This window comes from Salminus brasiliensis, chromosome 15 (assembly GCF_030463535.1).
Source record: "Salminus brasiliensis chromosome 15, fSalBra1.hap2, whole genome shotgun sequence".
Lineage (NCBI taxonomy): Eukaryota > Metazoa > Chordata > Actinopteri > Characiformes > Bryconidae > Salminus > Salminus brasiliensis.
This window is the reverse complement of record NC_132892.1, coordinates 25,279,574-25,423,752: the sequence shown is the minus strand read 5'-3', so window position 1 is coordinate 25,423,752 and position 144,179 is coordinate 25,279,574. Positions and strand designations below refer to the sequence as shown.

At 40.4% G+C, this 144,179-nt stretch overlaps 3 protein-coding genes across 6 annotated transcripts; 1 reads left to right on the top strand and 2 right to left on the bottom strand.

The window, feature by feature from the left end:
* The first annotated feature begins 7,455 nt into the window (after positions 1 to 7,455).
* pnpla4 (patatin-like phospholipase domain containing 4) lies at positions 7,456 to 24,652 on the top strand. Of its 2 annotated transcripts, XM_072657743.1 has the most exons (7): positions 7,456 to 7,528; positions 10,810 to 10,999; positions 12,555 to 12,649; positions 16,616 to 16,751; positions 20,331 to 20,396; positions 22,273 to 22,425; positions 23,383 to 24,652. In XM_072657743.1, the coding sequence occupies exons 2-7, from the start codon at positions 10,820 to 10,822 to the stop codon at positions 23,512 to 23,514; spliced, it is 762 nt and encodes a 253-aa protein (XP_072513844.1). In that variant the 5' UTR covers positions 7,456 to 7,528; positions 10,810 to 10,819; the 3' UTR covers positions 23,515 to 24,652. The 2 variants fall into 2 exon arrangements, with proteins under 2 accessions (XP_072513844.1, XP_072513845.1); XM_072657744.1 differs by lacking the exon at positions 20,331 to 20,396.
* An 8,174-nt stretch (positions 24,653 to 32,826) lies between these two features.
* Positions 32,827 to 49,663, bottom strand: sts (steroid sulfatase (microsomal), isozyme S). Of its 2 annotated transcripts, none has more exons than XM_072657455.1 (10): positions 49,623 to 49,663; positions 45,379 to 45,525; positions 44,198 to 44,319; positions 43,832 to 43,954; positions 42,458 to 42,872; positions 41,040 to 41,176; positions 39,246 to 39,383; positions 38,065 to 38,224; positions 36,449 to 36,570; positions 32,827 to 35,467 (listed from the first exon to the last, which is right to left on the bottom strand). In XM_072657455.1, the coding sequence occupies exons 2-10, from the start codon at positions 45,522 to 45,524 to the stop codon at positions 35,073 to 35,075; spliced, it is 1,758 nt and encodes a 585-aa protein (XP_072513556.1). In that variant the 5' UTR covers position 45,525; positions 49,623 to 49,663; the 3' UTR covers positions 32,827 to 35,072. The 2 variants fall into 2 exon arrangements, with proteins under 2 accessions (XP_072513556.1, XP_072513557.1); XM_072657456.1 differs by lacking the exon at positions 49,623 to 49,663 and adding an exon at positions 47,478 to 47,485.
* Positions 49,664 to 98,323: 48,660 nt separating this feature from the next.
* Positions 98,324 to 134,429, bottom strand: anos1a (anosmin 1a). 2 transcript variants are annotated; one of them, XM_072656872.1, is made up of 14 exons: positions 134,201 to 134,429; positions 125,164 to 125,211; positions 114,000 to 114,062; positions 111,878 to 112,100; positions 111,602 to 111,786; positions 110,020 to 110,149; positions 109,415 to 109,623; positions 106,711 to 106,852; positions 105,252 to 105,362; positions 103,955 to 104,043; positions 102,876 to 103,047; positions 102,261 to 102,481; positions 100,414 to 100,558; positions 98,324 to 99,425 (listed from the first exon to the last, which is right to left on the bottom strand). In XM_072656872.1, the coding sequence occupies exons 1-14, from the start codon at positions 134,369 to 134,371 to the stop codon at positions 99,376 to 99,378; spliced, it is 1,959 nt and encodes a 652-aa protein (XP_072512973.1). In that variant the 5' UTR covers positions 134,372 to 134,429; the 3' UTR covers positions 98,324 to 99,375. The 2 variants fall into 2 exon arrangements, with proteins under 2 accessions (XP_072512973.1, XP_072512974.1); XM_072656873.1 differs by having other exon boundaries at positions 102,261 to 102,478.
* Between the last annotated feature and the right edge of the window lie 9,750 nt (positions 134,430 to 144,179).

Genomic DNA, 144,179 nt, shown 5'->3' with positions numbered 1-144,179 from the left:
AATAGAGCACGGTGCTAAGCTGCAAGGCAACAGATGAACTTAGCTCTACGTGTCTTTTTACAAGAGCAAAAACGAAAAAAGTCAATGGCGCCTGAAACTGCTGCACTTGGGTTTCTATGGTAAATAAAATAAAATATCTGCAGCTTTAGGTGTAGTTTGATATTTTAGATATATCAACAGTCTGGTGACCCAGACACTTGTAACACTGGCAATGGTAAGGCTTAGAGCTGCCGTGTTCTCTTCAAGTTTAAAAGCTAAGCTTAAGGCAGCATTATAATATAAGATGTTACCTTAAAATAACAGCTTCAAAATCCAGTGGATGCATCCTTTATCTGTAACAGCAAAAGTAGTGCCGCTATTGTTGTTACTTCTGGCTCGGCACACCAGAAACTGAACTATGTAAAGGCCTATTTACACTAAAATGCAATTTCAAAAAAAAAAAAAACGGGAAACATCAACATTGTGTTCAGAAATCCCCACTCTTATTTTAAATCTGCTCCCTGTCTGCTTTCCCTCTCTTTAATTTCCTTCCTCCACATATGGAGAGGGAAGCTGTAGTACAGTTCTTTGTGGGCATGAACAGACTAGGATGCACCAGAGACACTATATTTGAGGATACCGCCCCCTGGTTTCGTAATGCTTAGTCGCATAGTAAACATAGGGCCTGTTTACAGATAAAGTGACCCCTTTCAACAAAAAGAGCCAATCAGCTTGCTGGTTATGCAGTGAGCAGAGGAGCCATTCGCTTGATGTGGAGATAGCCAGAACAAGCTGAAAATGTTTGTGCTTTAGTTAATCACATGCTGAAATGGTAATAGTTTTTGAAATTGTGATCATACCTTCAGTTTTGAGTATTTTGGTCTCTCCCCATTTAAAGAGATTGAAGGCTTGTTTCGAATGACTGGAAATATTTAAGAGCATGAAGGAGCTTTCAAGGAAGGTTTAAGGAACCTTCACTGGATTCTTACCCAAATTAAAGGCGCTTCACACTCACACAGTCAGAGTACAGCTGAGAAGATGAAGATAAAGGCCCAATGAAACAAAATTCCATATCCATTACATTTTGATGTATTTGTATGTTTTAGCTTGAGCTCTACCTCTAACATTCGTGTGAGTTTTACAGATGAGATACCACATATATGTTAAATTCTGTTCCATAATCATAATGATATACAAATGATCTCTGCTCTGATTGTGCCACATTCAAATGGATGGACTCTACAGACCAGGGAATGGGAGGAACACTCATTTATACACGACATTGAACTCTTATATACCAAAATAACATTGGTTTTCTGAGATATGAGCCTATTAATAGAGTACACTAGGAGGCCCCAAGCCCAATTAATTCCTTAATACGGCCATGACAGCACCTGCCAAAAGAAATGATCAACTTTACCAATATCTGAGAGTACTTGTAGCAAGTATGCTAAAAAAAGATGGAATCATAGGATACCTAGAACCGCATAACAATGAAGCAGCTGTGGGGAGAATCCAGGCCTCTGGTTACATACAGTTTGGCTGGCGCTTCTATAAAGCCAACTCTCTCTTTTCAATAACATTTATGTATCTGTGTTAATTTGCCAGCATGAGTCGCAGTGCTTTTCCCCCCTCAGCGCCTAGCAGATGTCCTGCGTCTGGAGCGCGTAACAGGCGGCGACGGATCATCTGAATTTCAGAACTACGCGCACTGGTGTATTTTTGGAAACATAGATTAATATTTGATCAGGTCAAACACCACAGCCAGGAACACAGAGCCGCACCACGAGACTCCATGTTTGGGTTATGCATAATTCATTTACATTTTATCATTCTTTCCCCCTCTCCTTTTTCTCGCTGTACTTATTTATGAAGGTATGGGAGAAGAATGAGGGGAGAAAAAAACAAACAGAAATGTTTAAATGATGGCCTGTGTGCTCCATCCCACAGCGATGAATTAAAAAGGTGTTATAAATGCGGTCTCTGCTAGCCTCGTTTGTCTGCGTACAGTGTGTGTTCTGCTGTTGCCTCTTCTGGATGCTATTGTGGCATGGCTGTGCCAGGTCTAGACAGTGATAAAATGGAGACTCTGTGGTCAAACGGTCTGCTCTACAAACATTAGTGAAAGAATGGGCCGTTCTAAAGAGTTCACTGAATTCCAGGGTGGTACTGTATTAGCAGTGTTTCCTCTAGGATTTTGTTTTTCACATTTCACCACTACTTTGCATTGAGATCCATTTATATATGGGATCCCAGCTAGCAGTGAACATTATAGGAACATTCAGCAAAGGTTTTAAAAGGAATTGAAAAGTGTTCAGAGTGATGAAGAGTCTTCGTGCCTCCATTATAAACATTTCGGATTTTTTGCTCCCCTCTAGTGTGCAACTAGAGTGTGGGACTTTATGTTACATTGCAAAAAATTGTATTTTCAACTGTCAAACCCTGTAAATGTCTAACTTAACATCAGCTAGTTTAATCTACCCCTCTCTTCTCTCCCCTCCCTGTCTTTATTTATGTCTTCCTGAATTTTTTCCTGAAATATTCATAAAATTCTGAAGCAGAGGAGGCAGAAATATATATATATATATATATATATATATATATATATATATATATATATAGCATAAACACTAGGATGTAATAGGAAGCCTCAGTTTAGTGACTTGGAATAAAACCTTTTTCCATTAAAACTGAGGAAGGTTTTTGTCTTCTCCTGTAAAACTGACATTTTGGGGATTTTTACATTTACATGAAATGATAAAAAAGGTTTTATTATTTTTTTTATTATTTTAAGTAGCCTCTGACTGATAACTTTGCGGGTCTCTTAATGAATAACGAGTTCATTTACATTCTGCAGAAACACAGAGTTTTCTGTCTAATTCTGAGAAGGATGTTCACCTTCAACTGGGCCTAAATGTGATACTCTCTCTCTCTCTCTCTCTCTCTCTCTCTCTCTCTCTCTCTCTCTCTCTCTCTCGCTCTCTTTCTTTCCCTCTATCGCCACTATCATTAGCATCCGGCTCTGAGTCGCGCAGTCACAATCCCTCCCTTCCTCTTCCTCCCTCCTTCATTTTGGGGAGGATATCCAGTTTTCCCGACTTGATTGTCCTTGTTTTATTTTTGAGGGCATGGAGGAACCTGCGGAAGGCACTGGGCCCCTATTTCAGGAGAATTTTTACACATTTACCAGGACCTTTTCCATGTTATACTGCTTGTCTGTTTTATTTATATATATTTATATATATATATATATATATATATATATATATATATATATATATATATATATATAATGATGAATATAATGATAAAATATATATAATATATACCTATTATATAATATATATATATATATATATATATATATATATATATATATATATATATATTTATTTTTTTTATTTTTTTTTTATTGGAAGCCCTATTTTATTCATTTCTGTTTTTTCCGTTCAGCAGTGAGTCTGGTACCAAAGATGGTACCAAAAAGGAATTTCCCACCATTACAAAGAACCAAAAACTCCAAAACCAGCGTCAAATACTATTGCAGTAAAGTGACTTACCATATATACATTAAAGAACAGCCTCTATACATTCTATAGCACCATTAAAAGTGTAAGCAGAGCTTTAAGTGTGGAAAAAATCATATGTGTCCATGAAGGTGTTTTGGACACAGCAGATCCAAACCTGAAGATAAAACAGAATGACAGTGTCAGTGTACTCCACGGAGTTTGACAACACTCATTGCTTATTCTGACAGAATGTATTTGAGCAGAAACAGAATTTTTTATCTCTGGTGTCCAGTCCGTCCTGCTTCTCTCAGGTGTGAAGATCCCTATATCAATACAGCTGGGGCCTCTTCACACTCACACTTGAGATTGAAACGTGTCACCTTTTATCCTTCTTATCCACTGTCATAGTCCTATACGTTTTTTCCCCCCCTTTCTCGTCTATGACGACCTAACCCTCCCTTCTCCCTTCTTGCCCTATCTCTTTGATCCCCCCCCCTTTTCATCCCTCTGCTTTGCACCCTGGCTTTCCACTCCATCTAAGGGAACCATTTGATCTTTGGTGCCGATTTGCACTGTGATCTACACGGCACATGACCTTGCCCTGCCTTTGCCTTTGCCATCATCATCTTCGTGAAGACACTTTCCTCCCCCCTCTGCTCTGACGAAGAATAAATCCTCCATTCGATAGGTGACAGCTTTGAGGAAGTTTAATTAGCTGCGATTAAGCTTAGGGACGAATATGGGGGAAAAAAGTATGGAGTAGGCGCAGTCAGAACCACCAGACTCATTTTCTTTCTCATTCTGTCTCTCTCGTCATTTTTCCGTGAGAAGCTTTGCTCTTTTATGCCTTCTTCCTTATTAACTCCATATCAGCAAGCAGTGGATGACTTCATTACAGTCATCCCTGAGCAAAATCCCCCACCAAAAAATAAAATCACAGCAAAAGGAATGAGAGAAAATACTTGTGCTGCTTGATGGTTTACCACTAGAATTTAAATGTGAGGGGAACAGAGTGAGGGTGCCTTATCTGCACAGATGAATTTTCATTATATCAGAGTTTCATCTTTGATACATCAGATACTTCATGCATCTGTAAAAAACGTACTGCTGCTCAATGTCATTATCAGTACCACTGGGTAGGGCTTAAGTATTGAATAAAACATCAGTCAGTTTTACTCTGAGCAGAATTTTAACAAAGCTGCTTGTTGTTTAGTTCAAACCCCAAATAGCAATTTTACACCAGTTAGAACAATATGTAAAAAAACACACCCCCCAGTTCATTCCACAGGCTGAATTTAGGCCTAATAAAACAGCACTGTTTGTTTAAGGAGAATCCATTTATTCAGTGTGTCTGCACAGAAGGTATGTGACTTTGGTCGGGGTGAAGAATGCCCATTTGTAGTTTGACACATCCATTTACAAGTGTGTTATTTTGCCTGGGAATTCAAACATTTTTGGTGGACGCATGAATAGTTGAAGAGCTGTAAAACAGGCCTTGACTCAATGGGTGCATCCTAATTGCCAATTACTAATGCTAACTACTTTTGGAGACTGAAGTATGTAGTAGAGATAAACGTGTCAAAGTTGAGTATACTAAAATATCACAATGGGGGTCACAATGGACACTATTGTGTAGCCCACAATGCAATGCAAAATGGATAGAGAAGAACTACTCACAGCTTGATAATGATGCAAGTGCAGCAGCCACATCGTCATCACTTCCTGTTAGTACAAAACGGGTTAGTATGTTTATATTGTGTGCACTAGTCTGTGCCAGACTTATTATGCACTATTAGGATTAGTAATAATGAGTAGCTTATAATATCAGTGTGTAGAATGCAATTGGGACGCAGCCGTTATATATATATATACACCCCCAAAATGTACAATTACACAGCCCACTAGTATAAGCCTTTCAAGGCTAAATGCAAAAGCTACTTTGGGAAAATATTTAAGCAAGTATAAAAAGGCTAAAAGCTAATGGTAGGCTAACCAGACAAAGCCAGTGAATCGAGCGGGTGCCAGGCTAAAAGCTAACCCAACCAACCGGCTACTGTCTCTTCAGTCTGCTAATAGCACACCTGTCGTTTACAGTGTTACAGCAAGGCTGCCACACTATAATAGGTAGCGATTTTAAATGCAGCTGTGGGGGGGATGCTGTACAGTAGGCGTCTTAAGATCTGAGAGTGAGGACCGCTGTTCTGAATGAGGACATTCGATGAATCTTGTTCCACCCGTTCTCCAGGGCCTTCCTTGCCTTCTACACGGATGATGCTGAGCGATTAAGCTTCAGTCCAGTCAGGGCGAGAACAATTAGGTCCAAACCACGGAGGGCTAATGGATCTTTAGTGGGGCCATGTTTCTTAATAACGGATGTGTTGTCGTGGTCTCATGGGCTGCGCTGAGCATTGCAGTAATACGTCTGTTTATTGCATGCCCAAGAGTGACACAGGGGTAATTTAGAGAAGACGTTTAGACTGATTGTGAGGAAGGGCTGTTCGCTTTAGGTGGTGGTCTGTTGAGCTTGATGTTTGGGCACTCGGCATGTTTTCAAGCGTACTTTTCTCAGACGGGTCTCTTGCGAACTGACTGTTATTGAATTGCCACTGGCACTAAATGCTCTACGCCTTGTCTTACACATCCAGACGTTACGTACACTGTATTCAGGCTGTCTGGAAGAGTGATAATGAGAGAAAAAGAGTTGCTCCAGTCGACAGACAAATTGAGTAGTTATAATGGCACAGGAGACGCACAGTAATAGACTTGCTTTTTTAAATCCCTGAGAGTTATTTTTTTTTCAATGTCTAGACGGAAATAGAGATGATTATCCAATGAAATATATAAAAAATATCTGCTTCGGAAATGTATTTCAAACAGAAGTACCAGTGGATTAATGAACAAACAATTTTGGCTTTGATTTCATAATTGGATAAATGTAAAAAGTATGGTAGGTAAGATTTAGTTCCCTCTAGAGGGAATTTACAGTTTACAGCGCTTGGCTGACGCTCTTATCCAGAGCGACTTACATTTGAATCCTTTCACGCAGGTAAGAGAACGTGGGAGGAGTCTTGCCTAAGGATTCTTATTGGTGTAGAGTGGCCTCCTTAGCCGTGCCTGAAACTGATAGTTGTTACCCACTATCCTACTGAATTAATGTGTTATCAGAATTATCGAGTTTCAGCCCTAATTTTGATACCCAAGTTTCAGAGTTGAGGTGACCTTCAACAAGGTGGACAAGAAGACTGAATCAGTACTGGATGGTACATAATTCTTTAATGTAATGGTTGTTGGTGCACATTATTTTTATTTTATTTTATTATTTTTATTGTGTGCATTTAGCTTGATGTAGAACAATGTTATTCACCGTTCTACCCATTGCAAATTGACTACTCTGCTGTTGCGTTGCAAGTTATTAACGTTATGCTAGCTAATGTTGCACCCACCATTTTTCATGTCAGAAGTAGGCTCTTTCAACTAGCATGCATACTACACCAAATGTGCATGCAGGGAACTATGTAATAATTCACAAACAAAACAAAACAAAAAACTTTTTATCACAATTATTTTTTATGTTCATTTATTTATTGTTTAGATATAGATTAGATATTTTTTTAAACACTGTAAAATTGTTTTATCATTAAAAAATATAATATCTAAAAAAATATATAATATATTAAAACTAAATGATCACAGATTAAAATTATTTTTTATTTTATTCAAATTATTATTATTATTAAAATTAATGACAATAATAATATTAATAACAACAACAACAACAATAATAATAATAATAATAATAGTAATAATAATAATAATAATAATAATTTTCCTTCAAATTAAAATTGTTCCACTCAACATCTCACTAGTTCAAACTTTATTTCGGATAATAAAAATGTGAATTAAACATTAAAACTGCATCTGGACCGGTCCTGTTTCAGCGGACTTTTATTGTGAAAGGTGTCGTACAGGAAGTAGGTCCTCGTCCACACGCTTGCCGTTGACAGCAGCGCTGGGTGTTTGTGTGTAATTACACTGAACAGGTTAGTGGCGTTAACTGACAGTGGGTTATTATTAAATGTTATAGGCTGCCCGTTTAAAAAGTTAATAAACGTCAATAAAAGTCATCCGGCCGTGTTAGCTAAACTTGCTTTATTAGACTCTGCAGCCTGTCTGTGTTAACGCCTATCCCCCAGCCCTTCTTCAGCGGTCAGCTGCTGACCTTACAGTGAGACCACTGTGCCTAATACACCAGTACCACACACACACACACACACACACATACACACTAACGTTAACCATCACTGCAGTGTGCTGAGAATGACCCCCCAACCACAATCACGTGGAGAGCAGGGATCTTGTGGTCAGGAACTGACCAGTGATGAATGGGGGTGGACAGGGGCTGACAAATACAGGACAACAGAGGGGACACAGACTCCCCTGACTGCATACATAAACTCTGTCCTGTAATGTAGGAGACCTCATAAACTGGCCAGTGAGTGACGTACATGTGTTTCAGATAAAGGAGATGAATCTGAAACACAATGAAGTGAATGAAGCCAGAAATACCCCCCATTACCCCCCTCCTTGCCATGTAATTCCAAGCTAAAATTTTGGTGCTCATCCAAAACCTTAACCCCCCCCATCTATTCTGTTATGTTGAAGGATATGATCTGTACGTTTAAACCAAAAGTCCACAACATGTCCAAATGTTTGTAGACACCTGCTCATCCAGGGTTTCTTCTGTAATCAAGGGTATTACTCAGGAGTTTGTAGAAACCAGGGCTTCTTCTAAAATTGAGGGTATTAGTCAGGAGTTTGTAGGATCAGGGCTTCTTCTAAAATTGAGGGTATTAGTAGGGAGCTTGTAGGATCAGGGCTTCTTCTAAAATTGAGGGTATTAGTAGGGAGTTTGTAGGATCAGGGCTTCTTCTAAAATTGAGGGTATTAGTAGGGAGTTTGTAGGATCAGGGCTTCTTCTAAAATTGAGGGTATTAGTAGGGAGTTTGTAGGGCCATGGCTTCTTCTAAAATTGAGGGTATTAGTAGGGAGCTTGTAGGACCAGGGCTTCTTCTAAAATTGAGGGTATTAGTAGGGAGCTTGTAGGATCAGGGCTTCTTCTAAAATTGAGGGTATTAGTAGGGAGTTTGTAGGGCCATGGCTTCTTCTAAAATTGAGGGTATTAGTAGGGAGCTTGTAGGATCAGGGCTTCTTCTAAAATTGAGGGTATTAGTAGGGAGTTTGTAGGGCCATGGCTTCTTCTAAAATTGAGGGTATTAGTAGGGAGCTTGTAGGACCAGGGCTTCTTCTAAAATTGAGGGTATTAGTAGGGAGTTTGTAGGACCAGGGCTTATTCTAAAATTGAGGGTATTAGTAGGGAGTTTGTAGGGCCATGGCTTCTTCTAAAATTGAGGGTATTAGTAGGGAGTTTGTAGGATCAGGGCTTCTTCTAAAATTGAGGGTATTAGTAGGGAGCTTGTAGGACCAGGGCTTCTTCTAAAATTGAGGGTATTAGTAGGGAGCTTGTAGGACCAGGGCTTCTTCTAAAATTGAGGGTATTAGTAGGGAGTTTGTAGGACCAGGGCTTATTCTAAAATTGAGGGTATTAGTAGGGAGTTTGTAGGGCCATGGCTTCTTCTAAAATTGAGGGTATTAGTAGGGAGTTTGTAGGATCAGGGCTTCTTCTAAAATTGAGGGTATTAGTAGGGAGCTTGTAGGATCAGGGCTTCTTCTAAAATTGAGGGTATTAGTAGGGAGTTTGTAGGGCCATGGCTTCTTCTAAAATTGAGGGTATTAGTAGGGAGCTTGTAGGACCAGGGCTTCTTCTAAAATTGAGGGTATTAGTAGGGAGTTTGTAGGACCAGGGCTTATTCTAAAATTGAGGGTATTAGTAGGGAGTTTGTAGGGCCATGGCTTCTTCTAAAATTGAGGGTATTAGTAGGGAGTTTGTAGGATCAGGGCTTCTTCTAAAATTGAGGGTATTAGTAGGGAGCTTGTAGGACCAGGGCTTCTTCTAAAATTGAGGGTATTAGTAGGGAGCTTGTAGGACCAGGGCTTCTTCTAAAATTGAGGGTATTAGTAGGAAGCTTGTAGGACCAGGGCTTCTTCTAAAATTGAGGGTATTAGTAGGGAGTTTGTAGGACCAGGGCTTCTTCTAAAATTGAGGGTATTAGTCAGGAGTTTGTAGGATCAGGGCTTCTTCTAAAATTGAGGGTATTAGTCAGGAGTTTGTAGGATCAGGGCTTCTTCTAAAATTGAGGGTATTAGAAGGGAGTTTGTAGGACCAGGGCTTCTTCTAAAATTGAGGGTATTAGTAGGGAGTTTGTAGGACCAGGGCTTCTTCTAAAATTGAGGGTATTAGTTGGGAGTTTGTAGGACCAGGGCTTCTTCTAAAATTTAGGGTATTAGCAGGGAGCTTGTAGGACCAGGGCTTCTTCTAAAATTGAGGGTATTAGTAGGAAGCTTGTAGGAGTTTATGGACACCAGGGGTTCTACTGATAAAACAACAACAGATTTTCAGTGTGATCTCAGAGCTTTGGACCCCACCTTATTTTCTGAGAGTCCTCCTTGCCATGTAATTCCAAGCTAAAATTTTGGTGCTCATCCAAAACCTTTAAAATTGGCTTTTTTTTTTTTTTTTTTTTGGTAATTCAAAAAATGTTTTTTTGCAACCTTACTAGAAGACGAAGGCCCACTTTATTAGACTTCTGAGGCACAGCATTGTCCACAGATGTAGGCTCCACAGATGTATCCATCTTTGAGATGTTGTCTCTGTAAAGGTCTCTGTGTAGTCGCTAGCTATGCAGCAACTTCACTGATCGATAAAGAAGTCTCTTGCCAAACGTTCCTGTTATCAGTGTTATTGATATCCCTGATTAGTTGTTGCAAGGTTACTTTAAAATGGGCATAGCTGCTATTGAAAGGTCTTTCCTAAACTCAGAAAAGGCAACACTGTTAACCTCCATACCAGGGCCTTGTAGGTCAATATCGCTCACATTAAGCTTTCTTCCCCAGTCAGCACTGCACAATTTAGTCCTCAACTCTGATTCACTTAATTGAAAGGGCTTAGTGGTTCGCTAACAGTCTGATTTAGGTGTTTCTAAGAAAGTGCTGAAGTACTCAAGGAAGGAGATTTGGGAAAATAGGCTAAATGTGCAGCTTTAAGTGTGACATATCTCGGGGTGAAACACACTATTAGGGAGGGTCTCTGAATTAGCACAAGTTCAAATGTAAGCAGAAAATCAATCCATTTGTCATTCATGTCCCTGACCCATGGGCCTACCACAAGGAGCAAGACTAATCTGTAATTACACCACTTCTGCAGGGTTCCAGCAATGACAGTGGTGAACTTGTCGTTCGCTGCCTGTGGCTTTATGGGCATCTACCATCTCGGGACAGTGGAAGCGCTCCTCAGACATGGCGACAGGCTGCTGGCATCCCTGAGAGCGTGTGCGGGGGCTTCAGCTGGAGCTTTGGCTGCCTCCGTAGTCGTCACAGCCCCTGACAAGCTGGAGGTAGAATTTGCCCTAGGCCATGGAATATACCTGTTGCAAAAGTGTGAAGAAATGAACTGAACTTGATAGACTGTCCCAGGCGAACCTGTGCCATACATTTACAGTGTAAATGAGAGGGTACAAGTCAGTGGTTCTCAATCCTGGTCCTGGGGTGCTACCACACACCCTAGTCATCTCAGAAAGGACCCTTTCATTCGTTCATTAGTTGGACCTGGTGAATTTGAAGTCGTGGAACCACTGGCAGAAGTAATGTCAGAGATGTAGAAGTAATGACATTGATGTAATGTAACATGTAGACCTACAGTTAAACCTCCGGCATTTTTTAACCTAATGTAAGTGTATTACCCAGCTAGTGTATGCTTTATTACCACAGACAGTAATTTTGATGCTTTTTCCTGTCTGTCCCTGAAAAGAATAGAAAACCTGTGGACGCATTATAGCCATACACATATAATTGAAGTCAGTCGGCAGATGCTGACGCAGGTGCTCTTTGGCCTCAATTATTAGGCCTATATTCTACTCTATTATAAGGAAAGATTCAGTTGAAGGTCCTCTATTCTAGATTTTGTTTTTTTTTTTGAGGTTCACTTTTAACATTTGTGTGCGTCATAATTCAATTCCAACCTCACTGCGACCTTTAGAATTAAACAGTTTTTCAATCTGCCTTCAAGACTGACTTATAAATGACCTCTTTTTCTGATTGAGTGCCCTTTTTAAGCCACATCCAAAAGGAAGTCTGCACTGAAATGGATGGATTTATGTAAAATGCTGTTTTTTGTGGCATAATTGTAAAACAAAAAAAACACTGACTACAATAAATATGTATGTTGTGTGTTGTAAGACATTTATTGTTTGTCAAATGTTTGCCCTTTTTGCCCTAATTTGGTACTGCCATTTGACTGGCACTGACCTAACACTAGCAATACTTCTATCACTAGAAGGGTATGGACTTAACAAACGTCTCTTCCGATACATGCAAGGTCAGCCACTGCCTCTTTTCAAACTGCAGCATTGCACAGAGGCATCGGCAGCCAGCATGCTCAGAAGGCCAACATCGCTTTAAAGAGTGATGAGGGGAGAGAGAGCGCCATCTATCCACCTGCAAAGAGCATGGCCAGTTGTGCTCTCTCAGACTCCGACCACTGATGGCAAACCATCGTGGCTCAGGATTTGAACTTGCACCTTTCGGTCCACAGTAGTAGCACAAGTTGGAGCCAGAATATCCTGTGGATATAGTGGATAAAGCAATATTCTATGTATTCCCAGTGGCACCAAAGAAAACTGCAAACAGTCAATTTCCAGTTCAGTCCAGCTTGTTATGGTTCTGAAGGCAAGAGAACTTTGAGGTACCCTGGAAAGTCGTGTGTTCTAAAAAAATAACCCCTTTTAGGCCTTTGAGTTAGGAAACCCCAGGGTTCGTTAGGGCTCACTCAGTTGGAAAATGTGTGGTAGTTGTTGCAAAAGCTCCTCCAGGAAGTTCATTAATATTGGAAGGTTTCTTGAGGCACTAGAATACCGCTGTAACTGATTCTTTCTGCCCTCTGTTTTTCCACAGCACTGTAAAGAGTTCACCTACATGTTTGCCAGCAACGTCAGAAGACAGACCTTGGGTGCCCTGACCCCACGATATGACTTCATGCTGGAGCTCAGGTAAAGTGAGGATTGTTCCTGATAGCAGGTGTTAGGGATTGTACAGACTTTTGGTAAGAGGTAAAAGAATATGTGAACCCAACCTAAAGCCCTTTCAGCAATCTTAGCCCCTCAAAACAGAGTGCATTTTGAAAGCACTCAGAGGTGCAATCAAGGGGCAGGAATGGAAAGCTCCTAGCCCATAGCAAAAGCACAGTACACAGTAAAACGCTGTATTGAAATACACTATACTGCACCTACCATAGCCAGATAGGATGCAGTGGCATAGCCGTAACACCGTATTACGTTTTAAAAACCTCACCATTGTAATTAAAGGTTCTGTCAAATTACTTAGGTTCACTTAGGCATCTTAATTTGTAGGTTTTAGCTTTGGTCAATGTTTTTAGGCCCACAGGTGTGTCCATTTGTTGTATGTTTGGACAGTTATTGTAAGAAGACCAGCAGTCTTGAGGCTTGTTGATCATCTCCACATCCCATCAGATCCATGGTGTTGAGTTTAGTGTTGAACCCTGTGGGTGGAAGGATGGACAGGCCTGTTTTGTGGAGTGGAGTGGAGTGGAGTGGAGCTTTTTTCTACTGTTTCTTGGAGATAAAAACCTGTAGGAATGGTTTATATGATGGGTCGGTTCTGGTGTTCTACCAGGTCTTGGTTGGTTAGTAGGTTTCCCTTATTATTTCAGTCGTTTTTTGAATTCAGTTTTGGAAACTCCTGTTATTTGAGGGTGAGACTCAACTTCATCTCACAGTGGCGTCTGTCAAAGAAAGTGAACAGTCAGTTCTTAAAGGTGATGTGTTAAAAGTGGGGAAGATGGACAGGCATAATAATCTGAGCCTTAGGGACCAAAAGACCAGATAATCTTTACTAAGGATCAAATTGTGATGGCTAGACGACGGTCTTGTGGGATTTTTCTGGTATGCAGCGGTGGTACCTACCAAAAGTGCTCCAGGAACGGACAACCGGTGAACCATCTACAAGGCAATGGGCCCCTAAGGCTCATTGATGTGATTCATGGAGGCCCCACCTCACACCTTACAGGACCTCAAGGATCTGCTACTGTCTTGGTGCCAGATGCCACGGGTCGCCTTCAGAGGTCTTGTGGAGTCCATGTCTGAAAACCATGTCCATGGTTGGTGTGGCACAACAGATAACCCCACTACCTGCCATTGAGTTACAATAACACCATGTGGGAGACCAGGGTTCGAATCCCGGTGTGGGTGACTATGCTGTGCTACACCAATAGGAGTCCTTGGGCAAGACTCCTAACACTACATTGGCCCACCTCTGTAATACAAGTAACCTTGTAAGTCGCTCTGGATAAGAGCGTCTGCTAAATGCTGTAAATAAATAAAAAAATGTCAGATGTTCAGATATGCTTTTGCAGCACAAGAGGGACCCACTCCGTATTAGGCAGGTGGTGCTAATGTTATGGCTGATCAGTGTACCTGCACTTTTCATGGACTGCCCCTCATTGTAGTAGCCTTCAGTGTACACTTCATCACCTCAAGGTGCACCATAGTGCTCCAAGCCAAGCCAGGCTGTCTAAACACCTTTGTGTTTCTGGGTCCTTGAAGTTTAATGGCAAAATGGGCGGTCAGCCTCCGTTTATTGTGCATCCATTATTATGCATGTTTTCCCCCTGCTGGCAGAGCCTGGCTCGTAAAACAGATGAATATGCCTGTAAATTAACTTAATCGGCCCAATGAAACTCACATTCGCACCTCTGCGGCTATACGTTTTTTCCCTTACCCAGCTTTTTGGCACAGTGGATTTTCCAGAACCGTGGGGCGAATAAATGTCGAGCAGGTGTGTGGGTGTGGGTGTGTGTGCGCGAGACTCTGTCGAAGAACAGGAGCAAGAAACAGGCTGATGGTTCAGTAGGAGCAAATGTCCTTGGGTGCGGAGGATTGACGCTATGCAGTTACGAGATAATTGTGTGTGTGTTTGTGAGACAGGGAGAGAGCGAGCGAGAGAGAGAAGGAAAACAAGGCTGCCTTGACCTTGAGGTAAATTGATGCACACCCTCCAGAACGTGTCCATTTCATCTCCACATGAAATATGAATCACCGTTGCTGTTTCGGGGGCACCACAAGTGTATCTCCAGCTGAAGTCGTATTAGGCCTGTCAGAGGAAGCAGAGATGCTGGAGAAAAAGCTGTCCCTGGGCCTGCGAGAATGAGCCTTGAATGTTTCAAAGATAGTGCCATTCCAATGCTCAAATGTGTCATAGCCGTCGCAGCAATAGGAGATACAGATACAGGCGCAGAAAGGCGTGGTATGATATTAAACGCCTTGCTGTTTTTTAAGGAGGCCCCCCTCCCCCAAAAAAGAAAAACTGGACTGTGCCCAAACTCTACAGTGACCTGGACCCCTGGAGTTTACATAAATAGTGGTACTGAATTAAAAGGAATGTCTTACAAACCCGATATACATCATTTTAATCAAACTTTTTTCCTTTTTCAAAAATAAGAGAACCTGTCAAAGTACTATACACGGTAATCAGCATGCAAGAACGTGCACTTACTGTATTTAGTATTTTCAGTATTTAGAATTGTAATTAAGAACACTCTAAGAACACTTGTTGAAGCCGGGTTGTAGTAGTGCTGGGCGGTGTGACAGTACATGGTACTTACAGCCTACAATCTGTCAGAACAACATTTAGAGCTGCGTAATTTAGATGCATCACAAACAGCTCAAATGCTTAGCATAGTGTTGCTAGAGATACTAAGCTAGTACACAAATGCTCCTGGAGGACCCCCACCTGATTCAAAGTAAACCCACTCATTTCTGCTGGCAAACTCACGATTACGGAGGAGAGGCAGCCTAGCCAGGTTAGCAGTCCTTCTTTGTGAGAGAGCGTCAACCAGCGGAGTCTCACCTCAGCAAGTAACCAAAGCGGCTGTTTAACTCTCTCTTACGCTCGCGCTCTCGCTCTACACACACACACACTTTCTGAACATGCTACAATAATGTTGAGAAATGAAAGGATGAAAGGAGGTAAAACTAAATCTTAAACACATTTTTCTTTGCTTTCTGAGGTTCAGTTCATAAACTTTCAAAAGGTCTGTTTTAAAGAAAGCAGGGGTGACAGGTTTACCTGTTTATTTTTTAGTAAAAAAAAGTTTACACTTTTGTGGTTAAATGTATGTATAAGTAGTAAAGGGAGCCAATGTTAATATAAAGACAGGCCTACCGGTTCTAATAGAATAGTTTCTTAAAAAGGCAATTAATCAAGTTTTCAATTTTACTGGCAAAATAAATAAAATATGAAAGTACCGTAATACACTGAAACTGATAAAGTCTAAATAATATTATAATACTCATTTTAACTCATTATTGACCTTGTAATTCAGAAGATGCAGTGACATTTGAGAAAAACAACCATATTGGATTTGGGACATGTCTATTATAGTAAGCAATAGCAGCTGATTTCAATAAACTGGTCATTTTTATTTCATACAAAAACTGAGCTTTGGGTGAAGTTCCCTCCCAGAGAGAGAGTGCAAGGTCAGCTGTACTTATTTAGACTTGCCATGGATGGCTGTGGCATCACCAGAAGCCAAATCAACAATTGCCTGATGTTAGCCAACACTTAAGACAGGGGGGCACTGAGTGACACTGCTTAACTATGTTTTTTTTTTTAAATCTATAAATAAAATGAAAGTGAAATTATAAATGTGTGACCCCTCTGCCTGTAAACCAGTACAAGACAACATACTGCCCAGCACTGCAGTGGCCTCAATCGTAAAAGTACTGCTCGTAAGAAATAGATGCTGCCGTCCGTCTGGAGAAAAAAATCTTTAAAAGTGAATCTCAGGCTGAATCGACGCCTCTTGTGTTGTTACCTGAGTGACTCGGCCAAACAGATTGTGCAATTATGAGACAGTGTTTGGGAAAATTTCTTGTCTGCCGAGGTTGTTAATTATGCAGAGATGACAAACGAGCATCTGTCTTGCTGTTGGACTCCAGAGACGGCATAGAAGACATTCTCCCCGCCGATGCCCACCTGTTAGCCAACGAGCGCCTCCACATTTCCATAACCAACTCCAAGACGGGCAAGAACAACATTGTGTCCAGCTTCACCTCTAGAGACGAACTCATTAAGGTACTCACACCTCAGCTTAACCCTTAGAAGAGTCAGTATGATGGTAGTCATTAAACATAAGCTAGTTCTAAAACAAAAACCCTTATAGTTATAGTAGAGGAATTTCTGCAGGATTTCAATAAGGATTTTGAAGTACAGTTAAGGTGGGACATTTACCTACACTCATTATGTAATGTTATCATTGGCCTTTCCATGATGGCTTTCAGAATGAGTTTACACCATTGTTACTAGTTTTAACCTTTTTTTCTGTTACTTACAGCACACTTAATATGTAGTTAGTGATCCCATGATCCTCAAGCTAGGGTCAAGACTTTGGGAAGGCCATCCAAAAGCTTAATGTTAGCCTGCTTTATCCATTCCACAACCCCCCAATTTGGTGTATTGAGGTACTGTCCTGTTGGAAAACCCAGTTGTGCCCAAGGTTCAACCATCTAGCTGATAGTTTATGGTTATACTGAAGAATCTTCCTCCTTCAGTAATCAATCTAATTTGTATAGTGTACTGAAATGCAGGGGTTATGTTAAGGATACACAATGACCATACAAAAAAAAACATGTTGCCATTGGACAGCTGTTTGGGTTTAACTGATATTTGGAGGTTGTATTTATTGAACTCCATTTTGCATTATATCAGCTAATAGTAAGGGAATGTAATAAACATTAGACACTATGGCAATTATATTTTACATTGCATTTGTAAAATATGCTTCAAAGGATTATTTAAGCAACACCGTAGAATTAGTTTTGTAAGAGATTTGTGAATAATCTTATAAAAGCTGAAAGAAATTGAAGATTTACCTTCATGTCTTTTACAAAAATTGTTCTTCTATGCCACTCTTGATAAATATTTCCTTTAGAGCCAATCACTTATCAAGGTTGGGACAAATTGTGGTAGAACTGTGGTATTGATTTAGACTCTAAATGTAGGAATAAGAAACTGCTTATATAAAGTTACACCATGCTTTTTTTCTAGCAGTTACTCCTTAACAAAGAATGGCTTCCAGATCTGAGGTGATTGAGACCAAATCAATGATGTGCTCCCTGTTCTACAAGCAATCACATGAGGAATAATGTTACATTGAATGACTTGTGGATTTGACAAGAGTTGACAGCCATCGATTTCATCATTTTGTGGGGGTCAGTTGGTAGTTCCCTCCTCCCCCATGCCTCACTGTTTGAAGGGCATTTCACAAAACAGGCTCTCACCAAGCCAGGTAACCAAACCAAGTGAGGTTTGTCTGTTGGATAGCTTTGGTTTCAGTGTGTCCATATCCTATGCGGGTTTTGTGTATCAAACATTTAATAGAACAAGATTTAACTGGTCATTTGCATTGCAGCTTATTTAAGGAGCTTTTCATTTGGCAGTTAAAAAGGGAGGGGACCCACATCCCCTCCTTACTGCAGTGTTGATGACCTCACTGCACCCTAGATGTGAGCAAGGGCCATTTTAAAGTTTGAATTAAGGGAAATACATGAGGAATTAGCTTTATTAATCACACATACAACAACTCAGCTTAACCCTTAGTCAGTATGATCATACTGAAACTAGTTTAAAAAAAAAAAAAAAAAAAAAACCCACACACACACACAACTTTACTAGGTTTAACCCACATACCGCACACTAAATATTTAGTTAGCAGTTGTACCAGACCTCCACATCCCATGGTCTTATTTTCCCCCCTTTTGATTTGTGTACCAACATTTAACAAGATTTAACTAATCCTTTGTGTTGCAGCTTAAGAGATTAATGCTACTCATCACATACAACAAAACTGATGTTATCTAGAACCACACATGACACCAAGCAAGCCAACAAAACATACTCATCTTCTGTGGCAAGATGTACTTAAATGTAACTAAAGCCATTTACTCTGAACCCCCCTGACCAATAATCAAAACCACATGAGATGGTGCCACCCTCCAGCTTAAGGAACAGTGGCATGGAATGTATAGAAGCACTTCTTACCTGTTTGAAACCCCAAGTGGCAAAATTGATCAGGCCTTTGCTGTAAAGTATTGGCATGCTATACACCATCTCCTGTAAACTAAGCTGGGAGTGTACTGAAATCACCCAGCTAAAGCAAACTCCAACAAAAGAGTGATCAACTCTCAAACAAAGTGGAAAATACCCAAGAGAAAGCACACCCTAAACACTTAAAGAGCTCCAAACACTAATAAAACAGAGTTAGAGAATGTGCAGGAAGACCAGCACACCTAAAGTAGTCCCAACAGCCATGACCTGACCAAACCTCAAACCACAGCTCAGCACACATAGTAGCCATTACCTTTTTGCCAGCTGTCTTAGCTCCTGCCTTTAAAGGGTAGGCTCCTCCTCCAATTACTTTATCCAGCATCCTCATTGGTCAGTGGTCCTCACGTGAGTCATGAGGCTAAGCAGGTACACCTGTAGAAGGAGAGCTAGGCGACAAGAGAGAGCCAACCCGGCAATTACAAAAGCTCCATGCTTGCACATAACGTGAATGTTTAGAACTCCAAAAATGATAAAGGTGCTTCACATGGCTTTATAAGCAATGCCTTTGAACAGGGGGTGGCCTTTTCTGCTCAAGCACACCTGATTCAGCTCACCTGTTTACTGCCAGGTTTGGCAGGACTGTTAGAGCAGGGAAGTCAGCTAACTGTGCTGCCCTCATTGCCCACTCCTGTCCTGGAGGACCCACTTTTGGTTCCATAAAGAACCACATTTGTAGCAGGGATGTAATAGAGTTTGTAGAACAGATTGATGTTCTTTTCAAGGTTCTTTGCCAATGTAAATGTTCTTTACACTCACATCTCACTCAGACCTGGTTCTGCATGAAACCAAAAGTGGTTCTTCTAAGGCATCCCTCATAGACCCATACCCTTTGAAGGACCTTTATTTTTAAGAGTGTGTGGAAAATAGTGTGTGCCTCTTGCATGGTAACCATGGTGACCACAAAATTAACTAGCTAACCCCCATCCATCAGACCAGTAGACAACTTGGAGTTAAACACCTGCCTTCCATTGAAAATGATTTGGGGAAGTGCAGTTGTTGCTTGCCTTGTAAAAAGCTCTTAAGACTGAATTGTAAATGAGCTCTGTTCTGGTTGGCTTCCCTGAGCCGTGCCTCATTCAAAACGCAGTCCAGATTGAAACACTCCTTATAGCTTCAGCATGAACATGGTTGGGGCTAAACTGCTGTAGGCTGGCATGGTGTGTACACTGTATATGTGAATAGGTTGGTTTTTGTGGCATGACAAAAGCAATGGAGTCAATGGATTGGGAGGGGACGGGTACATTTTGGAATTTGAACATGAAGAGAAAATGTGTACAACATTTGATTTTATGCAAATTTTAATATTCATTTTTTTATTCATTAGTGTTAAATTCTACTTTGTGAAATGCTACTATTCACTTTTGCTCTCTTATGATGCATCTTTTTCCAGGTGTCCTGTTTCTGTCTTCTCAGTTGCGCTCTCCCTCTTCTTTTCTGTCCTTTTTTACCTGTTGTCATATATTCTCTCTTGCTTTACCCACCACCTCTTCTCCCCAGCCCTTGATTTCCTACTCTGATTTATGCCTCATATTTATATTGTTCTTGAAGGTCCTTTTGGCCAGTAGTTTTGTGCCCGTTTATGCTGGAATGAAGCCAGTGGAATTCCAAGGCCAGGTAATGGGCTCAAGTGTACTTGAGTCTTTCAACTCTAAATACCAGCTCTGTGTGTGTGTGTGAGTGATTCATAGCGCCTGGCTCTGGAACAGCCTATTCCGGGCTATTTTTCAGATGTATGGGCAGTGGATATGGGCACTGCACTTTAGGAGTTCAGCTTGTACCTCCGTCTGTCAGAGTAAGGCTGTTAATATGACACCGGGGGACCAGTGGGGGATTTTCCAGTATAACTGATGTTGGGCGACATTTAAGTACGGACTCAGGATAAAGCTGTTAGTTTAGGAAGTTGTCATTTGTCAGCGAGTGAAACAGGTTATTTTCAAGGAGAATACAAATGTTATATTTTCACACATTCAAAGGTTCTGCCAGACATATTGTGACTGTAGAGTGTTGTACTATGTCCAGCGCTGAAAGTGGGGTGGGGCATCCCAGCCTTTGCATAGGCTAATAATTTATTTGTCTCAGATCTTGATTAGCAGATCAGGCCTGAGTCATGCCACCAGCTCTTAATTACGAACAGTCAGCCGAATCAAATTCCCAAGACTTGGCAACCATGGCCTTCTCTAAGCAGTCTGAAACCAAAAGTAATCGATGCGCTCAAGGGAGGGGAAGACTATAAATAGATAGACAAGTGATTTCAGCTTGTGGTTTCTACAGTGCAGGATGTTAGTCGGAAAGGACAGTTCAGGGGAATTGTAGAAGTTGAGATGAGGATCTGGAAAACTAAAAAAATAATAATTGGCTAAATTCACACAGCAGGTAAAAGACTGGCCTCAATCCAATCTTGTATAGTATTGAAATCTGATTCTGGAGGAACGTTTGGAGGTTCTTCAGTTTGAAACTGTGGAGGAGCCACTTAAGGTGCTTTGAGGAACCTTCAAGGAACTTTTTTTTGTCAAAAACCTTTTCTTGAAGGTTCCTCAAAGCACCTTAAGAGGTTCTTCCACAGTTTCAAATGGAAGAACCTCCAGATGTTCCTTAAGGATCTCATACTTTTAACAGTCTGAACAGCCAGGTTGGAATTCCTGCAACTTCCACATCAGTCCAACTCGACATTCATTGTGGCGAAGGAAAAAAGGTCACCACCAGTGATGGAGGTCTTCAGTGGTGAGATAGTGAGGTTACAGACCTCAGAAATATTTGGGGTGATGTTTGTTCAAGCAATATCAGAAAGCACAGAGAATTTGGAGAATTTTTGATGGCAGAAAGTGGCCACACGAAGGTGCTGCTGCAGTGTCAGAGGAAAATAAAAAGCCTGAAAGCGAAGTTTAAAGAAACCAATGACTCAAACCAGAGACGTGGGAGTGGCCAAATAACATGCTTTTTATTACGAGCTCGAAGGCTTTCTCTGTGATAAGCCCAGCTGTCAGCCACTGGAACTATTTGATAGCTCCTGTGATGCTGGTGAAGATGAAACCGAAACTTCATGTGAAGCATTGCCTTTTTGCACATTTGTGTCAGTTTAGGAGCGTGAACTGTAAAAAGATCAGTGAACAGCCTAAACAAATCAGATCTTATTTTAAAAATCAGATTTAGGCTACTTTACCTGCTGTGGGAACTTAGCCTTGGAGATAACCGCCCATTTCCTGGCAGGTCAAGCAAATCAAAACCCCCATGTGACTTCCATGAGCCTGCAGGAAGGTTTAGCTGATTCAATAGGGTGGTGCACCGTTCTACTGTGCAGCACTGCCAATACAAACATAAACGTAATGGAAGTGATAAGAAGGAAACCCTATCTGTGACTTTGCCTCAAAACTCAATGTTTAAGTATGCTAAGTGTTTGAAACAATTATGAAACAGTATTCACTACTAGTATTTGTGGTTCTCACACCATTAACCATTATATCAAACATGCTTTCATGTTTTACTGCAATAGAAATGGATAGACGGAGGTTTTACGGACAGTCTTCCCATCCTTCCTGTGGGACGTACCATCACAGTGTCCCCATTCAGCGGATCACAAGACATCTGCCCACGTCACAGCGGCCACAGGAAGCTGCACCTCAGACTGGCTAACATGACTGTTATAGTGAGTTTTTTCTCAAACAGCAGTTTTGGAAAACGGTTTAATCTTTAGAAGTCAGATTTTTTTGCTTTACTGTTCATTAATTATATTTTTCTGTATTATATTTTCAGTAATCATATTTAAGTGAGGTACGCAGCCAGTAGTAAGATTTTAATATCTGAAAAGTCAGCTAACTCCAACATCCAGCAGACAGTGGCCCTGTGGTCTGAAACTGACCATTGATCAAGGGCTAGAGGACTGATCAAACCCCTTTGTATGAATGTTAGTAGGAATTCTGTCCTTCAAACATTAGGATACACCTGAGCTTTTAATGAAAGTAATGTTGCAATGATTGCATTCAGTGACAAGAGCGTTCGTGAGGTCAAGAAGTTGGATGATCACCACCCCACCCCACCCCCAACTCCCCAACTCATCTTAAAAGTATTGGATGGAGCACTATCCATCATTCCAGAGGACACAGTTCCACTGCTCCACAGCTCAATGCTGAGGGGATTTATGCTCCATTAGCCCACACCTGCCATTAGCCATTTGGATACATAGCTTCTAGTAAGAAATGCTGTATGCATGTATGTATGTATGTATGTATGTATGTGTGTGTGTGTGTGTATGTGTGTGTATATATATATATATATATATATATATATATATATATATATATATATATATATATAGCTTCCTCTGTAGATTTCCTTGTAAATAATAATTTCAGGGCTTCTCCAAAAGGTTTGGGAACTGATGATTGCAGACAATGCAACAAGGGGAATAAGGTGTGGGAGGTTCAGCATTATCCCTAAAGATAGCACTAAACCTGTCTGATATTGCAAACTGACAGAAGAACATGCTCATCTGGATTAGAAACAGACTGAGGAGCTAAATGTCTCCTCACAGCGCAGTGTAGTAGTGTTCGTACTGAGGAACAGCACTTTTATCTTTTCCTTTTCTTTGATTCTCTTCTCGCAGTGTTCCAGAGATAACATCAAAAGACTGAACCAGGCCTTGTTCCCTCCACCGCTGCCCAGAATGCAAGCAGTACACCAGGAAGGTTATGAGGATGCTCTGCGCTTTCTGAGGACTGAGGGCTGGACGCAGTAATAAGCCTTAGTGTCTTGTTTTAGTGTTTTTGTCGGGTACAAGGGTGCTGAAGCATCTGTTTCACAGGCCTGAACTACTCTGCACTTTGAAATAAGCATTTTAAAGAGGAGTTTTATAAAATGTTCATGAGGACATATTTTATTTTAAATGGACTGTAATCAAAGGTAAATCTGTAATCTAATTTATTCTGAAATGAAATTGCTGCTGTAAAAGACCTGTTTATATTTTTTTAACCCTATCAATCTTTTTTTATATAAAGCACACAACAGTTTATTTGGAAACTGACTCAGACTAAGGGTCGTTGAAGTACTAGTACATTAAAGTACTAGTTTGGGCAAAAATGTAATTGGTCTGAAGTGCAAAGTGTAGTGGATGTAGAGGTGTAAAAATATAGCTAATATATATATAAATTTATATATAACATGAGTGAATTGATGGGTAGGGTTGGGTACCGAAGTCAGCACTTTGAAAGGTACTGACTGAGTACCAATTTGCGTCAAATTAATCGACTCCAAGTTTTGGTTCCAGCATAACACTTAGGCAGAGCAATGGCAAGCATATTTTACAAAAGGCAGACATTCCTCTGGTCAAACACAAAAAACATCCAAGAGCTGAATAGTGTTCTGTATCTGACAGCCTGAAAGCCAAGTCCCAGACAACAGCTGCCGCAAACGTTAGCAGCATGCCTGCAGCAAGTGCCAAAGACGTTGAACAGTCCATGGGTGACAGAAACCTAGATGAGGACACCTTCAGAGATAGATCTCCAAACAATCCCATTTGGAAAAACGCAATAAAATTTGACCTAATTTTGGTGTCGTGTCTCTGTGTTAGTGCAGGCTTATATACTGATTCATTTGGCGTACAGTTTCAAATTGGTCCTACAGCCTTATGTACTGTAATACCATTATGCAACATAAAGTGCAAAACAAAATTTAGCACTGCAAAGTTTAGACTCAGCACAAACACTCACCACACTCCCCTAAGGCAGCTTTCAGTAGTAAACCTGTACAAGTACACTTGCTCACTATTGCTGGCTTAACTCATGATTATAAAAGGAGACCCCCCACACACACACACGCAGGGGTGCTAAACACTTGAGGTCACAATACAGAAATGTTGTAACGTAAATGCTGTCTGACTTAAAACTGCCCCTAAACACAAGATCCTCGCTGCTACAGTTTGTAGACTTTGAAATTACACTTCCCAAGGTCCCTGTAGGGGGAGCCGAAGAGCAAATCATGTACATTTTCCATATGGTTGTTTAAAACAATTGAACAGATCAATATTGAGTTTTTTTAGTATTTTGAGTTTTTTAGTAATTAGTAATTTTTAGTAATTAATTTCTTTATTTTTGTGTTTAGTTAGATTACCTCTCTCAATTTTGTTCAGATGAAGGTCAAATGTTCACGTGTTTAAACGTCTAATTCCATGAATCTCACCTACAGTACATAAAGACACAGAACGTTAGAATTCACTGGATTATAAGTTGTAAAGGATGTGAGTCATACTCTGTACACCTCTTTCATGTATCCATCCAAACTGACCCCTTCAGAAAGTCAAACACCAGTCTTCCATGAGGCAACACATTACATAAGTCTAGTGTGTGCTGCTCCTTGCGGACGAGCGTGGAGAACAAGCGTTTGAAGCCTAAAAACTAGAGAAGGCGTTTAAACTCTGGGAGTCATCTAACCTCTCAGGGCAGCCGTTTTGCTCGGCCTTGCCATGTTACCATCGTTTCTAGCCAGTTGTGGCTGGAAAGAGTTGCACTTCCCTGGGGAAGTATGTGTGCTCCGACAGCAGAGGAACGAGAAAGATGAGAAGACACACATTAGCTTTCCACTCGGTTTCAAGCAGCCTTCCATAAAGTCATTTATCCTCCTCAAAGTCAATTAGAGCTGGACAATATTTCGCTGGGTAATCGTTATTGTTATATTGGCTAAATTGCATTACTCATGCATCTTAAAAGGCTGCTCCAATAAGCAAATAAGCATCCTCACTACACCACAGATGATCCAGTTCAGTATCTGTGGCTGTTTTGATGAATAAAGGCATGAATGCAACACATAGCAATGGTTCTAGAGGTCTGGACTCAGCACTGGTGTGGTCAGCAGCTTCTGTGTTTGATTTGCAGATGTTCATCTCTTTCCTTTTTTCAGTAAGAACTTCTTATGTGGGTTCACATCCTTTGAGTCCGGTGTTGAGTTATCTCAGTGGACGCATGGCCAGAAACACCTGTGGATGTTTTCAGATCTGATGTGAAGTGGAGCTTGATGTTCTCCTTTCTAAAAGATGAAGCTAAGGATGGCAGGTTCGGTGGTGTTCCAGGTCTTGCTTGGATGGTTGTTAAGGCTCCCATTGTTTCTCCAGCTTTGGAAGCTTCTAGACTAGATGGAGCTCCATCATTCCAGAGCAGTGGAGAATGTATTTCCACTGCTAGATACATACCCTTGTAGCCAACACTTGCCATTAGGCACAATGATCAGTGATCACCTCCTCCACCATCATTCTAAATACTTTCGTGCCGCAGATCTGAGTACACCCACGGTTGGGTATAGAGGTTGGCCTGATCAGCAACAATGGTGAAACTGTCTAAAGAGAGGAGGTGCAGCATCTGGCTCAATGGTGTGCCAGTAAAAACCTCTCAGTGAACATTTAGAGAACTTCCAGTGGACCAAGAGAGATTATGTACACACCCCAAGCTGGATTAATGGAGCTGAGGTGGACCATGTGTCCAGTTTTAAGTGTCTAGATCCACACCTCTGAGGACCTCCCCTGGAGCCCTAACGCCTCCGTGCTGGACTAGAAGATACAGAATTGGCTCTAGTTCTTAAGGAGGCAGAGGGAAGCTCACCTGTCTCCCCAGATACTGGTGAACATCTGGCACTATACCAAACTGTATATCTTTCTGGAACAGCAATTCCACCATCTTTGAACAGAAGGCCTTCCAGCAGGTGGTGACTGCCCAAACTATCAGGGGTGCCCAGAACTTACAACAAATAATAGAGAGCATCATCAACAACGGTTCCCATCTGAACCCCTGGCTGCTTTCACTTCTGCTGTTAAGGAGCTCTGTGGAAGGCTGTACAATGGCCTCTTTCACTTTGCTGTCAAGTTCAACAACCTTCCCAATAGCACCAATCCCCCCCATAATTGCTTTTTGCTTCACCGGTCTGTAGGTCACTAGGCACTGTGTCTGTAGTTTAATTTCATATATACTGACTGCATTCGCTCCATTTGCTCCTGGGCTCCCCCTACAGTCGAGGAGTGTAATTCACACTTTGAGCCATCACTGAAAGTTTACACACACTTTACATGCCTTTTTGGACAAGCTGGGAGATACAGAACAGCCATGAAAGTGAAAGAAGCTTGTGGACTGAGGCCGGAGGGTAATATTACTTGATTTTACACAAATATATTTTGGGTTACACACGCAGCATTACTCATTTTACTTTCCAGCTTCACTAGAGTTACATAGCGCAGTTAGCAGCGTTTCTTCTCTAGGCTCGGCACGCTATTATATAGAGGCGCTATTCTCCCTGTTACAAGTCAGTAGAGCATCACAGTGATTGTGAAGCTGTTATTTTAAGGCAAAAAATGCTCCATAATGATGCTTTAGCTCCGTCTATATCCCTTACCTGCCTGCTTTATACTTCAGTCCAGACTAATTTGCACTTGTTTACTTTAGACTTCTGCCATCTGCTCACATTACCTGCACTTATTCCACTCGCCACGCCATTCTGCTCAATTTGCACCTCAATCGCACTTTTATTAATATGATCACTACTTTGCACTCCTGGTTAGATGCTAACTGCATTTCACTGGCTTGTGCTTGTACTTTGTCAATGACAATGAAGTTGAATCTAATCCAATCGAATCTAATTGAATTTTAGACTTTTCTATGGAGATTATTCAAGCTGTTTCGCCACAACTGAACACCTGCGTCAGTAACGGATGCACCTTAAGGAGCAGAATTCACGAATTAGAGGAGATGTCTGGATACATTTGGACATGCTGGGTTGTGTATTTAAGTAGACAGAATAAATAGTGTGCTGGTTTATTATCAGCGCCGCTGTTCATAGGCCCATTTTTCTATTTTTCTGCTGCGGAGCATATGTCACTGTGGGTGACTAGGTCCCCTTCTGATTCCTCAGAGCTCATCGCAAGCTATGAAGAAACACTGCAGCAGCTCAAATTAGTCTCCATTAGACAAGAGCCGCATATTATTTACTGAGCACCATTAACCTGATGCTGACGGATGAATTTGCACCATGGATCGGTGCCATTGCATGATATGAACATTAGTCTTAAAACATGCGATACGGTCAAGCCCAGCCATTAGTCAAGCCATGAGCTCGTTGGGTCATTGTGAAGCACAGGCCATGTTTAAACACAGCGGTCATTAGCAGAAATGGGTAGTACCTACTTACATAACCTCAGTTAAATTCTAAGGGATTCATGCTTTTATAAGTATTTCCAAACAACTTCTATTGAAGCACACTATGTGTCCAAATGTTTGTGGACACCCCTTCTAACGAATGCATTCAGCTACTTTAAGTTGCTGCTGACACAGATGTGTGAATGTGCACACAAACACACACAAAGCTCTTCTAATCCCTGTAGAAAAGTACTGCCAATAGGACTCTCCGGAACAGATAAACATGACCCTGTTGGCACCATGCCTAATGCCAAGAGCAAGCCACAGCATTGATCTGTGGAGCAGTGCAACTGTGATCTCTGGAATGATGGTGCTCTATATGGTACTTTTTGTTTGGATAAGTTGGGAAGTTAGTGGGAAGGAGGTGGGGGTGGTGCTCATCCAATATCCTGACCTCACTGAATGCAATCAAATCCTCACAGCGATGTTCCTCCAAAATCTAATAGAAAGTCTTCTTCCCTGGACAGAAGAGACAGTTACTCCAACAAAAGCGGGATACCTTCTTTTTTTATATAATACCCTTGATTCCCTGATACGCTCATGTGTCTAAGGGTCATGTATGTCTAAGGGTCTGTTTACACCTGGCATTATCATGCGTTCTGTATCTGGATAGTAAATGAATATGCTTTGACCTGCTTCTGTTACCACTTATCATTAAAATTCATCCCCACTGTGACCAGATGAGATCTGATTTTACATCATTTCTGTTGTTCTTCCGGTAAACAACAGTTTTTCATCAAGCTGATCCTAGTTTAGAGGAACAGGGATGGTTCAACAACACGGTTCTTGTGTTCCCATAACGGCTCTATAAGAAAAAGCCACGGACACACTATAATCTACTGGGAAATAAGCATAAACGGACACTTACACACACACAACTCAAGGGAGATAGGGAGAGAAGCCAATAGCCACAGTAAAAATGACGTATTTCCGTTTGTCTGAAGAAATCCAATCACAGAAAACAATCCGTTTACACCTGTACTGAATCCTGCACCTCCGAGTGTGGTTTGAGTGATCTGATCACAATCCAATCTTGAGGGTGTCTACACTTGGCTTTTGTTGTGGACAAGTGAAATTCGAGCGTGATCCAATCCCCCCAAAAATATATATTAATGGCAGGTGTAAACAGGCCCTAAGGGTCAGTTTCCCGGTCAGGGATTAAACTTAGGCCTAAACTACAAACCAGAATGTGAACTGAATGGAACCTGAGGTGATAAACACTTAAAGCAAGAAGCAGAAGTTCAGCTTCTCCCTTCTGAAAGTTTCTTGCGCGGTAAACCCTGGCGGAACTGAATTTGCACTCACAGAACAGGCCTCTAAACAAGGCCTCCAACTGTCTTTTTTTTGTAATATAATGAGCTTCACCCAGTTTGGCCAACTCATAATTCATGCACCTGGGGCTAGAGATTCCCTGGCTGAGACTTTTAGTGCTGCTCTTTCTTTCCACTGGAGGAAACATAGCTTTAATAGCACAAGACACACCGGTGGGCCTGCTTTTCTGGAACCTTCCCAACGCGCATGTTCACTTGACTTCGTAATGGCACCCCACAGAAACGAGCTGTAGGATATCGAGTGTGTGGTTTAAAAATTGTTTTAAAAAAAAAACGAAAAGGAAGATAGCAGGCTGCTATACTCCATCCTGAACTTTATCCTCCAGCATATGTGCAATATCCATTTAGTTCCACAAAATGTGGCCAAGCCGAAGGGATCTAGCGAAAGGTTAGGACTCGGCAACTTCGCCAGCGTTTGTTCATGAAGGGAAACACTGTAAATGTCAGATGTAGCCCACCCTGTAGTTCTTCACGCCAACGGCTAACAAAGTGCACCTTGCGCGTAGATGAATGTATGAATGCACTGCTTTGCACACAGCATTGCCTACAACAATGTGAACCCCATCTAACCTTGAGTTCTCATGATTCAAATGTGTGCACTGGTTCTACACCAATGAAATGTGTGCATTTAACTCATTTAACTCAAATTAAATCTAATTTGAGTTAAATGCACAATTAATTTAATTAAAAGGCATGTAGCTTCACAACATGTAAAATTTGGGTTGATACAAAAACAAGGTGTGCCTAAAAATGTTCTGTAATATGATAAAGTGTCCATTTTTAGTTGAGTAGAGAATTCAACATTATAAAAATACAGAATTTTTTATAATAAATAGTCTTATTAAAAGCTCACTGTGTAACTCAAAACAACAAAACAGGCAGGAACCTGCTTACGAGAACAGCATAAAGCTGCATAATCAGTCATATGCATGTAAATACATTACTCTACTATTTCAGTCTACATGCTTGCATGTGAAAAGTGTGTCCAAGCCACACAAAAATGCAAGTGTGAACACACCCAAGACTCTTCAGAACCACTTCAGGAGGAGGCCTGAGACGCATTTAAGCCACATGTTACAGCAGTGTGAACACAATCGTCTCTAGAAGACTCTTTCAACAACCAAAACCCCTCCCAGTACAACCCAAACACCAGTAATAATTGCCGTACAATGAGCAAATTTGCATATTCCGTCCCACACAGCAATCTGATTTCAGTCTGACTAACCAGAGACGTATTCAACTACCCGGTGTTGATGCATGCGGCCGAAATCTCTTCAGGATACAGTCCAGATCCTAGCCTCGTGAAGTGACCAGGTGTAATCGGGGTCAATTCCACTTTCTGACAAGAGCAACACATGCCAATTCTTGCGTAACGCTGCATGTCATGCATTGTTCCCAGCAGAGATGGAGCCAACACATAAACAGGGCCCACAGCCATGACCAAAAGTAAATAAACTACAGGAATACCATTCATTCAATGTAAATTATATATATTTTTATTATGCAGTGGTGAGCATCTACAAGGGACCATCTGTAAACCATTGACAGGGTCATGGGCACTGGCACGATCCGTGGAGGTCCCACCTCGCAACTTGCAGAAAATAAAGGATCTGCTGCTCACGTCTTGGCGCCAGACACCACAGGACATGGTGAAAAGGTCTTGTGGAGTTCATGCCTCAGTGGGTTCGAGCAGCTCTGGCAGCACAAGTTTTCTGAATTTATTGAGTCTGTGCAATAAACACCTCTAATCTCACCTCTGCTGCTCTTTGGACCTAAACCATCTGATTAGTAACATATGACCTGCACAGCAGCAGCTGTTCCAGAGTTAGTCATCAGTAAATTCTGTAGAGAACGACTGAATTTCAGTTTTGTCTACTTCATCTTCTGCTTAGAACTGGGACACATGTATTTGACATTGCAATATAATGCCGTCGTCTAGTGATAAGACCTAATGGACAACAAACAAAGGAAGACGCAAACAAATAAGACATTTCACACACGTTTCAGGAACGGAGAAAGCAGGCCCACAGTTTTCGTTTTCCAGCCATTTCTCCCTGCCACATTTACTCGGGTTAATCACTCTGACACTGCTTTCAGGCTGCAGGTAATACAAATTGGCTCAATCAAAGCAACTGACAGGACCACAATCAACAGCTAATTGTTAATTAATAAAGAAAACTGTTTACAAAAACAAAGTGTAATTCAATTATATGCAGACTGGAAAATTGAGCTATTTGGGGGTAAAAATAAATAAATAAATAAATAAAAAGCTTTAATCCTGGCTGTTCAGCTGTGCAGAAGAAAAGAATGACGACGAGGACAAAACCCACAAGGATCTTATGAACTGTTGACTAGAAGAGGCACTTTTTGTCCAACATTTATCGAAGACTGGCTTATGAAATTCAAGCCAGAAGGACACATCAGAGACTTAAAAGACGTAAAAAAGGGTGGAACGACGAAATGCACTGCTTAACTGGGGCTGATCCAACTGGCTTGAAAGAGGGAGAAAAGGAAGAGAGAAGGAATGGAGTATTGTGTTTTGTTGGCACTGGTGGCTTTACACTTTAAATGAACCATCCACCCCACTGCCAGAAGCTTCTCTGGCTCACGCCCTGGCCCATTATTACCTCTTTGCTAAGCATATGCTCTTATTGAGTGCCACCAGCCCTTGCCAGCACCTCACCTTATTGTGAAGATAATTCACAATAAGCGTCTTAACCAGAGAAACGAAGATATATGCCTGAGCCAGGGATTCCAATATCCCTTCAAAACAAAACACGTTGTGCTGTGAAGTTCTCCAAACGCCCTTGACCAGAGGAAATGAGCAGTGTCCAGGCTGTTCCCACCAACACCTGAAAGCTTTATAATGCTGTACTGGAGCCAGCTAGAGTGAATAAAGTCCCTCTTTATAGCCCATGTCGGGCTTGGCCCCGGTCACACTGCACTATGGATGAAGAGCAATGTTGTACTGGTGGCTGAAGGTAGCTGCGCTACTCCGTCCAACATTCAACTGTTGGTATGGTTGGCATTTGTTTATGAGCCCTGCTATCTTTAAACACCTTAACTATCCACCCATGTAGTGACTGTTTATCCAGATTTTAAAGGTACCAACCTACAGAACCTGCTGGCACCATGTCTAATGCCAGGCGTGGGCTAGATAGGTATAAAGCCCCCTAGCACGGAGCCATGGAGCAGTGGAACGGTGTTCTCTGGAATGATGGATGGTGCTCCATCAAATATCTTTGGGATGAGTTTGGATGAAGTGGGGTGGTGATCATCCAACATCCTGACCTCACTAACACTCGTGTCACTGAATGCAATCAATTCCTTACAGCAATCTTCCAAAATCTAGTACAAGGTCTCCCCCTTGGACAGTGGACAGTTACTCCACTATTTTCATCATCCTCGATTTTGAAAGAAATGATGAATGAGCAGGTGTCCCAATACTTTTTGTACATGGATTGTTGCCTAGCTAAGGAGTCAAATATCTTTGCCAGCATGAGCTCATTTGCTTATAGGCAGTCACAAAAGAATCAAATAGAAGGATGAAGTTATGATTTTTATTTCTGTGATTTCAGTACAGTAAGAATCTGCAATGATCTGCAAGGTTTTTTTTTTTTACACATCTGCTGAGTAATCCTTCCAGAGCACATTGCCTTCTGTTCTCTGATTAACCTGAGATATGATATTTTGGTCTGGGCTGTTGGATTCCTTTTACACAAAGAACACCATACATGAAATGAAACAAAATAGCAATGAGAAGTTGAAGAACACTGCCCAAGACTCTCGGTTTCCTCAACCCTGCTACATGTTAAATTCTAACAAATCAGGCATCAGGCGCATCTGGGTTCTTCTTTGCAGGCACAGTGGTAGTCTTCAAGAACACCTGCTGCATTTGTGGTTGTAAATGTGTTTTTTTGGGTTAACTCAGTCAGCCAAAACCACATTTAATGCAGTTTAATTAATGCTATTTTGAAGGCTTTCAAACAATTTACGAAAACAAAGGTTTCATCCAACTCTAATCATCAGCATGAAAGCTTGGCTTCTTAGCAAACCTTCCTTTTATTTAGTGTGTTCCTTTTTGGTTCAGGCTATTGTGCTACGGTCCCACAGCAGGTAAAAGTGGCCAAAATCCGAATGTGACACACCTGTGCTCTGTGTGGAAGATACACACTGAATCGATCATTCTGTGAATCTGTGATTGGGTCACTGGAATATGTAGGGCTGAAATTTGACCCTTAGCTGATACTCTGCAATGAGTGTCAGTCCGAAATTCAGGACTTCTCCTTACTTCCACTACACTTGAAGTTTAAAGAAACCAAAAACGCAAACCAAAGAAGTGGGCGTGGTAGAAATTGTTGTTTAGCGAGCTAGAAACACATTCTCGGTGATAAGCCTAGCTGTCAGCCACTGGAACTCCTTGATAGCTCCTGAGATTCTGGCGAGGATGAAACTGAAACCTCAGGTGAAGCACTGCTCTTTTATGAATGTATGGGCATCAGTTTAGAAGCGTGAAACTGTTCAAATGAATGTCTGATAAAGGTCACATTAAATAGTGTTGACCATGTGAACAGCCTACAAAAAAAATGGATGTGGTGACAAAATGGGATTGGGCCCACTTTACCTGCTGTGTGAACGAGGCCTTACATTACTCACGCAGCATAAACTACATTCAGAAAATTACGCAAAACAGCAATCAGAAGTATCCCAAACTGCAAGGATTTCTCTGGAGACTTGATTCATAGTTTTTTCATTCTCTCATACAGAGAATATGGCTGCTGTCCAATGAAAAACATGCATTCTCCATGGTTTGGGCCCTTCAAATGCTCTATACACTGTGCAAATAATTCTGGGTAAAGGGACCAATAGAAATGCTCTAAATCACTTGGAATAGACTCACATTTACTTCCGTTAAGAGCATTTTTGCCTTCTCCTGTAAAGCCAGCATTTTGTAGATACATGTTTTTCACCAGACAGTGACATATAGCCAGTTACAGACAGTTATTGTGCAACATTGATTGTAATTCAAGAGCTTGAATGCAAATCTGGCTATTAATAGCAACAAACATTTTCAGGTCTGTTCAAGATTTTGGTAAAGCTACCATAAGTAAAGGTCTGTTAACACTACCTGCCACATATACACAAATTTAGCATTAGCTTAAAAGATAAAGAAAAAAAAAAAATCCCAAGCGAAAGTAATATGGACCACTGAGATGCCCCATTTTACATCTTTCACCTGTAAAACAAATACACAAGTGGCAAAGGCTGGATTAGATGGCTTTGTTATCCGTCTTGGATAAGAAGCACAGGTTGCAGTAGACTGTGATGGAGAGCCTTATGTATCCTGGATTTGAGTGTTCCTCTGAGAAATTATCGAGGGGTTTCAGGGACCAAGCTCAAGCTTCCAAAGGCCTTTCATAAATCATCCAAACTCAAACAGAAAATGTTCAGAGGAATATTCCCAGCCTTTAAGTCCTCTTTCTTTTTGCCCGAGGAAAGACAGTGGCTCAGTGCTGAAGGCAGAGATGCTGGTTGGAATATCTGTCCAAGGGCGCCCAGGGATATGGATATTAGCACATTCAGAACTCAGGGTGCCTCCTAGAGGGTTCAGAGCCACGGGATTAAGTGTGTGATATGCAGAGTTGTGTTTCCAACCTAGATATCCAGGCCATTATATTGTCTGGGCAGATGGGTGAGGTTTGTTGCAGTGGGCGAGAGTTTCACACATTTTTCACGATATTCACAAATCGCAGGGTAGGGTTAACTCACCATTCAGACAGACTGCAAACCTTTTAGTTTCCATATCGGTCTACCTCAAAATCCAGAGATCCTTTCTGGTGGTCTCGCTCACACTGGCACAGCTGGCTGAGAGAGGAGCAGCATGGCTGGAGCCAGGGCTTCCACAGCAAGTGCCCAAGCGAGAGCTGGTCCACCATAGGCTTTACGCCCTGGGTGTGGACCCTCACCGCTTCCACCATCACCTCCACAATGGAGGAGAAGTTAGGCTCAGTGGCTGGGGTCAGTGGGGAGTTTTCAGATGGGTCCCTGGAGAGATCGAAAAGAAGCGGAGGGTCATGGCGGGTGATGTAGCCTTCGTTGCAGAAGCAGGCGTGTGTGTGAAAGCAGGCCGTTCCATTTTTGGGGTAAAAATTAGGCGTGAAGAAAAAGGCTTTCCACACAGAGGTACCTGGTAGGCATAGGAACAGAGGCAGGGGGTTGAGGAAAAGTAGGCAGACAGAAAAAGGAAGCTCTACATCCCATGAACACCCAAGTCTTTTTTTAACAGCTGATGTTAAAGTACAGCATCTACCAGTTTCAGTTTGGATGGTATGAGGACGGTGTCTGAAACAGGAGATAGCTAGCTGACTTGATGGCTTGCTGTCCACGCTGTTTTACAAGGCAGTGTAGTGATGAAGGCTTCTGTAACCAAATCACAAAAGGCAGCAATATGTCCTGATGTTGCCATGGTATTGAATACTCACTGCTAGATATGAGCAGTTAGCTGGTTTCCTATCTGCATACCTCCAATGAACATTAAACCTGTTTAGTCTCTTTCTGATGGTAGGTGTAGTACTTTGACATCTACTGTGGCAGTAGTTATCTACAGGTCCCCTAATGACATTTTATAACTGGGCTGAATGTGCTATACATCCTGATCTGGCCATGTTTTCAGCTGTTTTAAATGTTCCCCACTAGTAAATGATTTAGCTTGCAGTGGAACAGCTGGTTTCTAATTGTTCTGAGATCTTTTTAAATCCCTCCCCAGACTCATCTGCAATGTGTCAACATGCTTCTCTTGTTATTTTCAAAGAATTTCGCATTTGTTTAGCCTTTTTATATATATTTTCCCTAAATACTAAAATTGCAGTCATTTTCTATTGATTGGTCGATGGTTTCCTTGCATATCACAGTAAGCTATTTAAAACAAATAATGAAATATATATATTCATTAATTAGTTTTTAAATAGCTTACTGTGATATGCAAGGAAACCATCGACCAATCAATAGAAAATGACTGCAATTTTAGTATTTAGGGAAAATATATATAAAAAGGCTAAACATAAAAGTTTTACATAATAAAAGTCAAGAACTGAAAGAACGCATTCCTGTCAATGATCCAATGTCATGCTACAGTGTGTGCACAGTATATATGCATGGTAAGGCTCACTGTTTGCAGGGCACCATCTCACAGCGTTTAGATAGGCATTGCAGTAATGGAACAGAAACTCATGTTCAGAACGCTCCACTCGACCCTGCAGCAAGGGCATGAGGTCTCGACCGTCGATCTGCCTAAACACACACACACACACACACACACACACACACACACACACACACACACAATTGGGTATATCCAGCAGTGTCCTCAAATACAGACCTTCGACTTTTTATGTAATTGTTGTTGTCAATCAATCTGGAAAGGGATGTAAGGTAATTTCCAAACAATGCAAAGTCAATCATTCTTCCCAAGAGTGGACGTCACAGCAAAGTTACCCATCAGAGAAATTGCAAAAAAAAAAAAAACAAGAGCTACAGGTCAGACTTCAGGCTTCCATTAGCTTGTTAAAAGTTCAAGTTCATGATGGTACAATTAGAAAAACACTGAACGTATGAAAGTATGGCTTGTTTGGAAGGTTTGCCAGGAGAAAGCCTCTTCTTTATAAAGAAGAAGAACACAGCGGCGCAGCGTGAGTTTGGGAAGTTGTATCTGAACAAACCACAAGACTTCTGGAACAATGTCCTTTGGACAGATGAAACAGGATAAAAGCGGTGAACAGCATGTCAGCTTGAACATCTCCTACCATAGGTCACCTTGCGGTCAATGAATCAACCATGAACTCCTCTGTATACCACAGTATTCTAGAGTCAAATGCAAGGTCATCTGTTCAACAGATAACGCTTAACTGAAATTGGGTCATGCACCAGGACAATGACCTCAAGCATACAAGCAAATCTAGAACAGAACAGCCGAAAAAAAAATGGGTTGCAGTGGCCCAGTCAACCTCCAGATCTCAATCCAACTGAAATGCGGTCAATGCTGGCGGGACCTTGAAAGAGACAAACAAATGGCCACAAACATCAATGAACTAAAGCAACACTAAAGACCGCTGGGCCAAAAGTCCCCCAGAATGATGAGACTGATGGTCATACAGAAAACCATTACTGCAAGGTAAAAATGGAATATGTTGTGTGCCGTTGTTCATCTGAGGTCATTTACCTAATTTTAAGACCTGATGTTTTTTATTATTATTATTATTATTATTATTATTATTTAATTATGAACTGATACAGAAAATCATGGATTACCAAGAGCCAACTTGGTAACCAACTTTCATTTTGATGACTGTTGTAGTAATTATATACAGTGTATTATATATTAATTGATTGAACTAATAAAATTAACAGTACATTAGCTTTGGCAAAATGTGTTTTAGTCAGGTTACCTTTTACAATAAGTTCCTTTTGGTATTATTTTCAGAAAAAAAGCTGAACAATCTAACCAAAACAAGCTACAGCAAGTAAGACATTCTTTTCATATAAAATAGCACCACACGGATTAATGTAAAGTATAAACAACACCTACTGATGCCCGATACTGCAATTTACATAGAATACATAATACTGTGATACTGAATTTTATCAGTGCTTTGCACAGCACTAGATGAAATGCCATCAAATCAGACAAACACCAGCGAGAATAAGATACACCACAGTGACCCAGATTTGTACACTGTCACTTTGATTGACAGATGACAACTGAGCTGCTGGGTGGCGGACGCTCACCTGTCACTGGGTATATTAGCTCCTGCTAGGTTTACCACGCTGGGGAAAAGGTCCATGTTGCTGGTGGGCTCGTCAATAACCTTTCCTGCAGGTAGCTGACTAGGCCAGCGGAGGATGCCTGGGACACGAATGCCTCCCTCCCAATTGGTTGATTTCCCTGCTACTCATAAAGAGAGAATGGGAATGGCAGAAACACAGTTAGCATTTGAAAGTAATTACATGGAAAGGGCATTTTCAAACTTTGATATTTATTAAAATATTCATTTGAAGTACTCCTGAAAACTCTTCAAGGACACTTGGCATTTCAAAGGAAATATTTCATTATAACGTGGAGCTCATTCCTTCCCCACATGCACACTTTCCTGCCTTTTTCCACTTCGTGATCACAAAAAAAATTTGGATCTGTAATGATGACAATATAACTGGCATTCAAAAGCCTGAAATCAATGTTTCAAGTGATATAAAATCAAACTGAATGCAGATGAATGTATGCAATGATTCCAACATGTTGGTATTTTGGCATTTCACAGGTAATTATCAGGAAGATTTTTATGGATAAAGTAAACTTGGATGTAATAAGAAAAAAACAAAAAAGTTCTTAAATTACGCAAAAGGCTGTAGCATGAGAATGGTACTGCAACCTGTTGTTGTTCATTTTCTGAAATAAGCGAAGTGAAAATAAGCACATATCCTCTACAGAGATTACAATTACTTATATGTTAACTTAATTTTACAGATCAATAAACAATAAACCACTATAAAGGCATGTGCAAAGGTTATGGCATAATTTAAATGCTGTTTCCCTCCCCTCCCCCGCCCCCATACATTTTTGGCACTATTGTGTTTAAAATGTAAAGAAGTTAATAATAGTTTATCTTTTAAATACAAGTTAGTTGAATAATTCAATCATTTTAACAAAGTAAATCAACTAAACTAGTCATTTGAACAGGCATATACTTTTTCACATACTGTCCAATAAAATTAACATCCAGGATACATTGTGGTTAAACAATTAAATAAAATCCTGAAACATTCTACTATAACAAACAGGAACACAAAGATGAACACATTAAGACAAAGATTAATAAGAATATATATATATATATATATATATATATATATATATATATATATATATATATATATATATATATATATATAAAAATTAAAAAAACACTTACCCTTATAGATGCCGCTGTGGCCCCCGTGTACCTCCCCATTAGCAGAAATCTCCTCTAAATGTGGACCCTGATCTGAGGTCAGGTAAACCAGAGTGTTCTCCACCAGCTTAAGACGTTCCAAAGTCTTCATTATCTGACCTACAAACAGCGAAGGCACACATGATGACATTTCCTCTAATATACAAGAGGGAATGCAACACTGTGAGGAATTGACACTTATGGGCTGCAGCCATAGACATGAGATTGTATAGTGAATATACTCTAGTCCTCCTCCAATTCTCACTACAAACCGACAATAATTTTAGAGAATTTTACAAGCCAAGGTCCAAACCAAGGTTTCTGTTACACTGTATACTTTTGATCTTGCACTTGTTAAAACGTTCTGTTTTAGGCAAAGTCTAGGTGACTTTTGTATTTGGCAGTATCAAAGCTTAAAGTATCTTTTAGCCTACTCACTACTAGCTAGGGATATTGTCTGAGTGAAAAGTAAGGCACATTTGTAGGTCACTCTGAATAAAAGTGTCTGTTAAATGCTGTAAAATGTAATGTACTATAGTGAGCTCACTAAAGATTTTTAGATGATATGCCTATGCCCTATTATCATTGCCTTCTTGGGCTGCGTCTCCCCAAATACTTGACACTGATTGGTTTGTAGTGGAGTGTGTCTGACCCTGGCGTGTTGTCAGGAAGAAGCAGGTAAATAAATGATGAACCATAGCTTTATATATATATATATATATATATATATATATATATATATATATATATATATATATATATATATATGACAATTTCTTCGGAGCTACCAATTAACCCACACGTTTGTAGCTTCCCCTAGCACTAGCAATGCTCTCCACACTAGGAGGGTAAGGACTAAAACACTTCTCCTCCGATACATGCAAAGCCAAAATGTGAAAATGCTGAGTCCCCAACTCCACCACACCAGTTAACAGATGCCTGTGGCGGCTAACACTGCTTAAGAGTGAGGGTAAGAGCGCCACCTACCCACCTGAAGAGAGCATGGACAGTAGTGCTCCCTCAGACTCTGCCCGCCAATGGCAAAGCGGCATGGCTGGGGGCCACAAGTTCAACAGCTGAGCCTTAGTGTAGCATTTCGAATTAGAAACTCAATGTTATTAAGTAAAGTGACTAAACAAGACATGCTACAGTCTCTCATTAAGTGAAATAAGGTTTCTGCCCATCTTCTATAATGTTTGTCCTTTCATCATAGGTAGGTCAAATACTGACCTCAGCCAATGGCAAAGAGAAGCATCAATAATATACATCAGAATATCTATAACAGATTTCTTTTGTCTGTTTACTGGCATTGCCTACATGCAAAATTAACTGCAGAGCAGGCTGAAATGGAGAAGGAAAGTGACATGAAAATGGCTTGCATGTGTCTGGATGGAGTCACACTAGCCTTGGCACAGACATGCGCCCATGAAAAGGAAAATAATTAAGAAATTACAGAATATATTACACATTATCCATGACTTTTGTGGGAGTGTGTGAAAAAATACTGTTCCAAAAAAGCAAGATTGTAGTACTTCCTACACAATGCAGTTCAGGAATCGATCTTGAAGAGATTTATCCATACTGCAAAAATAAAGACCAATATGCTGCTGCCATTGTCAGAGTGACCTCCATCATGACTGCCTGACTGTTTACAACCCACTATGTTTCCCATGCAAACAAGGCTGGTTTCTCTGATTCTTCCACAGAACAAAAGTGCCTAGACATTAGATAACGCTTTTCCTTCAAGTCACAATGTGTAGCCTCCACAATCAGTACCTACACTCCAGTCCACTTCCATGACAGCGTCGCCATAGAGACCGTGCCGGCTCTTGCCGCGGAAGCGTGGAGAGGCGAAGAGGGCTGTGTGGACTTGGAGGAAAGAGAAGTAGAGCAAGAAAGGTCTGTCAGAGCTCCTGTTGAAAAACAGACACAAAATGTTCATCTGCAGGAGTCACATGACATTGTCTCATCACTGCTAAAAGCACTAAATGAACAAAACTAGGCAAAAAAAGTTATGCTGTTTTGATAGCAATACTAAGACTTTGATAGCCATCTGCACATACTGTATCTTATGGTAAACATCCCTGCAAGCAAAGCAAACAGATAAGAGATGGCAAACAGCTATGAGCTACATATCTGTAAAACAAGAAATGATAACAGTAGTGCTCCTAATCTGTCCTTTCAGTGTCAATATAGCTGATTCAGATCAACTCTAAATATAAATGTGCAAACATCTGGAGAACACTTAAAGAATTTTTTTCATTCAGTGTCTGACACGTTCAGTTCAGTGCAACACTTTGACACATTTAGAACTAAGGATGTCCCAGTCAAATGTCGGTGAGTGTACACTGCCAATTACCTTAAAGGTGCCCTGGAATGTCTGTATTTACTCTTTGGCACAGTTAAGTAATGCGTTATACATGGACAGGACTGTGAGGCTCAAACACTGTTGTGTCCTCTTTCAAAGACCAATATAAGTAAACCAGAGCTGTAAAACAAGCAATTTTAAAATGCCAAAACTGGTACGCAACAGTCTTGACTGATCTATATTACATATATTTAGGCACCCAATTAAACATGCTATCGAAAGTTTTTCAAGGCTAAACACAACGTCTATTTTGTGGGAAATGTGGAGGATAAAAAGGCTACAACCTAATGCAAGGCCAACCACAGAAAGACAGAGCTGTGCATTACAGGAAAGCACACAAAGCAAGCAGACACTAGCATGGGTGCTAGGTTAAAAGCTAACCCTACCAGCCTACAATTTCTTCAGCTAGCTAAATGCACATGGTGGCGACTGGACACAGATAGGGCCCAGAGAGGACAGCAACATGAACCAGCCAATCAGAGCAGAGCTTTTTTTTTTTTTTTTTTTTAAATAGCCCACCATAAAAGGAAAGATCTGCATTTCCATTGTCATTCTGAGGCAGAATAACAGGCTGTAAATATATGTGAAAATGCACCTGAGCATTTTTCACTCCAACCAAAGATACATACTAACTATTTATACCAAAAAAACAACTTAAAATACTAAAAGGAATGCATTCTATGGCAATAAAAAACCCAAAAACAAACTAAATAAATAATAAAAAAATAAATAAATAATAATAAAAAATCATCACAACACAAAAAACAAATAGTAAGCACAAAAAAAAAAAAAAACATAGAAGTACGCAGAATGAACTTCCTCAGACCTCTCCAGAAACTCCATGGCCTCAGCGGTCATCCTCTGCGTTAGATTCTCAGACACATACGGCTGCTCCACCACCTCGTCTCCTCTCATCAGGAAGCAGTTAAAACTGGGGAATGTGAGGACAAACAAGGCAAACACAGCCAATGGCACAATCAATAAAGCCACCAGGCCCAGCGTTAGCCTCTGGGATATGGATATGGTTCCAGTAGCATGGAGGACAAAGAGGGTGGCCAAGGCAGCTCCCAGTGTGCTGTAGGGGACGTGGGAATGGATGTTGTAGAAAACAGAGCCGTGACCCGGCTGGCAGTCCCGCAGGTTAGTCATGGGGATCCCGTAGAAGTGGTCAAAGCCGTGGGCTTTCGGATGGTGGCAGTGATCGCTGCTGTGTTCACAGTTAAGGCCCAAGTGCCACTTTCCTGTAGTGGAAAATAAACAGAGCATTTAAAACAATGACAAATGTGTGACCCCTTTAACCCTAGGCATGGTACCTACACTCACAAAGATAGAGACCCCAACAAGGGTTCTTTAGAGACATGGGAATACAATGCAACTACTAATGTACCATTATATTTATTGGCTACGAGCTCAAGCTCTTCTCCAGTGATGTATAGCTGTTAGCTTTCAGAACTACTCAGTGTCCAGACTCAATATTCATTCTGTTCTGAAGTCAGGAGGCCAACATGCAGCAGGTTTTTAAAAAAATCTGGATAAATGTGGTCTACATCTCTAAAAAGTTTGTGGATGACGTCAATGTCAAAACTCTGATGGTACATCTTTATCCTTTTTGTTTTCCTGGCACAAATGAGGTTTTCAGTCAATGCGAGTAGGCCTGTTCCTATAATTACTCTTTGTACAATATATGGACATGACCTGAATCTTTTTTTGCTGATGTTGATATTGGTACGCGGTAGAGTAATATTATAGCCTTTTACACAAATAGGTCTCAGATTATGCTGTTCTTATAAGTGTTGTCCTGCCCGCATCACCGAAGTTACATAGGGCAGAAACTCATGTGCTGAGCCCAGAGCAGCAACAATAGAGATGCTATTCTCCCGATTACAGTCAGTAAAGCATCAATATGATTTGAAAGCTGTCATTTAAAGGTAAAAATGTCCCATTATGGTGGGAGGGGGGGGGCAGCGCTGCCTGACTGAATGTAATGTGCTGGTTTTAATGATTGTGAATCTGGCAGTTGCTCTTTCCATCATGTCAATGTAAATTCCATGATGAATGGAATAGAAACGCTCCAAAATGACTGGGGAAAGAAAATGTGAATAAAATATTTCTGCATTAAGTTTCACTGAAAGTTGAGAAGGGTTTTTGTTTCCTTCTCTGATCAAGTTGCCATTTTGGAATTTGGTGATATGGCAGTTACCAATTGCAGCAGTTGCATATCCCTGTTCTTTCAGGATCCGGGCAAATGTGAGCTCCTGTTGAGGAAGACCACCAGAAGCTGCTGAGATGATATACACCCCAACACGGCCATGACTTGCCATTCCTGCACACACACGTTGCAAACATTAGGTCTCTGAACATAGCGGAGTCCCAGACTTGCTACAATTAGTCTGACAATGAAGAGACAAAACGATGATGAATGGTCTCTAACAGAACTACACACAGAGACCTTCCATGTTCTAAAAGACTCTCTGAAAGCTTGATAATGAGAAGGGTGTGCCCTCGACTTTCACAACACAACATTAAATGGGGGGTTTTGCTTATTACACAGACTCAGGTTCCTGACCTGACCGTATGGGGTATCTGCCAGTGAGGAAAGCCGCCCTGCTGGGGGTGCAGAGGGGGGAGGCAGCGAGGTGCTGGGTCAGCTTTACCCCATCCTGTGCCAGCATGTCAATGTGGGGCGTCCTGCGGTGCAAATCACAAAATACAGTGTTTACAAGAGCCACCAGCAGAGCTGCTGTCACACAGCTTAAGCGAATGTGTAGCTCTTGCTCTGAATAGAATGATGACTGTAGAACTGCATACAACTGACATTTACAGTAATGCAGTACATACACACAACACTCTAGGGCTGTGTATTGGAAAGAACCTGGCGATACAACACGCATAATGATACAGGAGTTACAATAATGTACTGTGATATTGTGAGCAGTGCGCTATATTGTGATTTTATTTAATAAAAAAAATAATAATTGAATTGTGTAAAAAAAAAAAAAAAACACCACCTGATATCTACATGATATCTAAGCAATAGAAAAGTTAAACTTTTATCCAATCTGAACAGTGGGTTCAGGGTACAAAACCATAAAAAAGTAAATAAATAAAGGACCTTTCACCAGATTTCAACAGAAGTCAATGATCAAACATGTCACAATATAAACAATACACTCCGTGTACTGAAGATTGGAATAAAATAAATGATCTTGGGCAAATATCATCCACCTCTGGGAAATATGTCATGGAAAATTAATTACATTTGCTTAATATGGCACTGCACATTTGGCACCATAATGTGACTACTGCTCATGCCCACATTGCAAGGACTATGCCAAACTGATATTGTGTAGCTTTACATGGAGATAATTTCTTACACCCCTAAATGTTTAATGCAACAACACCTGCCTCCTGAATCATGTCCCGTCCACAAACTTTACTGCTTTATCTATGACCCATCAAATGCATGTCAATTCATTTGAACAGATAAGGGCATTTGTGCATTCGTGATGGGTCCTCCCCCTCTATAATGACCTCTCATAGTGCTTGTTTAAAGCACACACACTGGCTAGGGATAGAGTTCCTGATCATATTTTGCTCAGATTCTAAAAACCTGGCGTTTGTCCTTTGAGGCCGCTTTTTTCCGTTCCAGACGGAGATCACGCTTTGTGCAGCCGAGCTGCCGCCTATGAAAAAGACTCTGTCGCAAAGACCTGAAATGAAAGCCGACAGCGGAGCCATGCAACCTACTTCAGAGTTGTGTTTCCATAGCATCCAAGGTCTCCAATTCCCAAATCATCCACAACCATTAGCACGAAATTAGGCTTCGAAACACCCTGAGCCGAAGGCGTGGGGAGCAGCAAGCCGAGGGAGAACAGGATCCACAGAGACTTCATTCTGCATGAGTCAAGAAAAAGAAAAAGACAACCCTAATCAAAGCCTCGTGCTTTGTCAACATGCTACTTTGCTATACATTTATTAGAGTGCCTTGGGGACTACAGGAACAGGGGCAATTTGGGTCACAAGCTCTGTAAAATAGGAAGGACTAGGTCTCAACTGATATATGGTGTGGCAGAAATCAATGCTTTTATTGTTTTCAGCAAATAAGTCACAGATGAAATATAGAATATAAATATTAGAATAATATAAATATCCAATATACACTATATAATAATAATACAATAGGAAAAAAAAGGTTTGTATTATTTATAAAACAAATCCATTTAAAATATTCACTTTACGTTTAGGATGAGCTGGGGAGTATGAACTTTCTGACCTTATTGATGGTGTTGTTGCCAAATGCAATCAAATCTTCAAAGCAATGTTCCAAAATCTAGTAGATAACCTTCCCGGAATATTAATCTATTTCTCCAACAAAAGTAGGATAAACTTTTTTTTTTTCTAAATACCCTTGATCTCAGAAGAAACAATGAATGAGCAGGTGTCCCAATACTTTTGTCCATAAAGTGCATAAGCAAAAACCTTGCTTCTTCAAAATGGCAACTTTACAGGAGAAGGAAAAGACCTTCTTAACTTTCAATGGGAGTCCAAGTAAAAAGACCCCCCCCCCCCCCCCCCAAGTCATTTGGGTGCATTTCTATTGGTCCACTGATAATAATGCAATGAAATGAACATAAGTTAAGCGAAAAAAAAAAAATGAAGATACAAGGTTTTTGTATGACAGCGATGATACAGATGCCATTGGAGCAACTCAAGGTCATGACCAGCAACAGCTTTTCAGCAAGCTAACCATGCGCCATGCCCTGGACAGAATGTCAGCTAAAACTCTGAATTAATTACATATTTTTTTAATTATTATAATTTAATTTAATATAATTTTATATGAAATAAAATAAGTTTATATTTAATAATATTATTTATTATTGTTACAGTTCCAACCTAAGCTAGGCTAGGCTGTGAGATGGCTCGTGAGTTAACCAGCCAATAAGCCCATTGTAAAAGGAAAATCTGCCCGTTTCATGCAAAATAGTCAAATAACAGGGTGGTAAATATGCTTGTAAAACCACATAACTGCACAGTGGTGGATTTCACTACCACTGACTCAGGCATGTCTAATACGCCTGCGCTTCACACATGCAGAATGTTGACTTCCAGGCTAAACCCGTTCAGATACTTGCTCGAGTTGGGGTAAAATCCGACATCAGGAAACACACATCAGCCCCGTGCTTTGCCGCTTTTATCAGCCAGTGACATCAAATGTTGCAACTCGGTTGTTGCAGTATGAATGCTGAACATGAATAACTTATTTAGGGGGCGCCTTATGCGCGGCGAATGCGAATAACTTGTACATAGACGTTGCTGTATGTGCCCTGAATATCAAAGTTTTCAGATTGATGCGACATCCTTGTGGTTTTGGCTGCGGTTGTAATATCAAACGCATCAAACAAAGCTCATGGTAAGTATGATGTCACAAGAATCCCCGTCCTGCAAATGTGATGGCTGCTTTCAAGCCTGTTCTTTGACCCTAAAATGAAAAGATATTGACAGAGATGTCAAACAGTAATGTCTGATCTTTTATCAGCTGTTAATAATGCATTTCAAATCTTACAAGAAGATTTCTCAGCCTCTTTACTTCTCCAACTGTCTCACTGGAGCTGAACAGACTAGGAGAGGGAGAGCGGAATGATCCTGAAGTATCGATCCGGACCATAAACAGACTAAAAAAAAAAAACAACTAAAAAACCCCCAGATATTATGCCTTCTTTATGCTGTAAACTCAATATCTATCCCTTCAGCATCAAAGGCGGCATCAGATTCCAATAAAAAGATAGATATTCAGTGGGAAAAGGGTATAATGCTTTCTTTACGCAGTAAAACTCAATACGTACCCTTTTACTGAACCCTGAAACTGCCTTTGAAGCTGAAATGTGAAAAGAAAAACAATATTTATGACTGTAGTAAACACACACACTATTAATTGTATATTTTGACAAGCAGACAAAATCCACCAGCGACAGATTCTTAAAAACTGCTCCTCAGATTCTCACCCATACTAAGTACAGTGATTTCTATTCAACATCTGCTGAACTTATAAACTAATCTAATTAAACAGCCCTAATTACAATCTCTGTAATGAAGAGTGCAGTTGAACAGTGTTCTTTAAACACTGATGATTTCTACAATATTAATATAAAAAAAATTATTATGATTTTGATAAAATATCACCATATTCCCTATCCCTACTGACCATGAGCTCTGACCTTGGTTGCCCCCGGTCAGAGCTCATTGTCATGGTACTGGACAATAAAGATATAAATAAATAAATAAATAAATAAATAAAGAAAGAAAATAATAAAAATAATTCAACCAACAAGATCTAAATGAGATTTTCAAAACATTTCTGGTACTGATATATTGTTTATCTGCTCTAGAGCATAAACAAACAACCCAGTTTGCAACATTCATTAAATATTACTGCCAATTTCCATCTGCAAACTTTCTTAACTGTCTAGTCTGACAGCTCTATTTGCAAGTGTTTCATCATTTACACTAGAATAAGGCACTGACGATATTCACAGTAATGCTCACTCGTAACACATTAACAAAATGTATCACCTATTTCAAGTATCATCACACTGCTTGACCCTACTGACCATGAGCTCTGACCCCGGTTTTATGACGAGATATGGGAACTATGCCAATTGTGGTCCTGGACAATAAAGGGAAAATAAATTGACATATTGTTTATCTGCTGTTAAGCAAAAAAACAAACAAACAAACAAACAAACAAAAAAAACCAGTTGGCAACATTCATTAACTATTACTGCCAATTTCCATCTGCAAACTTTCTTGACTGTCTAGCTCTGTTTACATCTCTAATTTTCAACAGTGTTTCATCATTTACACTAGAATAAAGCACTGACGATATTCACAGTAATGCTCACTCAGAAACTGATCACGATTTCAATAAAGTATCGTCATACTGCTCGACCCTACTGACCATGAGCTCTGACCCCAGTTTTATGACTAGGGATATGTGAAGCAAGTGAAATTGTGGTGCTGGACAACAAAGGTATTGTAAAGGGAATGAAATCTCAATATTTCTGGTTTTGACATATTGTTAATCTGCTGTTGAGCAAAAAACAAACAAACAAACAAACAAAAAAACAAAAACAGTTATTTTACAATATTACTGCTAATTTCTATCTGCAAACTTCTATCATCAGCCCTACTGACCATGAGCTCTGACCCCAGTTTTATGACTAGGGATATAGAAACTAAGCAGGTAAAAAAAAAAATTAATAAACAAATAATATTTCACAGCATGTCTGGTTGACATTATTTATCTGCTGCTAAGCAAAAAAAAAAAAAAAAATAATAATAATAATAATAATAATAAAACCACACAGTAATTAAATATGCAGACTTTCTTAACTGTTAAAACACTTGTCCAGGGTAAGCCCCACGCCCCTGTGAACGGCCCCAGGGTCACTGTCTCCAGAAGCAGCACAACAGCAAACAACCCCTGATGACCTGTGTCTCAGCTCAGCCCTACTTTTCTACTTTCCCGGGTTATAACGTTTGCATTTACTGGTTTTCACTGTAAATAAGTATACCGAGTACACCGATGCCCATTTTACAGCAGGCCCGTGCAGACTGCTCCTGCTCTCAGACAGAAGAGTGGGAGCGCTCGCGACCACGGCTGCAGCAGCAGCAGCAGCAGCAGCAGCAGCAGCAGGGGGGGGGGGGGGGGGGGTTGCTTTTGGGGTCGCAGATGCAGAAGTCGATAAGAAATAAACATCACCAGATTCCGAGATGTTGGAGAAAGAGAAAATGCCCACGTAAATATAGCTAGATAACCTCACCTAGCTTAGTTATAGCTACAGCAGCGGAGACGCTTCCGTCTTCTCGCCTGAACTCACGCCCTCACGACTCATTAAGGCTCTAATGTGGCCTGCTGTACTCGACAACCCTCGCATTAGTGTGGGAAAGTACGAGCAGAGCAGGTTGTGGCTGTGTGAATGGCTGCTCACCTTCAAGTCAAACTTCACCAACTGCCCCCAGTCGCCCCCCTGCAACGCTTCAAAACGAGGAAGACAGCTGTCACGTGACACGCGCTCGCCACTGTGATTGGGCAAGAGATTCAGCAAGCTGGCCAATCCATAAAATCCATAATAAGATTAGATAATCAGATAAGACAATCCTTTATTTATTTTTATTTATAATCTATACATATATATATATATATTATAAATAAAAGATATAGATAGTAATATATATATACTGAGTGTCCAAATGTTTGTAGACACCCCTAATAATGAAGGCATTCAGGTATTTTAAGTTGCAGCCATTGCTGACACAGATGTGCAAATGCACAATTACACAGCTTGGCCAGTCCATGTAGTATTGTCAATAGAATAGAAATATATATATATTATATTGTATATTGTATATATGTGTATATAATAAAGTGTATATACACGTACATACACATATACACACATATGTGTATATGTGTGTGTATCCCTAGAAAATCACTGCCAATAAAATGGGACATGTCGTTGCAGCCAAGGGTGGACTAGAGGGGTTTACATCCTCCCAGCATTTGGCTGTGGAGCAGTGGGGTGCCAGAATGATTTAGCAACCATCAGTATCTGACCCTGTCAACACTTTTCTGTTTGAATGCTATCAAATCCTCACTGCAATGTTCCATCATCTCATGTAAAGCCTTTTTAGAAGACTAGAGGCTGTTTACTAGGGGTGACAGATTAGGAACTACTGATCTAAAGGTCCTCTGGAAGTGATTTCATGGGATCCAATAAAGTCAGACTATTTAAAATCAATGAACTAAAACATGGCAAATGACTGAGACTCGTGTTCTGAACTGTGGATTACCATGTAGGTCTGTTTGAGCGCAGTGTAATCACACTTACCTACATAATGTGTTCTTACAACTTTCACTCGCCTGCCCTTAATATGAAAATGGCACATGGAAAGCAAATCATGTTAATTGTGGGGGCTGTGTGAGTCTTTCTCGCCTGCTTCTCCTCCGCTTTTGCCCGTAAGAGACACTTGGTTATTGCTTATTTTCTCTGTGCTCTGCTGTGTATTGGATGACTTGGCTGTACTGTGGGAATTCTTGCACATCTGTTACAGGAGCTATTAGGATGTGGCTCTAGTGCACCATGGACAAACAGCGCCACCTGATGCTTTAAAGAAATACAACTCATTTTCTTTTCTTTCTTTGCAGTTTTTCAATCATTTTTTTATTGTTATTTTTTTTAGAAATGTTGTAAGTAACTGAATTGATATTATCATGATCACATTGTGGAATGGACACTGAATATCAGACTGAATATCAGACTGAAGATCAGACGTCCACCAGCTCGGATAGCAAGATTCAGTTTCAGGCATTTAGTAGAGGCTCTTCTCCAGAGTGACTTACAGAAGTGCTTCACTGTTCACTATGAAAATATCCCTAGTTTAAATAAGCTAGAATCCAAATTCACCTCAACTCTACAGTGATTCTTTAGCTCCATTCCTTTTTGTATTGCACTTTTTACAACAAAGGCGTCCCACAACAGCGTATAATGTGTCCGTAGGCCCGAGCCAAGAACCACTTATATGCACCCTTTAAGAATGTAGCCATTATACTAAAACCAGTACAAGTTCCTGATTTTGTGGAGGATGTTTTAGGTGAATTGAGTAGACTGGTCTAATTTACACTTCTCTGCATGAATATCGGTTTATACACTGAATTAATGAAGTCATTATTTTTTAATACAATATTTTTCACACAGAAATGCTGAAATTTAAATGGGTGAAGTAATTGGAACGCGCCCAAGGGAATGACACAGCACTTAAAGTCAAAGACAATAAAAAAAAAGCAATGTATTCTGTGTATCTGAATTTAACATAATGGACCACTAATCATGTGAAATGAAGTAATTAGGAAAGTGAAGAAGGAGTTTGGTGATGACCCCTTCTCGCCCCAGAGGAATATACAGAATATTCATTTGTTGATGCTTGTCTGCCAAATCAGTTGGGACAACTCCCTGGGACAACTCAGACATTGGGCTGTGGAGCAGTGGAACTGTGTTCTCTATAGTGATTGAGCTCTGTCCTGTACCTCTGGGATGAGATGGCGTTTTGACCTGGCTCTCCACTACCCTCCTGCCCGCTGTCCTGCTCTGGAGCCTCACATTGATTCATCCTAACCTCACTGCATGATTATGCTTCTGACTTTATCATTCTCGCTCACATTTTCTTGCTTGGCTTGACGCCACATTTACCATTTACCTTTTTTTTCTTAATTCAGTTTTGTTCTATTGTCTTTATTCCTGTTTTGATGTTTATTATGATCCGGTGTCGACCTGAGGAGGACGGGTTCCCCTTTTGAGTCCTGGTTCCTCTCAAGGTTTCTTCCTCTCAACCCGAGGGAGTTTCTCCTTGCCACTGTTGCCACTAGCTTGCTTAAAAGAGGCTCGGACCCGGATCTCTGTAAAGCTGCTTTGTTTGCAAAAAGGTAAAGGTGCACGTATTTATCACTGTAGTATGTACAGCAAAATGTGTCCTCTGTATTTTACCCATCTGGGATAGTAAACACACACACAAGTAAACTAGGGGCTGTGAGCACACATACACTCAGAGCGTTGGGCAGCCAACTCCATTTGCAACATGACTTAAGAGCGATAACTGATCATCCATGACTACACCAAGTGACCAGTGAGTTCTCAAAGGAGACGGCAAGATCGTTGTGAAGTGCAGGAGTTCCCGGGATGTACAGCAGCTCTGTCTTGCTGGACTAGACTCATGCTGCACCTGTGCGAGCTCGGTTGGAAGAACACTTCAATCATTCGCAGAGTGTAGAAGAGGCCTTAAGTGACCTTTACAGGTGTTCGCCTGGTTCACCAACAACCCACAATTTGTTGTGCTGTACCTTCCAACATATCCCCCATTTCTAAATCCAATAGAGGAATTCTTTTCTGTGGCTGTGAAAAGGGTAGGAACACAGAGTCCACAAGCTTGTCACACTACTCACACTACAGGCAATGGAGGAGACGTGATGACATCCATACACATGAATACCAGGATTGGATCCGCCATGCCCAGCAGTTTTCCCCCACTGCTTGGCCAGGGAGAACATTGCACCTCATATAGATGAGGTCCTCTGGCCTGACCAGGATCAGACTCGGGATGCAGAGAGATCTGTTTTACTGCATTTTGCTATAAATACATTTATTTTGTTACCTTTTTGTGCTTTTGTAGTGTTTCGAGCTGTATGTTACTCAGTTTACATACAACGGTCTACATCCTACATAAAATACGTCACATTTGTGTTACATATACATGCAGTTCTGTAAATGCAACGTTGGGACAAAGACAAGACAACCATATTCACCATTTGTGATGGACACAGATGGAATTTGGCTTCTGCTTTTATCCCATCTGTGCAGTGAACACATACACACCAGTGAAACACACACACACAGTGGACAGTAAGTACACATGCCCGGGGCGGTGGGCAGCCATTGCTGCAGCGCCCAGGAAGCAGAGAGGGTGAAGGGCATTACTCAAGGGCCCAACAGTGGCAGCTTGCCGAGCACGGGTATCGAACCAACAACCCTGTCGTCAATAGCCTGAAGCTCTAACTGTGGAGCCACCACTGCATACACCCTATACTTCACCAAAATTGTACACTCTTGCTTTGGATGTATAACATGGCCTCATGAAGCCAAAACATGCAAAACACTTTTGATGGTTTTGCTTTGAATTGATGTCCAAATTTTTTTTAGTTTTTCCTTGTAAAATTAGTTTGCAAAAATGTAAAAACTTTTTCATTATGGGGTACCGAGTGCAGAATGATGATACAGTTTTACAGTACACTAAACCCTGTTGTCTGAACCAATGCTCAGTGCCCTCAACCCATTTATTTGGATTGACTCGGGGTCAATCCAATTGAGAAAAACTGTATTTTAGCCCAAGGACGCAACATAGGTCTAGAGACTTTCCAAAAGCACTGTAGATGCACCTATATGTATTTTTCTACCAATTAAAAATACATGTATGTGTCCAAAATACGTTAATTGCATTTATGCATGCAACAATTTAACATATACGCCAAATTATTCATGACATTTGTACATATATACGACCATATATCAGATTTCCACATGAGTAGTATGTAATATAATTAGGAACATAAATTATCAAGGTAAAACAAAAAGGATAGTTTTAGTTACAGGTTAAATAAAGAGCTTCTGAAGGGCTGTTTCTCTCACTGGTCTGTCAGCATCGGCCTGCTTGGTGTACAAAGCGCTCAGCAGCAGCAACCAGGCCGGTCATCAAACCGAACAACCTTGTTTGTATGCAAATGTAGCAGCAGTCATAAGCACCCGCCAGCTTATGTTTCCCCCTTTAATGACCCCGACTCGTTCATTAATTACATGCTTATGAAACTCCCACCGGCCGGTCAGCCGGTCAGCCTGCCGTCCAGCACACGTCTGACTGCTGCCAAACACCTTGCTCACCGTCCAGGCCTTGACACACATTTATACTGCGAAGCGGCTTGCCTGCAGCGAGCAAACAAGGTAATGAAGCATAATGGAGGTATTAAACTGCAGGGTATTGCTGGAGAAAAGTGTGTTTATGGATTTGGTTGTATGTGTGTATGTGTGTGTGAAGGGTTTGGCAGAGTGTCACTGACATAAGGACACGTCAATGTGGCATTGATCGCCATCCGGGTAATAACATGGAGCGCAGGGTTGAGGGAAAGAAAAAAAATTATAATATGAAGCAGAGAGAAAATAGATTGACCTTTAATCTGATCGATGGTGGGGGGTGGGGGTGGGGTGTTGCCATGTTTCATTAAACTGCATGTAATCTAGGAACCTGTAGTCATTAAAAAGCCCGTCAGCGTCTGCATGGAGCAAAAAGGTCACGTCATTAGTGAAACATCTCCGTTTTTTTTATATTATTATTATTTCCTCTCACGTCATGTGAATACGTCCTGCATGAGAATCACGTTCACCCCTGCAGTCCAGCACAGAGGTCACCGGCAGCTCTCTCCTCTCAACAGAATCCACTGGGTTTTATCCATGCAGGGTCAGTCCACACCAGCAGGTGGCAGTGTGAGCCTTCAGACAACATGCAAGCGAGTATACATGAGAGTACACATATTTCCTACTTGATCCACCCCACCTGATCCACCTAACTCCGGCCTTCAGAATTAGTCCCTGAGTGGCTGAATGAAGTGTGTTAGATTGGAGTTGGTGGTCTGCAGGAAGGTTAGATGTCCAGGAAGAGGGTTGATGATCACTGGTTTGCACAATAAATTCGTGTTCAGGTGTGTGCATTTGTGTTGATCTCAGTTAAGAATAAGGTTCCTCAAGGTCACAGATTCCCAACCCTGGTCCTGGAGTACCCTTGTACCTGCTGTGCATGTTTTGGAGATTTGCCTGATCTACACAATTAAAAATAGAGGTGCTACAAAGGGTTCCTTGAAGAACCACTTTTGCATGAAGAATCGTTTAAAGGTTTAAAGATGCTTTACCTGATGTGAAGGTGCTTTACCAGTTTAAAGGTTCTTCACAATCACACCTCTCTACTACAGTCATGGTTCTTTATGGAACCAACAGTGGTTCTTCTATGGCATTACATTTTTGTAGTACCTTCATGTCTAAGACTGTGACTCACCTGCTTCAATCTAGAAAGGGCCTGTAAACCACATAAGCCCATTTTCCTAAAAGCATCTTGGAGCATGTTCACTTTAGCTTTGTTTGTCTGACCCAGGTCTGCTTGCTCTGAGAGGCTGGTACGTTTGATCAAGTGTGAAAGCTGTTCTTGAGCCTGCAAGCGGGCCAGAGCCGCCTGAGTGTTTGTATCCAAGGGAAATAAGAAAAAGCAACAAACGAATAAAACCTACATAAATTAAGCCAGAAAAGTGTGCCCTTATTGCCCTTATTGTCATCAATTTAAAAAATCCAGAGATGCTTTATAAACAGCCTATTTTCTGTTTCGCTGACATCACAGGAACCAGCTAATTTACATATATCCGCCTATTCCGAGTAGTCCGTTTGCTATGTATATAATAATGTTCACAAACAACCACTAACACCGGCTTCACTGTTAAAAATAAAGAATTATGTACTGATTCTGTCTTCTTGTCCACCTTGTTGAAAGGTTGAAGGTCACCTCAACTCGGAAGTATCAGAACTATCTCGGAATTTCCCACTAGAAATGGTGAATGGGGTGTTTTTATGCAACTTCTAAGTTGGGAACTTTTTTTTGTTGGGAGTTGGGAAAATTTCCCATAATCCTGATAGCACATGAAGGCCTCATTGGATTAGGATGGGGAATTACTGCTCTAGATCATGGATTTTAAACTTGTGCACACGGTAGTGTTTCCTCTCCTCAAACACAGCTTTATCTCAGGAGGGCCATTGGTTAAATAGTTGGATGAAGTGTGATCAAGGCAGGGGAAACGCTAAAATGTGGAGGGTGAATGGGAACTCCAGGACTTCATAGAAGAACCAGGTTTGGTTCCCTAAATAACTCTCCAACGGACGGTTCTTCAGTGAAGTTTAAAGAACCTCCACATGATGTTTCTTTACCAGTTAATGTTTTTACTGTGCTTGTACATCACCATTTCAGAGGCCTCATCTGAAAGCATGTTGTTTAGGTCTGGGTTTCTCTCTGTATTTCTTTCTTGTATTCTTCCGAAGTTTTTACCTTATGATGGTACTGCAAATTTACTTAATGTGAAGAGTATGTTGTAGAGACCCCACAGTTGAACCAATTTTGGTTCCCTAACGAGCATTGTGTAAGGTGGTTCTTCAAAAAATTATGTGAGTTAGTATGAAGACTCTCTAAAGTTTAAAGAAGTTGTTAAGGTTCTATTCTGTCCTGTTGTAATTAGAGGATCATTTAAGAAGGTTTATTTTGCCACAAAGCCATCAGCCTTCTTGGTTCTTGGCTTGGATTAATGTTTTTTGGGAAACCTTTATATTTCAAGAAGGTTCTCAACACTCTGGTCTGCAGATCCTGAATTAAAAGCATAGATTGATTGCAGATAGATTGTCTCTACAGATCTAATCCATTATATGTTCAAAGCAAATGTAAAACTAAAATGACATGAACCCCAGCAAAGTCCATCAAGATCTCCAGTACACACTTTCCTGGAAAGCTTGTTTGCTAGAGGTACATATAAAGAGCTCTCATTGCCATTCAAGCTTAGCTGGACCATTTCCCATTGATCCTCTACATCCAGCACATATGTAACACATTGCACCTTATTCACATCTCAGTAATATGAACATACTCCCCTTTCTTCCCACGTGACCACGCCCACCAGCCCCCTCTGGCAATTCCTTTTCTTTCCTCGGCCCGTTCCTTCGGGGTCGCGCCACCATCTTTCAGCAGAGGGGCTCCTCTATCAGCCACAGCCTCGGGCTCCAATCACAGCCGCTAACAGGCAGCCCCCTCCAGCTTTGGCTCGACGCGTTCCAGGGCAGGCGGCCCACCCAGGTGGAAGAGGCCGCTGGGTATCAGGTTAAGGTCCCGCAGCCATCTCTCGTGCTCAGTGGCAGATGTTATCGTTGAAGGGCACTGACGGACGGCGCACCTGGGATTCTGGCCATGGAATAAGAGGGATGGTTGAAAAATTGGCTGGAAAGGGTTCGAACAGGTACACACACAATAATGGCATTTGTGTCAGTATTTTGTGGTAAGTTGATACAGTGATATACAATAAAGTAGGCCCTGATTAAAGTCAATTAGAATATAATCTATGGACAAAAATAACCATTTCCTACAATTTTCTTGACCAGTTATGATGTTTTTGTGTGGATTTATGAAACCCAAAAGTGTCCTGATTAACTTGACATGACCATTGTTCCAGCCTTTTTTTGTTACAAATGCCTTTAGGACTGACATACCATATGTAAATGACCTTTCTGCTGATTGGACGGAGTTAAATTGCTGTACATTAATGAATATAAATGTTTTTTTTTCTTGTGACATCGCAAAAATAAGGAATACAAACAGAGCTGATTTTGCATCTTCTTATCCATATCGCTGCTGTCCAATGAAAACATGTATCTCCATTTTTGTCAATTTTTTGGACATTATGGGTGAATCAACCAATGGAAATGCTCTAAATTACTTGGAACAAACTCTTATTTTACATTGACTTCCATTCAAACTTAGGAACACTTTGGCCTTTGGACATACATGTTTTCGGTTTTTTTTTGGAGATCATTAATGTTTATATGATTCACGCAGTCATTCTGACAGAACACAGTACACCACAAGAAGCACAGAGGGCAGTATTACTCTTTTGCTTTGTTGGTCCATTACAGAAGTGGCTTAAATTTTCTACGTTAAAAGATTAAGGTTCCTTAATGTTTCTTGGCTCAGTACTGCAAATATACATAATGTGGAGAGTAAGCTGTAGAGACACCATAGACCCTCTTTTGGTTTCCTTAAGAACATTTTATGCAGTGGTTCTTCTAAGAACCTTGCTTGGGGAGTGAGCAGCATGTTTTATTTAAACTATAACTACAGTGCTTTTTAAATGATCTATAATGTTTATATGATACACACAGTCATTCTGACAGATTGCAGTACACCGCAGGAAGCACAGGGGGCAGTATTATTCTTTTGCTTTGCTGGCCCATGACTGAAGAAGTTGCTCGTTACTATACTATATGCACTGTTTGACCTTACATTCTCTCTCTCCCTCTTCACTGGAACCTGCATTTAAGCACACTTCGGTGAGTGGGTGGGGGGGGGGGGGTGTTATACAGCCACATACTGGTGTGTTTGCTGAGAGAGTAATGGCAATTTGTCAGACATGAGGGAATGCCCTGAGGCTGGTTAGCAGGGCTGCAGTAAAGAGAGCACTGTTTGCTTTCTCTACTGCCTTCATGATCTTGCTTCACTAGAAACTCGCTATAGCTCTCTGCTTACAGTAATGGAAAGAGATGCATGTGAGATGCTACACTTTTAAAAATAATGGAGGCGGTTCCTATAGAATGACTCCATAGAACCACTTTTAGTTCTCTGAATTGTCAACAGAGACTGCTTTAAAAAGAAGAAGTGTGAGTGTAAAGGACCTGTCATCACACTTCTTCTCTAGCAAAGGTTCTACGCCAATTTAAAGGAACAATGCCTAAAAGCCAAGGCCCCATTTAGAGGAAAAAAAATATAAAATATATTAGTAAATAAATATAAAGTATGTATTGCAATATATTCTCAAATACAGGTGTAAATATATGTTTTCCTAGAAATATAGTATATTTTTTATATTATTTTTCGATCTTAATGCTGCATTCAACCTGTTGGGTATCCACACTGCTGGGTAGTTTATTGGGTAGTATTAGTGAAAATCTAGCCAATGGTCTAATTAAGAAAAAGGGTCTTTAAGAAAAGATGAATATATTATTAATAAAGAAGAAATGTTTGTAATATTGTAGTTTGGGTATTATATTTTATATTTATTCATAATTTCATGTATAATTATATTTGAAACACATACCTAGGACACAGTCATCATCATCACTGTCAGGCAACAACCTCATGTCTCCAAAATAGCAACTTTACAGAAGAAGGAAAAAACTTCAGGTCAGTGTTTGTATTGGTCCATTCATTATGAAATGAAGACACAATGCAAAACAATGCTAGATTTTTTTTTGGGCTGAAAATCAGCTGATATTTCTCCAACTTTGCTGATCCTGACAGCCAATCAGATCGTATTCAGACTCGTGACTGTGGTCAAATATTAGAGTATATGATGCAAGAACTTACATCACTACCCAATTTCAACTTTAACACAGAGGGATGTATTTTTATCCCAGTCTTATTTCCTATTGCTTGACTTTTTCTTGGTGTGGATGGGCAGCTACCCTGTTTCATGGTGGTTTCTGGTGGGTGGGAAATCCTAGAATACTGACTGCAGTGCTGACTCCAATTTGCAGACTGTGTGGCACCTGGCAACCAAGTTCTTATTATATGTGAAGGTTGTTTATGAGAATAAAAAGTGGGCCAATAGAGAGACCTTTAGGACAATTTTACATTAGCATTAAAGGGTCTGAATGGATCTAAATGATTTACTTGTTACTCTGAAGGTATGAGCAGGAATGATTTGTTGAATCATTAGTACCACGATTAGTCGAAAGGCCATGGAACCTTGAATGTGTGGTGTCATTTCAACCACTGCAGTTCTTTAAGAAGCTCTCGAGTAGAAAACCTCAGGCTCTGCGACAGTGGCCAGGTATTTCCTTCTGCGGTCTCCAGCTTTAAAGCACTCTAAACCTCAGAATGAGTCAGTGCTAAAGCCACTGCATAACAGCCAGGCTTGCCTACTGCACTGAAGCACAGGCATTTACCGTAACACCAATTTTCAGATGTCAACAGTGCTTTTTGTTCGGGTGGAGTTTTCTGTCTCACGGGAGTCAGACGGGGCCTAAACGCCAAGAGTTCTACATTTATCTTGATCTTATCTGCTTTGCGTTTTGGAGACAAACAACCGCAGACCTCCACCATTTCACATCTCTCCCAAATGTTTAATAAAAGCAAAATAATCAACAGTGATGGAGACTAATTTGTTAAAAAAAGGGCTTCTCGCCACCTTTGAAACACAAAACCTAATTGTTTTTGGCAGCCACCGTCAGGCCTGGGCTTTTTTTATTACTCCATTATTGGACATTGTTGTGTGGCATGTTCATTTTGTCCTAGTAAATTAAATTGGCCGTGCAATGTTGCTCTGTTTCTCCGACTCTGGAGGAGTCTTGTGGGAAAACGGGGCCATTTGATGTCCTGGCGAGCTCGTCATTCACAGTGCTGGCCCACGTCCATGGATGCATTCCCCAGCCAAACAGCCTCTTCCTGTTTACATACATCTCTAAGGGACAGCAAGCCGGACCACGAACACGCGCCTCGAAACGGTTTCAAGTGGTTTCGCACCTTTCCCAATTCCAGCACTAGCAGTCCTGTCAAAAACGGCTAGTTCACTTGATGTGTCGCCAAGAAGTGAGACATGCATGCCATGGCACAGAAATTGTCTGCCTCTCTCATGCGATGCTAACCCCACAATAGAGGGCTAATTCCTTGTCGAATTGGAAGGGAAAGCAGGCATAGCCTGTGTATTCTGCCTGTCACGAGAGCTGCACAATATGCTAGTCTTGGGATAGCCAACTCCATGGGAAGGCTACGCATACACTGTATGGCCAAATAATCAATACATTCAGTTACTGTAAGTTGCACCCATTGCTGTGATTGCACCCACAGATGTGCAAATGCACACGTCCCTCTTGTCCCTGTAGAGAAGTACTACCAATAGAATAGGACTCTCTGGAGCAGATAGATATAAACCTGTTGGCACCATGCTGCCTAATGCCAGGTGTGGGCTAGAGGGGTATAAAGCCCCCCAGCATTGAGCTGTGGAGCAGTGGAACTGTGTTCTCTGGATTGATGGATGGTGCTCCATCCAGTACTTTTGGGATGAGTTGGGGTGCTGATCGTCCAACATTCTGACCTCACTAACGCTCATCCTTATATGCAGTCAAATCCTTAGACTAATGTAAACTAATCAGAAAGGCTTCTACCCTGGACAGTAGAGACAGTTACTCTAACAAAAGCAGGATGAACTGTTTTTTAATACTAATATACCTTTAAAATTGGCCAAAAACTAAATGTGTTGCTCACTCATAATAATGTCATTTAGACTGAACTATAAACAATGGCACTGTGGTGATGGGGTAACATGAGACAGCATAAGGCTTAATGGCTTCATTATAGAAATAACCAATAATCAAAATAACCATGTAGAAATAATACCCTGCGTACTAAGTCTGTCTCTAATGCTGTGTTCCATTTGAACTGGGATGTCGGAATTCTACATCAACAGTAATATTATGCAGTTTATTAGCACTTCTATTTATTTGTGTCTCGTTAAATCAGTTGTACACTTGTTCAACCTTGAATGTGCAAATGCATATAATGCGTTATCAACTTGTATCTCTAGCAATGCTTACCTGGGACAATGCTAACAATGCTAATCTGAGACATAAAAACAATCTGTGACATATCCGGTCATGCCGCTAGTGATTGGCTGCTGGGGCCCCAAAAGAGCACAACTGGCTTTGCTCTCTCCAGAGTAGTGATCTAAATTGGGGAGAAAATGGGTCTTACTTAAAAAAAAAACTAACAACACAAAAGTGGGACATATTTTGGGTGGATTCGCCGTAAAACACTGGTAAAGAATCATCAAATCAGTTGTGGTGAACTTCAAAGTCTAGCTAACTGTTTGCGGAAAGGGTTTGAAATAGCGTACAATTATCAGAACATTTAACTGGAACGTGGTCAACTCGGGAGTGAAGTCATTCCCAGCTCCGACAACCAACTTCCGAGGTAAAAGGAACGCAGCATAAAGTCTCTTTTGCTTTTTTTCTCTAACCTAGATTGTATGACTTACAAATGCGATTGTGGTGAAACCTGAATATGAACAGTAACAGCTGGTCAGTTTTGCCCTGTTGGGGGTGTTGAGCCAGTGGGGGAATGAGCCAGTATGGTTTTACATAAACTGTTCATGACCTTCTGCTGAACCTTGAATTATTTGTACATACGTATTACTGCATGGAGATATGAGAGCTTTTTCATCTTCTCTTCTCACTTCCTTATGAAGGTGAAAGGTCCCAGACCAAATCAATATTCTAACGCAGTGGAGATACTGTATGTTTGTACTGAGATACTGTATCCGAGTGCTCATTGATGTCATTGAGGTACTGGCTGTCAGTGTCGATGAAATCATTCTGATCATCTATGGCATTCAATAATATATAGAGCATACAACTATATAAGTTTGACCTTTGGGTTCAGTGACCAATAAATGGAGCACATATTGAACACTGTCGACACTGTAATGTCACAACACATATGGTGGACACACGTGGGAGCGTATAGTCATTCAATATGAAAACAAGGTAGCGGCGTTTTGGTATTTAAGATGTTCAAGAGTGGAGAAAAGTTTAGAGCATTTTCAGACAATGTAAGTTCAAAAGTTTGTAGACACTTGCTTATCCATCATTTTTTCCCCTAGGATTACCAAGAACATTGTCTTCTATTGATGTAGTAACAGTCTCTACACTTCTGCAGAGACAAGTTTGTTGGACTAATGCTGGAACATAATTAAGTGATATTCAGCCAGATGAGCATTATTGAGGTTAGGTAATGATTTTGGAGGATCCCAAAGGTTTGGGTGGAGCTCCATCACTCCAGAGAATGCAGTTGCACTGCTACACAGCCCAAAGCTCCAAACCAGCATGGTAAATCAAAGGGATTAAGGGTATTTCTTCTGCTTTTGTTGGAGGAACTTTCTCTACTGTCCACAGAATGCTTTCTACTAGATTCTGGAAGAGAATTGCAGTGAGGATTTGATTGCTTTCATTGACAAGAGCATTAGTAAGGTCAGGATGTTGGATGATCACCACCCCACCTCATCTCCAACTCCCCAACTCACCCCAAAAGTATTGGATGGAGCACCAACCATCATTCCAAAGAACACAGTTCTAATGCTCCACAGCTCAGTGCTGGGGGGCTATATACCCCATGTTTATTTGTTCCAAAGAGTCTTAACATATTGGCAATACATCTCCACAGAGACTAGACAAGCTGTGTGTGTGCACATTTGCACATCAGTGACAAACATTTGGACATAAAGGAGATTAGCATGTCCAACCATTTGACTGGATGAGATGAAAACAGTTACGCTATTGGTGGCAATTTTAGGCAACCTCATGTCAAGGCCAAGCAAATAAAAAAAAAGCTTTACCCAAAAATGTCTGTAATGCTAACACCAAATCAAATCTGTAGCACATGGAGCCAGTTGGCACTCATCAACTTTCATTCTTCGTTAGCTGGTGTTAGTAATGTACAGTCTAGAACACATAGTCTAAACAGTGCCTCTCATATGTGTACCATCTGAGGTTGGTTAGACGTCGCTCATTGCGGCATTCATTATAGCCGACCGCACTGAAAAAAAACAAACGCGTTGAATTTAGTCTTCAAATGTGTACATCAACATACATATTGCCAAATGTAAGCAAAACTATGTTAATGTACACTTAGGTTAATGTACAAAAGGTGGCCAAAGAGCTCTTCAGAGCCATGCTGTAGAACACTGCCTCTCAAACCTGTCCTTAGGGATCCCCAGATGGTCTAGATCAGTGGTCTCCAACCCTCCTCCTGAAGAGCTCCTTTCTGCAGGTTTCAACTCCAGCCCAAATCTAACACGCCTCATTCAGCCAATCAAGAACTTCTGAAGGCAGTAATTAGGTGGATCAGGTGGGGTGGATTAGGGTTGGATCTGTGGTAAGTCTGCAGGAAAGTAACTCTCCAGGAGCAGGGAGAGGTGTTTGACTGATTTCTGGCCTCCTGTCCTCACAGGAGAACTGAGCTCTTCAAGGTGGAGATTTTTGAAGACTTTGTTTTCAGTGTTGTCGTGTGGACAGGAAAAGGGGATGCATGTTTGTGGCTGAATCTCAAATACAACGTCTACATGCAGGTAGCACTAGATTTCAGATTTCACATATGAATAAATGTCAATACTGTTCTATGACAGACCTATAATGCTCTGTAATGCTCTATTTAGAATCTATAATTTCATGACATGCATTGTGCACGACATAGGGAGCAGTGTGTAATTTGGGATTGTGATTTGATTGTATTTCAAATCAAATCAGATTTGTTGTCACATCACATTACACAGGTTTAAAGGTGAGTGAAAAACTTAGGTAGTCAAATACAGATAGAAATACAGAACATATACACATTATACTATACATAAACTATACACACATTATACACACACCCCATATACAATATTTAACTGTTTAAATGTACAAGTTTAATATGAAATGTTCACATTACTATTGATATCTTTCTTTATAAGGACAATCACTCATTCTCATTCATTTTTGTCTCTGCTTGGATGGAAATATTTTCAAAAATGGAGGGAGGGTCTTCATTTTGAAGAATATCTGGATAAATGTGAATGGGGCCTTAGATTTTGGATCAAACCCATTTGGCCACACATAGGGATAGAGCAAAAACAAGCACCTGAAAAGCAATTTGAGAACCATTGTCATAGAAGAACCAACTTTATGCACCTAGAGAACCTTCTACAGTCAATAGAATCAATGGAACATTCAAACGCAAATGGTTTCATCTAGAACTTTCTAACACAATTTCTCAAAGTTACTTCATTAACTAAAGGTAGCCCTAGTTTTACTCATTCAAGGCATTCTCGTAAATGCTACACCTCAGCACTCTTTTTAAATAATATGTTTAACCCCTTAACACTCTGAGGCTTATTACACACTAAGGTGTATTACTCAGTAACTACAGGTACATCTGTACTAACAGGTGGGGCTATTCTTTGGTAATAAAACTTTGTGATAACACCCTTGGCTACCCATAGGCTGTTTCAGGGATTAATAGAAAAGTCAAATCCTGCATGGAGGCTGAATGAAGTCCATGAACTTGGAAAGAAAACAATTGCTTCAGAATATGATACACGTGTCTTTAACAGCTGGGACAACAGTTGAAAAAAAGCAACTTTTTATGCTAACTCTGACTCATTTGCAGTTTAAATAATGAGTATTAAAGAGAATTCCTGACAAATATATTAGAAAAATTGAGATTTCATATTAGTCTAGGCTTAGGCTTAACCTGAGGCTGAAAAACTGGCCCACAAACTCACAAGAAACTCATGTTTGACCTGTGCTGTACATAAAAAATTATCCTAAAACCCCATATTTGTCGTGGCCCGGTCAGGCTCAGCTGGGAAGCAGACCCCTAGCTGACTGTAGTGCATGTCACAGTGACTAATGTGTAACCAGTCTCAGATGGAACACCTCAGTGCACATCCCAGAGTCATATCCAGCGCTTCGATCGAAGCCTTCACCACTGCGTTAGCCTCAGGCCACGTCTATGTGTGCCGCACATGTGCCATTCTCCAGCGGTGAGGGCAAACGGACAGGCCCGGGCGCAGCAGCACGTGCCTGGAGATCGATGCGGCCCCGGCGCGCCTCTCACACGTCCTGCCACAGGCCAAAGCAAACCACTTAACGTGAGGAGTCATTTCCAGGACTTCCCTTTAAAAACAAGCGTTTCGATTCTGCCGTGTCTTCCACCTCAGTTGAGCCGGGCTGCCGTCCCAGCATTGTAATCTGGAACAAATGGAGGCCATTAACACAGCAGGCGGTGACATTTTCTATTATCCCTCTCTCCACGAGAGCAGAATGTGGCGAGCAGAGGGAGGCACGCCACGGTGGCCGTCCTGTCCCATGATGTGGTGTGCCGTAAATACATAGGCCTGTGCATTTCTGTACAACAATGATTCCTAGGTCTGGTCCTGCAGTACGCCTGCACTGCAGACACTCAGTTTACTCTCAGCTCAAATGTGTGTATTGTTTTCACCTGAATTAAATATATTACATCAACATCATTTACTTTGCAATAATCCTCTGTTGGCATAGCTTGACCCTTGTCTGACATGAGAAAGACAGAAAACACTGCACAACAATCCATAAGTTAGTTCAGTGCATTACCTATAACCTCTTAATGTTTTACTGACCCCACAATTTAAGGTCTCACTCTCAATTATTCCATAGTTTACATATTAAATTTAGTTTATAGTAGTTACTGGATTGCAAGACTTTCCACAGTAACAGAAAACAACATACAGAAAACTCCAATGGATCCATGCTAATCCATTTTACTGCCATTTTAGTGGACAAGCACACTAGCTAATTACTCAGGGCCCAATTACTCTGATAATTACTATGTATAATTTATGAAACAATCGTTAAGTAAGAAAGGATTTACATTGGATTACATTTGGATTAACATCTGTGAAGTCTGTATTGTCTGTATGTGTCTAATGTTATCCACTATGCTGTCTAATTGCTTGGAACCAGTGAGTTCCAACCCCGTTTGAGAGCTCCACAGAGTTTGGCATAAATCTCAGTTTTTATATTAAAAAAAGGTTAAGCAGAAAAAATCTCTACTGCTAACATTATGCTTGTTGCACCACATTTCCAGGAATTTCCAGATTTCCAGTGCTGTGGTGATATTACTGAAGTGAAATCTCCACAGATGATCAGCGCTGCACCCACCAGAGGGCGGCACTCAAGAGCAACAAAGCGCAAAGAACTCAAACTGACCCATTAACTCTTTTCCAAGGGTGAAGTTGAGCTGAGTATCGCTTAAATGAAGAATGGCCAAGGCAAGGCAAAGGCTTAAGCGATGCACATTACAAAGCATGGATATATTAGATAGAGGCTCTAAAACTTGACCCCTGACAATCAAGGTCTGACAGTCCAGGTTCTTGCTCTAATTCTTTGTTGTTGAGTTCGAGAGTTTGGACAATCTATGGGTCCCTCAGGACCTTTTTGAGAACCTCAGGTACAAAAAGCCAGTTTTGTAAATGGGATTTTCACATTTTGAAGAACGTCCACGTAGAACTTTGCGTCCAAGCCAAGAAGCATTTAAGAGATATATAGTAATAAAGGAACTAAACTGATTTGTTAACTGTAGCCTGCACTCCGTAGCACGTAATGACAAGTTAATTTGATGGGTGATCCACTGATCCAAAGCAAACAGGCTGCAGGCCCGAATGAGGCTCAATGTTCTCTTTGTAAGTTTCTACATAATCACACTCTTTGTGAGAGCGTTTTCCTTGAGGTGTGAAATTTGTTGAGTCCTCATTTCCAGCATTTTGAAGCCTATAGTTTATATTAATAGATACTTGCTTCTTTTTGCTTCATCCTATGCCAAGACGTTGACACCACAATGTCCGATAAGTCCTCCAGCTCTCTGCTCTATGTGAACAGCTGAAAGCCACACTGAGGCATGTTCCCCTAGAGGAATCGTGCCTAATCTTCTATGATATGCTCTTTTTACTTTCCCTGTCTTCATTTGCACTGAGACACCGTGAGGAAGATGCCAGTTCTGAAGGGCAATTGATGCAGGCGTTGACATCCTGTCGTGAAGTTTCAACATGTCTGTCCGCCGCAAATCTCACCGGCTTTGGGATTCTATAAACAAACCTACAGGTGTTTGGGTGGAACACTTCTCTCTCTACACCCACACATGACAAACACATCATCCATTATACTCCAGCTGCCGTGTCATTATGGTCTGGAGGATTCCAGAGAATTCCAGTCTCATTGAAAGGGATCCATCACGTCTTTCGTGCAGCCACCACGTGAATCCTGGAAATTAGCATTACATCTTAATCTTCTACTCATGTTTCTCAAACCCTGTTTGCAAATCCTCTCTGTTAATTGAAGGTTCCTAAAGACAGTCAAGGCATATTTTAAATAGGGTTCTTTACTGAATCTTTGAAGGCAATGGTTGAATCCTTTGGTTCTATAACTCACTGAATCTTAGGTTTATTATGCAGTTAATAAAGCTAATGAAGAAGCTGTTAAGAATGATTTACATTGAATTTTTATGGTATATAGCAGACTTATCCAGAGCGACTTACTTCACTATTTACCCAAGAAAAACTTCAGCTAGTTTGAATAGACTAAAATACAAAGATACCTCTAAGCTTAGACACTACTAAACAAAAGTCAATATAGAGACCATATTACTCTACACTTCGTAATTCGTAAGTACTCTTGGAAGAGGCGGGACTTTAGTCTGAGTTTAAAGACAGCGAGCGACTCTGCTGTTCGGACACCCAGGGGAAGTTTGTTCCACCACTTCAGTGCGAGGACAAAAAAAGCCTGGACGCTTGTCTTCCATGGATCTTAAAGGATGGCGGGTCGAGCCACTTGAGGTACTTGAGGTTCGAAGGGCTCTTGGTGCAGATTAGCTTTTGACCATTGCCATCATTATTTGCCAACCATTTGCTTTAGATGTAGAGCCTATGGCACTGATAACTGTTAATTATGACAAAGTGAAGAGCTGAAGTGTCTGCTTACATACAGGGAATCTCTTGGTAAATTGTTCTATATAACACCAGAACGTGTTCTAGTACTGTTGTAGGTCACAGAACCTTTTCTACAAACCTAACTAAACAGAAGGGTCTCGTTTTTAGCTTTCTTTAAATCGGTATAGAAACTACTTATATTATGTACTAGTGCTTCAAAGGTGATTCTATCTAGAACCACTGCCTTTGCTAAAGATAAGATAAGATAATCCTTTATTAGTCCCACAGTGGGGAAATACTCAGTGTCACAGCGGAAAGGGATAGCCAAGACACTCAGTTACAAAAAATGTAAATAAATAATTTACTGTATATACACAATATAAATAAGAATTAAAAAAGCAATAACAATATTATTTACAGATTATTACAAATGACTCTTAATTGCACATGTGTGTGGGGAGGTATTGCACATAGTATTTTTACACTGAGGGAGCTCTGTTCACTGAACATGTGTATGTAGATCCGCTTAAAGAGTGTGCTGCATGTTTTCTGAAGAACACTCTTCAGAAAATATTGTTTTAGAGGTTCTTTAGAGGTTCTTTAGTAAAACCATTGCTTATATATAGGACTATAACAACTCAAAGAACTATTTGTGTAATTGGGTCTTTGCCTGGTTATGTGGTTATTCACTGTGTGGTTCTTCTTTTGGTACTCTACATCCCACTTTTCGTCTGCTAAAAGTGAAGCCTGAGTTTTTTCAGCAGAATTCTGTTAACCCTTAATCTAACCTTTTAATTCAGTAATGGTTGAGAATACATAATGGACAACAGATACATTCTAAACTAAATCATGGTTAATTCCATGAGTCAAAAACGGTCAACCATTCAGTGCTAAGCAATTTCATTTTGAAAGGCCACCAGTGGATCTTTTATGCTGCTTTCTCTGCAATGACCCATACATGGATCCATAGAGAGATCATTCCAGTAAACGTCCAGTAGAACCCCTGGCTACTCCCCTGATTCACTGCATGTTTACTTTTTCAGGGGAGGAGCCTTGCACTCATTGACAAATGAACTCCATTGACAAAACTGCTATAAAATGTAATGTCCTATTCTTGCACAATCCCATATACAAGTACTTTTTATGTAAAGAATGTGAAGAACCTTGTATGAAGTTGCAATAACCAAAGTCTGGAATAAGGACCACGCCCAAATTCCACCTCTCCATTATTATGTGCCCTATAAAACCTTCCCTGTACCCTTATCTTTTCACCCTCTTCCTGTCCTCAGATCACAGTGAGTATGGTCTGCACTTCGCTTATTAAGGTTTAAAGAACCTCTACATACTATAAAGGTTCTAGAAAGAGCTCTTGAATTGTTATAGAACCATTACAATATGTGAAGGTTCACAAAACTATGTTTGGGGTGCATTTCAATTGCAAACTACACACTAATAAGGTAGACTGTAAACTGTCCGCCATTTTTTTTCCCCCCAAACCAGGTATGAGTAGCTCCTCTCTTTCTGTTTCACACTCAACTGTGGGACAATAGTGTCCATCAAAACCATTCTCAAGAACTGGTTAGTATTACTACTTAGTACGCAGTTGGGACACACTCATGGTTATTAAGGTGGTTAATGGCACAGGTGGTCAACCGAGGCCAGCCCTAAAACTTAGCAAAAAACAGATGAACCTAACCAGGTAAAGCTCAATGGAAGTCGGAATTCCCCACTCTTGTCCTAAAGCACCACTCAAACAACCCTTCACGGCACTGTTGTGGTCTAATCTGAACAGCAGACTGATTTATTTCTTTACTGAGGATGAGACCTAGCAAGAATTACAGTCTTCACCATATGCTCTCCTGGCGTGCTAACAGGCTAACAGTTCTAGCGTCTGATGAAAGAAGCCAGGTCAAACTGGCTGGTGATCAAAAACGAAAGGCTTTTAATGAAAGCAGAGCACCAGACCACATCATTAGCATATGGGGAAGAGAAATAAAAACAGAGTCATTTGACCATTAATCAAAACACAGACGACAGCGGCAGCGGTTCGCCCTGACTGATGAAGCGCCAAGACAATCTGATCTTTTGCTCTCATTATCATGTGGATATGTCATACTTGTACTTGTAAGTCTTGTTGAGGGTGTGTTAGGTGCATCAATATTATGACAAGCATTCGATCGTCGCGGCGGGACGAGCGTGCCAGGGACGACAGAACAATCACATCAGTTCCAAGACCGCAGAGCGCAAATTAGAGACAATTTGCACCAAATGGCTAACGTCTCATACTATTACATCGTTGTCTGTCATTTTTATAGTCACTGTTCGGCTGTGGCATCAAATGTTCTGGAAAGAATCTGGGACAATCCGTTCCACGTTTTTGCTTGAAATTTATCCTTGGGAGATATGATCGCACGGACTTGTCAGCTGTCATCAGGTTCTGTGAGGGACAATACTTAGATTCATGTAATTAATCGCTTTAATTGCAAAGCCATATCTGAAACACATCTCAAAGACACTCAAGGCCTGGTGATGCTTAAAGTGATACTTTCAACCAGAAATCAAATTGACACAGCTTTCCTTTTACACCAGCTGTAGTGAATAAACCAAGACATATTTGGAACTACAAAGCTAATGTAGATAACAAGTCATGGAAGTCTATCCCCACCAATTAGCACTGCTCAAACCGCATGCCGAAACCATTGCGCATTGGCCTCAAATTGTACTGCATTCTCAAGTAGACTTGCTTATGTGGATCTGACAGTGTATGACATCCCTTTCACTAAAATATAGACAGAAACATGGACATGGTGTTATTTTACAGTGCTTAGATATATGACGTACTTTTGTCCATGTTTTCTAGATAACAGTGTGTCATACAGTATCAGAAAGTACAGCATTTTCCCCTCGTATGACCTTTTTATGGTTTTATGTCTTGGTTCCTCTCAAGGTTTCTTCCTCTTGCTCTGAGGGACGTCTTCCTTGCCACCGTCACTAGGCTTGGTCCCTTTTTTCTGTAAGGTTGCTTTGTTACAATGCTGCCATAATTCATTTTCTTATGATTTCTCAACCTGTTTATTGCTTAATATTTATTAATCAGGCTGTGTGTTGGTAATGTCCCTTATCAGTGTAGTGTGTTAAAATCTAATTAATATGATTAATTACTTACCCTTATCTAATTAATATGATTAATTACAGTCTGTAAGTCAAAAGTGTACACCGGAAGATGCTAGGATGTTAAAACACTGCTGTGAAGATTCGATGCTATTCAGCCATAAGAGCATTGGTGAGGTCAAGTACTGATGTTGGATGATCAGTGATGGATCACAAACACCACTACAACTCATCCCAGGGGCTTTGGATGGAGCTCCATCACTGCTCAGAGAATGGCGCACCACCGAAAAATAACAGCTAGTTAGTGGTGGTCCTCTGGTGGGCCTTTAATAGTATAGTGTGTTGAAAGTCTAATTAATATGATTCATTACTTACCACAGATACAGTCTGTAAGTCGATAGCTTACAATGAAAGATGCTAGGCTAATGTTGCTAACAAACATTGGACTTGGACTGTCTACTATCTACAAAAGTACAATCTTAATTTATTTTATTCACACTATGGAAAATAAGCTTTAAAGGTAAGTCCTAAACCACATCAACTTGTCTGTGCAACACCTGTATGTGTTTTAAACTGGTTCACAGATATTTCTGAGTGTATATTTACAGTAGTGAGATTGGTGACAGTCTAAGTCCAGTGTTTGTTAGCAGTATTAGCCTAGCATGTGCTGTTCTAAACTAGAGAAGCACACATCAGATACCAAATATGCTTTGGCTGATCAACTATGCCTTGGGAAACTTTGATTATTATTTTTTTGTCTACTATCTACTATTCCTTTAAGATAAATAGTATATGTTAATGAACTGTGTTCTAATTGGATAATTGGATGCCCTGTACTGCGCCTCATTTAAAAAGCAGTTATTATAACTTCAGCATAAATGACTGTGGTGAAACTGCTGTCAGTTGAATAGGTGGATCAACACCATGTGAACAAAAGTATTAGGACACCTGCTCATTCACTGTAATACGCCTCTATTCCACGCCTGGCATTAGGCAGCATGGTGCCAATAGGTTCATGTTTATCTGCTCCAGAGAGTCCTATTTTATTGGCAGTACTTCTTATCACAGATTAGACAAGCTGTGTTTGTGTGTGTGTGCATTTGTACATCTGCATCAGCAATGGGTGCATCTTAAAGTAGCCGAATGCTTTCCTTAGAAGGGGTGTCCACAAACATTTGGACATGTGTGAATTAAAACCAGGCTGTTGGGCAGTTTTGAAACTTAACCAATGTTAAAATTCCCCATTAAACTCTTTTAATAAGAAGTCTTTAATATTTCTATTATATATTTTTAGACAAGTATGTGATATTGCAGGCATGTAGTTTGCCAAATGCTAACCTGGAGGCCATAAGTTTTAATTAGTCTTGTAGCTTCAATGCATGACCAAAACGGACACTAAAGACACCAAGCACTGCCTAACACTATTCTTTGTCCAAACTATCACTTTACTTGCAATGTCATATCTAAAGCATTGGATCCTAAAGAAAATCATGGCCTGGTGGAAACTTCCAACAATGTGTCAGATGGTAGTTCCTGTGGAGGAAACAAGACTCCTGAACGCTGTCCCTTTAGACTGTTCTGTTGGTGTTCATCTTCGTGGGTTTGAGGGCTGATATCCAGAGGGAGTATCCCAATGCAGACCCCCCCCCCCCCCCCCCCCCCTCAAAATTCAAGCAATGCCTGGAGCTCAGAGTTCTTCTATGAAGGAGCTTTGAATGGAGTTTCCATGAAGCTTGGATGGGGATCAAGGCAAGCGCCAGAGACGGAGACTTCTTCAAAAGAAGACGACGTTCTGAAAAGATTGTATAAGCTGGAGACATTTGCACGAAAGGGTGTATGTATGCATGTGTGCTTTCACACTTCAGCTCTTATTCACGGCCCATCTGCTGGAGTGTTCTTGATAAAATCCAGCGCGTGATGGGAGCGATGGATGGCGTGTCAGATGGCTCAGCTGTGTGTATGTGGGTGTAGGGAGTAATGCTGTTATGCCATGTGAAACCATATAGATTAGTAATAATACTATATTTTCTTAGAAGTGGGGGGGGGGGGGTTCTTCTAAACCATAGCAACCATTTGATCTTTAAAAATGTATTATATAATGTATGATCGTAAAATCATACATTATATAATCAATCGTAAAATTTAGGCCTTTGCTTACATTTTACGCTTAAATTGTTACGCTTAAATTGTTACGCTTTAGCTGATCGTAAAATTTAGGCCTATGCTTTATTCTTCTGGGACAGTTTTACACTAGGCGTTGAAACATTGCTGTGAGGATATGATGCTATTCAGCCATAAGAGCATTGGTGAAGTACTGATGTTAGATAATCAGAGGTGGATCACAAACACCTCCTCAACTCATCCCAGAGGCTTTGGATGGAGAACCATCACTTTATCACTGCAGAAATAATAGCTAGTCAGTGGTGGTCCCCTGGCGGTTCTTTTCCAGCCACTGATTGACAGATGACTGATAAACTGCAGCAGCCGATGTGCTACAGTCAGTAACTGCAAACCTACAAAGGGCAGCTACATGGTAAGTGTTTCTGATAAAATGGCCAATTAGCATAGGTACAAGACAGCTGCATACAGTACACATACTCATTTTAATGATGGTTAAAGTCACTGTGAGTCAGTCATCTAATAAACTCATCCACACAGACTTCAGTGGTGAGAAATGATGTTCTCATAAAGGTAGAGAACATAATCTGCAGCTTATTTGAGGTGGATGCAGTAATTCACTTCAGCACATAGGTCAACATGTCCAGCAAATCACACACACACACACACACACACACACACACACACACACACACACACACACACACACTTTCCCTCTTGTCTGCCAACACCCCCCGCCAATCGATACCAATCTTCATATCATTGGTGTGAAAATTGATTTGCCATGTTGTAAAATGAATGGATCCAGGGATCAATGCTTTCAAGGTTGCTCCAAGCTCCCACCCACACAGGGCTATTTATGATTCCTGATTTATTACACACTTCTTCAGTCTCACATGCTTTCATCATTCACTCATTCATTCTGTATTCCAAACAACACAACATCATCAAATACCGTATATTAGCAAGTGTGTACTGTGCACGTCAACCAACACATGCTGGAAACCTGATGTTTCATAATGGACATTGTCAGATTCTGTCGTGAGCATTTTCAAGCATGAAAAAAGAAACATCAGAAAAATCAAGATAAATGACATTACTCTTACATTTACACAATACATTACTCTTACATTTACACAATACATTACTCTTACATTTAATGCATTTAGTAGAGGCTCTTTTAGAGAGCGACTTACGCAAACGTTTACTCAGAAATTATCCTTAGCTTGGATCCATCAACTAGGATCCATAAGGTACGTCTAAGCTTAGATTAGTCAGTAAATCAGTATGGAGACCACAATACTTGGCACTCCACCTCGCCCAAGTACTCTTGGAGGAGATGGGTCTTTAGTCTGCGTTTGAAGTCAGTGAGCGATTCTGCCGTTCGGACACTCAGGGGAAGTTAGTTCACAAAATCTTGGATCCCTAAAAATAGACCATTGTTTGCCTTACACAGCTTTCAGCTGGGACTTTTCCCAGACTTTTCGCCAAAATTGCTTTGCTTTAGTTCTCACAATGTCCTCCTTCATTTACCAAAATGACATTTTACAATGTGATGAAATGACATAAAGCTACACTAGAATCAGCCTTATTGCAGACACATTTATTTATTTATTTGTATTATTTTAAATTGTTCTTGATGTACATGTAACAAGTATGTGACTTGTATGTAAAAATTGGGCAGATTAGCTTTTTCAATCCTATTTACAACCCTGTTATTTTGCCCCAGAATAAAACACAAGCTTACGATCAAACAAATGATGAGCTCTGTTTTTATTGGCTTTTTTTGGCACCGTGACAGCCCACAGCCACATATCATATCCTAATAATCCTAACCTAGCATTGTTTTTAGACATGTAAAAGAAATTATATTATCTTTTGTGATTATTTACCAGATAGTGTTACTGTCCCCGTTGGGTTCTCTTAGTGGTGTCAGCATGGTCTGCAGGTAGCTAGCTGAGATAGAGCTTCCTCTGGTGGGACATTCATCAAATTATTTCATTTTATCGAGCGATTCATTTCACCTAGCCGGCTAGCGTTGGCTATTCGCCTTTTCAGTACTGGGGTGTCAGAATTGGCCCATTTTACAGACATGTTTTTATTTAGGCAGGACTTTCCTTTCAGGAAGGAGACAACAGTGTTTGAGGTTCACGCTTTGTTACTTCTATGTACCGAATTCTAATTATTTAAGTAGGCCAAGATGCATTTTGTCAAAATTGTTAAAAATAAAGATGACCATAAAAAAAAAAACTGGTTTCCAGTGTGCCCAGACATTGGAGTCACAGGTTTATTGTTTATCCTTCACTGCAGGTGTAATTTTTTACCATAAGGTCAGGTGTTATATATCATTGATTGATATAAGAGCTTCAGGGCTGGATTTGTAAACAATGCAGCAAATGCATGTGGTTTGTGGAAAAAGGCTGAGAGATCGTGATTGATTGAGGTTTTCATTCAGACGCACCAGAAATGAGAATTCTCGGTGGTGAAAAGTAGCCATGATTAAATATTGATCTGCCACAGCCATTTTAACAGCTTCCTAATGAGAGCTCATCTACATGTCAATCATCGCTCGAGGTTCCAAGGCAACCAGAATGACCTACTTTGTCTGCTTTAGGGATTATTGACACAATCGAAGTCAGTTAGGTGCTAAATAAACATACATCGCGAGTAACAAATGTAACATCAGATATTTTGTGGTTTTTTTTAATATGTATATATTCTCAACATTATTATTTTTATTATTCATTCTGTCAATATATTGTTCATTTTCATTTCTATTAAATCTAAAATCAGTTAGATGTGACTATATTGATATTGTTTCTTATTCATTAATAAATTAAAACAATGCAATGTTATAAAGGTTCCAGAGAAATATAATGAGCAAAACCCAAAACAGAATAATCTCTAGTTAAAAATGATATATTTACAAAATTACATATATTTACAAAAATATGAATAAATTGATAAAAGGATAAGTTAATATTAATCCAATTTTAGTTTTAATCATATGATAATCAAATATTAGTATATACAAAAATATTCAGCTGGCAGAAACAAACACTACCTACCTAAAGTCAGTGTCAGTGTCCTAGCCTCTCGAAGACCCTTAGCTAACCCTGAATACCCCACACCTCCACCCCTTACCAAAACAACTATAAATGTTCAAACAATTTTTATCTTAATTCCAATTGCACTCAGTAGTTCTGTCTGAGGCAAAGTCATTAATGATGCCATCACATGAAAGATGCAGTTTTACGAGCCTATTTACAACCCTGTTATTTTGCCTCAGAATGAAACATGCTGTTTTTCCCTTTATGGCAGGCGTGTGGGAGCAAATATGATAAGCTCTGCTTTTACTGGCTGGGTTAATTAATTGTGATGGCTCACAGGCACAGCGTAGCATAGCCTAGGCTAGTATAGCCAAGCATAGCTTAGCACTGTAACAAGTACTGAAGAATACTGTAATCATTTTATTTCAGTGTTTTACCGGATTGCGTTTCTGTCCTCTTGGTGTTGCATTGGTGTGGTTAGCTAGCAAATGTGATTGTAGCTGTTTAGCTTTTTATTTTGATACCTGCTCACTTCACCGACTGCCCTGCGCATCGTGGCGTTCCTCGGGCTTGTTCCGGTTGTCCCTTTTCCCTTCTCCGATTGGCCCAGGGTTTTCCTTCCCAGCACTATGAGTAAACTCTCGATCATTAAGTCATCAAATATAATCATGGATTATCAGTTTTACTGGAAGGTCACTCAAGTAGCTGAAGCCCATTATGTGATAATTGTTAAAAGGTCATGTATGTTTGTGCAGATGTCGCTGCACAGTAGAGCAGTGCACCACCACTCCAGAGCCTGCTAAATCTTCTTGATTAGTTAAACAGGTGTTATGACTTGCCTTATTAGCAATGCTACGAGCAGTTCTTTCAGAATGTTTTTCACCAGCAAACACTTCTACTACACTGCTATCTTCTTATAGTCTTCTCCATTTTTTTGGACAGGCATTATTTTAATGTTCAGAATGCTAGGCAGCTGCTTAGAGGAGCTCATAGCTGCTGGTTGTTAGGACAAGCTTCTCTCTTCTCTGATTGGCCCAGCATTCCCTCCCAGCTCTTGAAAAAACGCCAATGCTGTCCGCTGATCTTACGCCCTATTTTGGCTGAACGTGCAAAATGAATTTACGTTTCAAGCGGTTAAAGAGACATTTCAATGAGGACTCTTTCCAACGTTCACTTTCAGCCAAAATGGGACATAGTTTCAATAAACAGCTTTGACATTTTTTCTACATCTTTTTAATGGCATAGTGCTGGTTGGGTTAGCCATCAGCCTTTTTAGCCTTGCGTCCATATTCTCCCTAAGTAGTCATTTTGCTTTGCTTTAATATTAGCTGGGTGTATGTGATTTTTCATACAACATGTTATAAAACCTGTGTCTCTGCATAATCTCGCTGCTAGCATCTTAATGGTATAACTGTGCCTCGAAACTATCCAGTCATGTTCGCCACTACTGTATCAGCAGTTAACAGAAAAATAACCTGTGCTGAGAGACGTGCCCAGACTTTCCCATGAACATCACAAATTCAAGCTATTTGAGGATCTCTACGCTCTTAAGCGTATAAATATAAGTAATTGCATATAGGCAGAGCTGGCACTGTTTATCGTTGTGAATAGGGGTTAATCTGCTGTATATGCTGTTACTTCAGCCTTAACATGAGAGATACTGGCATCCGCGGGGTTCAGACTCAATACACTAAATACTCAGACTCAATACAATAAATGCCCAAATGTTTGTGGACACCCCTTCTAATCATTGCATTCAGTTACTGACAGATGTACAAATGCACATATACACAGCCTGTTTAGTCCCCGTAGAGAAGTACTGCCAATAGAATAGGGAGCATTGAGCTGTAAAGCAGCAGGACTGTATTCTGTGGAATGATGGAACTACATCCAGGTACTTTTGGAATGAGTCAGGAATGAGGCGGGGTGGTGATCATCCAACATCCTGCCCTTACTAATGCTCTTGTCACTAAAAGCAATGAAATCCTTACAGCAAAGCTCCTAAATCTAGTTCCTGGACAGTAGAAACAGTTACTCTATACACTTTAAACTAGTGACATTTTTTAAGGAGAGAGGAAGTTATTTCCATGTTTTGTGTGGAAATCCTTGCATGCAATCCTACGATGTGTCAACAAGCCTATATAACTATTACAGGCTGTTATTTGGTACCACTTCATCATGGTGGCATGGTAATGGGCAAGTGTGCACTTAAGTATGAACAATAAATGTGCCATAAAAGCTCTCTCAAGTTCTTCAGGGTGCTGTAAAGTGGAGGGTGATCAGACACACTCTGGCCACTGTGTGTCTCTCTGGGTCCTTCATGGTTAATTTATGACTGAAATCTCATCTCCACACACTGTGATTCCAGAAGCCTGCTTCTGATTAAGTGTCGGTGTGAGCCCTCAGCATCAGCACCACAGGAACAGCAGTCATTCTTTCAGCTCTCAACACACACATACTCACATACACACAGATACAGATATATACATACATACACATTCATGTACACATATATAGGCGTATCTTCTTTTTCTCACACACACACACACACACCTACTCAGAGAGGTAATCTATTGCTAACTCTGTCGTGAGCTGGGTCATTGTTTAGGGATGTCAGCATTAGGAGTGCAGGCTATGTTAGGGGAGTTGATCACACTCGACATGGCATTTCAAAACAATGGCAACGACTGTCCCGGTAATACACTCAGTCTGACAAGGTCTCGGCTATCTGAGCCTGGAGACACAAACACCGCCGTCAGCTCGGGCCTACTGTGCAAAAAAAGAGAAGCACAGTGCCTGTTTGGCCCCTAATATTATTATTATTAATGTTTGAGAGAACTCTCAATAATTAAGTCATCAAGCGTAATCATGGATTATCAGTTTTACTAGAAGGTCACTCAAGTAGCTGAAGCCCATTATGTGATATTTGTTAAAAGGTCATGTTTGTGCAGGTGTCGCCCCACTCCAGAGTCTGTCTAATCTTCCTGAAGGTCTTTTGCAGTCAAGGTTTTGACTTGCCTTTCTAGCAATTCTACGAGCAGCTCTCTCTGAACCTTTCTCACCAGTAAACACTTCTACTACACTACTATCTTCTCATATTCTTATAGTCTCCACTTTTTTAGACATCCATTATCTTAATGTTCAGAATGCTAGGCAGCTGCTTAGAGGAGCTCATAGCTGCTGGTTGTTGGGACAAGGTTTGAGAAGCCAGGGTATTTATAAAGTGTAACAATTCACATCAGAGCCTTTTCTAGCCATGATCATGAACAAGCCATAGCAATAAAAAGCTAATTATGGTCTCAGACCTTTGTAAAAAGTTCTAGATTACTCGCTGTACTGGTGTTCAGATATATGAGTTCAAATATACATATGATCTTATGTTACAAAATTACACAAAATAATTGACCATTACTTTGCCATAATATAGCCTATAATTGACATACAGTAGCAATGTCGGGACATAAATCATAAATCTCCCCCCTTTCTCTGTCTCTTCTCTTTGTATACATATCTGATATGAAGAGGTAGGTGTCAGACTATGCTCCATATTTAATCTCTAATAACCCTTTAATTTCAGATCATAATAAAACCCTTATCAAAATATCAAAGTACTCCACTCACCCACAACATCGCAAGCTCTATCAGGTAGGTCTCTGCCTTCCTGTGTTGCTGTGGCCGATTGTGATCCCATCAGCAACACTACCACTGGGACTGACAAGATCTCAGACCTACCAGTTAAGGTTATACGTAAACATCCCTTTACTCATACACCAATCATCCACTACTTTGCAAGTTCCTCACAAGGGTCATCAGGCAGGCACTTCCCACACACATAATTTAGAAAGGGACAGCTTAATAATATTACTAGTTATTAAAATTATTAACAATAATAATTACCTCAGAACCCCAAAATAAACTGGCTCATACTGAAAGCATTAGCTGCTCAAATTTTGGAAGGATTCTGAGGCATTATGGGAAATGTAGTGCCTGTTGCAATGTTGCGGGGCATATCCTGTAGTTCTGCTCAACAATCCGCTGTGATTTTAGTGGGGCACAGCAACAAATTGGGCCTAATGAGGCCCCTGAGTAAAACCTATCCAGGAGCTCAAATCTCTCGGGGTACCCGGACTTGTGTGTAGAACCTGTTTATAGGTTTAAAGATGGGACTGTAAAGGATGTTAACAGATTTGAAGGTTCTTCACACTCACATCTCTTTTACAAAAATGGTTCTTCTATGGCTTCACTTAAAGAACCCTTTACTGCACTGTGTACATAGGTTGGGGGTGGGGGTGGGGGGGGGGGGGCATAATTATGTTAAAAGCTCTTTATTCTCTGCAGCCCAAATCAAATAGCCTTATTTAGGTATTGAGAAGATCATATTCAGCCATCATTTCATGGGTAAGGAAAATTGCTTTCTCGCATAACAAACGTGACAAACGTATGTCTTAGATATTTTAGCAGTGCTGGGAATAAATGCTTTGAGTGTGAATTGGAAGTCTGATTATCTTTGTAAGCATAATGCTAATACTAAAAAGAGTATACATTCACATGAATGCTATTTTTATTTCTTTTTCTACCTCAGTCTGGCCGATGATGAAACTCGAGTTCAGTAGCAGTATAAAGCTGTTTATTTCCTTTTAGCTGTCATATAAAGTCCTCACTCAGAGGACATATTCCCTTTTAACAAAAAAAAGAACTTTTTCGGCTTAGCGACTAAACGATCAACAAAACATCCTCTTTTTGAAGCTGGCCCATTATTACCGAGCCTTCTAGGCCCCAGTAATCCCAGTATGCTCATAGAAACCTGCATAATCCATATAAAACAGGATTTTCCAAACAGAAGAGCACAAAAATAATAAAAACAGCAACCGTTCAAAGAAGTGCTCAAAAACAAGACAACAGCAGTTCAGTGTGAAGCGCCACAACAAAAACAACAAAGCGGCGCAATCCGTTAATCCACATGCAAGAAGCAACAAAGCATCATGCTGATAATCCATATGGACGAAGAAATGGAGGGCTCCAGATGTCCATGTGGGATTATAATGTTTATAGTGTGCACACAGCAGCTCTCCGAGGGTTTCCTCTCACTGCAGTATCAACATGTCTGCAGTTTCTGACCACTAATGGTGGTTATTTTTAACTGTCTGTTCGACCTGTGAGGAAAAAATGGCAAAGAATGAGATGAGGTGCAGCCTGTTGTGGGATAGTGTGGGTTTGAGCAGCCATCAGAAATTCTGGTGTTTGGGGTTGGGGTGAGGAGGGAGTGTGATCTGCCTTATTAAATTAGCTGTATGGTTTGACCTCAATTCTTTTAGATTTACAAAAGAAGTGACTTACAAAAGTATGTACATTACAAACATATGACTGGAGGAATTAGTAACAGCAGTGAAACACACTATATGTCCAAATGTTTGTGGACACCGCTTCTAATAAATGCATTCAGCTACTTCCCACATCCTGACTTCACTAACGCCCTGGAATGATGGTGCTCCATTCAATACTTGAAAGCCTTACCTTTTAAAACCCTTGATTTCGGAAGAAACAAAATGAATGAGCAGGTGTCCCAATACTTTTGTGCATGCTAACTTTACAGAAGAAGAAAAGAACACTCAACTTTCAATAAAAGTCCATTTAAAAATATGTTATTCCAAGTGATTTTCATTTGTCCATTCATTCATTACATTTATTTCATATTATTATTATTATTATTATTATTATTATTATTGATTTATTGAATATAATTACAGTCAATTATAATCAGGTCTAACATTCCAGAATCAAGATGAAACACCTTCAGATCAATGTAAATATGATTTTTGGAATATGAATGATTACATTACTAAATATTAATATAATATATAATACTTTATAAATTACTATTATAATTGTCTGTTGTTGTTTGACATTCAAAATGTATGTATCTCCAGCTTTGTATTGATTAATTATGATTTATTGAAGACTATTATGATGGATTTTATTTTTATATATATATATTTTTATAACATTTCAAAATGTATACAACCCAATTCACTCTGTCAGCAAGGAAGAACTCTCAACAGCCAACCTGTGGAAAAGCAAGGAGCTCTTCATAGTGAAGCCTGGTAGACTACCTCAGTGGGGTTGATACAGAAAATCAAGAGGGTGCAATTGATTCATTAAATATGTCAAACACATGTATTAGGCCACAAAGACCATCGCAGAGCCCCTCGTGGCCATGGGCTGCACAAACAGGCTCCTAAATAAGAGGGGACATCATAGTAGATCATGAACTGATTGAGTTTATTGAATTGTATTATTACCAATTATAATCAGAAAAGAGGACCATCAATAACTGTACTATTCGTGCTTATCTATAGTAAATATTCCACTATAGAGGCCATGATATTTAATGTAATGTAAACCTGTGTTTCTACATGGATACTATTGGATGGAGCCCACTGTGCAGTTTTAACTGCTCTCAGTCTTCAGAATAATGAGAGGAGAGAGAGCAAGAGAGAGAGAGCAAGAGAGAGAGAGCCATAACCCTGAAAATAATAAGATCGTAACTGCACATCTGCTGCTTTTACACACACACACACACACACACACACACACACACACACACACACACGTGTGCGTCTGTCCTTCTCCCTTCCACACACACCCCCACACACACACACACACACACTCAGCTGTGTTTTCATTGGGCGCCCTCCCTCTCCCTGCTGTCTCCTTAGTGACAGAGCTGGGCCCTCTAAGTAAGATGCTGCTTACGATTCAAAACAACCTAAACAACTCCATTGAGATACTGCAGGCTTCACACTAATGGCCTTCAACCCCCAACCCCCCCCCTAAACCAGCCCAACTCATACACCCCTCCCCCACCCACACCCCCCACCCACTTTTCCCAGAGCAGCTCAAGGCCCACTTTGCTATCCAGACCACATCCTATTAGATTAGGCTGGAAAAATTACATTCCATCTCCGGGACTATGAATTCATCATGGTGCGGGCATCCCTTTTTTATTAAATCTCTGTCAATCTCATTCAGGTTCCCTCATCTGAAGCCAAACGACGCCTATAGACAGGTAGCAGGGTACATGACCTACAATAGCAGCAGCCCTGACTGTGCAACGTCCCAACGCCTCACTACAACAGCCAAGAACAGTTCCAGCAAACTGATTACCTTGAGCTGCTTGTGTTGCTTGTGTTCATTCATTGTGCTTCTGGAAGTAATTAGTGAACGTAGACATGCAAAAGAAGTAACAGCGTATCAAACAACTCATTTCCTGTAAGTCATTTAATTGACCTTGAATACTTGCCTGTTGATGCTGTGGGCTTAAAGGAAGAGCCAAAAATAAAACACAGGTTTTTACCTTACCTTACCTCAGACTTCCCTTAACCAAGCCTTGTTTGCTGCCTGAATAAAGTCTGATTCTTTAGTTTTGCCCTTTCACACTTGGAGCTTCAAGGCTAATGTTGCTAACAAGTAATGGATGCTTGTGCCAGGCTAATTAGCATCAAGCTTGATACCTATACCTGCACACATTTGCCTTAAACTGTGTTGATTCCTTAGCTCATATCAAAAACACCTGCCTATATGGTTTACAGTTTATGTCTCAAACCTCTGCATAACTGCTAAAAACAGAAGCATCAGTCATTTTTAAGCCTGAATTTATGTCAGTACCTTTGTCTGTCCCTCAAAATAACTCTGACATACAGGACCCTATTTTGGCGATATTTAGGCAAGCCGTCAACTGTGCAGCTTAATTTAGGGCGAGTCAGTGTTTTTTGCTATCATAATGATGGGAAAAGTACATCTTGCGTGGCTCGAAATGCACAAAAAGGCTTGTCCTGAGTCTCTTAATTAATTAATTGTGTTTTGGGTGTAACATGCAGTAAACCAATTAGTGTGTCACTTTCCATTCCCTTTAAAAGCCAGGTGAGGTCTGAATTTTGCTATTTCAGTGGCACATTGCACATAGTCTGGGATCGCTTGCTGAAGTGGTGGAACCCCTCGCCTCTAGAATAATCTTAATCTATTGATGTAAAGGTTTGGATAGCTGCCAGCCGGCACGTGCTATGGGTTTGTGCACTGCTGCGTGTTCGTGTGCGTAACAAGATACAAATGAACGTTCGACTGTTGACGTCTGCCTAGGTTGTTGTCAGTCAGCGATGCTCCTGTGTTTTCTGGTGCCAAGATACAATACACCAGAAATTTACCTGAACACACCTCATTTCAAGACCACCACGCCCATCAGCGTAGATATATTCACAAGCAGCGTTGACTATTTAAATGTCGCAGGCGGAAGGCATGAAAATAGACTGTTGGCTATGTGCCTTGCACAGGGTGTAGGATATGGCCCACAGTGTCAGCAAGCAAGTCCTTTAGAGCATACTAAGCAACTTGATGTGGTTTAAGGTAAGTGTGATGATTTAGATATGATGTTATAAGCAATATTAGCATCGAACAAGACTCCAGTACAAGACTAAAGAAGCAAACTTTAGACATTAAACATGTCAAGCAAGTGGGAAAACTGTGCAGTCAGTGGTGCACCTGTGTTTTCCGGTGCCAAGCTAGCAGTACGTCAGACATTTACCTAAACACACCTCATTTCGAGACCACCATGCCCATTGGGGTATATATATTCTCAAACACCATTGCTGTTTAAATGACGCAGGCCGAAGGTTGATAATAATGAGTGAAATCAGAATACTGTTACTGGAAAAGGCTACTGCCTGCAAATACCAGGAAGACATAGAGAAAACACTACAACCAGGTTTCAGTCAAAAAGCATACTCTTGCTTCACCCTCCGGGGGTCTGACTAAGTCACACCTTGCGATAAACCTACCTGGTGTGGTAGAAATTTGACAGAATGTTTGGGGTGGCACACAGGGTGGCCAACCAGACTTCAGAAATAGCCAGCTTAGCAGATCTCTAAGCCATATGTTGTGTTTTGAACAAAGCTGGTCTATGCTGCCACCACCACCCCAGCATGTAAACAGCCTCCCAAAAAAGTTAGGGTCATGCCACATGCCATGTTTTGCACAATTGATGCTAATTGATGCCCATAAGCTTCCATTACTAGCTTATTATATAGCACTATTTTAGCTACATTAGCCTCATAGCTCCAGTACCAAACTAAAAAAGCAAACATAAGACACCCAAATTTCCCGGTCAATCAATTACTGATGGAAAAATTCCATTTTTGATTTTTGCTGAATTTTCACTTTAAGGTCTCTCAGGACATGCAGCTTTCGCGGTCTTGTGAAACTGCACCTTGGAAATGTTCGGATGAGACAGCACAGTCTACCCTAGATTCTCTAAACGATTATGTGGCTGTAAGCTTGTAAGACCAAAAGGCTTATACCGTGGAAATCAATCAAAAATATGTTCCCACACATTTACATATGGTGATTCTACACTATTCAAAACAATGTCAGCGCCACTATTTCTCAATTATAGTGATCTAAGCTGTAGGAAAGCTGAACAAATGGCCCAGTGTGCCAGCTTTCAAATGCCTGGAGGAAAAAAAAAAATATATATATATAGTGTATGTCGCTTTATTTTTTTAGGCCTAAATTATTCTCAAGAATACATCAATAACTATTTTCAATCATGCTGCATGTGTTAGACATTCAGACAGCTGTGGCAATTCTACTGAGAGAGAAATTCACACGCAGATGTTAGACTTATAATGCAATAACTATTGAGTAATCAAAGGAATCCTTCTCCAGCGAGCGCATTTAAACTGTTTCCACCCCACAGCTCTCTCTGTCTCTCTGTGAGCTCAGTGCACTGTCAATGCATTTTGATTCATTTTAACATGGATTTCCCATGGGTGGCTTATGAAACAGAACAAGCTCGCTTTGAAGTCCTTATGGTGAAGCTGGTTCGAATGAACACTCCCAAAAAAAAAAAAAAAAAAAAAAAAAAGCCAACGCCAGTTTGTCACGTCTTAATGCAAACAGAACCGGGGCATTCGAAGAGACCTTGAATTTCTGTCAAGAGCAACGAAATTGGTGGCCATAATTAAAGTGAAATTCCACTGATAGGTCAAATTTTCTGCGTAATTAAATGGACAAGAGGTAAACAAAGTCATCCAGAGAGGTTTGGTCTAAAATGCTTCATTCTGGAAGACCTTTCTGATTCCCAGTTGTTCGTAGTGGTGGTGAATGGAACCAGATGTCTGCGATGTTTCATGCTTGTAAAAGTTACATCACAGAAGGTTGTACATCAAAAATAGCCTAGCATAGTGAACATGCTGCCTCATGTCTGCTAAAAACAGCACCAGACCAGTATACCAGTGTTCAAAACACACAACACACTTTTTTTTTTTTTTAGCAGGGCAGTGCTGCCCTGTCCACTCTTCTGGTTACACCACTGTCCACTAGTAGATTTTTGACTATAGTGATGTCTTTTGGGCATAATACTTCCTAGCTCACCTTCCAACTTTCAACCAGAACCCCCTGAAGTGAGGTTTTGGTTATGCCACTTGTTTGCACAATGCTAATCTGTGAGTTAAGCTTCAATCATCATAGCTAAGACGTTGCTTACATTCATTTTAAGACGTTTTCGACCTAAAAATACATTCACTGCAGTGAACGTACATGTGGAGTGTTATAAGGCAAAGCCGTCCCTAAAAGAGTCTTAGCAAGCAAAGTCAGACAGCTCAAATGAGTAGAATCTCATTCAACAAAGCCATTCAGTTGATGTAAGCTGAATTAGCCTAATGTGGGCTAATTTTTGCATTGAGGTGCTTTTCGTTGGAAGATTGCTCCACCCTAATCTAAGCTTGGACATTTGAGCCATCACAGCTTGTGTTAACCCATAGTTTTAATTATTATTGTTTTAAGCAAGGCCTACACCAAAGTGTCCCACATTAGACAGTGTCCCACATTTAGAAACAGTTCACCCTAGGTGACACTTCCACTTTCATGAGTCATGTTTCACGGGTTAACACATGTAGCGTTAGGAGTGTAAATGATTTCTGGGAACTAGCTAATGCTAATTAGTGAGTGCAAGTTTCCATTACTTTTAGCTATACTATCCTTGTATGTTTATTGCAATGGGGGTATACGTATGTACTATAAGGCAAACAGTCTCTAAAAAAGTTGTAAATTAGTAGAGTAAATTAGCATAATATGGTGAATTAGCCCAGAGATGTTATAAATGAGAAGACAGGTCACTGCCTTTAACATGAATGAAGGTTCTCGTAATGCTCAACATGCTATCTGTTTATGGATAAGTCAGCCTTCAACAAAAACAGCCAGTTTGCTGTTTAGTAAACTAGGGTCAACTATATTGGGGCGCTAGTAGGGAAACCCACCACCCTCATCAATGTGGAGATCTGCACGTTCATGTTTTTTGTGCATTACTAAGCCAAGTGCTACAAACTATTCAAGGGGTTTCGCCCATTTTTATAAGTGATTTAAAAACATTTTTTTAAAAAGGTAATCCGACCTTCAGTTTTCTGTGTTTTGGTCTCTCCTCATTCATAGAGATAAGAGCCTTGTGTGACTGGAAATAACTGCCCAGTGGTGTTGCAGAGATGGTTGCTAAGTGAACAGACGTGCCTATAAGGACTTATTATTATAGCATTAGTCTAACTGTTTGAAGATTGCTCCACCCTAATTTAAAATTGTATATTTGAGACATAATTTTTTTTGATCACATGCCATCACAGCCTGCGTTAACCTATAGTTTTATTGACTTATTTATTTGCAGAACAAATAAACAGCTTAAGCGTCCCACATCAGGACAAGCCACCCTATGTGATACTACATTTACATTACATTTGTGTCATTTGACTGAAGCTCTTATGCAGAGCAACTTACATTTGAGTCATGTTTCATGGGTAAGCCAATGTAGTGTTAGGACTGTACGCACACATGGTCCGTGAGAACTAGCCAGCGCTAGCCAGTGATTCAAGGGGAAAGTGAAATATGGTACTAGTGAGCGAATCGAGCTGCAGCCTGATTTTGGTCAGCATGTCGATGCACCGGCAAGCTAGCTAGGCTGTGATAAATATGCGATGAACGGGGACTCAAGTCATAATGATGTTAGCCAGAGGACAATCATTTGAAAATGTCTCTCGCGGGATTGGCCAGTTGTGGAGCACCTTGTCAGAGAGGCCCATGGGAAGTTGGAGGGGGAGGAAATATCGTTTCCTTTTCAGGGCGAAAGAGTGTGAACTATTTTGATGTATATTTCATCTGCTCCCACTTTTTCACCCCTCAGCACATTTATTCTCACTCTCCCTCTCTCTCTCCTTTTCTGTCAATCTCTCTGTCTTTCTCTCGCTCTCACTTACCCCAGCACGCTCTCTCTGGAGCATCATAAACGTGTTCCAACCAGTCAAGCCTCTCCCTCCTCTCGCTCTGTCTCTTGCTCTCTCTTCTCTCTCTCCCTCTCTCTGGGTGCTCATAAATCCAGCCACATGGTTCAACACTTCACCGTGAATAGAGGAGTGGTGCTTACTCCCAACTGCACCATTCCTCTCTCTAATGCATTCTTAGCTCACTCCATCTCCACACCGAACACTGAGAGGTGCCTCTATTTAAAATCATTTACCATTTGTCACCAATCAATCATGTCCGCACCTAGGCCTGCCTTCCTACCTTTGTATAATGTGCTCGAAAGGTTGCTCTTGGAAGACCCCTACATGAGCCCCATGTAAAAGTGCAGGGGATTGTATAATGAGGGCAACACTGATGTGCACTACTTTAATATGAGTTATAATACATTTACAAAAATAAAAGGAGCTTCAGATGGTGGTTTGAGAAATGCCACTGCAGGAACAGTTTGGTTTTCAACAAAGAACCATGTTTATAATAGAGCTATGTGAGTGTGAAGAACCCTTTAAAGGTCTAAAGTACCATCACTTGATGTTCATTACCAATTTAAAGGGACCAAAACTGGTTCTTTTATGGCATTGCTCAAATACCATTTGAAACTCCCTAGAAAGGTGCATCACATATCCAAAGCAGAAAGATTACAATATCACAATTGTCTTAGGAGGCCTCATAGCTTATGTGCTGATCAGAACTAATCATAGCTGGGAGGAGGTCCCAAAACAAATTATACAGTGACAAGAACCAATCATGGGCCAGGAGGAGGTCCCAAAACAGAATAACACAGTGATTACAACCAATCGTACTTGGTTGGTGGTCCCAGAACAAATGATGTAGTGATTAGAACCAATCGCAGGCTGGGAGATGGTCTTAGAACAAATAGCATGCTAATTTGCACCACATACAGGTAGGAGGAGTTCCCAGAACAAATGATGGAGTGATATGGACCAGTTGAAGCCAGGAGGACCTCCCAAACCAAACAGTGTGATGATTAGGACCAAGCGTAGTTGGAAGGAGGGCCTGCACAACAAGTGACATGGTAATTGGGACCACATGCAGCCAGGAAGAGGTCCCAGAACAAATGATGCAGTGATATGGACCAATTGGAGCCAGGAGGAGGTCCCAAACCAAACAATGTGGTGATTCGGACCAATCGTAGTCGGGAGGAGGTGCTACAACAACGAATGTGGTGATTAGGACCAATTCTAATTAGAAGAAGGTTTTACAATGAACCACAGTTAGGGGAAAGTCCCAGAGCAAAAGATGTGGTGATTAGGACCAATCGTAGTCAGAAGGAGGTCCTACAACAAACAGTTGTAATTGGAAGGAGGGCCTACAACACAAGGACGTGGTGTTTGAACCAATTCTAGTTAGAAGATGGTCTTGCAACAAACAACGTAGTGATTCAGACCAACCACAGCCAGGAGGAGATCCCAGAGCAAGTGAATATGGTGATTCGGACCAACCGTAGTTGGGAGGAGGTCCTACGACAAAAAAAAAAAAATGTGGTTATTAGGACCAACCATAGTCAGGAGGAGGTCCAAAACAAATGATAGTGACCAATGACAGTCAGTCTGCAAGTTGCTGTAAAGTAGTGCATGTTTATTTTTGGCCTGTTCTTTTTATGCAGTGCTATATGCAAAGACCTTTAGCAACAGCAGCCTTCAATACATCACATTACTTAAGAAGCGAGGAGTTTCATTGCATCGAATCTGTGTGTTGAAAAGCTTTCACTTAGCACATTGCCCATGACCTTTTAAGACACTCCCTCTGAGATCCAAGTCAGATCAGTTTCACTTAACTATAAAACACTGCTTATAGTAGAACCATGGATGACAAATAAATCACAGTATCAGTCTACACAGAGCATACGCACATACGCATCCACACCCATTCCCCCCTGATGCTACATATGGAAGCCATACAATCCACTACAGCCATGTGTAATATCCATCATAATACATTGCCTTGCTCTGTATGGGAAAGGCATTACACTGCATCTGTGTTATGAAGTTAGCGTACAGTATATCAGCGAGTCTTGCGAAATATAGAGTCCGTTTACTGTCTGCTTCCTCAGTTTGTCGAGTGGCCCCGTGGGGCGAAAACAATAGCAGTACAGTGATTTAGTACACATATAGTCATACATGCGCACACATGTCCATATACATCCAATATAGTAAGTCAAAAGTTTAATTCTCCTCACTGTACAAAGCACAAGCGTCATTTTGCTGGGATCATTTCCACTGTGTGGGTAGAGTTAAGGTAGGTTAAGGTTTTTTATTTATTTTTTTTAGCACAACCACCCAGCCATCAATCAATATTAAAGTGTAACCGTGTGAGAAAGCAGGTTAAGACACTTGGTTAAACCTCTAATTACAACAGCTTGTTTTTCCTGGGCTAATATCTTCCTTTTTGTTAAGTTATTAAACCTTATTCTGCTTGACCATAAAGTAGGGTTACAGTGAATTACAGCCTTGGCTAGAACAGATCATCTGCAGTACCTTTCGGTTCATTACATGGAGTAGCTGTGTTGTAGTAGAGCTATCAGGCAACCAGCTAGTTATCACACCATTATTTAATCAGGGTGTTGTGATGTTGGTTACATTAACAGACTCACTGTACAAAGTTCTGCTGGCCACACACAATGGCCAGTATGGTCAAATTAGTTGCTAGCAAGCCAGCTAACAGTAATGTGATTTACTTTGTTTCTGGTCCTTTAGGCTATGTGGTAAACTTGGTCTCCACTGGGCAGACTCTGGTGGCAAATTTGACATTGTAGGCAATGTTGGCTCATTTCTGTAGAACCAAAAGGACCTGATCAGGTCATCCATGTTTTTTTGAGCTTTATTCAGGTGTTGCTGCACAGTAGAGCAGTGCACCACCACTCCAGTGGTGACCAATCCTCCTGAAGGTCTGTTGCAGTTAAGCAGGGGTTCTGCAGGACCTTTCCAGCAACGCTGGAACTGTTGAACTGTTGTACTCAGTCATCCCCTGCTTTTGCATTGATCAATTTGCAGAGAGGTAATGGCATGCTTTTTCACCAATTGTACAAAAAAAAACCCTTATAAGACTACATTTTTAATTTCAGACCTTTTGGAGAACAGTTAAGTTTCAACTTACTCAGCTGGTGGATTTTGAGGATAAATCTTGAGCAGTTATACTTTAGGCAAACTGGTATAAAACGAGGTCATCTGAAATATGTTTGACTACAACTTGTTGGGCCAACTGTTGTTGGACTCCAGATTTCATTCACTCAAGAATACTTAAGTCAGCACTTATCTTCCATTAAGACCTATAATTGTACTGCCAACTTGTTTGACATTTGGGCAAAATTTAGTGCATGTTGAATATTGTGTACCTAGGTATGACCAGCATTTGCCAGAGGTACCTTTTGGATTCTAGCCTAAACAAACTAGCTAAGGATACTACCTGAGTAGACAATGAAGTACTTGTGCAAGTTACTCTGGATAGGAACATATGCTAAATGCCTTAAAATGAAAGAAACAAAACTTGCAAATGTACAGAGTTAAAAAAAAAAAAGTCACAAGACCACAGTATTTATTCAACAGATCATCATTTCAATCTTTATCAAGAGATTCCAGCAAAAGAAACCAAACAAAACCACATGCATTACATGATTTTCTGCATTGCACTGCAAGTAGTTAAGGCCACAATACTGTTTCACTCTGGTATAGACCCATTAAACCAGTTAGGGATTCTTTTCCATTTGCAGTGCTGCAAAAGCAAGACCAGGAAGTGCATGGAGTCTATTATGCACAACAACTTCTAGACCAATTACATACAAGCTAGCTAATGTACAGAGTACATATCACTAATCTGTTAGCATTCTGCATGCATAAGTCACTTCTCAAACCACACCAAGGAGACCATTTTATAGATGCAGTCACCCAAACAGTGTTGGAATCCAATTAAACAAGCCTGTTAGAAACTCAGTGGGGTTTTAAGAGCATGTGACAACTTCAACAAGCACAGCTGTTAAACATCAGCTTTTAATACAGAAACCTTGAACTACACCTTGCAAAGGTAACACTACCTTCAACTAAGCAAGCTGGGCCATGCTAACACCACAGTACTAATGTTGGATAAGTGAAAAAGTAGCCTATGGTCGTGTTAATCTTACAAGTTCACATCTGAACACCAAAAAAAACTTTAAAAAGAAACCCTGGAGGACTTGGAGATTGCTTTCTTGCTCAGGTAAAATAAGCTACACATGAGTATTTTGTGTCTAAAGTATTTGTACTTTTAATTAGGAGACTTGCCCTTCTGCCACCTGTGGCTACAAGGCTTAACACAAAGCGGTAGTCAACCTCTATCTCAGTTCTTCACCAGCTTGATTTTTTTAAGGCCTGCTAGTCAAACAACCATTTACTGCATAGCTACCATTTTGGCATTTTGGCATTCATACTTACTCATTTACCCTCATTTCAAGCCACAGCAGGCCAAAGACATGGTAATGATATTAGCTGGCTTTTATAGTCCCTGGATAAGTTGGAGCATGCCCAGTGTGGACATTATGGGTTTGTCCAGGTTAGAGGGGGGAAAAGAATAATATAATAGTCTTTCTTTCATTCTTTTTCTTGATGTTTCAGTTCATTTTCTGCTTTTCTGTCTGTCTGTAGGTTTTCTGACAATGATATTTTGTAGTTAATGACTGTATACGGAAGATACAAATAAAATGTTGATGTATGTATGGTTTTGATGTTTGTCCAACCCCCCACCCCGCCCCCCCCACTCCATGTCTTGAATGGTTTATTCCCATTCATTTAAACCAGCAGGGAGGACTATATAAGGAGTAGTTTTGACAATGTAGTTTTTCCAGTGATGGTGTTGGTAAGCTGTTTTATTGGTATCATGTCGTTTAGTTTTTATTTTGTTTTAAATACATTCATTTTTACCAGTTGTTTTAATTTCTTTTTTCTTATAAATGCAAATAAATTATTTTGTTCTGAATATGCTATTGTCTGCTGTCTTGTCTTCTATGGCAATGAAATTCTGTATTGGTTACTGTGTGCTTTTGCTAATGTTATGTAGCATTTAAATTCCTGTGGCTTTTTAGATCAGCTGCCACTTCTCAGTAGATGGTGAGATTTCATGTTGGCTGAACCAATCTACTAAGTAGAGTGACCAATACAGTAATTTCACAATTTTCCCAACCTTGCAAAAAGTTTTATCCTGGACTACGGTGATTTAGTGTCTCAGTTGTGCTGCTTTAATATTAGCCAAATTATCTTAATCTATATCTTAACCAATGAGGAGTGTCTTAATTTACATAAAGCAAAACCCTTACGCTGATGAAGCAATTAAGCTGGCTTGACCTTGCTTAACTTCATGTTCTACACCATTCAAAATATGAGCCTTGCCTTTTGATCACCAACTCTGATCAACCACCATTAGCACCACTGACCCATGTGGTGAAACACTTCTACAGTAGCATCTGTAAAGGGTTGGATATATTGGGTAGAAAGACCCACCTCTTCCAACAGTACCTAGACAATGTGTAGTATCGGGGTATCTGGTTCTCCACACTGATTCTTCTATTTAGCAGTTTCTAGCTTGAGGTATCTTGTGGATCCTAGCCTATTCAAACTTGCTAAGGACTGTTTGAGTAAAGGGACATTTTTGTAAGACCCTCTGGATAGGAGTGTCTGCTAAATGCCTTAAATGTCTGAGCTTTCAGGTGTTGAATTTCAGTTGTTTGAGGGTCTCAAACATCAGGCATGGCTTGTTGGGTGTTCCTGGCATGCACTGGTCCCAAAAGTGGTTCAAGAACAACCAGTGACTGGGTCATAGGCACCCAAGGCTCATTGATGTAATAAGATAAGAGAGTCCTTTATTAGTCCCACAGTGGGGAAATTCTCAGAATACACTGAAGGGTCCCACTTCACAACTTCCAGGACTTCTACAGGAAAGGATCTGCTGCTTATAGCTTGGTGCCAAATATCACAGGACACTCAGCAGAGGTCTTGGAGACCATGCCACAAATGCTGCTAGCATAAGGGTGGCCTACTCATTATTAGAGTGAAGGGCTAATTGCTTATACTAGCATTGATTTATCATGTGTTTTATAGTCCAGCAGTTATCTTCTATTAAACAGAGAATATTTTCAGATTTGAAGTTTACGTTTGAGTACTACTGTTTAAAGAATCCTGATTTTATTTAGACAGTGTTTGATGAAGGACGGGGGTCAAACATGAAGTTGGTGTGGAGAAAGATAGCAAATGATCACAAGAGACCTTCTGCTGGAAAACCATTACATATATTGCACAGCATTATACAAGGTAGTCAGTTAAACAGCTTCCCTAGAGAAAACTGCTATAGGCAGCACTAATGAAACACAACCACTTCATCTACCCAACTTAAATGCTCTGGTTGGGGTAGAGGTCTTATTTTTAAGACTGAGCATGCTATATATCTATGTACAGGCATGCCCAACCTAACCTGCACATTTTCCCCTAGATTCTATAAAGTTACCAATAATTGGACTGATAACTTGGACCTCACAAGATTACAAACATGGTTTACAATGACTTAAGCCAACCTTTTAGTTATGAACTGTTTCAAAGCATTTTTCTACAGCACACCTTTACAGAAACCTCTACAGCAGACCACATGGAAAGTGTGCAAACCTGAAAAAGGGTAGCAGCTTAGCATAAATCCTAAACCACATCTCAGAGCTCCTAAAAGGGACCATGGCAGCTAACCCTGCCATTAGTTTCTGCAGGTTCTTAAGAATGAAGCTCCTCCCCATTCACTAATGTCATTCCACCTGTTTGGTCGGCTGAATAGAATCAAATCCACCAATGGTAAGAAGCATAAGACCTAATTGGTCTCCTAAGTAGAACTGTATCCACCTATGGAAAGGAACCGGTGGCAGACTGCAACAAAGACATTATGTAATTGCACGTAACAGTAGTGTAAAAGCTGACAAATAAACGAAACAGACAGTAACTCAACATTGGGTCTCTGTTAAAGAAACCATATATTATGGTACTTTTAGCAATGCTGGGTCAGTGTAACCTAGTGTCCATTCTCTTATATAGTAATCCAGTGCTCACTTATGCAAATTACCCAAATGGGTTTTTTTTAATAGTGATTTTTAAAAATATATATAATATTATTCATTATAATATACTGATCACAATTATAAGTGATCAGAAATTAGATTATACCTGATCTGACAGTTGTCTTATTCTACTAACAGATTATTTTAGTAGATCATTTTTGCTTAGAAATAATGCTTGATTTATCTTCTTTGAAGAGATAAAATAAGTCAAATCGAATAAGTTGAATAATCACAACAGGAAATATCAGATACAATAACTAATATGGCAAGATTTTACTTGTTTATTTTTATTTTATATTTTTAACAGTGAACTGGTTCCTCTTGTGGTAAAAAAAAATACAGTGTGATGAACACACCCATCATTTTTGCCACATAGTGTTGCTATACTAATAAATAAATAAATAAATATATATATATATATATATATATATATATATATATATATATATATATATACCGGAAAGTATTTGCCTCATGGTTATTTCTATTCACATATACACACACACACAATTGTCCAAATGATCAATGTATTCAATCAATGTATGTTATGATGTATTAATATAATTATCACCTATATTATTTATTAAGAAAATCAATAATGGGGACATGTATGTGCAGAAACACATCGATTTTAATGAACATCACTCTACAGATGTGCCTGACTTGTCTAGTGAAGCCTCATGTGTTCATGCAACCACACACATGCACACACTCACACACATGTCCCAGGAGCTTTGCCATCACCCTGTTTGCACACACACACCAAAAGGCTCCGCAAATAGAAACCAGGAAAAACAGAAGAAGACCTGCTCCGACAGAGCAGGCCTCCCTCAGCGCCTGTGTGTTCTTCCCCAACCCAGGTGAGATCATTATGTAGAGAATAGATAGCGCAGTGTTTTAGTGATGATGTGATTTTTGCTTGACTAGGAAGAATGGCTTGCCTTTGGGAGAAAGAATGCAATACATCTGTGTGTCAATACAGAGCTGCACCGTAGTGTATTACAGAGATCAAGTTAAAACATGATGGAATATGCCTTTAAATATGACCTGTTCCTTTAAATAGTGCCCATTGACTTCCACTGAAATTCAAAGCTCTGTTCGTTTCTAAGCACGGGCGAAATGACTGTTTGTGGAAATCGACTCTACGCTATAGATGTGGCAGGTAGAGATTACTTGAAACATGATGGAGTTTTTCTTTACATTTTGTCCAAGTCAAGAGCCCATTGACTTCCATTACAAGCATGTTGGGAGGTTTAATTCCTAAAGCACAGGGAATTATTGGATTATGTTCACGTATGATGAAATATTCCTTTAAATATTACGTATTTATGAAATATTCCTTTAAATATTACCCAAGTCAAGAGCTCATAGACTTCCATTAAAAATGTTTATTTTAAGGTTAGGCTTCGGTCCATTTCCAAATACATGGAAATGACGGTCTTTAAAAGTTGAAATATGAAGTACTCCCTTAAATTCTAACCTAGTGAAGTGCCCGAGTTTTGAATCAATACTTCTTTTCTTTTGTAACATACAAATATTCCCACCAAAACAGCCCTGTCCCTTCAAGACACCTCTAAAGGTTTCCTGCGGTCTCTGGCACCAAGATAGACGTTAGCAGCAGATCCTAGAAGTCCTGTAAAATGTGATGTGGGGCCCCCATGGATCACACTATTATCCTTGGGTGCCCATGACCCTGTCGTTGGTTCACCGGTTGTCCTTCCTCTGTCTGATTTGGAGATTTTGGAGATGTTCTGACCCAGTCGTCTAGAACATCACAGTGTGGTTCTTGTTAAAGTGCCTCAGATTCTTATGCTTGACCGTTTCTCCTGCTTTCAAGACATCACTTGCTGTCTAATATGTGTATCCCACCCTTTGACAGGTACCATTGTAACCAGATAATTAAGGTTTTTCACTTTGGTAGTCAGTGGGTTTTAATGTTATGGCTAATCAGTGAATGCAGCGAATTTAGTTTTGAGTTAAATTAGTGGGAAATTACTGTTTAGAATGATGTTGTATTCTTCTAAATACTGCAGAACATCAACCACCACACCATTTAATACCATTTAATATTGCGTTAAATAAAAAGTAAAAGAAGCAAAGTAGGGTGTGAGATTTTTTAATAATAAAAAATATGTACATTACACTTTTTTTCTTAAATCCATGGGAATTTACAAATCTATTTTACACAAAATCTCCTTGTCAGGATGTTCAGTTTATGAGGGATTGTGGAAGGGTAATACACAGTTCTCTCTCTCTCTCTCTCTCTCTCTCTCTCACACACACACACACACACACACACACACACACACACACACACACACACACACACACACACACACAGACAAACTCACTCACCCACCAGCATTCCACAGTTGTAGTGTATACACAAATAAATAAGGACATATAGTATATACAGGAATTACATGACAGCATCGCAACAAATAATTGTACAGCATGAGAAGCACATAGAAAACAATATCCGCTTTACACGTCAATAATCAATAATCAATATACCGCATATGACTCGTAGTTTGCAGTGTAACGTTGGTTACTGTGGAGGAGACAATAGCTGTAAGGAGACACAGTAAAAGGTGCATGCCCACAGATCAAAAGGGGGGGGGGTACACACATGCAGAAGCACTACACACACCACTTCATGAGTCCACTTCATTTTAAGGGGGCCAAGCAAACCATGCGACACTGGACACATTTTTCTTCTTTTCATTTTTGTAGCTTTTTTAAATGAAGGATATAGTGGAGTGGAGATTAACAGTCACTTTCCGTTGAGGGTTAATTACCATTCAAAGAACAGGAAATACTGAGGCAATGAAAGCAAACTCACTCCAGTTACGGTTTCTTCTCCATTTCACCATCATTATTTCACACTTCTCTTCTCGCTATCTTTTTATTTTCCTCTCCCATCGTATAAGCCCTCCCTGCCTGGCTCTCTCACTGATGGATAGATATCCTTTGTTGGGAATGTCTGGGACCGCGCCTCTTTCTCCTTATCCAGAGCCAGATGTTTCTGAGGGTTCGGACCTGCTCCGGAGGCTGAGCTGAGCTTCTCTGCTAAATGTTCTTTGGTTCTTTCGGTTTGTCGGGTTCCTGAGGAGCTGGGTTAGGGTTCTGTATGCTTCACTTCAGTGCGGGTTTCAGTGCTGTTCCATGACTGACCTCAATTGGTGCTTCTTCACCTTAGGTCCTAGAGGGAAGAATGGGGCATTGCACACATTATCTTACATGTTAATGGGCAAAAATGCACACTGGTTATTCACATGCTGTGTGTGACCTTGTATCTGGCGTTCACAAAACCATGGCCATGACTTCTGCCAACATTTTGGAGGGCTGAGGCCCCTCTGTCAGGGCCACTTGACACTGAATTCTGCTTGGATTGTTTCTGAAGGTAATTTTCTGTATAGGCTTTTCGAGCCTAGGGACTGGCTGTTAGAGACCTTTACTGAAGTCCAGATTCACAATTATTTATGTACACATCAGAGCCGGCTGATGCCTTCTGACAAAGGGGAAGCACAGCTGGCAGTAACCTAATGGCAAAACACTGAGCTGTCTAATCCATTTGGTAGTTAGCCCTGTAGAATAAGCTTCACAATGTTAGGAGGGTCCGGTGTACTGCTTCTCAAAGCAGAAAATGACCTAACTTGGAGCTCTGTAATTAAAAATGCATTCACAATATTTCTCAAACATTGATGGCAAATGTCCAGAAATGTTCTGGCTATTTTAAGTTTTAGACAATGTCACGTCCATGTTACAAAGCCAGTGACGTTCTCTGAATTCAGTAGAACACCTTTTGGATGTGGTAGAATGGCAGATTTGCACACAACCTATCGGCATGCTGCCTAACGCCGGTAACATGGACTAGAGGGGTATAAAGGCCCCCCAGCATTGAGCTGTGGAGCAGTAAAACTGTGTTCTCTGGAATGATGCTGCTCAATCCTATACTTCTGGGATGAGGTAGGGTAGGGTGGTGATCATCCAACAACCTGACCCAACTTATGCTCTTGTCACTGAATGCAATCAAATCCTGACAGCAATGCTCCAAAATCTAGTAGAAAACCTTCCCTGGACAGTATCAGAATAAAACAGTGAATGAGCAGAGTCCCAATACTTTTGTCCGTATAGAGTACCATATTATTAGTTGTATTTGTATCATAGTTTGGTTTCTTTACACTTACTGTATTGTAGGACTGGCCTAGCATGGCCTGGAGTCTGGAAGGTTCTGGAAGTGGTCGGACCCTGTCCTCCAGAAGTCATCACCCCCACCTCCAGCCTGTAGAGAGATGCCAGTTGCAAGCCGGAGACTACAAGAACGTTCCGCTCCTGAGAAAGACAGGCAGAGGAAAGACAATGTAATAATGAATGAAGAACTGTGGACACTATGAGTGGAATAACCGTCACTGTCAGACCTTAACCTCAACAGGGCCAACATTCAGCATTACAGCGGGAACATTCTGCACCAGTCGCTGGTTCTGCTTGATGTGTTGCCTAGTTGTGTATTTGAGAAAACAATGCTTGTGAGCGCATAGTGCTACAACTCTCTTCACCTGCACCAGACAAGTGATAAACCACCCTTAAATGAGTTTCCTGGATTGATATTGCAAAATCAATCATATGCATAATACAAAACATGCTTGTTTGGCCTGAAAGGCAGAAAGGAAACTGTAACCAAGACAAATATTGGGAGCTATTATGCTTGATTCCATGACTCTAACTGCTGGGACCTGGCTATTGTGCATGGCTTCAGGCTCCAGTTTCTAAATTTAAAGGAATGTTTCGGGGGGAAAACAAATCACAATTTACGCAACTGCTCCAGTGCACTAAAGCAACAAACTCAAACACCAAACAGGTCTTAAACTAAACTATTCCTTTAACATGGGCACATGATTTGTGAAAATTTCATAAAGATCTTTCCGTTAAGAAAACATCTCTTGCAAAGAACTGGAGTGAATGCTTCGTTTCTCATGTACCAACTGTTCAACTGCCTCAGGGCCTCGTAAACTTGTAATTTCCCCAATTTACCGCAAGGAAGTTGCACTTAAATGGTGACAAAGTCATAAACACAAGTGCTTAGCTTGGCGAGACTCCATGTTTTCCATGACGTACCAAGAGGCAGTAATGTCAATGGTCAATGGTCCATCCCAGCAGATATAATGTAATGTTATGTGCCTTGGTTTTTCTCAAAATTCTTCTCTTTGCATATCCCAGCTTAGAAAGCCGGCATCAGAGCATAGGCTCAACTATGCCGCAGCAGCCCTGGAGCAGATAAGAGTAGGCCTTGCTTAAGCGTCCGACAACGGCAACTTATGTCATGTACGCACTACATGTTTTTCAGAGTGGTCTGTGGTCAGTGGCAGTGCTTGTACTCTTCACAGTCCATAACTTGCGGTCTTCTAATGGGGAATATTTTGGCGGTTGTGGTTTACACACACTACACGACTAATCAGTGACTCAGGGACCCATGAGGAAGCCGCAGTAAGCCTGTTTCATCTCTAAAAACGTATTTATTTTGTCGGAACATGAAAACACATGTGAGAAGTGATGTATTGCCCATACAATACATTTGACGATTTCCGAAGATCAACTGCATGCAAACTAATTCGTTTTTTAGTTATGAACCCACCAACACCTCATTGCCTCCCTGCACGTAGTCCTTAGTCCACAGCAAAGGGAGTCCAACCTTCTAGCTCACATCAGGACAACCACCTAGAACCAATCCAGACCAAGTTCTCAAAAGTTCCTTTCCCTGCTACACCCATTCATGGCTGAAAGTCCCAGACAGCACAACTGGCCTTGTTCTCTCTGGGAGGCAGTGCTGGTGTCTGTTATGCCAAAATCTCAGAATTGCTGCATACCTTACAATCTATATTACACGATGGTAATGGCTTGTGACACACAAGATATTGCAGACGAGGCTCAAAAGGTTGTGATTTTCCCCCCATCTGCATATCCAACCCAGCTAAGAACTATAATGCTGCTAAGAAAGTATTGGAGAACTGAAGAGAGGTGGTGGTCATGGACTTACCGGAGGGAGGATTTGGGACTGGGAGATGAGGCTGTTGGCCAGGTTGTTTTTGCGGCTCTCTGCGGTGACCTCCGCCCAGGTGACCTGGTAGCCTGTGACCTGCTGAGGTGATTGAGGCATAGCTACCACCCAGGAGAACAGGCCAGTAACATTGCCCTTGTGGACGGAGAAGGCTGCACTAAGGTTCTCTGCCCTGGCCAGGACCTTTGGGGGAGCAACTGCTGGAAGAAAAAACAAAACAAAATAAGTTCAAAGAATTTAGAGAGTAAATAAACTGAAAAAGACAGAAGTACAGACTCAAACCTGATGACACAGAATTATTAAATATTTAACCACAGAATTAATTACATAATTGCATAATTAGTTTCATTTGTATCTCAAAACCACAGTCATAAATCTTGACTTGCAGAAATTAATGAGACGTTGAGGTGTTGTGCAACTCTGTGATTTAATGCTGTGGAGCATCTGCAGGTGTGGTCTACTATCACTCATTCAGGGAACAGAGATCTCTCAGCTCTGAGATTCTATGTGCAAAACCGAGGAGGAAACGAACCAGAACTTCCCAAACAAGCCAGGAAACTGATGCTACATGTCCTCAAAAGACATCAGACTAACCTGGTTCTCCAGGGCAGAGGATCGGTTTGGGGCTTTTCCCCTGGAGGGAAGCGCAGGATGGGGTGTAGAAGGTGGTGCTCTCTGCCTGCACACGGCCTTTGGACCCAGCTGGCTGGATAATGACTTTATACTTGCAGGAGAACTGTAGACCAGGCAGGCTCGCATAATTCTCCTACACAACACAACGCATAATAAAGTTAAAATGATGTGTCGGACTGTTAGTGGATTTAAACATGCTTTTACAGCACTGCATCTTTATCTTTCCCTTTATTAAGCTGTAATCCTCAGTCTAAAGTTAAAAGGAATATATATGCATATTGAATAGAATCAATATTTTATGTATTCAAAGGTTTTACCCATTACAGATCACCCTTTACAAACCCCACAAAATTAGGCCTGTTTTGGTTTAAATTTGATATTTTTTAGTCTTTGAAGCCCCTGTATTGGGTCATGCTGACCAGAATGATATGTGAATAATATGATACATCTTCATAAAAGATTTCATGCTCTAAACATTCTTATTCTAATTTCTGTTGTGGCATATTTATTATATATTTATGTAAAGAACCTTGAATTAACATATAAAAATGCTATTTAAATAATCTTGCCTTGCATCCCTTTAATAAGAGCTGTTTGACTTTTCTTACCAATACTTCAGTATTTTAATACTGTACTATGTTCAATTAATACTGCAAATACTGCTTGATTAAAACATGACTTCAGCAACATATGTTCAAACATACAGTGAATTTGATTGCTTTCTTTCCTGAAATATTTCTGTGAGTTCTGTGAGTTTGAACAGCTGTAGAAATGTTAAAGTAAGCTACTGTCGGACTTGTTCCATGTTATCACAGCTACAAGTACTATTTTCTAATTCCGCTGTCAGCATTCCTCCTTTGCTTTCCTAAAGGGACCTCCCCAAGGAACGTCTGGAGATTTCCCATTTGGTCTTTTTCATTCCAGGTGATCAATTGGTGCTTTATGCAGTAATCTGTCTTATGGTTGAATCTGTGCCAGAGTACAGCCTTTGTGCTTGTAAATGCATGAGGTGGGGGGTGCAAGATGAACTGAAAGACCACCTGAGTGATGAGCTTCTCCTGGATTCTGCTTCCATTATGCGAACAGAACTCGGGGAACCAGTGCACGCGGTAACGGCTCACAGTTGGGTCTGAGAAAGAAAACAGGCACTGGCTTTAGCCTTGAGACCTAGCTAAATTACACACATCTGGCCTAAAATCAGAACAAATGTATTACAAAGACCAAATGTACAAACAGCAGATGACAGAGACATGACCAGAGCGTACAGTACCTATAAAAAATCCGCCTTGAGCAGACAGTCCTCACAAACTAGAGAGGGAGGCCACTAAGACACTTATGACTATAACCATGGCATATCTGTTGTGTTTTATCATTGCTCTTATGGATCTGAACTGCGCTAAAAACATAGTGCATCCAACAATAAAGGCCGCATGGAGGCAGCTTCTTCAATATAGTGTCTAAAAACATAAAATCACACAGAAGCTCCACACGCTGATCCATTTTACTATGCCAAACAGCACAGCTGAGATGTTTGGTTTGTAATGGACAAAATACAATAAGAAACAAAAAATTATACAGGAACACAACTTCTTATTTTGAGTCTCATCTTATTCATTTTCAGGGTTTCAGTCCGTATTTCACTTTGCCCTGCAAGTTTTGCACGAATGTCAGCTAAATACATCTAAAATACATAATAAAGTTCTTATATGGTGTCGCTCTTCTAAACAACTTTGCTTTCTTTTTCGGTTTAGCTGTATTTAAATACCAGAGTATTATATCCTCTGTCTGTTGACTGACAGCACCCAAGCCCAACCAATCTTCATAATGCACTGCAGTGATAAGCATGAGTAGTCCTCTCAAATCTCTTCCCCATCCATTAGAAGGATTACGAATGGATTTGAATTGTGGCCAATTCTAGACTGTTATATTAACATGATTCACAGGCTTTATCCTTGGACGGTTCAGGCACAAATTCTGGCTCTTTCCTGCTCAGCTACAGTAGATAAAGTGTATTCATCTTCAAGGGCAGCAGAATGCGGTTCCAGGTTCCAAGGCTAAGATCATTCACTAAGCAATGCAACCGGCACTACTTCCCACTAAGCACAAACATGTTGGCGCATGATTAGGACCTCACTGATTTGACTAAAGTTTTCAGGGCAAGTGACAGCCAGCCATTGTTCTCCTTTTAATTACCCACAATGCTGATCCTTAACTTTGTGATAAGCACTTTGTTTATCCGTGCTTTGAGGTAGGGTCTTTTTCAGTACGGTTCAAAACACAGCAGGGATTTTCCCCAGCAACCCCTGACTGATGAAAGATCCATTACTTCCTTCTTACCTCGTTTCTTCCAGTACACTCGAACCTGGAGCTGCCCGTCTTGGTAGAACGGCGTGCCCACGTCAAGAACGTCTGACTGAGATTTCTGCAGCACTGAGCTGACTGTTGGCTCTGAAACCAAGTCAGTAATGAAAAACATGGAATGACTGGCATGAAACTGGATACAAACCAAAGCCACTAAATATGTGAAGGAATTGGAAAAAATAAGACTTAAAACAAGGTTAGGAGAAGTAAGAACAAAGAAGAAAAATGTGAAGAATTTATAGCATTCCTTTCATTCTCAACAGCCATAAGAAATGCAAACTTTATAAAAGCGCTATGCAGTGCCCTTCAAAGTCCTTTACAACGGAAAAAAATGCATTAATCCATTAAATTACAAGCAGATTTCTCAGTTATTAATCTTAAAGGCACCTATAATTTTTTTTATCTTGCTTTTTTTTTTATTGTTGTTTGGGTTTTCAACCTCTCTTAATGTCTCAGAATTAAACAGGTGGTTCTTGTTACTGTGCCTTTAAGACAGATATATGTAAAAGAGCTCTGTTCTGACTGGCTGCTCTGTTTTGGGCCTCATTTTAGTAGCAATGTCGCCTGAAATACTCCTTATAACTTCCACCTAAAATAATTAACCTGCAGGGCAAAACTGCTGTAGAATAAACAGGCTGAAATAAATGTTTTTATTGCGTTACATGTGTACTGCCCCATCCTGAGCACAGTGATTTATATTCAAACTGAGCTGCACTTCATCAAATTCAACAGCACTAATTACACTGTTAGTAATAAAACATGCAGTTGGTCAGTGTTCATTAAGCACTGCGATATCCTAAATATGCTTATATGCTAATATTGTATATCACAATAACAAAATTCAACACAATAAAATAAAATCGTCATATTCCCCATTTCTATTTTTATTTATTTTATGTTATTATCTCAGCATGTCTTTTATTCTATTATCGTTTCACGTGACCAGATCAAAGCACGTCATTACTAGTATAGTGTATGGCTGTGTATTTGACAAACTTTTATTTCATTAGATTTGTTTTTGGTGACATCACAAAATCAATTAATTGCTATTTAGTAGCTTAGCTGCCATATACGGACTTTAAGGACAGGGGAGGAAAGGGTATGTTCTGAAAGTTTAACAATGCTTTTAAATGACTTTTTTTTTAAAATAGTTTGATGTAGTTTGTAAACAATGTCATTTAGCTTTACCATGGTATGGGTCCTTTAAGACTTATTACAAACTAATATGGACTCTGTAGTTTTGGGAGTGGAAAAGTATGGGCTCACATACAGGCCCCTTAAAAAGGCTAATATAATGTTTTAATCAATGTTAACTTGATGCACAATGAATGATGATGAATATTATGCTATTTAGCAACATCATGCATCCATGCATGGTACCATTTGTTGTGGCAAACTGTTAAAAATCTGTGTGACAAGTGAATAAGGTTCATACGGGTCTCAGTCCGAAATGTGGAGAAGCGCAGGACAGCCTTGGAGCTTTTGAGTGGAAGCTGCCCCCAGTAGGACACGGCCTGCAGTTCCAGCGTGTAGCTCCGGTTCTCCCTCAAACCCTCCAGCTCGGCCGAATTGGAGTCCTACACACACACACACACACACACACACACACACACACACACACACACACACACACACACACACACACACACACACACACGCAGTTGGTAAGAAAGTTGCTACTGACAGATCAGGCTTCTTTGCACAGTAGCCAATGTGCAAATACTTTGCTGTGTGTATAACAGTGAGTCACTGTTATACACACATAATAAAGGCACAGCAGAAACATGTCACATATTATGTTCATCAAACGTGGGACAGTTAATAGGCTTGTGTCATATAGTCACTGGCACACAAACACTTTGCATCTTCAAAATGGCAACTTAACAGGTAATGGAAAAATCATCACTTTTTAATATAATTTAATTTATTGGTCTATTTATCATGAAAGTTGGACACAACATGATGAACAACTGAGAGCTAGATCTAAAAATTGAAAAAAATAAAAGAATGATATGAAAGCATACTTTTTAAAAAGAGATTATGGAAAACGATACAAGACAACAATGCATGCTACACCTAATTGGTGTTGGCCAGTTGACTGTGTTTGGGGTAAAGAGGATAATAATTAGCCAAACCTTTTTGAGTGACATATATAACATACGATATAATAGAAATATATATTTTTAACCTCATTTATTTTAGCTATATTTCCTAAAGAAATCAATATAAAAAACATGCCAAACAACCTATTTTGTGGGAAATATATAAATGTGATTTTTCTTATGTCTTATGTCCTTTAAATTTCCTTTAAAGGAAAACTTCTGGATTTAACAACCTAATAACCATCTGCAATATATAATTAATTACCAAACAAAACAAAAACATTGACTCACATCCCAACAATAGCAGCCAACAGGAAGGCACTATAGCAATGGATAGATGTTAGTTTTAATTTCTGCCTTAATTTGTTATTGCTAAAATTCAGCATTTTTACATTTTAAAATTCTACATGTAAACTACTTTGTAAGATAGTGACTGTTAGATAGTGAAGGCCATTTCATATTAGACCAAAAGTGCAGCACTGAAAGCCAATGTAATGTCAATAAACATGTTAAGTTGTGGAGGCAAATCGGCTTTTAGTCTTTGGTGTATTTTAAACAGTATAAACTCTGTCAAACCCAGTCCCTGTCTGTCCGTTTTTATCTGGGGACGTTCTATCGCTACATTCATCCAATCAAAGCGACGAGTCATAGAAAAATAATTGAGGTCATCTATCATTATGGAAGTATAGAATATGGAAATACAGTTCACAATGAAATCGTAGTAAAGTATGTATGTAATTCCATATTTCACAAATGGCATTCCGGTATGGCTTGAATAAAGTGATTTTTATTATTTTCCTTTTGTAATAGGAGCTTCAAATACAGGAGGGAGGTTTTATATTAAAGCGAGGTTTTGATGTGTCCCAATTCATCCAGCGGTTATTTAAAAAATGTGGTTTTACGAGAAAACGTCCGCAACTCCCCCTCCAGCCGTTTGAAAAATGTAGCATGTAGATAAAACACAAACAGTGCAGCTGCCACCCCTGAAATTGCACGGGGGAGTGAAAAAAAATAAACTCCTTGAAAATGATCTCACTCAAAGAAAAACAATTTGGTTGTTATTAGGAGATTTCCTTTTCTCAGATGGAACGAGAGCTGATATGCTGTTCTTGGCCATTTGTCGAACGGCGCAGAGCAGTGCTTTCTTTTGCCAGCAGCAGTGATGCAATGCAATACCACCCTGCCTCACTGTCTAAAGAGCTCCGATTGAAGGCTTTGTGCGATCAAAGCTGCTCTCGCGAGTTGTTTATCTTTGGCCGTTTGCGCCGGGATACTTAATTTGTTGCGGCTTGCCGGGAGAAAGAGAAAAAAGGCAGAGCTGCGGAGTTTCTGCCTTTGAGGGGAGTTTGTGGAATTAGAGCAGTCCAAAGAGGAACGGAGAGAGTGAGAGAGAAAGAAAGATCAAAAAGAAAAGGATGAAAAAAGAGAAGAATTAGAGGTGAGAAAAGACAAACACAAAAAAGAAAAAAAATCTGTGTCAAGAAATAACAGGTAAAATAGGACTGAAATAGAAAAAGAAAGAAACACAAAAATGAAGAAGTAATGAAGAAAAGAAATATATGAAAATCAATTAAATAAATTTTGCAATACATGATGGAAAAGAAATAAACAAGAAAGAAAGAAAAAGAAACAAGGAATGAAGTCTGCTTTAGATGAGAGATAAAAGAAAACCATGAACAAAAGACGAAAGGAAAGAGAAGAATTATTAATTATTTTTAAAAATAAGTAGGAGAAAAAAGAAAGACAGAAAAAGGGGGTAAATTCTGAAATAAATGAGAGAAAAGAAAAAAGAACAAAACAGAAAGAAGAAAAACATTAAATGTAGAAAGACAAAAGAAATAAAAAGAATAAAAGACAGAAGAGCAAGAAGAAAAACTAATAGAATAAATAATAAAAATGACAGAAAATAATTGGTGCAAAAAAGAATAAAAGAAAAAAAGAAGAAACAATGAAAGTTATGTAAGAAATGAGGGAAAAAAGAAGACTAACTAAACAAAACAACAACAAAAAAAACTATAGAAGGTGAGTAAGAAATACCCCATTGATGGTCTTCCTCCTCTTGAGTTTCGGAGGGGTGCTCAGCTCTCCCCCACTGACTGTCCAGCTCCAGGACACTTTGTAATGATGCACTGGGATGTCCAAGTCAACTGGAGCTGCCCAGCTTACATGAACGGACACGGAGCGGTCTGGACCGAAGGCCATGTGTTTGACCTGCAGGTCAGAGGGGGCCGGGGGAGGGGCCGGATCTGAGCAGGGGAAATGGTGACATGATTAGAAATGTGTGTGTGTGTGTGTGTGAGAGAGAGAGTGAGAGAGTGTGAGAGAAACAGATTCTAAATGATAAAGTATTCAGTTTATTTGCTTAAATATACACTAACTAAATATACTACACTAACTAATACAGTAATGACATCACTAAAATAATACACTATACATAAAAGCTTTGATGTGAAACAACAAAATATGAATACTGGCTGAAGCTCAGTTTGGAGCGGAGTGGGCAACAGGGGTCGAATTCAAAGATTCTAGATAAGACCTGGACGCTTGATTTCAGAACAAACCTTGGAGGGGCAGGTGAGCACAAACCTTTTGGAACACAGCGTATAAAGAGTGAGCGGACATGCAGTGACTCAGTCTCTCACCTTTGGATGATCTGAAGTGTCTGCTGGGTGTGGTGTATCCTCTGGTGCCATGTACGTTAACCGCGGCCACTCTGAACTGGTACCAGCGGCCGGGTCGAATATCAGCCAGCCACACGCGCTCCTCTGAGGTCTACAACATCCAATCAGAAGCAGAGATTTCAGCACAGCAATCACAGCCTGTACCGTGCAACGGTATACTAATACATATGGCATCATGAATATTAATAGTAGCTGGTATAGACTCGAGATTTATTTTTATTTTTTTATTAAATCACATTCTTATAGTGTCCAGGGGATCTCTGGTACTCATGAGTCTTGCCCTGGTGCTTTTGTTCTGTGGCAAGAGCTACTATAGTAGGTCCTGTAATGATCCACTACATGGACAAAAGTATTGGGACACCAGCACGTTCGTTGTTCCTTCCAAAATCAAGGGTTTTTATCCATAAAGATTTTATCCTGCTTTTGTCTGAGTAAATGTCTCTACTGCCCAGGGAAGGCTTTCTACCAGATTCTGGAGCACTGCTGTGAGGATTTGATTGCATTCAGCAACAAAAGCTTTGCCCGTGCCTTGAATTAGGCATGGTGCCAAGAGGTTCATGTTTATCTGCTCCAGATAGTCCTATTCTATTGGCAATTGATGCACATTAAGGCAGCTGAATGATGTGTCCACAAACATTATACACATATAGTGCATTTTAGGATTTAGGATGTCTTTACGCATCTTGTGGTCTGCTATTGGGCTGAACGTGCTTCACAGCCTGATGTGGCCATGTTAGTCAATTTAGTAGACAGTGGAACAGCTGGTTTCTGATTGTTCTGAGATATTTTTTAAATCCCTCGACAGACTTATTTGCATCTACAACCTTTTCAGAAAGCTTAGAGAGCTCTTTGGATCTGGCCATAGTAATAAAACTTTAACCAAACTAATGCTGCTCCAAAGTCCTCTCTAACCATGTTCTAATCATTTGCAGCTGATGTGGAGCCCCTGATTCTAATTTAGGCATTTGAAGTAGTAATACATGTGGCGTTCTAACTTTTAACACTTTTACAGATGATTTAAATAAAGATCTTCGGTTTTATGTGTTTAGTTATATTACCCTAATCTTCCAATAATTTGAAATGTTTTTTAAATAAGACATGGTTAAATGGGGGCATGCTGTTTTTCCCCCAATCTCACTGAGGTCATGCTGAAATCCTGCATCTCCAAAATGCCAACTTTACAGAAGGAACAAATATTCTAAATTTTCAATGGAAGTCAATGTAAAAATATTTGGAGAATTTCTATTGGCCCATTTAACACAAACCTTTGTAAAAATGTTTAAAAAAAATCAGCCAGATTTTAATTATGTACAAAAGTGAAAAATGACAAAAATTAAGATACAATGAAGTCTTAATTGTATACATTATTATTAAATATATAAACAAAAACGTGCAATTTTAAGTGGTTTTTGGCCTGCACCACCACCCCCTCTTTGGAGGACTATTAAAATTATTATTTGTATTTTTAATAATTATTAATCATTATTCATCATTCAGAAACAAACAGACAGACAAGCATGATTTCCAGTGATTTCCAACAAACCTGTGCCACCACTTGCCACTCGGTAGCTCCGTCCTCGCTAGGATGGATGCCGTAGTTCCACCTCCTCTGGAGCACGTTCAAGACGGGCTCGGCAGACACGTTGAACTTTGAGGACCAGCGCACCTCCAGCATGCCTGAGGGCAGCTCCTCGAACACCAGCTCCTTCCTGGGCTTCAGTGGAGCACCTGAAGGGCAAAGGGGGGGAAGGGGGTCTTTAATGTTGTGGCAGTGAATTAGGTTTCACTGTACTGACATGTTCTCTGCATTGGGTCCCACCTCTATAGAGGTTCCTGGGTGGCTGACAGGTGTGTCCACAGCCGTTGGGGCAGCACTTCTTGTGGGAGGAGCACTCGCCGTCCTCCTCGCAGCCCTCCACACAGGCGGCGGCAAAGCCAGTGGCCCGCTCCGGAGACGGACATTCGCCCTGCTTCACCACCATGATCGAGCGCAGGAACTCGCAGCTCGTCACACACTCGCCGTGCCGCTTGGGAAACGTGTGCTGAGGATTCAATAGGATACAAATAGGATTTACTACAATTTAATAATGATACTTTTTACTCCATTAAACTGTAGATGTACATATACAGTACACTACTGATCAAAAGTTTTAGAACACCCATAGTACCCCTATTTTTCTTACTGCCACTCCAAACCTGCAGCTTCAAGTCTTCTCTTCACAGTTGAAACTGAGACTTGGTCTAGTGTTAAGCTGTGCCACAAGGTGTTGTCATGTGAGCTGCCTATCACACAAGCTGTTGACTCTCAGAAACGTGCTGTTGTGGATTCCACTCTGTCAGAACTCCTGTGCTAGACCTGTTCGGTTTCCCCCCTGTTGCAAAGAGTCTACTGGTTGTTTTGGACAGAAAGTAAAATGTCTATATTTGAGCTGTAGGCATCATGATCTCTGGTCTCCATCACCACCACCACCACAACTGTACAGAAATCTGAGTCAGTAATTTACTCTAAAAGGAATAATTTCACACTACACCCCCCCCCCACATGTAGAGAACAATCAGTGGAAATTCCCTTTTAAAATTAAGAAATGAACAGTGAGCATGCAGCTCTGGTGGCCTTTCCTTCAGCAGCAGTTACATTAGTGAGTACTATAAACTACGTCGCTGCTGAATGTCTGTGTTTCTGATTCTGTGGTTGTCGCTGCCCTCCAAAGACCTTTTTCTTTGTGGTTTTTGGGAGCCAGAGGCCAAATACAGGCCAGTAAAAGAGCATGTATGATTTATGAAAATTCTTGTAAATAGCAAATGGCTTAACCTTGTTAGAAAACATAAAGCAATGCCACATTAGAACCACTTTTGGTTTCCCCATCAAACCAGTGAATAGCTCCTTAAGAAAAAGTAAAGAAACAAAATGTAAAATGTATAAATACCCATTTAAATCTTTCCAAGAAATTTACAACAAAGCCAACACCCTTTTAGAGCCCTTTATTCTTAAGAGTGTAGAAATGGACAAAACTTGCACAGCTGGCAATTGTTCTACATTTGCAGTGACAAGAATGTCGACAGCTTATGTAAAATGTTGCCTTGTGCTCAAAAAAGTTCAAGACAATAACTTGCTTTCTTGAATTTCTCAGAAAGTCAGGTTTTGTTTATTGCAGGAATAGTTCTGTCAAAAACGTTAATGTCAAAGAAAATCAAGAAAATTGAATAGCCAGTAGAGAACGATGTTACATGAATAGACGTCTGGAGTGGCATCATCATTCTGTAGTTGTTTTGAAGTATCATGATACAGGTGTTACCATTCAATTTATTGCAATACTGGGAGCAACTGGTTCTTGACTTCTGGTTCTTGACTTGAATTTACTGCTCCAGAAATGTGGTACAGAACCTTTACATTAAGTGGAAATCCTTCCAATATTTAAAAAGTATAAAGTATATATCATACTCACATTTCTACCACTAACAATTCATAATTAACTAATAACTAATAATTATTTCTTATTATACATTTCAAATGTACCATTAGGTCAAAGTGGTCCTACATGTGGTGTTAATAAATTATGCTATAACTCCCACAGGCAATCACAAAACTCTGAGGGTTCTGGATAAAGATGTGGAGACATTTGAAAAGCTTATTGTTCTTTTCGATTTTATGAATCATGTAACAGGAAAGCTGAAGAACTGTTTTGCCAAAAAATCAGTTCAGATTATGCAAAAAAATATATCTAAAAAGCCACAGAATTCACAAAGGTCAGACTGAAATCCATCAAAAGGAGCTGCAATGTAATTAAAGGAAGTTCATTTCGGGTTACTGTCATTTCGACAATGGGAAATGACTTAACGGGGCAGCGTAGTCAGGCAGAATATGAAATAGATGATCAGCAGTGTTTAGAGAATATGAACCCTAGGCTAAGCTAATTTGTGAGGAAAATTATAGCTGATACCTCGCATAGCTCCCGACAAGATCCGTCCTTAAGCTCCCAGGATTCCTTGCATGGCTCCAGGCACTGTGAACAAACAGGAGAGGTTAGACAAGATCACATTCAATGAGCCAGTTTATACATTTTCTTGTATTTTTATTTTTGTATATTTATTTTTCCACTTATGAACTTTCTATGGATTTATTGCCATAAAATGTTTATACGACCATTTTCCAACCTTCTAATTCCTTAGAATAAAACTTTTTTGTTTGGTACTTTTAGGACAGATTGGCAAACCTGGCATCTCCATGTCTGCCGTTTCCCACTTTTTGTCATAATTTGAATCTGACAGTTTTAAATTTCATGATAAATGAACCAATAGAAATGTTCCAAAATGATTTAAAACAAAACCTATTTACACTCTTTTTATTTCTTTCTGTAAAAGTTGCCATTTTTAAGTCATCAAAGGTTTTGTGTGATGGGATATGAATGACTGTTCTGAATGGCTGCTCTGTACACTCCACAACACTCCTTATAGCTTCGGCATTAATGGATATTGCTAAACTACTGTAGTCTGAAATGAACACACGTGTTGGCTTTCAGGAAATCACAAAACACAAGGAATTCAAAACAGACTCTTTGCACTTTAATTCATATAAATGTGACTATTTTATGGACTTACTTTCAACATTCTTAGTGAAAATAAGCACACATCTGAAATAAGTAAACCATAAATGTACAAATGCTTAAAAATATTTTAGGTTATATTTCTTATGTTCAATTAAGCCATGTTAAACTATAACTATCTATAAAATAAACAAGTTTGGGGTGTCCAAACATTTGATTACACATATATGCACCTACTGACTGAAAAATAGGTTTTGATATCTTTAATATTCAAAAATACATAAACATGCAAGACATGTGTCCTTTAAAAAAGAACCAGCATGGTAACTAACTAGCAAGGCTGGCAAGGCTGACAGAGAAAGTGTTGGTGCTTTTAGAAACAGAATCCCATTAAACAGACAAAAAGTTCTGTTGTTGTGTTTTGGTAAAGGCCGTTTTCTTCTGTTTTGTCCTGATATGCTTTCTCTCCTTCAGTGTTGCCACAAAAGAAAAGAAAATCCTGCTTATGAGCCTTCAGCAATATCTGGCATTTGCATTTAGCAATGCAAATATACGTTTTATTCTTGCCTCGGTAACATGCCTTGACATTCAGCCCCCCCCCGGTCTTTCCTTCTCTCTCCGATTCCCTCTCTCTGTATCCTTGTTTCCCTCTTTCTTGTCTCCAGTGTCCTCTATCCTGTCTCCCTTAAACTACACTTCCCCTCCTGCATGAGCGAGCAAGGTCTGGGCGCCTCAGGGGAATTCACATTTCCAATTTCATGCTGTATTAATGAGACACAGCAGTCACTGCACCACAACACCATGCTGCGAGGGGGGAACAGAAAAAAAAAAACACTGATCCGAGACCAGTTCCCAATAGAACCCAACTGATACAAACACTTTGTGGCCGACTTTAGGAAGGAACAGACAATATCAACATTTAACATGTAAAGTTAATAATCGTTAAACAAAATCTCAACTTCTTAAGTCTTAATTAGCACCATTAGTAACAATATTGTTGCACAGGGGTGGAATTCTACAGAATTCTATGTGATCTTGTTGGTTTCTATTAATTAGCCCTTATTTTTACCTTATATTTGATCACTTTGTGTGTTAAAAGATGTATGCTGTATTGCCTAAAGGTCAGTTGAAGATGGCATATTAGCACTGGATTATTAAATTCTAATTTTATCATATTGAATGGGACACTTCTAGATGGTTTTAAAGGAGTTTAAAACTACTGAGCTTTAAAATAAGCTACTTTTATTTTAATATTAGGATCAGTTTTAGTCAGCAGTTTAAATCAAATAAATCCTGCAGTATGAAAGAGAAAACTAAGCATTGGCACATTTTTACTGAAATTCTTTCAGATACCAATAAACAAAAAGTCTGGCAACATCGGCTGATGTTATCGGCCAGCCAATCCATTGGTTAGGCCTTGTTTTTCAGTGCCCAAGTGTAGTGGTGGGACACAAAGAACTCGAATTATGAAATGAATTACACAACATTTTAAATTGTCTTACATTTTGTCCATTGACTTGCATTCAAATCCTTTTCACTTCTGAGTCACTTTTACTTTGAGGTTTACTAACGTGCCTTTCAGCTGATAAACCAAGGAGAAGAACTTAACTGGAAACATTTTAATACGTACTTTTGGTTTTATGAATAATGGACTTTGTTTTGAATGAAGATTCTTTATTAAACTTAAACCTTAAAACTGAAACCAAAATAAGGTCTTCCAAGTTACATTCATTATTAAACCATTTCATCCATCAAGGATTTCTTAGAAGAGGGAGGTTTTCTCTGGCATCTGCTCAATAGGGCGTCAGAGAACGACCATTTATGTGGTGTATGCATATGCATGAATGCTCAAGGGCCACTGCATATGCATGTACACGTAACTAACGGACTAGTACAGCAAGGAAACTCAAATTTATAGCTCTTTTTCCCCCTTAACCCTCAGCCAAGACATGTTGGGTGTCTGATGTCTGATTTTGTTAGTTTTACACTGGAGCTACAAGTCTAATGAAGCTAAGAAGTAATGGACATTTGATTTCAAATAGACTTGCTTATTAGGTTTATGACATTGTATCAAACTGTTATCTATAAAAATGGGCAAAAGCAGAGCATATGGCTAAAAAACAAAGTGTGTGAGAATTACTGCACAATGCCAACAGTTTGGCCACATTAGCTTCATAGCACTAGTGTAAAACTACAGACCCCAAACATGTCTTGGTTGATCGAGCATGTTTAGACCACAACAGAAGAAATTTCCACAGTCTAATTCACTCAAAAACTACTACAGAATCGTATTCTAATGGTGGATAAATCACAAAAACTCCTATTTTCATCCATTTCAACTATTGCTTAACCAAAATTATGTGTTTTCTTGAGCCACTTTTCTGAACAAGTACAAGAATGGGAAAAGCCATTCATCTCTGAGGGCAGTGATAAAAAGCTCACACCTTTTAAAGAGTGTGGGAGCAGATCTTTCCTCTTTTTAGATGGTAGAAGTGTTGGAAACTATGAATAATAGCATGGAGGCACAGGGGCAGTGAGAGGGAGAGAGAGAAGCACATTTTATGGAACTCACTGCAGCCAGGTCCCTGCTGAAAACGCCCGGGGCCTGATTGCACCAACCATACTAAACACCCTAGCACTCCCAGACACTACAGCAGTGGGGGAAATATCCTGCACCCTGCCTACAATTCTCACAAACAGCAGCCTCATAAATACAGCAAACTGTCTTAGACACAGTGGGCTTAAATCATGACCTCACTAACTGTAATGGGCACTCAAATTTAATTCACACAGGTTTTCCATTACCACAAACACTGCCCAAAACTTCAGACACTTAACAATGTTTCTATTAAAATCTAGTACTAATTATCTTAAAGCTTGAATTAGAGCTGTTCTTAGGTTCACACTAAGAGTGAACAATTGGTCACATCATGTCAAAAACTAGGCAAGATTACTGGAAATTACTCATATAACTCAACCGCAGTTCAATGATTTAGACATGCCAATTACGAGACTGCTACAAAGGTAAATGTGCTGAACTGTGCTAACCCCATGGAACTACATAATTATCTTACATGTTAGCTAAGATATATGGTGGCTCAAAGATTAGATCTCCGGGTTTTTGATGAGGGGGTTGTGGGTTCGATACCCGGTCTCTGTAAGCTGCCACTGTTGGGTCCTTGAGCAAGACCATCTCAGCTCCCTGGGCGCCGCAACAATGGCTGCCCACCGCTCCGTGGGCATGTGTGCTACACTAATGGTAAATATGGTTGTCTTGTCTTGTCTAATCTCAACATCTGCTGTTAATGGAAGATCTTTTAGTTTACTATAAACTAACTATAGCAGTGTATTAGCCAATGCAGGGGCTAATGCAGCTGTAGTACAGCTGTAGGGGCTAATGTGATTTCCATCCAAATAAAGAACTTGCATACTGCCCTGATTAGATGAGATACAGACATCAGAGATCATTTTTTACACAGAAAATTTTACATGGTAATTAGAACAATACCCATGGAGATTGCAAAGAGGGTTGGCCCAGAGGGACGTTTCTGTGACAGTGTTACTACAGTTGAGTTACACTGTCTCTCTCATTGTGGGAGCTGTTGTTAATGCAGAGGTCGCCCATAAACCTGAGTTGTGCTTGTAGCTCGTTCCACCACTTTGGTGTCAGGACAGAAAAAAGCCTGGACGCGGGTCGAGCCGAGCCGTACTTGAAGCTCGAAGGGCTCTTGGTGCAGATCGGCTTTTGACCATTGCCATCAAATACAGAGGGGCTGGTCCGTTCTTGGCTTTGTAGGCCAGTGTCAGGGTTTTGAATCTGATGCGGGCAGCTACAGGAAGCCAGTGATCAAGCCGAAATGCAGCCATTCTTCCTTTCACTCCGCTGCTGCAGTGAGGACACTAACGCTAGAGCTTAGTTAGTTTATTTCCAGATGGAAGAGGAACCACCAGAAGAATCACCATCTTCACCACCTTAAAATACTCATATGTGGCCGAATGGCCTGAGATCTTTTAGCAGTAGTTTAGTTTGCAGAGAGTGAAGCTCAGGGTTTTAAGCTGCTGTCCTCACTTGGTTTGGTTTTGCATATGAAACTCTTGTATGTTGCAGGTTGAGTCAATTTTGTTCAGCTTTCTCTCTTTTGGGCGAGGTTGTTTAGAGAGTTAATTGAAGACTCATGTTCATGAACTCTGTCTTCTACAGTCCTGTCCTTCTTCTACAGCCGGAGGAATTGTGATTGTCCTGAAGTCTGAGCATTTGAAATAATATAAACAACATTATTCAGACTTTTGACTATTTTCTGCAATAATTACATATACATATACATAACAATACCTGTACTTTTATGTTCAGTACTTCAGTAGTAAATGTTAGAATAAACTACTTGCAGTACTGAAGTACAAAATACTTTAGTACTTTCACTTAAGTATGGAGCGTAAACAACACTTCCACTTCTACTCAAGTCACTTTTCTGATAGAGCACTTATACTTTTACTCAAGTCTGGGTCTCTAGTACTTTATACATGTCTGTGTATTTGTAAGTTTGGGGTCTGTAATTAGCTCTCTAGCTAACTGTAGCTGCACTAGTAGTCTTTTGTGTGAGTATAATTCTATATCTAGCTAATTGTAGCTGCTGTATTAGTTTCTGGCTCAGAATTTCAGAAGAGTGCTTTGGCAGGGGCTTTGTCTGCAAAGCTGCAGCTGGATGCTACTGAATTTATGTGGTATGGTGTATCTATAAGTAAAAATCCCAATCTGTTTCCCAATGTACTGAACTCCCCAAATTCCATCTTTAATATAGCAGTGTGATCAAGCAGTGTGTGAGAGATCTGAAACTCTGAAACGCCTGGTGTTTTCAACTTAGCATTCTTGGAGCCCTAATAATTAAACACAGATTACTGAGGCTTTTCTGTATTTAGTGCTGGTTTAAGAAGCTATAAACACTATTCTCATTCATTTCCATAGAAATTCGTAAATGTAGCTCAAGATCTAGAGGAAATACTGCAAAATAAGAAGAGAGCATATCATAGGCAGAGTTGGCAATCACAAATCAGACCTCAGAAGGTCGATGTTATTTCACTGGCGTGCACTGCAGATGTTCTCCCATTGAAAATCACAGACCTTCCAGCGTCCCCCTCCACCGCCGCCACAAACGCACTGAATTTATAACCCTAAGTGCACTGCGTAATCTGTCCTATCAAATTTAGCTTGTGTACAGCGTGGTGGAATTTATCTACCGTCTTCTACCAGGGGTTGCACAGAGGGCCATTCTCCAGGCTTTCAAACACTATTCATAAACCTCTCATATTGCAAACAATCGCCTGCTTCGCTGCACCTCGCATTCAGGACCACGATCTAATCTATCAAACTCACATCAGCGCTACCTCAATGGCTCTGCCTGCTTGTACAGAACAGCCTCATGTGATGCACTGCACATTCAGACGAGTGGAGGGGGAAAAAAAAGCCCCCTTCGCAAAACTTAGCTATTAATCACCCATACTGGTTCAAGCCTTTGCCCCTGGAGCGCTGAAAACCACTGAACCAAGAAACACATGAGTGCAGTGATCACCTTTCTAAAAACCACCCATCAGCTCGTGCCAAAGCTAGTCTCTCCGCTTTCACACGAGGCCTTGCTAATCCGTCTGAAAGCTCCTGAAAGCCCGGTGTCATTATTATACCCCAGCGCCGGTTAGTTTTCCGCCCCATTTCAGACTCAAATCAAGCATTCCTTTCCACCCTGCAAAGTAAAGGTTATTTAAGCGCGGCGGACAGGGAGTAGGTTTTGGGAACGAGGTTGCCTTGGGCTAGCTCCAGCTAAGCCCATAGGAACCACTTGCTTCGTATTTACTGTGGAATAGACTGCAGACGTTTCCCCAATCCTGGCTCTAGAGTTTAGTGTTCAGTCTTATCTAAAGAACCTCATTCAACTTATCAGCCAATTACAAGCCCATAAAATGGCCGGTATTCTGGTTTTTAGGTACATTGTTCCACTCACTTTTACATAAACTTTTACCATCAATCTAGCATGCCTTACAATTATACGGGCTGTTGATGGTACTCTACATTCAGTACAGACTTTGTAAGTTTGGGCGGAAACATTTCTTATAACTTCAGCCTCAGCGAGCGGAGCTATGCTGGCGTAAGCTGAAAAGCATGCCATTAAAAACGGACTGTTTTTACAGCTTAATAAAGTAGTTGGTGGACCGTAGTGGGTAACCACTGCCGTCCCCTTGGCAGACTGGGGTTCGATTCCATGGTCAGGCAAGCACACCACAGTACACCAGCAAGACTCCCAACACTACATTCTCCCACCTGTGTAACGTGATTCAAATGCAAGTCACTCTGGATAAGAGCTTCAGCCACATACCAGAAATGTAAATGTATATGTGCCATATTACTACATCGAGCTCTAATTTAAAGCCAGGAAAGTTCTTTTTTGCATGACATGGACCCGATGTTAGTACGTGGAAAATATGCAAAGGGGTACTCCAGAACTGTCGTAACAAGGCTTTGTGTCTTTGAAATGGTCTTTGAAACTTCATAGAATTTTTTTCTATGAGTTTATTTAATTATTTGTTTTGTTATATATATATATATATATATATATATATATATATATATATATATTGTACATGTTATATATTTATTTATGACAGTGTGATTTCAACACTACATACCACAGGCTTTAACAAAGCCGTGTAACCTACTCATCTATAGACCTCCAACCCAAAAATAAATATTATTATATTAAGAATATTCAGCAACTGAAATTATTTAGCCAAAAATGTTGAAAACAGCAGAAAACATGTCTGCTGTGAGGAAGCATTTTAAAGCATCAGAGAATGACCCTAAAAACAGTCATTTGCAGACACTGAAAACACAATGTAAGGTTTTCTTCTGTAAAAAGCAAGATATAAATTCATTTAGGCTATTAAATATATGCAACGGTGGAAAAAGTGGCTAAATTAACGAAAACCTAGCAAAATATTTTTCATTCCGGTGCTTTCCTAATACATAATATATATTATCTAATAGATGAACATCAACAACACAAAGCAAATCCCAAACACAAATCTCCCTTTGACTTGCATTTCGCCTCCCATGCAAAATAAACAAACATACCAAACTAAAATGATCCCAATCAAATGTAAAACACAATCCAGAAAGGATCATTATAATTTGACACCTAGCTATGTGATTTACAGATGCTATACAAGTAGTAGTTGATTAAAAAGGATAAAATCATGGGTCGTCAACTAACATAGCTCCAGCCTGCTGAATTCTTTCTGAACTGCAAATGACAAACATTTTAAATTGTGGTTGATAATGAAATGTAAATGTTTTGTGCTCAGTCAAAGTTACCACAGAGAATTCGAGGTCTATAAATGCCACTTGTCCAAGTGGTTTATCTGTCCTATCTGTTCTGCATGTCTGCCTGTCTATACATAACTTCCACACGCCTCGTCAGAACAGGATTTAACTTCTTAATTCATCCTGAAATGTAAAAGGCCAGTTGGCGTTTTCAAACGGTGTAAGAAGTTTAGGGCCTAGGCAGCAGTTTCAGTGAAGCGTGTCCAAGTGCAAAAATCCTCCATCCTCCTGGAGTTGCTGAATGAACCAAACCACTTCGGCGCTGACCATGCATAATGCTAACTTTGAGTGCGGGGCAGAGCATTCACTCCAGCGTTTGATATCATGCCCAGCTCATGCCACAAGGCGAAAGAGGGAGAAAGAGAGACTGGGCCTTTGTCTGCGGTTTGGGTTTGAACAAACTGCACTTGCTTTAAGCGCCTTCCAGGCCCACCGTAGCACCAGCACCGAGAAGCTGGATACTTTGCTTTCCCAAGACTCGCTAATTCCCTCGGAGTGGTCGTAATTGAAATTGCGGGCATGCTAATCGCAACAGCTTACACTCATGCCTTTGTTCTTGTGACTATAAAGACATGACTTGGTGTCGCCTCATTGCCAGTACTTTAAACTGGATAATTAAAGTGGCTGAGAGCATTGTCATGGTATACTAATTATTTCTTTGACATTTAAATATGTCTGCGACAGTACCCTTTTAGCGTTCCATACCATGACATTCAAGTGATGATCAACCACAAGCCACAGGGCTTTTCTTGTACTGTTAATGATTTTGCGGACCTTCTAAAATGTGCAAATCTCTGGACGTGCGACCTGCATGCTAATCCCTTTGGAGTGCTCTTCAACAAAGGGTTTGCTAAGTGCTGTCTGAGTAGGTCTATGCTGAATGGCTCGTGTGACAATTAAAGGGCACTAAGGTTAACAGTCAATTTGGCCTTGAGAAGGCATGATACAAAGACGATTCGTTAAAAGCCCATTTCTGAGACCAAAGTTTGAAGCGGAGCAGACAAAACAATTGAGGAACATCTAAAGGAGCTCCGAAATGGCATTTCTGGGCATATGGATTGCTTGTAAACACCCAGGGGGCGACTGGCAGTATTAGCGATTTGCTTACGCTCACGAAATACCAACGGACGTCGAGAGACATTACAGTAAACAATGTCATGAGAACAAAGGCTGCTTCTTGCTTTGTGCAAGCATGCGATGGCTGCAGATGATGCCAAGTTGTGGCCTTTAATCAAGTCTTCAGACATGGATGCTTTGTTGTGGGATTATGCCTTAAAAAAAAAAGTAGGATGACTGACAACCCGAGTCCTAGCACACCTGAACGTCGCAAAGGAGCCAGAGGCTGATCTATAATTGCAGTACATGAGGAAGCTATCCTTAACCACAGAGCTTCCAGGCAGAGGATCATAAATATGTCTAGGCTCAGTCACGTGAATTCGACTTGCTAATTACTTCCTAACTGCACTGACTAAGAGCAAAATGGGGCCTAATTAGCAACAAAGAGCTTTTAATTTTCCTAATTCAGGAAACTACTGAAGGTAGTAACACAATTAAGCAGTCAAACAGCTTCAGCCTACCGACAAAACCTAACAGAGTTACTAACGACACCGGGCCTTTTAAAAGACGATTGGTCTGCGACTCGCAGATCTCTAAACCAATAAAAGAGCCTGGTACAATGAATAGAGAGCGTGCTAAGGGGATTGGCCTTGTTTAAAGTGAATTGCTAGGGGAGAGGGGGAGGGACCACTCTCTGGAGAATGCTCTGAAAATCTCTGGAACAGTTGGCCAAATGTTTTCATGGATAGAGGGAGAGAGGTCAAAACCCTGGCTGTTCCTTTGAGCCTACCCCGGGGGGTGATATGAAAACACGTGCTACACCACTGCCTGCCATATGCGGACATGCATCAACACATTAAAGCTCTCAGACAACCCATTGCCTCTGTAGCAGCAGACAGTCTGTTTAGGTAGTTAACCAACACAGGCAGAAGCTTTCAGAAGTTATACTCTTTTCTTTTTTTAATAATTTCTTTGTACTTGCCAATAAAATGGTACTGCCAGCCAACCAACCCACCCGTTTGTAGCTACCCCCAGCACCAGTAATGCTCCTGACACTAGAAAGGCAAGGACTTTACACGTCACCTCCGACACATGCAAAGCCAGCATTGCTTGGCAGCCGACACGCTTGGAGGAAAGCGCAGAGTTTCACAGTTCTGCCACACCAGCGAACAGGTGCCTGTGTCGGCCAACATCGGGGGTATGGCCAATTGTGCTGTTCAAAAACCAGAAGTAGTTGAGCTAGCGGAGTTCTGATGTGTGTTCATCTACATATATTTAGTGATTGCAGGGCAGAGGTGCTAATTTTAGCTTAACTATATGTAAACATATGCAGGAATACAATAAAAAAATAACCTTGCTTTGTACTGTACTGAACAACTGGGGGATGGGAAGGGGGGGCATGAGAAAAAGGAGAGAGAGAGAGACAGATAGTTAGAGAGGAAGAAAGGAGATAGATAGAGAAGAAAGAACAGAGGAGAGGAGAGAGAAAGAAAGCGAGAACAAGAGAGACGTAGTGAGGGGGATAGAGTAAGAGAGAGAGGGAGAGAGAGAGAGCGAGAGAGAGAGAGAGAGAGAGAGAGAGAGAGAGAGAGAGAGAGAGAGAGACAGAGAGAGAGAGAGAGAGAGAGTGAGAGCTCGGCATATGAAACAGTGCAGTATAATGAAGAGTGTGGAAAAATCTTTGCTGGCATTGTGTCAGCCGCGTACCTCTGTGCTATGAGCACAATCCTGTTATTTAATTACAGGCCTGCTGCAGAATGTTAATCTGCTCATTAGGAAAAGTGGGCTGAGCTCTGGGCTGAAATTAGCATTTTGCCTTGCAGTTTAAAAAAAAAAAAAAGCACGGACCTGCATAATACGCATCAGACCACCCAGCAGCCTTTCAACTTCATTTGTTTCACTCTCATTACAGCTCTGACCAGGAGCTCAGCCACTGTATCATACAGTCATTTCTGTAGGAGAGCCACCCAGCGCAGCAATAATGGCTCCGGAGCAGCAGCTGACACTCCGCCGTCAGCGTGATGTATGAGGTCATTATCGGAGGCATGTGAGCATACCAATGTTTTAAAATGACGGATCTTTACCGGCTTTGTGTCAACTGGAGACATAATGTCATGTAATTTTGGCAGAAATTACCTTTGCACATTGCTTATGGCCTTGGCACCAGCCTAGGGATCCATTACTCTGTAGGGAGAGGGAGAGAGAGAGAGAGAGAGAGAGAAGGAGAGAGAAAGATACAGAATTGTGTCACAACCTGTTAAAACACCATATTTAGAGTAAACATTCATCTAATGTCAAACAGGGAACCTAAATTATACACTCAGAAATAAAGATGCTACAAATGGTTCTTCAATCAATACCTCTTTTGGTTTCATAGGAAACCATTTTTGTAAAAGAGCTGCATGTGTGAGGAGCCTAATTTTTTAAAGAAGTGTATGTAAAAGTCCAATTTAAATGTTCTTCACATCAATATCCTTTACACAAACCGTTCTTTAGGGAACCAAAGATGGTTCTTTCGTCTATGCAAGTACCCCTGGAAGCATCTTCATTCTAAGTAACCTTCAGTCTAGCTAACTTTAAATAAACCACAGTAAAACCCTGAACATCTGGAAAAAATAAATAAATAAATAAAAAATAATAAAAAAAAATAAATAATTGTTATTATATATATATATATATATATATATATATATATATATATATATATATATGTCATATATATATGTCATTTGCTTTCCTAATGTAAACATTTAAATAAGCATTTACATTAATTACAAACACACAAAATCAAAATATAAAAATATGTTAATATTGTTACTTTCACACCAAAACCTTGTCTTTCTATTTTTCATTTTTTGGCCATAATGGCAGATGTTTCTGATTAACTGACCAATAGAAATGCTCCAATATTTCTTGGAAAAATCTTTTTGACCATGATTCCCATTGAAAGTTTACTGTAAAGTTGACATTTTTGGGATAAGGTTTTTGCGTGAGCGCAATTCTTATGTTATACTGTACTTCTAACACACTGCATGTATCCAAAAAATACAAATATAAAAACAAAATACAAAAACAATAAGTAACCGGTAATACTAAAAAACAAATTGTGTACAAAATGTGTTTATTTATGACTAATAAATGAATATTATTAGATGTTTTTATTGAAGTTCAAGTCATGCCCGATCACTCTTTGCTTTTTGCACTCTTTGCTTTTCCACAGCCTGTGAAACATCTGAAACATATGTCATAATTCATTATAAAATAAATACTGTTGTTTATGTAGCATATTTTATTTCATCCAACTTGTTTGCAAAGCTCTAAATATTTAAATGTTGGGATACAGTGAAAATATAAAACATTGTGATGTATTATTTCTGTCATGTCAGATGGCACAATGCCACTCTCTGAAAACTGAGAAGCTTTAAAATGAACCATTTGTAATTCACTTAAGAGCATATAAAAATAGGCCATTATGCTTAAACTACTCTATGAAATAATAATAATAATAACAACAATAATAATAATAATAACAATAATAATAATAATAAATAAACATCACACTACATTTCTGTTTTTCTCCATCAAACCCATCCCTATCGCCCACCCTTAACTAAAAGTTGTATGGAAGGTCTTGGGTTAATAAGTAACCACTTAGTCAACAGAACAAACATATGGACATATGACAGTACAAACTACACCTGCCTAACCCAGACCTTACATCTAACTTAATGTCTGGGGATGAATGGGAATGAGTCACACAATTTCAATTACATTTCTGTTGATTCTTTTATCTCTTTAATAGAGCAAAAATATTTCAATGACTAAAATGTGCCTTAGGTTATCCCCTTAACACCCCCAAGGCTTATTACACACTAAGGCGCATTACTCAGTAACAACAGGGGCTTCTGTACAAACTGGTGGGGCTATTCTTTGGTAGCAGAAGTTTGTAATTACACATTCCGTCCTGCTGGTGGGCCACTGCTTTTTATGGGGTTACTATGAAGTACAAAAAAGTACGAAATCAAAAGTAGCAAACAAAAGTTATGCAGTACAGGGTCCTTATTCTAATGCTGTAGCCACAAGATGACAAGCTATTCAAGATACATAAACACAACACACTAGAGCTGGGCGATATGACGAGATTTTATCGTATTGTGATATATTTTGTTATCATAATATACAATCTGCTTTTCTAAGCATATCGAGAATATTCTTAGTGCTTAATAAAAACTGATCATGATAAATAGTATGTATTATAAAAATGTTTTTAAATATATATAATATAATATTTTTACCATATCGCCCAGCCCTACAACACATTACACAATACTGTTACATCCTGACTGACAAACATCTGCACTTCCAACTTCACTCAAACTGAATCTGTTTAGTTTCTTCCATGTTAGCAAAGCTTGTGTAGTACCCCAGGTTCAGTCACCTAGGAGTGTTCACTGTAAACCTCTCACCAGCTCTTGCAATTACAAAGTCTTGTTTGCACAGCAAATCTTGGAATGTTCCTTAGCATGTCGGGAACTGTCATGGAGTTTTGCTCCTTTGGCAAATACAAGCTGCTCTTAAGGGAAATTTATACAACGCAGTGCTGAGTTCAACGTTGAGCAGTTGAACTCACGCAAACATCAGGACAATAGGTTTCCGCAAGCTCCAAAACAAGAGCATAATTCTGCTGAACTTCCATATAAGTGACCTCTGAGGGATTACATGCTTCAGTATGAGTACCATGCTCGACTATTGAAAACAAGCTACACCACGACCATGTCGCTCTACAAGCATGTTGAGTCTGAGCCACTGCGGCTCGACAGAGTCAAACAAATCCATAGTGACTGGCAAAGCAGGATCAATAGACAGTGCCTCGGGTTAGAAGCATGATGTGGCTCACGGGTAAGCAAATGTGGGTTATAGATGTCAACAAAATCTTTTTCATTATATATGAAATTGAACAGAAAAAAAAATCTATTGTAATTCTCGACTCCATGGAGCTTCAAACCATATGACTATATTTTCCTACAACTCAGTCTGGTTTGTTTCCAATGGAGAGTCCAAAAGTCTAAGACCACATGAAAAATCTTTCGGATTTGGACTTGTAAACCTGGAAATTAAGAATCCACAGTTTAAAAATGTTGAACAATTTTAAATGAAGAAGAAAAAAAGTATATATATATATATATATATATATATATATATATATATATATATATATATATAAATTCTAGATCACTACTCAGATTTACTCAAAGGATTCTCCAATCTACTCATCCAAGGCTGATCACAAACCTGTGCACTTCATGTCTCTGTCATTAAAGCAGAAGGCAGACACATCACCAAATACTGAAATTCAATCCAAAATTCCAGTTCAGGTTTCAAAGACTCTGCATAATTAATTGTTTAATATGTAAACAAATGCAGAACTGCTTGTTGTGAAAGGCTCTATAGTTCAGAAGAAAGATATCAGGTCCGAATTGTTCAGTGGTGGTGAACAGAACCTTACAAATATAAACGTCTCTACTGGCTGCCTTATAGTAAGTTGGTTATAAATGGTTATAAATACATCTAGACAAAGTTTTACATCAGTTCTAAGAACTGAGAGATGTTAAACACATCACCTACGAGAACTGACTGTTTACTTGCTGCCTAATATATCCACCCCATGACAGAAGCCACTGTAGATGAAGATAATCAAACGTTTAATATTAGTGTTGTAGACATGGCAACCCCTGCTGAACAGAAATCAGTCGAATCAGTGCCTCTAAATTTCACACCCAACCATTCTGAAGATCTCGAAAACTAAATTATGCAGAAATACAGAAAGAAAATGGTGGGATTTCCCCCCTACATGAAAAGAAGTCTCCATAAAATGTGATAAATGGACCACAACAAACTGCTACTTGCTGTCAAGTAACCACACAATCAATTTACTCATTTTGGCACTTTGAAGCCATAAGGAGGAGATGTTCTACAAAGCCATTGAACTGGCTAACCGTGGACCACAAATGGACCACCGCAAAGCCTGGCTAATTTCCTTAATCGTGGAATCCCAGGATGGCCCTCAAGACCTCCATGACCTGTGATGATGTGAGGTTTCATTCAACTGAAGCAGTTCAAATGAACCCACGACCCTCATTTCCATCTCATATCTGAGGAGGGAGATAATTGAGGAAATGCCTCTTCTCCCCACTCAGGAGATCAGTTCTGAGAGGGTGCTGGAGATGCGGACACCAACACAATGATCCGCAATGATCAGCACAAACCAAAGCCATTCATTCTGGCTGTACCAGAAGCGTCGACAGCAAAGGCCGCTCCAGAGCGCGGGGAGACAACGCAGTCTGCTGTTTGAATAGGAGGCCGCTGGAATGATCTGAACAGTGGCGTTTTCAGCACTCCCACAACAAAGAGCTCCCAGCCTTGTGTCAGTCCTCGATAACATCTCCTAGGTCACGGGCAGCTTGCTGAGCCGAAGAGAGACGTTTTAGGCTCTAGCGGAGATTGATGTGCTCACTCCCACAGATTATATTTTGATGTCTGGCTCAGATAGAAGGACCATGTCACACGGTTCAAGGCAGGCAATTCCCGTAGATCAAGTAGATGTTTGCTGTTGAACGAACGTCCTTTGAGGTCCTTGGGTTTGCCTCCAAGAGAAATTTTCATTAAGAAGGAGCCAGACATGTTTCTAAAACACACGTGCCGCATGCATGACACAGGATAGTCTTTGCAGGCTCGGCGCCAACTTCATAACACAAAGATTAGCTGCCAGAATTAGAGTTATTATTGTTTTGGTTTAGATGCTGAACTTCATTTCTGCAGACAGAATGGAAACTACGCCCAAAAGTAAACCAGAAATAATGAAACGGACATGGTCTACGAGCAGCTCATCGTATTACATGTGTACACTGTTTTTGTCTTCTCATTACGAAGCCCAGAGTTCTACAGAAACTCTGTTCTCACAGAGGCGTGTTCAAGTCTGGCTCATCATTACTGGCCCAGACGTCGGTCAAATGGAACTCATACAAATCAGGATAGCGATTCTGAAAAGAGAGGAGTAAGGATGTAATCACAGTAACGAGCAAGCAGCTTTTGCATACACAAACAAAGCCAGCACACACACACTCACACACATTCATGACACACACTTTTTACCCTTTGTTTTCAAGTCCCATTTGCAGTACCCATCACACTTCTGCTTAATGTAGTAGCAGTATTATGTATGCACATACATACACACACAAACACAGCTCGTCCAGACAACCCTGTAGAAAAGTACTGCCAATACAATAGAACTCACTGGAGCAGATAAACATAAACCTATTGGCATCATGCCTAACGCCAGGCCTGGGCTAGAGGGGTATAAAGCCCCCCAGCATTCAGATGTGGAGCGGTGGAAAGGTGTTCTCTGGAATGATGGTTGGTGCTCCATCCAGTACTTTTGGAATGAGTTGGGGAGTTGAGGATGAGGTGGAGTGGTGATTATCCAACATCCTGACCTCACTAATGCTCTTGTCGCTGAATGCGTTCAAATCCTAGTCTAGTAGAAAGTCTTCTCTGGGCGGTGGAGACGCAAGAAACAATGAATGAGCAGGTGTCCCGATCCTTTTGTCCATATAGTGTATGCTTATCGTATCAGGTTTTGAAATCTGTGAATCGTTACACCCCTATTAACAGAATTAGCCCTGGTAATAAAGTGCATCAGCTAGCAGTTTACCTCACCTGTGTAAAACACAGCAGCAGTATAAACTAAAGTGCATCATGGCCTAATTAGTTTTTCCTATGACTTCAACAGGCTCTTAAAACGTGCTACAACACTGGCAAGTCGCCAAACTCTAAAACCTTGGCAGGTCTTGCTGACCACTTGTGTGACCAGAGGTAATCCTGGAGAGCAGGACTATGCTAACAGAGAAGAGAGCCACTCTAAGCATCCAAAGAGAAGCCTGACTACAGCAGATTTCTTCACTTCACTGGCGCACATGCACATGTTCTCTCTCTCTCTCACACACACACACACACACACAATGTAATCATCCGCCTGAGCTGACAGCACAGCTATATAATAACCCAGATGAGTGGCTTCATTTGCATTTGTTTACTGCAGAGGGATGACAGGGACGGCACACATGCGCTTTATGTAATTCTAAGACACGTACAGTGCTGTGTGAAAGTCTGAGGCATCGAGGACATTTTATGTAAAGCTGTTTCTATTGGCAGCGGGTGTTTAGTAGTTCTTTTAAAATAAAATTAAACTGTATTAAAACACATGACTGATCTGATGTGTGTGGGGGTGTTACCCTGTTAGACATAAAGGTGCTTCAAATGGTTCTTTGAGTGAAGGTATAAAAGAACCACTCTTGGTTCCATAAAGAACCATGTCTGTATCAGAGTGAAGAGAGCCTTTTTTCCTAAAGGACCTTTGCTTTATGTAAAGGTCCTTTACCAGTTTAAAGCTCCTTCTCCATTTCTGTAGGTCTACAGTAGAATACAGTACAATAAATGAACTGCAGATCCAGCATCGGCTGAATGTTCTTTTCCTGTGACGTTCAATAAATCCAATTAAACTGTCATTGTAAACCTTGTATCTCCACACTGTCAACTTTACAGGAGGAGAAAAAAAACAGATGCAATCGACGTCAATGCAAAAAGATTGTACTGCATTACTACATTTCTAAAAATATGGTTTTATGTTAACAGTGACAAAACGGGCAGCCAGTGCTTTTTACTCATTACTAATATAATGATTAGAAATGATACCAATAAGCTCTCTATTACGAACATGGTTCTTTGTGGATGAAAAGTGGAACTATTTGAAGAGTGTGGCTTAACCATTTCTAAAGCTTTCCTCAAAAAAAAAAGCCCAGGACGTCTAGTTCTTCATTAGTCCTTCATTAAAGTAAACCGGGTCGGCTTCTGGTGGAACTGAACAGATCCATACAGAGGCTGGAGATCACAGAAGATACAGCACTCTCGCTGTCTTCCTTTCTGTTCATTCTACCATTAGAAAGTTCTATGGTTAAAACACCTGTACTGTTGAGATAAAGACACCCTTAAAAATTAAGGTGCCATGATTATTTTAGTGATCCCATAGAAGAATCACTTTTTGGTTCCATAATAAACCTTTTTCCTTTACAAAAGTGGTTCTTCTATCACATCGCTTGAAGAACCATTGGAAGCACCTATAGGGTTAGTAGTGTACGTCTCCGTTGTACGATCAACAGTAAACTCACTCGCACAGTTCCGCATCTTTTTAGGAGCACAAATTAAGGCCACATGTTATATGAAAAACATTAACCAGTATCAACACTACAAAAAAAGTGTCAATTGTTTAGACAAGAACTGGCATTTCTGCACTTTCCCCCTAGAGGTGGGTACTAATTCACTTTTATGCCACTGCTGTAAACAAAAATCACAAGGACAGCTGCACACATGGACAAAGAAGCATGTGGACGGAGGCTGAGGAGTAAAATTACAGAATTCTATACTAATAAGGTCTCACGCTTTGCCACCAAGGTTATATAGTGCAGTAGCAGACAAACTCCTCGTAGCATTAGGTTAAAACACATGATTTGTCCTACAGTAGCTATTTTACTCTGCCTTTCCAAACCTGGCTGGTGCGCCCCCAAGTGGTTAAAAATTAAAGTCCCGCTGCATCTGTAACTCAGCCTCAACTGATGGTGGAGTATTGGGGATTTGACTTATACCTGGCTGGCGACCTTTCCGACCTTTCTGACACGCCCACTGGTTGCCAGTGACACAGGAATCAGAAAAGCCTCTGATTGGCTCCTTTCTATCCTGCCCTCTCCTCACTAAGCTCCGCCTCTGCAGAATGCTTATCAACCCTGTCACATGCCCTGTTCAAATGTGATGAGAGGGTGGTAGATCAGCTGTTGTTGAGGAGGATTTACTCTTTACATTTAGTTGCTTTACGTTTTGTCGTTTTTACGAAGATGTACAGAAACAATGCTTGACTTAACGAGTATTTTAAATGTGTTTTTACGGCACGGTTTCTTTTACCAGAAGCTGCTTTACATCATTCTTTTCAACACAGCAGTGAAACCTTCTTATCAAGACAGCAGGTTCCCCTCATATTTATCATCTGTACTTACTTTAATGGTCACTGTAAACAGTTTTACCATAATAATATATGCATAATACCTGAACAGTTACTGTAAACAGCCTGTACAAGACTGGCTACATTAAAGCCTCCCAGGCAGAAATGACTTTGCATGCTTTAATTTCAACAGTGTTTACGGTGCTTATGCTTATGCTGTTTATGATCGCATCATTACAGTGGTTCATTTAACAGCTGGTTAGTTTAATGGTTACTTTAAGTGGTTTGGCCTCGCGCATTCATGTTCAAAGAGTTTTACAGTTTCACATCCATCTATTATACCCACACACCATCTGAGCAAACATTTCAGAAGATATGGTAACGTTGCTGTGAGAATCTGATTGTATTCAGGTGGGTGATTAGTTCTGGATCGCAAACACCACTCCAACTCATCCCACCCCAAAGGTACTGGCTGGAGATCAGGTGATCCTGAGAATGCAGTTCCTGGCTCTATACAGCCCAAAGCTGGGGAAGGGGGTGAACTGGCACTGGGTGACCTTAGGCTCCAGGGTGTCCCATTCTAAAGGCAATGCTTTTCTATGGAGATTATTCAAGCTGGGTCTGAATGAACAACGGAACTAAAACTGGTGTTACTTTCTACTCTACTTGGCCGGACTGGGGCTCGGTACATTTATCTAACAAGCAAGACAAATTTGTCCTATAGGTCACTTCAAATTCACCCCACCCTGCTCCGGCTAAATTAGTCAAAACACAGATCTGACACACTGCTACTAGAAACATGAAGATGCTCTTCTCTTCTTCTTGGATGGAATGGCTTCCATAATTTGGTTGTATTGTGTGGCCTAATATGCAAGCCAAATTTGTTCCAGGGCACCGCACACCCCCCACCCTCCCCATCCCACCCCATCCCACCCCATCCCACCAGCACTCATGAGTTGCATGAGTCCATAAACACCATCAAAACAGCTCAAGCTAAAATAACACTGAATTGCATCAATATCGTCCAGCCCTGCCCAGTGCTCCCACCTCTTACAAGCTCTTGCACACACGCAAACAAAAACAAATTCAAGCAGACGCGCACGCGCGCGCGCGCATACGCACCTGGAAGTGGCTGGCTGAGAGCGCGATGCGCGTGCTGTGGAGGCTCAGGCACCTGGCGGCGCACCTGGTGCGGAAAATGCCACCGAGCGCCGAGGACGAGTCTGCTTTTCTTCCCCACGCGCCGCTGCAGCCCAGCACGAGAGTAATCCACACGCACGCGGCGCTCAGCATGGTGGAGGGGACCGGCCGGTGAAGGAGACACGAAACGTCCGCCGAACCGGAGAGTTAAAGTGGATGTGAGCGAGACGGAGAGGACTGAGCAAACTTCAATCAGAGCAGCCTCGAGGGGGGCGGAGTCTGCGGGGGGACGCGGCACGCTATTGGTGGAGATCCGATGGGGAAACAAAACGTGAAGCTTGAAGCACAGCTAATGGTAAACTAACGATTCAGCAGAAAGCACCTGTGGCCCGGAGCTCCTCCCTGAAAGCTCTGAGGATCACTTTAGAGCAAATGAAGCCACAAATGGATTCCAGTTCAGTTCAAGATGAATGTACAAACACTATATATATATATTTACCATATAAACAATATAAAAATAGGATGCAAGGGTTTTACCTCAGTGGTTTTAATGTTTTGGCAGATGTGTAATTAGAATGTAATTATAAAATACTGTAATAGTTTATTAATCCTGAGCTTATCCTATTCATATTTATAATATTTTAAAAATATTTTTTAATGATGTTTTCTGAATTTGCTTGAAAATCAATCAAAATATATAAAAAATATATATAATAAATATTTATAATAAATATAATGAATAAAATGACATCAGATAAGCACAGTGTTGCATTTTCACTTACTATACTACATTTAGTTGTTAGAAATGAAGGGGCCAAATCTGTCTTCTGATGCATGTCACAAAATTTCACTGTAAAATAAAGCAGGGAGCCAAACAGCTGCATTGCAACACAGAATATACTTAGATAGAAGCATGAAAAACAACATGGACCAAATCTGCAGGTAGACCTATTTAACATGTCTGAAGATGTTGGATTCTGATTGATCAGCAGCCTGGTGGGACTATAGCAATATAAAAAAATAAGATCCAAAGGTATGTATTCATAATTATGCACCAATCAGCCATACCCTTAGCACCACTGACAGGTGGACAGTGAACAACATTGATTATCTTCATCTACAGTGGCTTTATCCGTCAAGGGGTGGGATGAATGCAGCAAATGAACAGTCGGTTCTTGAAGGTGCCTGACACATTTTGACAAGAACCAAACTGTGATGGCTAGACGTCTGGCAGGTCTTGTGAAGTTTTTCCTGGTATGCAGCGCTCAGTACATACCAAATGTGGTCCAGGAAAGGACAACTGGCGAACCAGCGACAGAGTCATGGGCACCTAAGTCTCAGGGATGTTTTCCGTGGAAGCCCCAGCTCAAAACTTACAGGACTTCAAGGATCTGCTTAAACGCCTTGGTGCCAGATACCACGGGACGCCTATAGAGGTCTTGTGGAGTCTGTCCCTCAGTTGGTCAGATGTCACCCTCCTATTGGCTTTGTGTTAATATCAGATGATGCATTAATAATGTACTGATAATTAACCCAAACGGTCTATGAGAAGATAATACACAGCCGTTATAAGACTTCAGCTATATATTAACTCAACATAGGTCGTGGTAATAAGTCTATTAATAAGTTTTAATAACAGTACTACGCCCTAGGCCTTTCTCCTACGCTAACAAAATAAGTACACTCTTAAAAATAAAGGTATTTCAAATGTGTCTTTGATCAACGTATAGAAGAACCATGTTTGTGATGGATGTGTAAGAACTATATAAATGTCTAAATAGAAGGTATATAAGGTCTAAATAGAAATGTGTACAGTGTAAAAGTCTAAACAATTCAATTCTAGTTGATTAAGACTAATTAAGACTAATCCTGATCTTATCCTATTAATATTTGTAGTGATAATTTCAAATTATTTTTCAAAATTTGCTTGAAAATTAATCAAATGGTATATATATATATATATATATATATATATATATATATATATATATATATATATATGTGTGTGTGTGTGTGTGTGTGTGTGTGTGTGTACCATATATATGTATAAAATTACATCAGATAAGCACAGTTAGTTGTTAGAAATGAATGGGCCAAATCTGTAAAATAAAGCAGGGAGCCAAACAGCTGCATTGCAACAAGGAACATTCCTTAGATATAAGCATGAAAAACCAACATGGACCAAATCTGCAGGTAGCCCTATTTAACATGTCTGAAGACACTAGATCCACGGCCTGGTGGGATCCAGAGCTGGTGGCATGCAATTGTGATATTTTCAATTATCACAATTGATTCAAATTTTAGATCTATTCGCCTCTAATCTATCTATCTTTCAAAAGATCCCCAATAGAATTAGACTCTCTGAAGCAGATAAACATGAACCAATGGACACCCTAATGCCAGACATTAGCTATGCATCAGTGGAACTGTGTTCCCTGGAATGATGGTGCTCCATCCAATACTTTTGGTTGAGTTGAGTTGGGGAGTTGGGGATGAGGTGAGGTGGTGATCATTTAACATCCTGACCTCACTAACACTCTTGTCAATTAATGCAATCAAATCCTGACAGTAATGCTCCATCATCTAGTGGAAATGCTTTTCTGAACAGTAGAGACAATTTCTCCAACAAAAGCAAGATAAACTCTAATTTGATGTCAAGATACAGTGAATTAGCCCATGTCCCAATACTTTTGTCCATACTTTACATTTACATACTGATACATATATAGTGTATGAGATAGGACTGTGACTGCTGCCCTCTTTTGGTGACACAGTTTATCACATGCTCAAGCATCTGGATGGAGCGGCCCTCATCCAAAGGCTGATGAAGCTGTTAGATAACCATGTTTAATTACATAATCTATTGTGAGCACCAAACTGAATCTGATAATCTGAAAAGATAAGAGCAGAATCTTGAGCCCTTGCTAGTCGAATAGTTCTCACTCACCCGACTAGTGCGTGATAAACGTATGGCAGTCCTATGGAGCAGGCTATTGTTTATTTGAACTGTTAAAAGGCTAAGTGCCTGTGGTAAGCAACACTGCCAAGCAATGCACGGATTTTCCATTCGGCCTCAGCTGTGGTGCTGAAATACGGCTGTGTGTGTGTCTGACAGAAACCCCAACAGCCTCACTGGCCCGATCCCAAACCTGAGCCCAACTAGTGGAAGGCAGGAAGCATCCAGGGAACCCCACAACTATTAACAGCCCTTTTTCACCGGTAGCTTAAAAAACAACATGGGCTTTTTTGGGGGGTTTATATGCAGGGCAATTAAAACAACCACTACCATACGCCATGAGGTATCTCTCGACGGGCTGGCACTGCTCCCTTCGCCCAAGGAATGGAGTGAAACATGACGTGTAGGAAACCATGAGCGAAAATCCTCACCGTTTTTCATTCCAGCGTGAACGGAGGGGAGAGCCCGGAGGTGTTAACAAGCCTGCTGCCCCCCCCCAACTCAAAAGTCTGGGTGTTTTACGAAGCGGTGAGGCATCCCTGGTGCTCCAGCAGCTGCTTCATCATCATTTTAACGCGCCATTTTACAGGTGGGGGGATTTGAAAAGGCCTCCCTCCGTCAGACAGGGGTGACATCAAGCTTCTGAAATTAGCAGCAGCTGATTTGCAACCACAGTGTTACAGCTCCAGCAGCTCCCAGCATATGTGTTCAGAGATTGTGGTTTTAAATGTTGGAATACTGCCTAGTTTTAGTTTTTATTAAGATGATCTTGGAAACTTGTAGTCCATGAAGAGGAGTCCATGCGAGGCTAATTAACATTAAGCCTAAACTAACAGGGTTTTCCAATGGTGGTTCCCCATTAGCTCTGAAATTTAGTCCAAGACTAAACCCAGGTCCAAGGCTTAATGTAGATAATGGGTTTCCTGGACATCATTTAGGCCTGGTTATGGACTAAACAGCAATGCAGTCTAAGCTAGGCCTGAAAAAATCCAAGAACATTGCTTTGGGGATATAGCATTCAGCCACAAGAGCATTTGGGAGGTCAGGTATTGATGTTGGATGATTACATCTGGATCACAAAGATATTGGCTGGAGCTCCATCACTCCAGGGAACACAGTTCCACTGCTCCACAGGCATGGTGACCTTAGGTTATTGAGCGCCTCCTCCAGAGCATCCCATTCTACTGGCAATGCTTGATGCATGTTATACAAGCTAAGTGTGCACAACTGAGTGACTGTACCATCGATGAGTGCACCTTTAAGTGGGTGAATTCATCAATTAGAGTGTCTGAAAACTTTTGGACACATGGGGTACGTCTAAAAAAAGCCGGCCCTCGGTGGTCTGAAAGCCACTCGGCTCTCCTGAAACAAAGACATGTCTTAAACGCTGCTGTCTGTGTTTCTGGCACATAAAAATAACTGGCTGTGACGCTCTAATGGCCTCGTTACAGCTGTGAATGAGTGCATTTGTGTGTGGAGGAAACACCATGATGGTGTGGGGTCTTCTCGAATCGTCGGATCCCCCCTTCTGCTTCGTGGGGAAATGCCTCCTGCCCGTGGGGAAGCCTCGTAAAGCAGGATCCGGGGGATCCTCGCTGTTTATTTGAGGTAGGTGTGGAAAAAATGCGGGGTGGGTCACCTCCGTCAGCCTTTACTACGAGAGTTTCCATTGGAAACATGTGTTTACCTGAATAAACAGCCATAAACTGGGTTATTTTGGGGAGAGTGAGAGAAGATTTGTGGTATGTTTTGGAATTGACCTCACTGAGCATGTGACACTGCATTACAGGAGGGGAAAAGGTGTTATGAAATAATATAAAACAATATAATACTCAAATGTTGCTTATATATTATGAATATAGTCCTCAAGAAAAAGTCTATAGTTTGGTGGTCAGAAGGCCAGCTCCACTGCCATGTAAAATAGGAATGCTGGTGACATCTAGTGGAATTCTAAGTAATTACACAACACTGAATTTCACTATCAGCAAAGGACTGCAAGAAATGAGGGTAGTCTCAAATAACAAGTTGAAAGAGGGTGGCTTAGTGGATGTATGGATCAAATAGTCTGCAAGCTTAAGAGATCAGCGAAAACCAACGGAAAATAACCACCTCCCTTTCACTTCTATAACAACACCATTGAGACAGTTCTGATTGGATATGTCTCTGTGTGGGTTTGCTAACCCACCATAACCTGGTCAGAACATCTCAACTGAGCTCAGTTTTCATTACCAGACCAACTCGGCACTGATCACTGGAAGAGCTAGGCTTATGCAGTCCAGAGGTTCTCTGCCCAGGCCTCTCAAGCCTTAGTGAGCTATAGTCACTGCCTAGGCCACACACCATCTACAAATACAGTCTTTTGTGTGACAGATCAGAGAATATTAATGAAAAAACAAGGGTTCCTGAACACCTTTTACTTTAGAGCATGCCTGGTATGTCAGGATATTTAGTCAGGCAGTTCATAGTGTGTATATACACCAACAGGCCATGCCATTAACACCACATTGTTGTATCTACACTCACCTTTTTATCATATATGAGCACTTTGTAGTTCTATAATTACAGCCTGTAGTCCAACTGTTTCTCTGCCTACTTTATTAGCCTTTTTTCACCCTGTTCTTTAATAGTTAGGACCCCACAGGACCATCACAGAGCAGGTATTATTTGGGTGGGCAGTCATTCTCAGCATTACATGAAACTGACATGGTGGTGGCGTGTTTGTGCTGCGCTGGTTCGAGTGAATCAGACACAGCAGTGCTGCTGGAGTGTTTAAACACTGTCTGTGTCTGTCCACTTACTGTCCACTCTATTAGACACCCCTACCGAATTGATCCACCTTGTAGATGTAAAGTCAGAGGCAGAAGCTCATCTGTTGCTGCACAGTTTGTGTTGGTCATCCTCTAGTCCTTCATCAGTGCTTACGGGATGCTGCCCACAGGATTCTGTTGGCTATATACTTGTAGTTAAGATAAGATAAGATAAGATAAGATAATCCTTTATTAGTCCCACAGTGGGAAAATTCTTGGTGTCACAGCAGAAAGGGATAGCAAGACACTTACAAAAACGAAGATAAATTACACTATATATACAAAATAAATAATAGAAGTAAAAAAGCAATAACAATATTATTTACAGGTTATTTACAGGTAATTGCAAATTACTCTTAATTGCACATGTGGGGGGGTATTGCACATTGTATTTTCACATTGAGGGGATCTCTATTCCCTGAACATGTGTGTGTAGTTTAAGTGTGTGTGTGTATGTGGTCCGCTGTGAGTCACTAAAGTAGCTGGTGGACTTTTCTCAGTCCAGCAGTGACATTGAGGGGTTTGACAATTCCAGCAGCACCGCTGTGTCAGCGCATCACACACACTACTAACACACCGCCAGCAGTCAGTGTCACTGTCGGAGGTGGAGTTAATGGAGTGTCTGGTCACTGTATTTTGTGTCATAAACACTTTGTAGCTTCAGATGTGTGTATCACATGCTTATGTTCATACATTCCTTAATGAGACATGTGATTTAATCTGTTTTGCTGCAAAAATCATTTACCCCCTCCCAACTTTCTCTATTTTTGCATTTTCATAGACCACACTAAATGATTTTAGGTCCTCATGTTTTGCTGGAAATTCTCTTTTTATAATTTTGCTATTATATGTTATATGTAAATAACATCTCCAAATAATGAACTGGAGAGGATTAGTTGTAGCGCTTGTCGAACCCCACTGTAGGGAGGCAGTACTTTAGCCTGGCTAGCTTTAATTGTGAGTTATTTAACTTCGGCATGAATTTGACACACACACACAACACAAGTGATGTGCACTACTCTTGAGGAATGACCTACACCTCTGTTGGGCCTAAAATAACAAGATCTGCAAAAAATAGAGTGAATCTTCACTGTCCTGGTCAACTTGGCGCCTAAGGTTTTTCCCCATTTACCACATGACAAACCTCCCCTCACACGTAGTCACTTTCATTCAGTCTTATATTTTATTTACGTTATCCACATAACATACTTTAATGATCTGAGTCTGTCTGGATAACCTCAATGGCCAAACAGGATGCTGTGGACTGGGGAGAAATATAGGATTGTGAGGACCCATAGCTCTGTGTAATGAGTCAACAAGCTTGTGACTAAACAATGTGCAATATGTAGAATACAGAAAGAACTGGAATGGTGCTTGGCTGGTTTTAGATATGCTCCACCACTGCAGCCCTGCCTAAATAAATGCCTAATAAAATTCCTATTTTTTATCATACATTTCCCCATGCTTCATCTATGCCATAGCTTCACCAAGAACCATGTTAAAGTTGTGAGAAGTGCTTTTCCAAAACTCAGAGAACTATTACAAACACATGGGATACAGTTAGGCGCAGCATAAGCGATGCAGTAAGCATGCAGACCTTCTTATTTTAAACCCGCTTGACCTTAACCCCGTAGAAAATCTATGGGGTATTGTGAAGAGGAAGATGAGATACGCCAGACCCAACAATGCAGAAGAGCTGAGGGCCACTATCAGAGCAACCTGGGCTCTCATAACACCTGAGCAGTACCACAGACTGATCAACTCCATGCCACACCGCATTGCTGCAGTAATCCAGGCTAAAGGAGCCCCAAATAAGTATTGAGTGCTGTACATGTTCATACTTTTCATGTTCATACTTTTCATGCTCATACTTTTCATTTGGCCAACATTTCTAAAAATCCTTTTTTTTGTATTGGTCTTAAGTAATATTCTAATTTTCTGAGATACTGAATTTGGGGTTTCATTAGTTGTCAGTTATAACCATCAAAAAAAAACTTGAAATATAGCAGTCTGTGTGTAATCAATGAATATAAAATACAGTTTCATTTTTTAAATGGAATTACTGAAATAAATCAACTTTTTCATGACATTCTAAATTTATGATCAGCACCTGTATACTGATAGAAATACAATTTCAGTTAAACCTTTCTTTTTTAAAATGCCCCCTTCACTTTCTAACAGAGCTCAGATTCAGGTACATTCAGTCCTGTAAATACGACAACTGGCTGTAAATACCAGGGGTGTAACGGTGGTGGCTCAGCGGTTAGCGTGCCGGGCTATTGATAACAGGGTTGTGGGTTCGATTCCCGGGCTTGGCAAGCTGCCACTGTTGGGCCCTTGAGCAAGGCTGGAGTTGGCTGCTCACGTGTGTGTGTGTGTTTCGCTGTATAGTGACAATTACGTGCACCTTTACCTTTGTAAAACATACCTGTTATCCAGCTGAGTTACAGCACTGTGTGAATTCTGCTGTATGTAGAGCTGACGTTCAGAACTGACTATCAGTGATAGAGACCAAGAACTTCAGGCTTCTTTTCAAATGATGTGCACACTGTCTGGTTGTCCATTGACATTGGACTGCATGTAATGTGGATTTGCTACCACTGATGTATACAGTTTATGGCTCCTACTCAGACCACTTTGTCATTAAATGTCATTTTATTTGAGACAGAGTTTAAATGAATGTGAATAAAGTATGGGTGCACAACTTCCAGCACCCCTGAACAATAGTAGTAAATGGTGCGTTGGTGCCATCTACAGGGTTGCCGAGTTTTATCTTCAAGGGAATTATCAGCAGGTAATGTTTTTATTGTACCATAATAGAAAACCAACGTCTTTTTGTATTCATGTCTTCTTGTAGGTGTAGATATCAGAAAGCTAAAACTGAAATGTTGTACATTTCTGATTAATTTGTGAATAAATCTCCCAACAATTAAGGATTTCTGTCATTGTTCTTTGGGGAGTTTAATGGAACACTGCATTAAACTGAACCCCGCCGTGCTGAGGCAGTACTTTAGCCTGGCTAGATCTTATTATGAGTTATTTAACCATGGCAGGAATTGTACACCAACAAGGCACCATTAAAAAAGTGATATGCTCTGTTGAGGAATTGGTTAAAAACCTCTGTTATGCCTAAAAGGACAAGTTCTTTAAAAAAAAATGAATCTTCACTGTCTGGGTCAGCTTGGCACCTAAGGTTTTCCCACAGTTACTACATGAGAAACCTCCCCTCATATGTAGACACTTTCACTTCCCATTGCACAGCTACATTGCAACCTTTTTTTATTCTTTAATGTTTCTGTTTTATACTGTTGTTTTCACTTTGTTTTAGCTTTACATAAAGTGCTTAAAGTATCATATATTTTACTAATGATTCATTTAGTAGAATGCTTTTTTTAATAATGTAATTACTTCACGTATTACTGCTGTCCAATAAAACAGTTTTCTCTATTGTTTGAACCCTGTATCTGCTCTGTACACTGTGTAAATAATTCTGGATGAATGGATAAATAGAGATGCCCTAAAACTTTACATTAACAGCCATTCAAAGTTAAGAAGAGTTTTGCCTTCTCCTGTAAAGTCACCATGTTGGAGATACATGTTTTTCACTGGACAGTGACAATATACACTTGAACTTGTTGCAATATGCATATTTTACAAAATTTACATTCACACTTGTTTTTATTTTTATTTGCTGCTCACTTCTCTAAAATGTACATACTGTATATATGTACTACAATATTTGATTGTATCCGGACTTTCCCATCCTCCACATCCTTTTACTTGTAGTTTGTGTGTATTTTTTCTTTTATATCTATTTTTATATATTTCTTGTGTTATAAATGAATAACCAAGATACACTCCTTTTAAAATGAACTTGATATTTTGTTAAATAGGACAGCAGTCAAATCTGAAAGTAACTCTGGAAAGCCTCAATTGACAAACAGGTTGCTGTGGTTTAGTGGTGCTTCTGTTAATAATGATAAAGAGGGATTTGGCAAAATTCGAGAAAGATAGGATTGTGTAGAGTGCCGGGCTATCGATAACAGGGTTGTGGGTTCGATTCCCGGGCTTGGCAAGCTGCCACTGTTGGGCCCTTGAGCAAGGCTGGAGTTGGCTGCCCACCGCTCTGGGTGTGTATGTACTCACTGCCCCTAGTTCACTTTTAACCCACAGATGGGTTAAATGCAGAGGACACATT

What these genes read in the sequence shown, in the direction of transcription:
- sts (XM_072657455.1), bottom strand. Translation starts at nt 45,524, where the DNA reads ATGAAGTCTCTGTGGATCCTGTTCTCCCTCGGCTTGCTGCTCCCCACG. An exon ending in TATGGAAACACAACTCTGAA is followed by an intron (nt 44,320 to 45,378) that starts GTAGGTTGCATG and finishes TTTGCACCGCAG; the next exon opens with GACGCCCCACATTGACATGC. An exon ending in GCCATGGAGTTTCTGGAGAG is followed by an intron (nt 41,177 to 42,457) that starts GTCTGAGGAAGT and finishes GTTTTTCAACAG; the next exon opens with GAGCTCTGACAGACCTTTCT.
- anos1a (XM_072656872.1), bottom strand. Translation starts at nt 134,371, where the DNA reads ATGCTGAGCGCCGCGTGCGTGTGGATTACTCTCGTGCTGGGCTGCAGC. An exon ending in AGTGGCAAGTGGTGGCACAG is followed by an intron (nt 110,150 to 111,601) that starts GTTTGTTGGAAA and finishes TGGATGTTGTAG; the next exon opens with ACCTCAGAGGAGCGCGTGTG. An exon ending in AGTCCCAAATCCTCCCTCCG is followed by an intron (nt 100,559 to 102,260) that starts GTAAGTCCATGA and finishes TGTCTTTCTCAG; the next exon opens with GAGCGGAACGTTCTTGTAGT.
- pnpla4 (XM_072657743.1), top strand. Translation starts at nt 10,820, where the DNA reads ATGACAGTGGTGAACTTGTCGTTCGCTGCCTGTGGCTTTATGGGCATC. An exon ending in CTAGAGACGAACTCATTAAG is followed by an intron (nt 16,752 to 20,330) that starts GTACTCACACCT and finishes TTGTTCTTGAAG; the next exon opens with GTCCTTTTGGCCAGTAGTTT. An exon ending in CAGTGGAATTCCAAGGCCAG is followed by an intron (nt 20,397 to 22,272) that starts GTAATGGGCTCA and finishes TTACTGCAATAG; the next exon opens with AAATGGATAGACGGAGGTTT.